Source organism: Odontesthes bonariensis, chromosome 23, assembly GCF_027942865.1.
Source record: "Odontesthes bonariensis isolate fOdoBon6 chromosome 23, fOdoBon6.hap1, whole genome shotgun sequence".
Lineage (NCBI taxonomy): Eukaryota > Metazoa > Chordata > Actinopteri > Atheriniformes > Atherinopsidae > Odontesthes > Odontesthes bonariensis.
The window spans coordinates 1,923,856-2,044,644 of NC_134528.1; the positions used below are offsets into that span (position 1 = coordinate 1,923,856).

Consider the following 120,789-nt stretch of genomic DNA (forward strand, 5'->3'; position numbering starts at 1 on the left):
GCACGCAAGCAACTGGTTCTGCCTGCTGTTTACAAAAAGACCGCTCTCACACATCTCCATAACAACATGGGCCATGTTGGTGTGGAGAAAGTCCTGAGTCTGGCTAGAGAGCGATTCTATTGGCCGTTCATGAAGAGAGAGATTGAGGAATATGTCATACGGAAGTGCCCGTGCATAAAGCAGAAAAAGCCAGCAACACACGAAAGAGCACCAATGGGCAGTATAACCTCAAACTCCCCACTCGAACTCGTTTGCATTGATTTCCTGCATCTGGAGTCCTGCAAAGGTGGATTTGAATACATCCTACTTGTAGTGGACCATTTCACCAGGTTCGCGCAAGCTTACGCCACCAAGAATAAGTCTGCAAAGACAGCAGCAGATCGTCTTTTCAATGACTTCGTACCCAGATTCGGATATCCCACCAAGCTCCATCATGATCAGGGTCGCGAATTTGAAAATGAACTTTTCAAGTCCCTCAGAGAGCTTGCAGGTGTTGCCCACTCAAGGACCTCCCCTTATCACCCTCAATGCAACCCTGCTGAAAGACTAAATCGCACATTGCTACAGATGCTCCGTACCTTGGGAGAGAAAGAGAAACAAAACTGGAAAGAACACCTGCCCCATGTGATCCATGCTTACAATTGTACTAAGCATGAGGCCACTGGCTTCTCTCCATACTACCTGTTGTATGGCAGACACCCTCGCCTCCCAGTAGACCTTCTCTTTGGCCTTATCGCAGAAGACGATACAGAAACATCACAAGGATATGCACAAAAATGGAAAGGAAAAATGACAGAAGCATATCGGATCGCAAGCGCAAACAGTCAAAAGTCAAGCTCCAAAGGTAAAGCAAACTATGACAAAAGGTGCAAAGGAGTAACACTACAGATAGGAGACAGAGTACTTGTGCGTAATCTAAGGGAAAGAGGTGGCCCTGGCAAACTACGACCTTACTGGGAACAAACAGTCTACATTGTGAGAGAGCAGCTTGGAGAAAACCCCGTCTACAAGGTGAGCCCAGAGACAGGAGGCCGTCCCAGCCGCACTCTACACAGAAACTTGCTGCTGCAAGTGAACGACTTGCCAGTAGATATTGTCCAAAGTCCAGCTGACAAGCCACGTAAGACAAACAGTAAATCTTCAGAAAGACCAAAGACACTGGAAAAGTCTCAAAGTCCTGAAGCCAGCGACTCAGAGGAAGATGAACCTCCATACTGGTTTCGTGTACCCAGATATCTGCAGGAGAGCCAACATCCAACTGTACAAAGCAGACTTCGACCAAATCGGACAAGCCAAGTAGAACGAGTTCACCTTCAACCTGAGCAAGAGAGAGACAACGTTACAGGAGGGGAACAAGCAATCCAAAGACAAGATGAACAAGACACAGACCTACCTCAACCCGAAAATGACTGGGAAGTACCTCAGCTTCACCAAGAAGCACACACTCAAGAGCCCAGTCCTGGACCTGCGGCTGGTTTTCAGCCGGTACCCAGTCCTGAGCCAAACCAGGATCACCACTCAGAGTCGCCACCCCGTCTGAGGCAGTCCACCAGGCAGAGACGACCCAACATGGTCTTCACTTACCCATCCTTGGGTCAGCCAACCTACCAGCATTGCCCCTCAGTAAATGCTGTCAGCGTACCTTTACCATATCCTTTTCTGTATTACTCTTCTCACTATCCCCAATCCCACTATCCCTCCCCCCTTACCCCTAACCCTTACCTACCAGCCTCGTGCGTTATTTGTCGCTGTTGAACTAACCAGAAACTGGAAGATTAAGGACACTTGAAGGTGACATTCCAGAGACTTTTGTTAAGAGACTTTATTAGTTTTAGGAGTGTTTTGAGTTATTTAAGTCAAGTGTCAGGAGCCACTTTTGTTGTTGGGGAGCGTGTGGTGCACCCAAATATGTGCAACCACATTTGGTATTATTGGATTAAGTAAGAGACCAAAGGTTTATAAGCACTTAGTGTGTGTTAATATATTTTGATAATTAAAGCAATTATTTTACATTGATCAATATAGACCTGTGTGGATATTGTTGAGTAAAGGAGAGAACTTGGTGAGCGGAACATTTGGCACTGTAGATGCCGCTCCCAGTTGCCTATTGCGGACGGACTTCCTGTTTCCCTTTAGACGCAAACTGGAGAAAGAGACGAGTGTTACAGTGTTTCTTGCTCTTAAGACTCCACCTTTATTTTGCAGGTCAGTACTGGGTTAAAACTGCCATAAATGACAGCCTTAAGCTTCGTATTGGTTCTATAAGTGATGAACAGTAATTGTGTGGTGATTTATGTGTCTTTCGAAACAGTTGTAAAAGTTTATTGAACCGTGTCAAAGTATTAGCGGTAAAACCGAGCCACATTGCGCTCGTAGTCTCGCGTGAGTTCCGGTTGTTATCGCGAGAGTTCGCCAGCTCAAGCTTAATGCATTGCTTTTCACAGTAAACTCTATTCGAGTTTTGCACTTTGCATATTGCTCCAATTTATTTGACAAGACTCCTGATGTGACTTAATATGTGTTATATGAACCTAGAATGTAATATTTGTTCAGTATGTAGAGAAAGTAATGTAAATTTGCTATGTTGTACACATTTTGGTTGATTATATGGGAATATGGTTTGGTTAAGTCATATTGAGTTCATTGGTATACATTCTAAAGTACATGTCCATAATTGAATAAGTTTTATACACTTATGTAAGAAAACAGATGAGCAAGTGTTAGTTTTGCACTATGTTTATGGCAGCCAGTGAGGTGTTGAAGGATCCCTTATGTAGTCCGTAAGTCAACTGAAACTGTATTGGGCAGTAATTACAGATGCATATTGCTGTAAATGGACATTTATTTAGACCGTCATCTAGGCTTTAGCTATGATTTAAACAGGACAAGAAAATGCACTGGTTGTAATTTGTATGTGTTGAATCAATGAAGAGACGCAAACTGGAGAAAGAGACGAGTGTTACAGTGTTTCTTGCTCTTAAGACTCCACCTTTATTTTGCAGATTTAATTCCTTTTGTTATTGTGGTCATCGTGCCCGAGACCCGTAACAACAGTTAAAGGCAATTTTGGATTGTTTTCGTGTCCCTTAGAACAGTTTATCAGCCTCCGTTATCATGTTCATTCACTGCCCTCTGGTGGTCACAGTACGGAACTACAATAATAACTAGTAAAGTTAGCATTAATGCAGATACAGAACACTTCCGGTGTGTACCGGAACTGGTTTTATTTGATAAAAATGTTTAGTGGTGTGCAGTGTTTGCCTCTGGTATCGCCGTGAACTTTGTGCTCTCTTTGCCCCGTATTTACTCGAATATAGTAATTTAATGAACAGAACATTTGTTCATTCTGAGCGAGACGTTCTATCAGAAATGTGTTTAATAGTAATCCAGCTGGTATTAAAAGGTTAACCCTCATTTTGTCAACAGTTTGTATCTGTATGACAGTTATGTCTGAGTTAAGGCCATTTTGGATTGTTTTCGTGTCCCTTATAACAGTTTATCAGCCTCCGTTATCATGTTCATTCACTGCCCTCTGGTGGTCACAGTACAGAACTATAATAATAATTAATGAATTTAGCATTAATGCAGACACGGAACACTTCCGGTGTGTATCGGAACTGGTTTTATTTGATAAAGTTGTGGTTTAGTGGTTTAATTTAATTAAGACAGTTTATCAGCCTCCGTTGTTGGTATCGTGTTCATTCACTGCCACACGGTGGAACTGCAACACCGATTAGTAATCTGACGTAAATGACGAAGCAGAACACTTTTGGTTAAAATTTGATAGAATACTAAACTAAATTTTATGTGCTATACCCTCGGGCACCTTAATGTTGTTTAAAAACACTAACTATACTCTGTCTATTCCACTCACTGTCCCTGATCCAGCCCAATCATCTGTGGGAACAATCTGTTTTTCACAGGAGAATGGGAAGAGCAATAAGAGAATACGTAGGTTGTTCCAAGAAATGATCCTTTCTCATCCATTTATAACATTTTATTGGAGCCGTTATATCCCGAATATCCACTGGAAAACTGTTTGGATGATTCCCCCATAAATATTTAATTGTAAAGAAGGTGGAGGAAGTGTCATTTAAAATTCTCCATAAAATTTACCCTGCTAAGCACTATATGGTCAAATTTAAAAGAGACATAAACACTAATTGAAGTTTCTGTGATGGCCTTCCAGAAACTGTGAAGCATCTATTTTGGCTCCGCCCCTTTCACACAAAGGTTTTGGATGGAGTTTAGCAGGTTTATTAATGACCATATTTTAAGGAATTTTTCCGTATGCTGGGAAAATGTTTCCCCAGATTCCCCAGAAAGGATGCTAAATGTTTTTTTATAATAAACTTGCTAAAAAATGTTTGCCCTCTTGTGGCCACATGGTGGAACTGCAACACCGATTAGTAATTGACGTAAATGAAGAGGCAAAACACTTCCGTAAGTGCAAATGGAAATTTGCTAATAAAACGCCATATTTTCCCCATTTTATTAAAGATGTAGAACTATATTTTAAATCAATAACAGACTCTACTAATGAAAAGGCACTAAGGACAATTTCTATATGTACATCTTTGCATGATTTCATCTAACACCCCTGGTTGTTTGTTAGTTTACATAACTGTCTTTTTATATTGTTTACTTTATTGTTTCTTTCTTTCTTTCTTTCTTCTTAATCTTTGCAAAACGTGCTCGAAAACTCATGAAACTTTGCGAGCGCCACCTGCCAGTCGACGACATGAAAGAATCTAAACTTTCTATTTTTGTAATTCGCTCATTGACTCTGTAGCGCCCCATACAATATTTAAAAATGGTCCCCGCAATAGGATTAGTTTTGCGTAGTATGACAAACTTTGGTACACTCTTTCACCATGCCCAGACGCACAAAGAAGTCTCATGCCGCCAATGTCCCACATTCACAGGAAGGCGGCCATTTTGGATGGAAAGTGCGTTTTCGTGCCATTTTTGCCCGATTTCACGCCTTGCATATGATCGAACTCGTCCTACAGATTTAATTATTAATGCTATTTTAGTTATTGCTCTTTACTAGGGCCAATCCAAAAATGAATCCAAAAGTAGCGTATAGCTTTTAGCATTTAGCTTTATTTTAAATGTGCTGCCATATGAATGAAAGTGCCATAACATTTGTTGTGCAAACACACTTTTAACATCAGCATCTTTCTGTAGTTTTTATGTAGAAGCCTCGCTCCACTGTCTGTTTCCTTGAATGACTTGCTGCTATCAGTTGTGTGTTTTGCCTTTAAGTTATATTTTAGACTGGAACTACTACGCTGAGAAGACAATTCAACTCGGCTGTAAATGCAGGAGTTTTTTTTTTAAATTTATTTTGAAATACGTGCTTTTATGTTGAAACCAGTAAAACAGGAAGTAGCACCGGTTAGCTCTGTTAGCTTCACACCTGTAGCGGTGATGTTAGCTGCTAGTTTATCTTTATTTTATTCCTCCATGCTTGGTGGTGTTTGCTGTAACTGTGTGAATGTGATGCAGAGGAGAAGTGGAAGTTAAAGAATCCTAGTTCTGACCCTGGAGATTGCCTCTGGGGAATGACTCTGCCGTTGGCTGAGAAGCAGCTAAAGTGGCCAGAATTACTTTGATTATTTTTTATTTAGCGACAATGCTAACAATGCTATTTCTTTAATGATTACAACAACTAATGTCGTCTTTTACTTTGTTTACTCGAACAAAGTACAAACAAACTCGAATAAACTTCCGTCTGGAGTAAAAGTTCCGTACCCTTCTCCATGTTTGGTGGATTACTTTCTTTTCCTGTTCCACAGCAGACAGCAGCAGACTTTTACAATTTTACAAAATAAAAGCCTGTGAGCAACAGACTTTTACAAAATAAAAGCCTGTGAGCAACAGACTTTTACAGAATAAAAGCCTGTGAGCAACAGACTTTTACAAAATAAAAGCCTGTGAGCAACACAGCATTTGTTTTCACGCTGACTGTTAAACATCTGCTGTCTCAGAGGTTTAAAAAACAAACTAAATGTTCTGGGAACGTTTGATGAAGCACCTCCAAAGCTTTGATGCCTACAGAGAGCATTAGTCAAATGTTCCCTGAGACGTTCCAAAGGTTCCTCAGCGTTTCCTGGCAGTCAGCAGAGGATTTAACAACGTGACCTTCAGGGAAGCTGCTGGATTTTCAGGGCGGTATCTGTCCGTTGATGAGTTCTGGTTCCGGGTTTGTGCTGCGGGGCAGCGCTTCATGGCGTGAGTCCACAACCAGCAACAAAAGGAGCTGCTGACCTTCGTCCCGTTTTCACGCTCACATCATCTGACGTCTTGTTGAATGAGAGGATGTTACAGAAGCAAACTTCTGCTGGATATTAAGTGTTAGTCGTGTGTCTCAGCCAGCTGCGGGAGAGAACCGGCGAATGCGCCCTGATGTCTGCAGAAAGGTGCTCTGAGAGGAGGAACCTCCCACCCGAGGACCCCGGCAGGCTCGACTCGGTCACGTCAGAGCTGCTCCCAACAGCCGGTAAGTGGCACAAAAGGTTAACTCATCCTGCACCTCATGGTGAGATGGTGTAAAAACAATGAAACAGAAACTTCCTTCATGCTCCGACCGCTCGTGTCTAGGGCTGCAGCGATACACTAATCATACGATATGATACACGATATTCAGCCAACGATACGATACACGATATTCAGCCAACGATACGATTCGATATGATACACGATATTCAGCCAACGATTTGATACACGATATTCAGCCAGCGATACGATTCGATATGATACACAATATTCAGCCTACGAAACCCGATATTCAGCCAACGATAGGATTCGATACGATACACGATATTCAGCCAACAATTCAATGCGATACACGATATTCAGCCAATGATACGATTTGATACAATACACGATATTCATCCAACGATTCGATACGATACGCGATATTCAGCCAATGATTCGATACAATACATGGTATTCAGCCAATGATACGATTCAATACAATACACGATATTCAGCCAACGATACGATTCGATACGATTCAATGCGATACGATACACGATATTCAGCCAAAAATGCGATTCGATACGATTCAATGGGATTCGATACGATACACAATATTCAGCCAACGATACAATTTGATACATTTACATAATTTTCTGGGGGGAGAAGGGACAGTGTGATTTGACATGAATCGTCTCTGATGGGACCTGTGGTCCGACCTTTGAACCGGAAGAACACCGCCAGACAAACAGAAACAAACGAACATGTCACAAACGTGAGAGCTGTGCACTTTATACAAAACAGTGATAAATTAGTTCATAAAAATGCTATAATGTGACCCCCTGGCATTGTATTGTATCACCTTAATGTTCTGTGTTTTCACTTATTTTTACATCTGACTTTTCAATAAAGTTTGCTTTAAAAAAAAATTAAAAATCAATACTTTATCGGGAAACGAAATATCGACATATATCGCAGTATCGATAAAATTGCTCAGCTCTAGTCGAGTCATCCATGGTCTCACCTCCGTGGGCTGGTGGAAGGCATCCCACGGTTTGCATATTCTGACTTCAGTCTTTACGTTGTTGCTGATGTTTGTGTGTTTTCCACTGATTCCCTGCAGACATCCAGGAGGTGGAGCTTCACGGGCAGGAGGAGGAGCTTCACGGGCAGGAGGAGGAGCTTTATGTAAAAGGAGGAGGAGGAGCTTCACATGCAGGAGGAGCTTCACGTAAAGGAGGAGGAGGAGTTTCACATGCAGGAGGAGCTTCATGTTAAGGAGGAGGAGGATCTTCACGTAAAGGAGGAGGAGCTTCATGTAAAGGAGGAGGAGCTTCACATGCAGGAGGAGCTTCATGTAAAGGAGGAGAACCTGGACAAGAACCTGGATCCAGGCGGCCATTTACCACATGGAGAAGCTTCAGACTCCTCTGAGACTGAAGTCAGTGAATGTGAAGAGGAAAAGGTTCTTCCAGCTGTTTGGTGGATGCAAAAAGTTCAGATGCGAAGACGAGAGCCGAGGCAGAAGAGAAGCGATTCGTCTGTGGCCAGAGATTTACCCACCTGACCAGCCTGCAGAGACACATGAGAGTCCACATGGCCGAGCAGCCGTTCAGCTGTGACGTGTGCGGGAAACGATTCAAACAGCACATCACCCTGAAGTCTCACATAAAGCTCCATATGGGCGTCAAACCGCTCGATTGTACTCTTTGTGATAAAAGATTTACACGCTAGCGAGCTCTGAAGACGCACATGTTGGTCCACACGGGGGAGAAATCGCACGGCTGCAGCACGTGCCCCAAAAGATTTAAACACCGTTCGACTCTGCAGCGGCACGTCAAGGTCCACACGGGGGAGAGGCCGTTCGGCTGCGAGGAATGTGGCCAAAGCTTCAGCCAGCAGGCGATTCTGCAGAATCACCGCAGGGTGCACTCCGGGGAGAAGCCGTACGGCTGCAGCGTGTGTGGGAAAAGGTACAAGGACCACCAGAACCTGAAGGTGCATGCACGTGTGCATGGGGGGAGTAACCACACGGTGACAGCATGGAACCATATCAGGACAGATATTCAGTGTTACTGAGCTCCGGCTGAACTGGAAGCTGCAGGTGTTGAGGGGGCGGAGCTAAGAGCTAATTATTCCTGAATGTTTCTGTCACGCGTTGGCGTGGTGGTGACCGCCGCCTTTCAGTGCATTTCTTTCACAATGGTGGGGGCATCAAGAGAGTCTAAATATGGGACATCCTGGTGGCTGAAATAAAGACTCGTCTTTACTGTCGCATACACTTTTTTCATTGTTATCTTCAATGTTTCCATCCTGTTTATTTCATTAAAACCACAGATGGATTACACTGCAGCTGATGTTGTAAACACTATTTTTAATGTCAGTGTTAATGATGTTAACATCAATAAATTTCCCTGCTTATTCTCTGAAAACCTAATTGTGATGTTTCACCACATCGTTCGTCATGTGATTCACCAACGGGCAGAAATAAAACTCCAGCAGGAAGCCAACTGAGCACACGTTGTCCTTACAGGCTGATCCACCCGTTAACAGTCCTGCTTCTCAGAGGATCCAAACCTGTTTCTGTGCATTTTCCACTGCTCATGATCTCGCTTTTAAAAGAAGATTTAAAACGGCAGAAGCACAGAAAGAGGCGCTCTCAGTTGTGATCAAACAACAAAAGGTTTGGTTTGTTTCTGGTGGGGAAAGATTTATTACTTGGTTTGTACTTTCAGAAAAATTACATATATATGTGTGCGTATATGTATATATATATATATATATATATATATACATATGCGCATCGGGGCTCTAAATGAACTTTTTTGATCACCAGCCAATGTGGCTAGTAAGTTCCTCATCATCATAATAATAATCATAATAGCAGCTTAACTATGGGATGGCTCAGGTGGTCCTGAAACATCCCACAGTTAAGCTGCTATAGGCCCAGACTGGGGGGTCTCATCTGTCACACCTCTCCTCACTTTACTCTCTTTTTCCCCCGTTTAATTTCTCAGATGATATTTTGTACATGTGACATTATTGTGGTCATTAACTCGTGTTTCCCCGTTCCAACAGGTATCCTTTGAATGGTGTTACAGTGTTTGTTGTCCCTTCTTTTCTGTCCTCTCAAACCCCAGCTGGTGGAGGCGGATGGCCACCCTTCCTGGTTCTGGTTCTCATGGCACACTCAGGACGGGAGATTGGTCTGAAGACAAGTTTTGGTGCGATCTGTTGGTTTCCTTAGCTAGGAAATTTTTTTGAATTGGCTCTATATGAATGAATTGGATTATTTTGAAAATAATTGTGATTACAATGAATCAAACTCCAATTTTTCTTGAATCGGACTTTATTATTTAAGTGCCTTGAGATGACATTTGTTGTTATTTGGCGCTATATAAATGAACTGAATTGAATTGAAAATGAATCTGTCTATTTTTGGAGTTCATAATTAGCACAGAATGCATTATACACTCGATTATGAAGGGATCACAAATGAGCTTTTTATAGATGCAGAAACAACATCTATTTCTGTGTTCTCACTTCTAAAATCTAATGTTTCAGTTTAAAAAAGACGCAATTTATGATGATTTCATCTAATCGAGCAGCCTCTGTCTCTCTGTGTGATGACGAGCCCAGAACTACACACAGGGAACACAAGAGGTTATCTGAGAGTCCCATGTTCAGCTGCAGAGAACAAACGCATCCGAGAGGAAAATGTGCAGGATCAACATCAGCCTCTCAAGCCAATAATGTGGACAACTTGAAGAAACATATGGTTCCAGCAGCTATATAATACATATTTGTCAGAGTGCCTTTCACTCACGGTCACACCACCCTGAACACGCCAGATAAACAGGGTCGGTCCTGGTTAGTACTTGAATGGGAGACCGCCTGGGAATACCAGGTGCTGTAAGCTGTTTCAACCTGCAGAGGGCGCTGCTGCTCAATCAGTCCGAAACTTTTTAACAATCTGTTTGCTTTTCATTTAACAGTAAATGAGAACAATTTCCTCTTTTATACTGGGTACTCACTAATTCAACACCTGGGGACTCTTTCAGCGCAGATTTGCCTCAGCAGCCTTTGAAAGTCTAATTTGAATGCTTCAACGTGCACCTTGCTGTGCACGTTTTGGGCAGAACGCACCAAACATACAGGTCAGCAGCAGGTTCAGATTCAATTCATCAAATATTCTTTATTCTTCTCATTTATTTATAATTATTAGCACAGTTACACCCAAAAAGAATCGTTTTTTCTCAGTAATTGAAATAGGCTGTGACTTTTAAAGAGAATAACAGATAATAGAATTTCAATTTTGACTTAGTTCTGATTCCACGATTGATGTAAAACTGAAATGTTTCTCTCCTTAAGCGGGTTCCTAACTTAGTAAAATGACTTGTAACTGCTGAGCTGGCTGCCATGATTATCTAAATGCTCAGGAAAGGAGCTTCAGTGCTTCCTCTGCTGTCTGTTGGAGTCAAACACAGTGGACCACATCTGTTTGAAGCTGTTACTAAGAGCGGTGCTCGGTTAAAGGATAAGACCAGTTTTTTGACATTGGGCCCTTGATTTCACATTATAACATGATGTTCTACTCACCCCTGCTTGTTGTTGAACATTTGGAGCTGTTCCGAAGATATTCGCGAGGCGTCTGGCTGCTCTCTTGAGATATTCGGCCATGAAACGGTTTCCTATGGGCAAGCTTATACAGGCACAAACTATGCTGTTTATAATTTATTAATTACTCTACACTAGCACTGATAACGTGGAGGTGCGTCGCTTACTTAAAAAAGTCCGGGTTACTAATTTTGAATTTTAGCCGAATGAATAAATAGGCAGCAGGTCTGTGGGCTGTCTGTGGCAGTAGCACGACGAGGACGTCAGTAACACCCACTTTACGACAAAAAAAATCAAAATTAGTAACCCGGATTTTTTTAAGTAAGCGACGCACCTCCACGTTATCAGTGCTAGTGTAGAGTAATTAATAAATTATAAACAGCGTAGTTTGTGCCTGTATAAGCTTGCCCATAGGAAACCGTTTCATGGCCGAATATCTCAAGAGAGCAGCCAGACGCCTCGCGAATATCTTCGGAACAGCTCCAAATGACCAACAACAAGCAGGGGTGAGTAGAACATCATGTTATAATGTGAAATCTAGGGCCCAATGTAAAAAAAACGCTCTTATCCTTTAATGGTTTTTTATGATCTCAGAGCCAGCTGTCGGTCGTATCAAGCACACAGGGAAAAAGTTCAATGTACCTCAGGCAGCTCAGCAGATGCAGGATCAGCACCTTATCAACACTGACCCATACAAGGAGAAAGTAGTCGTAGTATTGGTACTTGTACTGGTACGAGTCTACTTCAGCACTGGAATAACTTTGTCCTGTGACCCTCTGAGATGAACAGGAACCCAGAAATGCTGCTAACTCAGTCATTAAGCTGTTGTTTCATCAGAGAAACACGACCATGAAGCCTCCCTCGTTGCTCTCGGTGCTGCTGTTTGCCACTGAGCTCCTCAGCCTGGGACGTCTGCTTCCTTCCGAGGCTTCAGAAAGCAGCACATTAACCAGGATGGGAAACGGACGAATGCCATTGTCTTATAAAACCCAGGAAAATTCATCTTAATGATGATTGTAAGAAAAAAAACACCTTTGTCTTTGACAAAATTGGGAATGTTGAAAAAGTTTGTAAAGAAGAGAATAAAGTTAAAGATAACTTTACAAAAGCAAAGGAACAGTTTCAAGCTTTCTTTGTCCACTGAAAGATTCACAAGAGGACGGATGTGTGGAGACAATAAAAAATGTAGTTGGCTGATCCAAAATGCTGCAGTCAGAGTTGTGATGAGGACATTTTCCCATTTAATTGAGAAAAATAATCATTTTGTTAGTGTTATATGAACATATCTGTTGCCTTATGAAAAATCAATGAGAGAAAAACACATTGTGTGACTTTGCCATAACTTTAATCAATAATCATCATCATTAACATTCAAATTACACATGTTCCATGATTTTTGATTAATTAGCCTTAAAATATCCCCAAAAAAATCTGTCAACTTTGTGACTTTATGATTATGACCAACAATCATTGGGCAGATGAATCAACCCCAAAATTTGAAATATGAATTTAATTAGGTTATCAATCAACAGACAAACAGTTATGAAAAGACAAAATATCAAACATTTTTCAACTGTAATGATGAAAAAAAGATGAATGAGGCCGTGAATAATCAAAGATCTGTTCAAACGTAAAAGAGAGGGAAGTTAAAAGAAAGAATTGACTGATTAAAGCTAATTAAAGAACAACTTTTCAATGTTCTGTTGTTATATTTTCTGGGGTTACAAACTAATTCAGGCTAAATGTTGTAGATCTGATTACTTTCAATCAGCAAATCCTCAAAAACTTCTTTAATACCAGACATTTCCTGAGTTTTTTTTATCAATTTAAATGTGATCAAATGTGATTAGATATGACTAAATATGATTATATGTGATCATATGTGATTATATGTGATCAAATGTGACTCCTTGAGAATATAATTTTTCTTTTCAGCTGAACTCATTCTGAACTGCATCGTGTGGTGGCTCCATGTTTAAAAGCACAGAAACGCATAACTTTTTGAAAGGACCTTGAAACATGGGTAAACAGGCTCAGAGAACTCATCATGGAAGGTGTGAATGTGGCTCAGTTTGTCACCTGTCACTTTGTAGAAGGACAGAGAGCCTGCAGCATGGTCTAAATACACTCCCAGTCTGACACACCCAGTAGGGTAAGCAGGGATATATTTGGTCTGTAAATTATTTACGTCATGCTCTGCATAAAATGTTGGGCTTGGATTCCACTTGTGACCAAGTGACCAGGACATGGCAGTCCACCCAATCCCACTAAACTTTAAATCTCTAATCCTTGATAATCCTCCGTAGCAAACAGCTACACCAGTATCTGCATCTTCCTCAGTGCTCAGCTCCACCTCCCAGTAATGGCGCCCAGTCAGTGCTTCTCTGCAAAGAACCTGAGGGAGTGGATCAAACCTCTGAGGGAGGTCGGGATACGACTGCTTCTCTCCATGCGTCACCTTCTTGTTTCCATCAGACAGAATGAGTTCAGGGTATGCTGTGTCAAGATCCAGGGTGAGATCGCAGGCATCTGATGGAAAGAACAGGACCAGATCATTACTAGAGTTAACAATCCATTCACTGCCTTTTGCATTAACTCATACATCTAACTGGTAGCTACTCATTCAGCCATAAGTGAAAGAATTGAATCATATCATTTCTGCATGTTTATATCAGCAAGATGTAAACTGATTGTTTCAGTAAAAGCCAAGTCAACACAAGGTGGCAGGAGCATACCTTCCAATCTACCTCTGAGCAGAAAAGAAAAAGATTCATCAACTCAAGTTCATTTGAGCATGTTTGGAGCCAAAGCAGCAGACGGTTCAGTAAGTTACCAGCCTCTCCAAAAGATGATGCAATGAGACGCTAGAAGAATTCTTTTTGATGGGTGCCAATCTACTGCCCGCCCTATCAACAAAGCCCTTAGTTCAGTTAAAGTTGAGAGTCTCCTGTCACATATGAACTTTGAATAAGGTCTCTGTGATGTCGTATGGCTGAGTTATGAGGGCTGCAAAGTGCCCTCGTTAAGTGCTTTTCAATGCATTTTCCCATTGCATTGTGGGTATTTTCAAACTTTCCCTCACTATCAGTTTAAAGGAGAAAAGCAGATCAGATTTATAACATGAAGCTGTTATAACAGGGCAGCCATCTTGGCTCTGCCCTCATAAGCAGTCTTAGAACAGAGCAGGCTAACAAGGCGTTGCCCCGGTAACAGGAGCAGGTGTCTGTGTCACTGACATGTACGCTCACTATGGCTTCTTAAACTTGCACTATAATTTTGACTACACTCGACTGTCTCGAACAAACGGTCGCTGTTCGAAAAGTAAAAGTCGTATCCGAATAATTCTTGAACCGTCAGCGCCCCAAGAGACGGCCAAAGCCAGTGGTGTAATTTTCATTCAGCTACTACGTGTGGCTCGTTTTTTGTGACTCTGTGTGAAAGAGGACAAAAATAGGGCATTTTGGCACTAGTTGAGTGCCAAAATGCCCTCGTTAAGTGCTTTTCTATGCATTTTCCCATCCACAATTTTCCCACTTTTTCCCATTTTGCCGGAATACCTTTCGACTAATGAGAGCCAAACATAATAGCACACCAATATAGGTCGTTGCATACGCAGCGGTGTGCTTTTTTATGCCGGTCGGACCATCGCTGCTAGACTAGTAGCGCGCCGAACTTTGGGGCGGAAACAGGAGAATAATAAGAGTCTGGCAACAGATTAGTATGTGTGTCTAATGCCTTCGGCATAATTACTGCCCAGGCAGAATGAATAGTTGCCCCTTATTGAGAAATATGTTCACAACTTTTTTCTCCAAGTAGCTCAAAAGAAAAGTCTGCTTTTACAGTTTAAGAACAGAATCTTCCTAAGGAAAGCCTAACTGGACCCTGAGAGCAGCTAAATTTATGAAACAGGTTTGTGTGAACAGTGAAAAATTAAGAATGACTTACACCACAGCAGATCTATTCTGTCTTCTACTTTTTCCACCTCAGAGATATCAGACTTTGAGAAGTCCTCAGTGAGCAGGACAGCATTCCTGTAGTGGTAGATGCTTGCTTCTTTGTGGTTCTCATTGGTAACGGCTGCTATGAGGACTCTGTATCTGCTGTTGCTCTTCAGAACTCTGGCAACGTGACCAAACTGTCTGGCTTTTTCTCTCATTGTTGTTATCACTTCTCCTGAGAAGTACCAGGCGTCCTGGGTGGATAGACTGAGATCCTCAGCACCTTTTAAGTCCACTGAATCCAGGCAGTCGGACATTTTCTGAAGATAAGGGTCAGTAGTTTCCAGAGAGGTGAAAACAAAGCAAAGAACATCATCTGCCTCAGGATTTAGAACCTCTCTGTCCAACTCTGACTGGTTTTGGACTATCTTTGCTCCCTCCATCATGTCTACACAGGACCTGACGACGTTAACTTCTCTCTCCATGTCATTCATCCACTTCTTCAGTTCCTCAGGATTGAACGGAGTCTTCTCTCTGTTATCAAAGAAGGATTCCAACACCTTCTCGTCTTGCTTGCCGGCCCTCATCAACGGAAGATTCTTCTTCATCCTCTCTAGGACTGCAGCTGTGTAAATATTACACAGTTTCTGGAAACTGGTCAGCTTGTCACGAATCTTTGGGAAATTGTTGTTGTGCTCCAGGCAATCATTACATCTCATTTTCAGATTCTGAAAATCTTCCAGAACATCTTGGGCCTTTCTTCCAAGCCCAGAGCTGATCCCAAGCTCCACACCAGCAGCTGATGGATCTAAATGCTTCAGGGGCATCATCCAGACCTTCAGTGGAACACCATTTTCTCCGTTTTCTCCCAGGAGTTTTGGAAGTTGTGTGTATGTCTTCACTGCATCTTCAAATGTTGCAGGGTTGCTTTGGAGGATGAAGTCTCCGTAGAACTTGCAGGTGAATTTGTTAGTCAGAGCTTTTTCCTCATCACTCAGCTTGATGTCAACTTTACCGTCAACATTAAATGAGGGGATCTTCTTTATCACAGCTTGCATGCTGCCCTCGATCTTCTGAACATCGCCAGCTTCTACCTTCTCACTGTCAAACACAAAAAAGGCATTTGCCCCATAAAGGATGCCAGTGACTACGTGTGTGGCCGAACTCTTCACAGCATCTTTTACTTCCTGGGTGCTCTTTGTTTCAAGAGGAATCAGCTGTTTGAATACGGTGGAAGCTTTGTATTGACACGTCACTCGACTGTGGTTGTGGGATTTCTTCATATCTTTCAGATACTTTGCAGATCCTTCAACTTCAATCAGTCCACATAGAAAACTGGCTTTCAGGGAGGCATCAACATCCAGCAGAGAGGACTTCTCTTCAAAGGAGTCAGATGTAGCGATTTCAAACTGACTGCTGTGCTGATTGGTCTGTACAATCTTCTCTTGTAGAGTTTTCTCATCCCACAATGTGACACCTTTAAAACAGCATATCAACTCATTTGTTAAAAGGAAGACAACACAGCCTCAAAAAACATTGTTGTACCCATTTAATCTCAGTGTTTTCTATTAAACTTTTATGCACTCACTGCACTGAACATTCAGTGTGTTTGCAGAAATGTGGGTGGATTAAAAACTGAAACTGTGCTTAACTGCCGGTTGTTAACGAACGAGAGCTCTGAGCCATAACGGTAAAATAGTGTTGATTTACCTTCTTCATGACCTTCTTTTACAAAGTTTTGTGGTGCACATAGTTTGAGGATACATTCAGTCCGAGCAGGAAGCGCTCTTAGAGCTAAGCTATTCTGCTTTCTTGTTTGGATTCTTGGTGTTTTGAGCCACTGGTTTAAATTTACAATTTATTCTTTTGCATTTGTCTTTTTGTTGATAGTTACTCTGTGTTTTTGGTGTTTTACGTTTCTGATCTTTTCTATGGTTGAATTAGTTCTTAGTTCTTTGTTTTACTCGTCTGTGTGCTTGGCCGGTTGTTTCTTTGGTTGCTCTCTGTTCTATGTTCTTCGTTGGTGTTTTGCTTGAACCTATACTATACTCCCTGTTATTCCCAGTTCTACTGTTTTGCTTATCAGCTACACTTCCACAGAGTCTCCAGCTGTAACCACTTCCTCTTTAGTTTGACCCAGTACATATACTCCTGTGTTCAGCTCAGTCTTTCTCAGATCCTCGTCGTTGCCGCCCCCTGATCATCTGTCTTCAACTAAGAGGACCCTGAGGCCTACTAAACAGCCAGGTGGGACCTATGCAAGTCATTGCATTCTGTTTTTATGATTTACTGTGAATAAAATGTCATTTTAAATTAAGTGAAACATGAACTGTTGTTAATTTGACTTGCTGCAGTTCTGTAACTGTATCCTAACATGACTTTGCATCAGTCAAACCTCAGTGAACCCACTTCCACAACACTTGCAGCAGAGTTTTGTAGAAAACGTGTGACGGGTCACTTTGTGGAATTATACGGGCATGTTCAGTCATTCAGTGTCATGAACCTGCTTCTTTGATTGAACCAGCTGCTAACTTCAGGAGCCATCAGCAGATTCTGGTGCTTTCCTGCAACTCACACTTCTGCATTCACAGGATCTCAGCAGAAGATTTTACATGTCATCAAAAATTTATCAAATAAATCTAATGTCTCTTTGGTCGGCGCAAAAATGACAGCTGGAACACCAACACTGCCTTACTGCATGCAGAAAATGAGCCTGTTCTGGATGTATGAGAACATTTATTCAAACTTGCATGAACCTCAACAGGTTTAACAGAGCTTTAGGCTATCTAAGCAAGTAAAAACCCTTTTGAGGTTTGAGGTTTTGAATTCCTCCTCCTCCTCCTCCAACACTCTGCTCCTCATTCTGTTACAGCAGCATGAAAAAACAACACAATTTACTCTCTGCATGCATTCCAGCTTCTATAACCTTTTCAGCCTTTAAAAATATCACAAGGAAGTTTTCCTGTTTCAATTTCCTAATGCCTAAGATATATGGGGGAAATTCTGTGTCAAAAAAATTAATATAAATATGAACAAATTTATAAATGTATATATAATTAATATAAATATAAAAATGTGATCGAGATATATGTGAGTAAAAATGAATATAAATATGAACGAATTTATAAATGTATATATAATTAATATAAATATAAAAATGTGACACACAAATAAATGTATATATGTATATAAATATACATACATTTGTAAATATATTTTCGAGATTTTAAAATAAATATGCTTGACTTTGTGTGTGCAGTCTGGCAGTCTGCATTTGTGGATCCATTTTTTGCTCTCGTGTCCATGGCGTAATTTTGACACACTCCTACTGTGCTGCACGATGCACAAACAAATGCATGCCGATTTGAATGTGAACAGCGGCACAGCCCACTATTCACGGAGTCTCCACCAGATGGCAGTGTGCACTTTTCCTAAATCCCTTTTGCTAGGCAGAATGAAAGGTAAAATGTATTAAACTTATTAGTCCAGGGTATTCTTCATTAAGACTGGTCTGGAGCTAGCATTGACGTAGATAGAATAAGAGTAGATAGAATATTTGATAGATTCCGATTCAGGTTCTAGGTCAGTGGGAGAAAGCATTCTGACAACAGAATAGCTATTGATGCTAGCGGAGCTGCTATGACTAGCGTCATTGATCATATGTTCTGAACATTTAGATAACAAATATAACACAATGAACATCAGCTGCACTATGTTATAAGCTGCAGGTTTCAAAGCATGAGAAAAAAAATCGCGGGGTATACATTACATTACATTTTACCTTTTATTCTGCCTAGCCAAAGGGATTTAGGAAAAGTTATAAATGATTGAACTACTAGTCATACCCATCCAGTTTTTCCACTTGTCGACTCCATATTGATCGTCCAAAGCCTCCGTCTTGGACTGCTTGGCACTACCATTGCCCTGTGCCTTGCACACTGCCATCTGGTGGAGACTCCGTGAATAGTGGGCTGTGCCGCTGTTCACATTCAAATCGGCATGCATTTGTTTGTGCATCGTGCAGCACAGTAGGAGTGTGTCAAAATTACGCCATGGACACGAGAGCAAAAAATGGATCCACAAATGCAGACTGCCAGACTGCACACACAAAGTCAAGCATATTTATTTTAAAATCTCGAAAATATATTTACAACTGTATGTATAGTTATATACATATATACATTTATTTGTGTGTCACATTTTTTTATTAATATTAATTATATATACATTTATAAATTCGTTCATATTTATATTCATTTTACTCACATATATCTCGATCACATTTTTATATTTATATTAGTTATATATACATTTATAATTTCGTTCATATTTATATAAATTTTTTTGACACAAAATTTCCCCCATAAAGATAGTTTAGTAAATTGGGTATAAAAGGCAGAATAGGATATCGGCGCGAAATGCAAACATTGTGCATTTTGTTAAGACATTACAGGCCTATAGGTGGGCGTCGACACAACAGAAAACAAATCTCTCACCTCCCTCCACTTCATTCTCAGTACTACTTGCTGCTTCTGACTCTGTGAGGATTTTCTTATGTCCATGAACACGATGACGGCAATCCATCAGTGTGTAATGGTTCATATATTCTACTACGCTTCGATTGGCACAATGTGTGGGCTGCTATCTGCTGATAAAAGACTTGAGGGCCGCAGGATCTTGCCTTCCAACTCATGTCACCAGACACTTTTTACCGGGGCACGTGCCCCTGCAAACATGCGTTGTGCCCCAGTAAAAAAAAACAAATACATCCTTCAGACTACGCTACGACTGATGTGCCAAGGAAGGATAACATAGGCACGATTTTCCCCATTTCAACCACGTAGCCTACTTTAGCCGATGCTGCACAGGCCTACCAAAGAGGGAAGTGAAGAGGTTGTATTCGCATGACCATCATCGTGGTCATGGACATCAGGAAATTCTTACAGAGGAGAGTCAGAAGCAGCAAGGAGAACTGAGAATGAAATGGAGGGAAGTGAGAGATTTGTTTTCTCTGTTGTGTCGACGCCCATGCCCACCTACAGGCCACTGTAATTTTCTACGCCATAATGTTTGCATTTAGGCTTAAACAGCGTCTGGTTCCACGGCAGATGAAAAGCACGAGACAATATCCTATTCTGCCTATTAAAGCCTATTTACTAAACTATCTTAGGCAATAGGAAATTGAAACAGGAAAACTTCCTTGTGATATTTTTAAAGACTGAAAAGGTTATAGAAGCTGGAATGCATGCAGAGTGTAAATCATGTTGTTTTTTCATGCTGCTGTAACAGAATTGGAGGAGGACAGGGAATTGAAAAGCTAAATGGTTGAACTCAAAAGGGTTTTTATTTGCCTCGACAGCCTATAGCTTTGTTAAACCTGTTGAGGTTTGTTCAAATTTGAATAAATGTTCTTATACATCCAGTAATGGCACATTTTCTGTATACAGTAAGGCACTGTTGGTGGTGGTGTTCTGGCTGGGGGCCTGGGCCCCTGTACAGCTGTATGCCCAGCAACGTCCCTGGTAAAGACGCACCCAATGTCTGCTAATACAACCTCCTCACTTCACTCTTTGGTAGACCTGTGCAGAGAGTAGGTTACATGGTTGAAATAGGAAAAATCGTGCCTATGTTATCCTTCCTTGGCACATCAGTCGTAGCGCAGTTTGAAGGATGTATTTGGGAATTTTTACAGGGGCGCAACGCATGTTTGCAGGGGCACGTGCCCCGGTAAAAAGTGTCTGGTGACGTGTCTGACTTTGGCAAGGAAAGAGGAATGTGTCTTGTAGGAGTAAATGTAATATATTGTAGGCCTACCATGATTATAAACCTCATCTTACCTGGGATAAGTTGTTCCTTCTGAGCATCGGAGAGCATCCCAATGGTAAAAGGTCGACCCAGCGCAGCCACTTCCATCATCCCTGAAGCCATGTCTCCTACAGAAAGGAAAACATCTGATTGCACGAGTTTGATGATTACCATTCAGCATGCGGTGTTTCTCATTTCATATTAAGAACAGAAATAAAAAAAAAATGAAGCATGTTCAAGATGAGCGAGGTCTTTACTGAACCAGCCTTCAGAGTCTGGGATATAACGCAGTCTGGTGCAGTCCAACCCGGTTACCCTGATTTTAATATTGTTATATTAAGTCACACTTACTTTCTTTCTTCCCTGTTAGTGCTGGCCTTGAAGAGTCGTGTTGCCCAGACGTCTCAGCTTCAGCTGGAGCTTTGTTCAACTTCAGCCCGCTTATGTTACGGTCCTTAAATAACCCCGAGCTTCTTCCACTCCTCTTCCTCTTTTAATTTTCTAAGAACTTTAACATCTTAAACCAAATGAAGAAGAGCAAACTGCACACCAACAGAACATTCTTCCACATCACATGTTTTACGGGATTTGTTTTTGCTGAGCAGGGGAATTTCTAAGAATATTCTGGTTCCGCCTCAAGATTCTCTGAATCTGTATGAAGTTATCTGCTGATGATGGAATTATCAAAGGGACATTTTTCTAAAATTGCTCCACAGTTTTCTGCAGATTTCTAAGCCAGTCTTTATTTGTGAGACTCTGCCTCTCTAAGGTGACCTCTCTTTTTGACCTAACGTCAAAGCTAACAATGAGCTACATACTGTAGAAGGAAACCACCTTCAGACTCTGTCAGGGGTGACAGTGCAGAGATAGAGTTCAGGCAAAGAGGGAAGTACAGAAAGATCAAGCGCAGCAGAGGGAGTAGGGAAGTGAAAGGTAGTTGCAACACGTTCCTCCGGTGCTTTTCCAGCATTTTGTTGACCCCAAGTTCATTGCCCCTTGCTGTGCACGTTTTTACATTACATTGCATTACATTACGGTCATTCTGCAGACGCTTTTATCCAAAGCGATTTACAATAAGTGTGTTCCACATCGGTAGGCAAAAGAACTTCAGGTCACAAGAAATCATAAGTGCATTTCCTTCCAAAACCAAACAGCTAAGAGCATAACTAGTGCTAGAGTAAGTGCAGTAAGTTAGGTACCGAGACACATGGGAAAACAGTTTAGGAAACAAAGACAATTTAGGACAGAAAAAGGAAAAGTACAATACTTTTTAGTTTCCCACCCTTTTAACCACTCTTCAGTTTGTAAATATGAAGCTCCTCCTCCTGCCCGTGAAGCTCCTCCTCCTCCTCCTTTACGTGAAGCTCCTCCTGCCTGTGAAGCTCCTCCTCCTCCTCCATTACATGAAGCTCCTCCTCCTTTACGTGAAGCTCCTCCTGCCTGTGAAGCTCCTCCTCCTCCTCCATTACATGAAGCTTCTCCTCCTTTACGTGAAGCTCCTCCTCCTTTACATGAAGCTCCTCCTGCCTGTGAAGCTCCCCCTCCTCCTCCTTTACGTGAAGCTCCTCCTGCCTGTGAAGCTCCTCCTCCTTTACGTGAAGCTCTTCCTGCCTGTGAAGCTCCTCCTCCTCCTCCTTTACATGAAGCTCCTCCTCTTCCTCCTCCTCCTCCTCCTCCTCCATTACATGAAGCTCCTCCTCCTGCCCGTGAAGCTCCTCCTCCTGGATGTCTGCAGGGATCAGTGGAAAACACACGAACATCAGCAACAACGTAAAGACTGAAGTCAGAATATGCAAACCGTGGGACGCCTTCCACCAGCCCACAGAGGTGAGACCATGGATGACACGACTAGGGCTGAGCAATTTTATCGATACTGCGATATATGTCGATATTTCGTTTCCCGATAAAGTATCGATTTTTAAAAATATTTTTTTTCAAAGCAAACTTTATTGAAAAGTCAGACGTTACAATGAGTGAAAACACAGAACATTAAGGTAATACGGTCCCTGAGAAAAGTCTTGTCGCTTAGGTACAAGTTGACCTTAAGTGCCCCTCAAATATATGTCTAATCAATTTTTTTTTTACAAAAAATGGCTAATTTCAATCCCAACAGCTTTTGAAATAATGTTTTGGAGCCAAATGAAACTGCTGAAAAGCATTCTAACGTTTACAGCTTGGTAAAGGCACTGAGTCAGTTTTTGCAAAGACAAAAGTCTTGTCACCTTGTCATATGATGTCCCCAATCCTATATTACAGCCACACCTGTGATCAATAATTGATGAATCAATTAGTGGGTGTGTATAAAAAGAACCCCAGCACACCAGACCTTCACATCAACTGCAACTTGACCTCTGACAACATGCCTAAGATTCACCCTGAGACCAAAGCGTTGATTATCAAGAGGCTGAAGACCAGATCCACTGCTGAGGTGGCTGACACCTTCAATGTGTCTCAGCGTCAAGTACAAAGAATAAGAAAAAGATTTGAAAAGACTGGAGATGTTTTTGACAAGTCCAGGTCCGGCAGACCCCGCAAGACAACTGCTCGGGAGGACCGTTTGTTGGTTCAAAAATCCAAGGCCAGCCCCTTTTCCACTGCAGCAGAGCTCCACCAGGCCTGGTCACCTCAAGTCCCAGTGTCAACCAGAACAGTTTGTAGAATTCTGTCTCGAAATGGCCTCCATGGTCGAGTCAGTGTCCAGAAACCAGCACTAAACAAAAGGCAATTAAAAAAACGGATGGACGCTGGAAAAGTGGCAGAAGGTGGATTTCTCAGATGAATCTTCGGTTGAATTACATCACAGCCGCCGCAAATATTGCAGGAGACCTACTGGTGCCCGCATGGATCCAAGATTCACCCAGAAAACAGTTAAGTTTGGTGGCGGAAAAATCATGGTCTGGGGTTACATCCAGTATGGGGGTGTGCGAGAGATTTGCAGGGTGGAAGGCAACATCAATAGCCTAAAATATCAAGAAGTACTAGCTACCTCTTACATTCCCAACCATAAAAGGGGTCAAATTTTGCAGCAGGATGGTGCTCCATCGCATACTTCCATCTCTACATCAAAGTTCCTCAAGGCGAAGAAGATCAAGGTGCTCCAAGACTGGCTAGCCCAGTCACCAGACATGAACATTATTGAGCATGTCTGGGGTAGAATGAAAGAAGAAGCATGTAAGACTGCATTCTTTGCTATTCCTGATGACTTCATCAATAAATTGTATGAATCCTTGTCGAACCGCATGGACGCAGTCCTTCAAGCTCATAGAAGTCATACAAGATATTGAATATGGATCTCACAGCACCACTACTTAATTCACTGATGTTATGCAACATATTTTTGTATTTGAAGTAAATTATTTGTTCAATTTTCACATTACTATCTGTAGGCGACAAAACTTTTGTCTTGTCAAAATCTGACCTTTCTGTGTTCATTAAATGATCAATCTTTCTTCAGTGAAGTAAATTTATTTTAGTATATTAAACATTATTTGGGAGGGTTTTAGCTTTCATATGAGCCATTTCTAAAACCAATGGATTAATTAAAAGTCAGGTTATAAGCTGTTGTTTCTACAAAATGGATAAGTGACAAGACTTTTGTCAGGGACTGTACAATACAATGCCAGGGGGTCACATTACACAAAACAGTGATAAATTAGTTCATTAAAAAAAAAGTACTTAATGTTATAAAGTGCACAGCTCTCACGTTTGTGACATGTTCGTTTGTTTCTGTTTGTCTGGCGGTGTTGTTCTTCCGGTTCAAAGGTCGGACCACCGGTCCAATCAGAGACGATTCATGTCAAATCACACTGTCCCTTTTTCCCCCAGAAAATGATGTAAATGTTGGCTGAATATCGTGTATCGTATCGTTGGCTGAATATCGTGTATCATATCGAATCGTATCGTTGGCTGAATATCGTGTATCGTATCGTTGGCTGAATATCGTGTATCGTATCGAATCGTATCGTTGGCTGAATATCGTGTATCGTATCGAATTGTTGGCTGAATATCGTGTATCGTATCGTATGATTAGTGTATCGCTGCAGCCCTAGACACGAGCGGTCAGAGCATGAAGGAAGTTTCTGTTTCATTGTTTTTACACCATCTCACCATGAGGTGCAGGATGAGTTAACCTTTTGTGCCACTTACCGGCTGTTGGCACCAGCTCTGACGTGACCGAGTCGAGCCTGCCGGGGTCCTCGGGTGGGAGGTTCCTCCTCTCAGAGCACCTTTCTCCAGACATCAGGGCGCATTCGCCGGTTCTCTCCCGCAGCTGGCTGAGACTGAAATCACACACGAATAACACTTAATATCCAGCAGAAGTTTGCTTCTGTAACATCCTCTCATTCAACAAGACGTCAGATGATGTGAGCGTGAAAACGGGACGAAGGTCAGCAGCTCCTTTTGTTGCCGGTTGTGGACTCACGCCATGAAGCGCTGCCCCGCAGCACAAACCCGGAACCAGAACTCATCAACGGACAGATACCGCCCTGAAAATCCAGCAGCTTCCCTGAAGGTCACGTTGTTAAATCCTCTGCTGACCGCCAGGAAACGCTGAGGAACCTTTGGGACGTCTCAGGGAACATTTGACTAATGCTCTCTGTAGGCATCCAAGCTTTGGAGGTGCTTCATCAAACGTTCCCAGAACATTTAGTTTGTTTTTTAAACCTCTGAGACAGCAGATGTTTAACAGTCAGCGTGAAAACAAATGCTGTGTTGCTCACAGGCTTTTATTTTGTAAAAGTCTGTTGCTCACAGGCTTTTATTTTGTAAAAGTCTGTTGCTCACAGGCTTTTATTCTGTAAAAGTCTGCTGCTGTCTGCTGTGGAACAGGAAAAGAAAGTAATCGGCGGATCCACCAAACATGGAGAAGGGAACGGAACTTTTACTCCAGACGGAAGTTTGTTCGAGTTTGTTTGTACTTTGTTCGAGTAAACAAAGTAAAAGACGACATTAGTTGTTGTAATCATTAAAGAAATAGCATTGTTAGCATCGTCGCTAAATAAATAATCAAAGTACTACTGGCCACTTTAGCTGCTTCTCAACCAACGGCAGAGTCAATCTCCAGGGTCAGAACTAGGATTCTTTAACTTCCACTTCTCCTCTGCATCACATTCACACAGTTACAGCAAACACCACCAAGCATGGAGGAATAAAATAAAGATAAACTAGCAGCTAACATCACCGCTACAGGTGTGAAGCTAACAGAGCTAACCGACGCTACTTCCTGTTTTACTGGTTTCAACATAAAAGCACGTATTTCAAAATAAATTTAAAAAAAAACTCCTGCATTTACAGCCGAGTTGAATTGTCTTCTCAGCGTAGTAGTTCCAGTCTAAAATATCACTTAAAGGCAAAACACACAACTGATAGCAGCAAGTCATTCAAGGAAACAGACAGTGGAGCGAGGCTTCTACATAAAAACTACAGAAAGATGCTGATGTTAAAAGTGTGTTTGCACAACAAATGTTATGGCACTTTCATTCATATGGCAGCACATTTAAAATAAAGCTAAATGCTAAAAGCTATACACTACTTTTGGATTCATTTTTGGATTGGCCCTAGTAAAGAGCAATAACTAAAATAACATTAATAAAAATGGTGGAACTATCATCCAGCTCAGTGTCAATCACAACAGACCAAATAAAACATGAAAGTTTTGGTGCATAAATCTGGTATTTTTCTTAATGAAAACAACAGATTTTACATCACCTGTTCAGTAGAAAACAGGCAAACTGGACGTCAGACTGGAAACATTCGTCCCTCCTCAGTAACAGACAGACGGTGTTGCCAAGGGCGTCAGTTTGGTTTTAGAAGTGGTGGGGACAAAAAACGTAATGCATTCTATGCCCCCCACGGACCACCCACCATCCAGCACATTAAAAAGTAACGCATTCTAGATCTATTCCAGCGTCATGTTTAATAAGCTGCCCTTTTTTTGATGAACGCATACAGAGTTTATAAAATATATCCTTTAATTTCATGTTTCCATATCATTATGATATGATTCCAAATGATGTATTTATTCATGAATTAATTACTGTTAATTAATTACGCTACTGTACTGTTTGTAAGAAAGAACAGTGAAAATGATCTGAACAACAGAAAAAAGGGGAAAAGTGCAACTGCAGTTGTTAGTCCGGACAGACTATCAAAACAAACACAGACTTCGGCCAACGGGCCCTGTAACTGAGCAGAAACCTGTAGTCTGTGGGGCTCCTCATTCCTCCTCATCGAGCCTCTCACTACCACCTTTCCATCAACTACATTTGACACTGAGCATATACAGAATGTTATTTTCAGGAGTTGCTAAAAAAAAAACAAGCAAATAACTAGCTTAACGTTTCCTCGGCTAACCTAATACTAAAATGCTAACGCTGCACACGGAGACTTCATAGCCACCATGGCAAATTATATTCATAATATTATAGTCTACACATGACAAATATTTAACACACATTTCACACACAGACAATATTTCAGATGATTTCTATGGATCGTATATGGTTTGCTTATCATTACAAAACATGAATGTGGAAGGCTATTGAGTAGCCTACTGATAAAAATAAAACGTTAGACAATTTACCTTGATAACTGTGTATATACTCCTCCACAAATAACTTGTACCCTTTCCTCAGCCTGGACTGTGGTGTTGGTGAGTGTGACTCCACGATCCTGTGTATATCCTCAAAAGTTATCCTTGGAAGAACCACCAGCGAAGTTGTGAAGAAATGCTGCATTTTTGTTTGTGTAGAAGTAGCTCTAAATGAGTTTCACCGGGAAAGCGGTTCACCTGGGGGTCCGTTTCACAAAGCAGGTTCAACAAACTCTGAGTCTGTTCCTGATCTCTGAGTTGATCTACTCTGAGATAGAAAATTCTGAGTTTTCGGTTCCAGAAACGCTGATTTGAGTGAGTTTAATCAACTCTGAGTAGGACCTTGAGTTTAGCGCGTGCACCACAACTTTAAAAAGCCAGCATCAATGGAGCCCCGATTCGACGAGTCACCATGGCAACGGGGAAGAGGAGGGGCTACGTTTTTCACCAACCTCGAATTGGAAATCTCAATGCGCTCATACGGCGAGTTTCAATACGTTTTTAGAAATAAGTGCAACACCGCTGCAGCAGCAAAAGTGTAAGTTTAAATGTAGTCCTTTGCAATCACAATAATATTACAGGGAAACTGCTTGAATGGTAGCCCATTCATTTATTTCATTTAGTTGCAATCCCGCAGGGGAGAAGCGCACTGCAGCAGTTCAAAGGCTGATTCATACTCGGCGCAAACGCGCAACTGTTCTGGCTCGAGAACCATTAATGACGTCATCGAAAGCGCCAGCCCCTTCACAGTTCCTTCAGCTCATAAGCGCAGTTTGCGCCGAGTATGCGTCACATTTGCAGTTCTCTCCAGACCAGCGAGCGTCACTGTTGAGGAAACAAGCTGAAAAGCATAGGAAGAAAGCATACACAATGCCACGTGTGGTGTCACGTCAGCAGAGGCTGGCACATCTATGCGGAATGAATTTACTCTGGGTGTAGAACTGTATATGTATCTCAGAGCTAAGCGGCTGCGGCAAAAACAGAAGAGAAGGTGGAATGTTCGTCCTTTGCAACAAGACGAACTTTGTCAAACGTTGTCCCAGTGTAACTTCATAGACGTGTCGTACAGATGTTTGTAGAGGCGCATCCTCTCGGTCACCGTGGTCTCTGCAGTGTTCATTTTTTCTTTTTCTTGGTCAGCTGTTTCCGGTGGAGCGCGCGTGAAGTCAGAAAAAAAGTTGTGTGCGCGCCCTCGCGCCGCGCGAGGATTTTCTAGCTTGCGAAGGGGGGCGTGGCGGAATTTTGGGACACGTGACCGTTTGCGCCATTTGCGACCAGCTAGTATGAGCGAGGTCGCGCCGAGTAAAGGCGGTAGCATGGTTGCCGCGTCTGTCACGGCGGTGGTGGACCGTGACGTCAAAATGACGTTTCAGGCCTGGCGCTTCCCTTGAAAAGACGGCGCAGCGCGGTGTCGTGCACCAGTCGATTTTTGTAACTTGGCGGCGCCGAGAACAACGAACCGGATGGACCGATGTGAGACCGGCTCAGTGAGGAGGTGCGTTTGTACAGCAGCTGTACGAAACTGCAGTGAAACAGCACAGGGAGCACGTAAACTCCCCAAACTGGTGCACAGAGATGGGCAGAACTTTGGGGAAAGAGGGAGAGTTCTGTAAGAATGTGTGGAAGAAGCTACGGGACAGATAGGTGAAGGCAAAGAAGAGGGCAGAGACTCTGATGATGCCGGGGGCTTCAAACCTTCACCTCCATTAACTGAATTAAAAAATTAAAATGATCCGAAAACTGCAGCAGCATCATTAATTACAGTGTTCCTGCTCTTGACAGCGGCATTGTTTTCTTCTCCACTTTCGTGGTTGTAGAGTAGAGGTAACCGTCAGGTAGCAGCGCCACCTCTGTGACGGAGAAAACTGCAACGACTGGCGCATCGACTTGCGCCACTATATAGGGTCCTATGGCGGGCACGAACTCGTGACGTCATCAACACCGCTCGCGCGAGCAGACGCAGCAACCATGCTAGAGCCTTAAGAATCAGCCTTAAGATGAAATATAAAAACATTGTTCAAACAGGTGAGACCTCGGCATGGAGGTACCTCATTCTGATCATGTTTTACACTGTAAAATAAATATTAAGTGGATATTTGACTGTGCAGTTATTGTATCCCCAACATAATGCTGTTTTCACACACATAAATGTCTTCTCATCTATATCATGTTCTGTTAAATAATTAAGCCTATTTAACACAGATTTCTACTGAGCCAACAGAAAGAAGGCAGATGCCTGTAAAACGGGTGGTGCCCAGCACCGCCACCTCTAACGGGAGGCCAGTGGCTGAGGGAATCCCTGGGGGAGTCCACCCCCAAGAAACGAGTGCCTTTATAAAATATAATAGGCCTATATAATTTTTTTTAAGCCTATTCATACAAATATTTATTTGTCTTTTATGTCTTTTTTTTCTTTTGTCCCAACACATTCTGATGGTGCCGCTCAAAAAGATAATTGTCTGTAAATGCAAAAACATCTATGATAACCATCTCCTGATGAATATTTATTTCTCTGCGCAGTAATGCTGCACCTTCATCCACGGGATCGTTGTCAGAAGGACATGTTGATGGAAACAGTCGCTTCCTGCTGTGCCTGATGGACTTCTAGAAGTAGAAGAACTCGCTCTGCTGACTGAATGAATGAGGAAATCAAATGGCTGAAAGAGGGCGGAGACAGAGAGAAACTCAAGGTTTCTTGAATAAAAGTTTCCCTCATTTCAGGGTTAATAAACTCAGAGTTTTCACTAAACCTGCTTCGTGAAACGGACCTCTGGTGTGACGTCATTGGAATGCACCGACTCCGCTGTCATTTTACAACTTCATGTTTCTACAGTGGCTCACAGTCGGCAAATCAAACGACTAAATACCAAATTGGGGTTTTCACATGTTCGTGCTCGGCTATCGCATGATTTAGACTCGACGATTTCGGTTGAGAATGTGGGGATTTTTTTTCGGTCGCATCAGAGCACATTTTTAAAAGTCGTGGGGACAAAATTCAAATCATAAATAGTGGGGAGGACATGTCCCCACCGTCCCCCCGTAATCGACGCCTATGCGTGTAAAACAAAAGAAAGCGAAGAGCTTTCAGCTTCATGTGCTGTAGTAATGCAGCAGAGCTCCTGTCCTTTCCGACCTCAATTCTGTTCCCCCATGAAACTCAGAGGAGCCTAACTGCCGTTCTGTACCAAGCTGCCATATCCACACGTCGAGAGCACGCGCTATATATCTTAACGATCGCGTTCTGTTTTCTTATATCACGCGTGGTATAAGGACACCCGTAAAAAGCGCCCCTTACGGGACGCGCTGTATAATGCTTGAGCACGCGTGCTGAAATACACCACGCGTCCTCTAGATGGCCAGTGCCACTGAGTTAGTTACTTATTGTAAATCGCTTTGGATAAAAGCGTCTGCAGAATGACCGTAATGTAATGCAATGTAATGTAAAAACGTGCACAGCAAGGGGCAATGAACTTGGGGTCAACAAAAAGCTGGAAAAGCACCGGAGGAACGTGTTGCAACTACCTTGCACTTCCCTACTCCCTCTGCTGCGCTTGATCTTTCTGTACTTCCCTCTTTGCCTGAACTCTATCTCTGCACCGTCACCCCTGACAGAGTCTGAAGGTGGTTTCCTTCTACAGTATGTAGCTCATTGTTAGCTTTGACGTTAGGTCAAAAAGAGAGGTCACCTTAGAGAGGCAGAGTCTCACAAATAAAGACTGGCTTAGAAATCTGCAGAAAACTGTGGAGCAATTTTAGAAAAATGTCCCTTTGATAATTCCATCATCAGGAGATAACTTCATACAGATTCAGAGAATCTTGAGGCGGAACCAGAATATTCTTAGAAATTTCCCTGCTCAGCAAAAACAAATCCCGTAAAACATGTGATGTGGAAGAATGTTCTGTTGGTGTGCAGTTTGCTCTTCTTCATTTGGTTTAAGATGTTAAAGTTCTTAGAAAATTAAAAGAGGAAGAGGAGTGGAAGAAGCTCAGCGTTATTTAAGGACCGTAACATAGGCGGCCTGAAGTTGAACAAAGCTCCAGCTGAAGCTGAGACGTCTGGGCAACACGACTCTTCAAGGCCAGCACTAACAGGGAAGAAAGAAAGTAAGTGTGACTTAATATAACAATATTAAAATCAGGGTAACCGGGTTGGACTGCACCAGACTGCGTTATATCCCAGACTCTGAAGGCTGGTTCAGTAAAGACCTCGCTCATCTTGAACATGCTTCATTTTTTTTATTTCTGTTCTTGATATGAAATGAGAAACACAGCATGCTGAATGGTAATCATCAAACTCGTGCAATCGGATGTTTTCCTTTCTGTAGGAGACATGGCTTCAGGGGTGATGGAAGTGGCTGCGCTGGGTCGACCTTTTACCGTTGGGATGCTCTACGATGCTCGGAAGGATCAACTTATCCCAGGTAAGATGAGGTTTATAATCATGGTAGGCCTACAATATATTACATTTACTCCTACAAGACACATTTCTCTTTCCTTGCCAAAGTCATTTACTCCAGGCTTTACGGTAAAATCTTTTTTAAAACTAAGCGCGCCTAAAAATTATGGGGGGGCGGGGGTTGTTTTTCAATGCTTTATTTAAACAGAAATAACTATATAACAAACAAACGAATAAAGTAAACAATATAACATGACAGTTATGTAAACAAACAAACAACCAGGGGTGTTAGATGAAATCATGCAAAGATGTACATATAGAAATTGTCCTTAGAGCCTTTTTCATTAGTAGAGTCTGTTATTGATTTAAAATATAGTTCTACATCTTTAATAAAATGGGGAAAATATGGCCTTTTATTAGCAAATTTCCATTTGCACTTACAGTTACTAATCGGTGTTGCAGTTCCACCGTGTGGCCACAAGAGGGCAAAACATTTTTAGCAAAAAGAATAAGCAAGTTTATTATATAAAAAAAAAACATTTAGCATCCTTTCTGGGGAATCTGGGGAAACATTTTCCCAGCATACGGAAAAATTCCTTAAAATATGGTCATTAATAAACCTGCTAAACTCCATCCAAAACCTTCGTGTCAAAGGGGCGGAGCCAAAATAGATGCTTCACAGTTTCTGGAAGCCCATCACAGAAACTGCAATTAGTATTTATGTCTCTTTTAAATTTGACCATATAGTGCTTAGCAGGGTAAATTTTATGGAGAATTTTAAATGACACTTCCTCCACCTTCTTTACAATTAAATATTTATGGGGGAATCATCCAAACAGTTTTCCAGTGGATATTCGGGATATAATGGCTCCAATAAAATGTTAGAAATGGGCGAGAAAGGATCATTTCTTGGAACAACCTGCGTATTCTCTTATTGCTCTTCCCATTCTCCTGTGAAAAACAGATTGTTCCCACAGATGATTGGGCTGGATCAGGGACAGTGAGTGGAATAGACAGAGTATAGTTAGTGTTTTTAAACAACATTAAGGTGCCCGAGGGTATAGCACATAAAATTTAGTTTAGTATTCTATAAAATTTTAACCAAAAGTGTTCTGCTTCGTCATTTACGTCAGATTACTCATCGGTGTTGCAGTTCCTCCGTGTGGCCACAAGAGGGCAGTGAATGAACACAATACCAACAACGGAGGCTGATAAACTGTCTTAATTAAATTAAACCACTAAACCACAACTTTATCAAATAAAACTAGTTCCGATACACACCGGAAGTGTTCCGTGTCTGCATTAATGCTAACTTTATTAATCATTATTGTAGTTCCGTACTGTGACCACCAGAGGGCAGTGAATGAACATGATAACGGAGGCTGATAAACTGTTATAAGGGACACGAAAACAATCCAAAATGGCCTTAACTCAGACATAACTGTCATACAGATACAAACTGTTGACAAAATGAGGGTTAACCTTTTATTACAAGCTGGGTTACTGTTAAACTGTTTTTACTCGAGTATTCACAGTTTTGAGCGGTAACTTAGGTGACTGTCAGAGAGTAAATCGAAGCCCTCCCACACCTAACGTTATTGGCTTATTTTGCCGACTAAACCAATCAGCGCGCCCTCTGACCAGCAGTCGCCCTGAACGCTGGTTGAACAGAGCATCGCTTTGACCAGATACAGGGGCGCGGCTAGGGGTGTTTTTAGTGGTGCCAAGGCCCCACCGTGAGACAGCTCGGCACCCCCTGGCTCAGCACATTTTTAAAATATTATATAATGCAGAAAAGTTGCTCTGCCCCTGCGCAATACTTTGGTGCGACTGGCCAATCTGACAACCTTGTGTGTCTGGCAACCCTGCTTCAAAACAAGGCTTGTGACCAGTCCACTTATCAACTACATCTCTTCTGATTGGTTGGCACATTCACACGACTGCTTGCCGCTAGAGTTGTCTACGGCTTGGCATTTTGTTCTGGTTGTAAGCTGTTCCACACATAGAATTCTACATTTCCCAAAATAAATGTTGAGTTATCTTCAATATTTGTCTCAGGCTCTCTGTTATCCCTGTCGAGCCACAAAGTCTTTTGAAATGAAGAGATCAAAATTGAATGTTGTAGGGAAAACACTACTCAAAGCAAAACTAATACGGCTCCATAATTTATAAATGTATTAGTTCGCCTCAATTAGTGAGAAATAATGTGCCTCTGTGAGCACTGGGGGCTGGGCCCCCCTAAAACCAGATCCTAAAACCGCCCCTGGACAGATACGCACAGTTTTCACACCTCTCTCTCGTGCCTGCGCAGTCGAAACGTGCATTGAACAAAAACAACAACAACAACAACAACAACAACAACAACAACACTCCCTTGCATAGTCTAAAATCTGGGATATTTCAATATCAGGGAGGATCCCGGAACTTCCGGGAGACTTTTGGGATGTCTGCAATATTCGAGTAAATACGGGGCAAAGAGAGCACAAAGTTCACGGCGATACCAGAGGCAAACACCACACACCACTAAACAACTTTATTTCAAACAAACTTCAAACCAGTGTTGTATAGTAACAAAGTAAAAATATTTCACTACTGTACTTAAGTATATTTTGGAATACTTTGTACTTTCCTCGAGTTTAAATTTTTTGACATCTTTCACTTTTACTTCACTATATTTCCGGACCTAATTGCATACTTTTACACCGATACATTTTCATTGTTCGGTTTAGTTACTCGTTATAAAAAAAGAGAGAGAGAGAAAAAAGGCAGCTGTGTTGTGACCCCATGCATGTTCTGCCTGCCCAAAGACGTGGAAATTCTGTCTTACAGAAACTCCCCTTTTTTAGGTTTTACGGTAGTTTTCCTCTTCAGATGCCAGATGAGCTGCAGTTCCCTCCCAGTTCTTTGTTTCTTTTGTATAATGAGCGGTTGTGTGTGCACCTCCTACAGCTTGTGAAGTACAGTAACCGTAACAGCTTTTTTTCTTGATGTTGGCCGCATTTTCTGTACTGAGTTATTTTATTTATTTTTTAGAAAGGTTTACAAAAGGCGTTTCAAACTGGACTCCCTCTTCAGATGCCAGATGAGCTGCAGTTTTTCTTTAAATTTTGTTTCTAATGATGGCAATAACAGCAGCAGCCTCTTTTGTTTCATTTTTTTCTTAATGGTGTAATGTACGCCTCGTTTTCAGCACTGACCTTACATGAAGAAGAAAAACTTAAAGGTTCACAAAGTTTGTATTTTATGTCTAAATGTTGCCTGCACTTGGTTGTGTGTAGATTTTAAGTGTATTTGACCTTCAAAGTTTACCAAAATATAAAAAATGTCATTCAAACTGCATTTGCCTTGTTTACTTTTTACTTATACTTTTCATTACATTACTTAAGCACATCTAGTTTTACAGTAATTCTCATACTACAGTACAAGACGTTTCGGATACTTTAAGACTTTAACTCAAGTAACATTTCAGTCAGTGACTTGGACTTTTACCAAAGTCATATTTTGGAGGGGTACCTGTACTTTTACTTGAATGTCAGATTTCAGTACTTTATTTCAAACAAACTTCAAACTGCATTGAATCATTAGTGTGAGCATGTGTGAGTAATTACTCCTCGAGCAAGACCGTCTAGTTTTCCAAAGAAAAGCACTGATGGGGGGGTCTGCTGCTACCCAACCAGGCTGTTTATGTTTGCAGCTACACGGGTTCTGCTTTTGTAATGAATTACACAACCGAGCAGGAGGAAAAGCTTGTGATTTACACAGTGCCGATGCCTCACCTGTCCAGAAGAAAGCAGGCAACCTCAGCGTCCCTTTGGAAGTCTTTCTCCTTCATCAGCTCCTTCCACCTGGGAAAAGCGACCCCGATGTTTACCCTGTTTTTGTGGATGAGCCGGTCACGTTCCCTTTTCAAATCTCTTTTTCGCTCTTTTAGCGACGGGCATCCCTCCTCCTGCGGCGCGGCATAACTGTGCTCTTCCATGGCGAACTAAAGTTCAGGCCGTCCGGGCTGGTTTACACCACAGATTCTAGATAGGTAGGCTGTGTTTACACCGGAGAAAGTCTAAATGGCGTCAAAATGACGTCATTTCCGCTTCATGGCCTGGCGCGTTGGGCAAAACGCGATTCGAAGTGCTTTTTGTCCCTCTCGGCACTTCGTCGTTTTTCATAGACCGGAAGGACATGGCAGCCTCCATAGAGCTTTCCCGCCCCATGGATATGTTTTTTTTTGTTTTTTTTTGGAAGTTTTCATGAATAACAAAGCATACCGACAGTCAAAAAATAAAATAAATAATATAACATGAAATAAAATAAAATAAATAATAGCAAGAGAGAGAGAGGAGGGCCTACATTACATTAAATCAAATCAAAGCTGCACATTATTTCAAATAGCCTGTTGCTCTTTTTACTCTTCATACACTTTAAGGATTTACTGTATAAAGACCACTCATTTTTAAATGCGCTGAACACAGGACTTGTCTTTATACATTTACATTTGTGTAAGAGATATTTTCCTAAACAGATGACGACGTTGATCAAGAGTTCTATGTTTTTATCTTTGTGTAAGCACCCATATTTAATTACATTCAAGTCAAAGAGAGGAACGGCTGGAATGTATTCACATAGCCAGTCGTACACATCATTCCAAAAAGTGTTACTGTACATGCACAGGAAAAATAAGTGATCAGTGGTTTCTACAACTTCACAACAAAATATGCAATTGACAATGTCAATATTAAACCTGTGGTTGAGAAGCTCCCTTGAGGGGTATATGTCATTAAATATTTTGAAATGTAGTTCTTTTGCCTTGGGAGGGATTGGTAGATTTAAAGAGAGTGTACGCAGCTTTTTAAGAGTATGTGAGTCAATATTTTGGAGATTGTTTTTACATTGAAAAGGAAATAAGTAAGATGTGAATAGTCCACATATAACTTTGTTAGAAATATCTTTACTTATAAGGTCAACTTCACCAATTCTTAAAATACTAGGAAGGTCTGGAGTAGAAACAAAAGGTGTTGAGTTTTGGACCATTGACAGAAAAGCAGGAGGGAGACATTTCATGATCTTGTTGTATTGTTGTCGTTTGCATTGAAAGTTGTGTTTTAAACAGAAATTTTCAAAAGGTAAGATATTTCCGTGTTCATCTAGCAGGTGTGTTGTTGACCAGATGCCCCTCTCCAACCATTCGCCAAGGAATATGGATTTGTTTCTGTGAAGGATATATCTACAATTCCAAATGGGTGTGTTGTGTGGTGTAAAGTTGTGTTTGTACAGAAGATTCCAGTACAGGAGGACTTGAGAATGAAAAGAGGATAGTTTCACAGGCAACTTATTTGGGATGAAATCACAACGCAAGAGAAAATGAATACCACCAAGTTTTCTAAAGATTTCTCTAGGGACACAAAACCAAAAACTGTTGTTATTAACAAGGAATGATTTTAGCCATTTGATTTTTAAAGAGCCATTTCTGCAATCAAAATCAATAGCTTGTAACCCACCATCTTCATAATTTTTCACCATGGATGACTTTCTTAAATAGTGGACTTTCCTTCTCCACATGTAGTCAAAGTTTAATTTATTTATGGCTTTAATCATTTTATTAGGAAAGGACAGAGAGCTAGCAGGATAAATACATCTGGAAATACTTTCCATTTTGGTTATGTAGATGTGACCATAGAGGGATAAGTCCCTATTTAACCACCTATCCAATCTAGATTTGCATTCATCTAATTTAGAGCATAGGTTTAGCGATTCACTGAGCTTCACATCATTTGTAATGTGTACTCCAAGATATTTAACAGAGGACTTAATGGGAATGCTGTCAGCAGACGAGTGGGAGGAGTTGTGTATAGCTAGAAGTTCACATTTATTAAGGTTAAGTTGTAACCCTGAGGCATTTGAGAACTCTTTTATGTACTCTATGGTTTTTGGGACTTGTTCATGGTCTCTCAGGAACAACGTGGTGTCATCGGCTAGCTGACTTATTTGAAGTTTAGTATTGAAAACAGTCATGTGCTGAATTTCTGAATTTTTAATTAAAATAGAAAGCATTTCAGCAGCAATTAGGAATAAATAAGGTGAGATGGGGCACCCTTGTTTTATGCCTCTTTTGATGTTAAAACGAGGGGAAGTACCGTTTGAAAGAGAGACAGAACTGTTGGTGTCATGGTAGATGCATTTGATTATGTTCCTAAAAAATGTTCCAAACCCACAGCGCTTTAGAGCCTGAAAAATAAATGAATGTTCAAGAGTGTCAAATGCTTTATATAAGTCAAGGAAGAGAATAAAACCGTCATCCTGTATAAAGTCATTAGATTCTATTAAGTCTAATATCAAACGTACATTATTATGTATAGATCTGCCTCTCATAAACCCAGATTGTGTTTCGCTTATTATTTGAGGAAGACCGTTTTTTAATCTATTTGAGAAGATGTGTGTTAGTAGTTTATAGTCATTGTTAAGGAGAGTAATTGGTCGCCAATTTTCAAGACTTTTTTCATCTTTACCAGGTTTGGGAATAAGTACTATTACACCTTGTTTCATGGTGTGTGGCAGTGACAAGTTAGTTATAATTTCGTTCAAAGTATGGAATAAAACGTCCTTAATATCCGCCCAGAAATGTTTGTAAAAATTGGCTGTGAGGCCGTCTTGACCAGGTGAACGATCTGGTATTAAACATTGCATAGCTTTATCTAACTCCTCATGTGAGAGAGGTGCATCACAAGTTAGTTTGAAATCTTCAGACATCTGTGGGATGTGTTCTTTAATTTTGTCAAAAAGATGTCAGCTGCCTCTGGTGAGAAGTTGCTCGAGTATGATAAGTTGTAAAAAGTGAAAACCTCGTTTGCTATAGTTTTGGGGTCAGAACATTCAGTGCCATTTATTAGTAAAGTTTCTAAGTTATTTTTCTCCTGTCGCACCTTTTCTAGTCTACACAAATAAGCAGAATTTCTCTCACCTTCCTCTATCCATTTGGCTCTTGACCTAATATAAGCGCCTTTGGCTTTTTTGGTATAGACGTTGTCTAGTTTAGTTTGTAAGTTAAGTAGTTTCCTTTTGTCTGAATAAGACATAGTGGGCTTGTTGCAGCATATATAAATTTCCCTTAATAATTCATTTTCCTCAAGTTGAGCAGATTGCTTTAATAGTTTGCTAAAGGATATAGAAAAGTTTCTGACTTTGTATTTAATATATTCCCATTTTGAAGTGAAGGATGACAGACTTTCACCCTCAGAGATGGCTCTGATAATGCTCTTTATCCCTATGCAGAAAACATCAGAATTCAAAAGATTGGCATTGAATTTCCAGTAACCTCTATTGCGTTTAACAGAATTGGAAGGTTTAAGTAGTAAACTTAAGAGACAGTGGTCTGATAAAGGAGAAGCGGAAACTGAACAGTCGCTGATAAGTTCTTTGAAACAGTCAAAGACGAGCCAGAAGTCAATCCTGGAGCCATCTGGCTTAAACCAAGAGAATTCTTTTTGATCTTGATTTAAGGAACGCCAAGGATCTATCAAATTGTGAAGGTTACAGAAATGACACAGATGAGGATTATAGTGGTGGTTAACAAACTTACTGGGGCAGCGGTCTAACCATTCATCATGAACCATATTAAAGTCACCCCCCAGTATAACGTTGTCTGTAGGGTAAATAAGTTTCATTTCTGTGATGATATTGCTGATTTCAGAGAGTAATTCCTTATTTTGGCTTAAGTTGTTGTGACCATAGATGTTTCCCAGAATAATAAAGGAGTGTTCAATTGAAAAAACACAAAGAATCCAATGTCCATCAGAGTCTTTTCTGGTGGTGAGAATTTTCCCAGGGAAGTTGTGCAGAAGAATAGCAGTACCAGCAGAGCGATTGGTACCGTGACCAAAAATGATTTTGTCGCCCCATTGGTTAGACCAAAACTTTTCATCAGTTTCTATGGAGTGAGTCTCCTGCAGTAAAACAACGTTTGGCTTCTTATGTTTGCAAAAAAGAAAGACAGCTTTTCTTTTGCTACTGTCTCTTAGGCCCCTTGCATTAAAAGAAATTAAATTAAAATCTTCTTTGAAAGAAACCATTAGACAGTAACAATAAGGTAGAAAAATAAACCTTTGAACTTGGAAGTAAACCTCAGGGAGTCACAGGAATAAACTTTTCCTGTAGGTAACTTGGCAAAAACGATTCCCCTTTAAGTGATTGATTCAAAACATGTCCCTCGATACTTTACCGAATTATGTGTCCTCAATGGCAACCCCGTCGATGTAGCCCACCGACCCTTTGTAATAACCTTGCTGACCAGCCTCTCTTGCCGCCTTGATCAGTGGCCACACAGCCTCTCTCGCCTTCTTGTCCTCCGGCAGAAGGTGTTCAGCGAATTTGATGTTGAGCTTCGAGCACACCTCCGAGCCCTTTGAGAGGCGCCACAGCTCATCTCGGAAGTGTCGCATGGTGAACTGTATGATGATCTGCCGGTGTTTGCCCTTTTCCTTTTGGCCTAAGCGATGCACGGAGTCGATGGCAAAGTTGATCTTTTCTGCCCAGTGTGGGGCGATCTGTGCGATGACATGGGAAACCCGTTCCCGTGTGTTTTCGCTATCCTTTTCCTTGAGCCCGCGGAGCTTTAGGTTCCATCGTCGTTTGTAACGCGCTAATTCCACCACCTTGTCTCGGAGGTCAGCGTTTTCTTTTTCCAAATTAGCAACTTTTTCTTTAACAGCAGCATTTTCCGATTTGCACATTTCGATTTCGTTGGCATTGAATTCGACACTTTTGGTTACCTCGGCTATGGTTGTGGTGTTTTCTTTTACTTGCAACTTCATGTCATGTAGCATAGCTGAGAGGTTGTTTATAGCTGTTAGAATGGTGGCATTGGTTACTCACGCAGTTTCATTTTCTTCGCGTCAGTTTGGGTTTTTGTGGGCGTCTCGGGCAAAGGACGGGAATTCTTTGCAGCCGAAGTCTCCATGTCTTCCACAGGTGTCACGTTGTCGCAGTAATCATGCAGGGCCAGAGCAGCAGCAGCAGCAGTTGTTGATTTGGTCTTCTCAGAGTCTTTGTCCATGGCCAGCTTTACAGTAGAATAAAAATATAAACTCGGACAATCCTTTAACAGGGCGAATGTTAAATTTACACATCAAGAGGGACTTGATTTCCAAAAGTTTGGGGAATGAACCGCGAAGAGCACTAGGTGGAGCGTGCACTCAGTTCGCCATCTTGCCGGTCGCCCCATAGATATGTATTGAATGGCTTGATGTCCCGTCCACGTTGCTGGGCAACGGAGTGGAACGTCCGCAGATGGCCGCCATCTTACCACAGGCAGCTCTCTCGTTGTGTTGATGGTGAAACATTCAAATATTCAAGACATAACTTGCTTAATTCTCAAACATTTAGGTTATTATAAACATCAAAGTAGTAAGCTATTTATCACAATACAAACGAAGTCCATATTTATTTTTTTAAATAAAAACGTAAATATTTCACGTTTATTTGCCCCATGACTCAACTTTATTTACCCCTTGGGATGACTCCCTCAGGGAAATTCAAGTCCCCAGTAGCTGTTGATTTGAGCTAATAAATGACTTAATATATTACGCAGTGTCCCCGAGAAAGTAGTCGTTTAGATCCCCAACGTGTTGAAAACCTGACAAAATACCGGCTATTTACAATTTTGTTCCCACGAATTCGGCGCTACTAAAGCTAGCCGCAGTGAGCTAACGCACTTCCTGTTATTTTCACAAAATAAAATACCCGTTGCCTTTTATCATAGGGAAAGCCATTAGGATACAGTTGGTGCTTTTGTTTTGAAAACAGGAAGTGAACCTACCCTCGTTGTAGCTAGCTTGAAACTGCCGTTTTGACAGGAAATGACGATCGGCGACGTCACGTTACGTTGCATCTTGGGTAGTTTGAGTATGAGTAGTAACCTCATGATGCATACCCAACATTTTGGAGAATCTAGTATGCATCCGGGAGCTTAAAAAAAGTTAAAGTTAGTATGAGTAGTGGGAGTAGTAGGAGAAGTAGGCGGTTTCGAACACAGCCTTTATAAAATAAAATCAGTTCCGGTACACATCAGAAGTGACCTATGTCTGTTTTAATGCTAATTATTGTAGTTCCACCCAGTGGCCACAAGAGGGCAGTAAATGAACATGATAACGGAGGCTGATAAACTGTTCTAAGGGACACGAAAATATTCCAAAATTGCTTTTAACTGTTCAGTAAAAAATATATACATATAATTTTATGTCATATCTTCAGTCCTGCTGATTGAAATCATGTAATGTTGCTGATTTTGTTCACCTTCTAGCTGTAGCAGCAAGAACAAAGTCAGCATAGTCATCACCATCAATAACCTGTGAAAAAATGTAATAACCAAGTTTTTAAAACGTAAGGATTTTTACGTTTTTCTTGACTGCTGTTGATATTTTAATCATTAAATTACCCGATTGGCGCCACAGTTGCTGTTACACCCTGTAACCGCTTTAATGGTTAGTTAGTTATAATCAGACATAACTGTCATATGGATACAAACTGTTGACAAAATGAGCGTTAACCTTTTAATACAAGCTGGGTTACTGTTCAACACATTTCTGATAGAACTTCTCGCTCAGAATGAACAAATGTTTTGTTCATTAAATTACAATATTCGAGTAAATACGGGGCAAAGAGAGCACAAAGTTCACGGCGATACCAGAGGCAAACACTGTACACCACTAAACATTTTTATCAAATAAAACCAGTTCCGGTACACACCGGAAGTGTTCCGTATCTGCATTAATGCTAACTTCATTAATTATTATTGTAGTTCCGCACTGTGACCACCAGAGGGCAGTGAATGAACACGATACCAATAACGGCTAATAAACTGTCGTTACTGACACAGAAAGTCCCAGACTATGTTTAACAGTTCATTTAAAGAATACAATAAATAAAAAAGTAAACACACATCTGCAGGGAATTGTATCTGCTAATTCTTCACTGCTGCTGGTTTACATTATTTAATGTTACTGGATTTGTTTACTGTGACAGTGAGAGGAAAGTTAGCATAGTTAGCACAGTTCTGCCCGTCAGTGTCGTACAGTAAGACGCTCCACACCTACTTGTTCATTTATTACAAATCCCTCAGGATGGGCCATCATCAGGAAGTAATAATAATAAGTAATTGTTCTCCAAGGAAAGACTGGATGCACATTTATCTCATTTGACTTCATCTCCACAGATCGCACCAGCGAGCAAATTCTGATTTATAAATAAATGTCTCATTTGGAGCAGTGATTCAGTACAAGGCCTGTGGCAGATATCTGGTTTTTATGACTTCTCTGGTGCACATTAATGTTCAGCTGTGCTCCAGAAGGCATTCTGCCCTCTTTTGAGTAGATAATGAAAGTCATGGTTAGTCCAGTTAGTGTTGTATTCAGGGCAAGAAAAACATGGAGTTATAGACAAACGGGAGGATTTCCTGATCCGAACAGTATTGTGAATTTATTTCAGTGTTATTCTGCGGCAGAAGTACACTTAATATTCATTTCACACTCTTTGTTTTCTGGCTTTATGAAACTTTAATTAAAACATTCACATAAAAGAGGACAAAAAAAAATCATTTGAATAAACATTTATTCATTAAAAGGTTGTGTAAAGATCAAAAGTTCATCACTGACGAGTGTCCTTCCAGACACAGAACGATACGGGAGGCAAACACTGCACACAACTGAACAGTCTTTAAAAAATTAAATCAGTGCACGGAGAATCTTACAAAGATTGCATAATACAAAAAAAGGTTAGAAAACTTCCCAGAAATAGTGCAAATTTTTACCACCACCAGGAAAATCAAATAAAACCTTCTCCAACGCACCTCTTCCCACAGAGGAAAAAAAAAGAACATTTTGGTCTTCTTGAGGTGAAACATTTTCAACTAAAATGTGACGCTGCTGGCTGCATGTTCAATAAAAGAGACCGTGAGATAAGATGCTGTTCAACTGAGAGCAGATCCAGTGTTTGTTTGAGAAAACAACTTAAATGTGTGAAAAAACAACAAGAATTTCAGACTTCTCACATTAAAAGTCCAACTCACTGTGTCTGAAACTGAATCCTTAAAGGGACAGTTCGCCTCTTCTGACATGAAGCTGTGTAACAGCCCATATCAGAAAAATATGATATGGGCTGTCATACAGCTTCATGTCAGAAGAGGCGAACTATCCCTTTAAAGTTCATATTGCAGGTGACATTTTTAAAAAACAGCAATCTGTGGCAGACATGGAAGCTACAGCATGAACACATGAAGGTCTCATCCCTGACACAGAAACATGGGAAACACCCAGAGCCCAGGACGGGCTTCGTTCAGGAACCTGAAGGTTCTGCAGCTCTAACAGAGGCGGACGACCCCCCCGACACGTCAGTTTGTGTTGCCCCTGCACTGCTATTCCTTCATCATCATCCGTTCCCGTTATCTTAGTTTAATTAGTGCACCCAGCAGCCACCGTGCGAGGCTCCAGAACCAAAAAAAATCTCCCTTTAAGCCGACGTTCTCACCTGAATGTGATGAAAAGTTACAATTTGCTGATAGGTATTGCACAAATGATGCACCTGCTCGTTGAAAATGTGAGATTACACACACACACACACACACACAAACTAAGCTAAGCTAAGCTAAGCTAAGCTAAGCTACGTTGACGGCCATGTGGTCAGAAGTGGCGCTGCAGTGACGACAGGAAGCTCCTCAGAATCCGCTTCCTGGAGGCTGAACGTACGTTCGAAGCATCCGACTCGTCAGAGAAGAAGAGCGGACCGCCGCCTCGGGGGGCCGCCGTGTTACATGTGCCGGCGTGCACGTCTGCACGGCAGAGATGCTGCTTTGGCTCGATCATGGATGGATCTTAGTTGTAGTGTTAAAAGAAAAAAACAGTGTCACAAACACGACAGACAAACATGCCGACCACGACGCGTCCCGCTGACGATGGATCGCACAGTAAGAACGTGAGGAGGAGGAGGAGGCGTGGCCTCATGCTGGCGTGCTGCGGGTCCCAGAAAACACGGAGCACCAGAGGACGAGGCTGACGCACATGCACGCCTCAGCCCAGCGCACGCACGGTCAGCGGGCGTCGAGCCTCACACGACGAAGCCGGACGGTTCACAGCTGGTGCACGATGCTGTCGGCGTGGTGGGCGGAGCCGTCCTGCCGGAGCCGCTGCCACTGGAAGGTGGTGCTGAGGGACCCCACGTCGTCCTCCTCGCTCTCCTGCTCCTTCGCAAACTCCATGAAAACCTGCAGGTCAGGAGGGGGCGGAGTTAGAGGCGGAGTTAGAGGCGGAGTTAGAGGCAGCCTAAAGGTCTTCTTCTTCTTCTGCACTTCTTTACAAACCTGCTTCCTGTTGAGCTTTTTCTGTATTTCTTTCTCTGGCTGAATTGTTCATATTCAAACTTATTGAATAATCTTGGCATGATTCTTGATTTGATAATTTTCTACTAGGGCTGGGCGAGTTAACACGTTATTATCGCGTTAACTTATTAATTATTTATCGTAGATAAATATTTTATCGCGCATTAATGCAGGTTTTATTTATTTATTTTTGTTAAATTAAAAAAAATATATATTTTTGGGGGCTTTTGGACTATAGCCTCTGTACATGGGGCGCCTGCTCAACCCACTACGCCACAATCCACCCCTGTTTTATTATTTATTTTATTATTGTAAAAGTCTGTTGCTCACAGGCTTTTATTTTGTAAAAGTCTGTTGCTCACAGGCTTTTATTCTGTAAAAGTCTGTTGCTCACAGGCTTTTATTTTGTAAAAGTCTGTTGCTCACAGGCTTTTATTTTGTAAAAGTATGTTGCTCACAGGCTTTTATTTTGTAAAAGTCTGTTGCTCACAGGCTTTTATTTTGTAAAAGTATGTTGCTCACAGGCTTTTATTTTGTAAAAGTCTGTTGCTCACAGGCTTTTATTTTGTAAAAGTCTGCTGCTGTCTGCTGTGGAACAGGAAAAGAAAGTAATCGGCGGATCCACCAAACATGGAGAAGGGTACGGAACTTTTACTCGGCCATTTTCATTTTAAAGTTCTTCCAGACGGCGGAGTCGACAGAACCAAAGTCATCTGTAAACTCTGCCAAGTTGAATTGTCTTCTCAGCGTAGTAGTTCCAGTCTAAAATATCACTTAAAGGCAAAACACACAACTGATAGCAGCAAGTCATTCAAGGAAACAGACAGTGGAGCGAGGCTTCTACATAAAAACTACAGAAAGATGCTGATGTTAAAAGTGTGTTTGCACAACAAATGTTATGGCACTTTCATTCATATGGCAGCACATTTAAAATAAAGCTAAATGCTAAAAGCTATACACTACTTTTGGATTTATTTTTGGATTCTGCGTACAAATGAGATTAATCGTGATTAATCAGGGAAATCATGTGATTACTGGTCACATTAATTTCTAACTGCTCTTCCTCATCGACACAAACTTTGAATCCTCATCCCCACAGTTTAAAGAATTAACAGTTTGAGAAGCATTTAGCAACCGTTTCGATCTTTGAACGATTGCTGAAAACTCTCAGCAGTGACCGATCAAAGTGACACTTTTAAGACTTTTACTGGATTAATAAGACGTTTCCGCCCGTATTATCTGACCTGCAGCTATGAAACGGAGCTTATTCAGCACCCACCTGCTCTAACGTCGACTGAGAGAAGTTGTACTCCTCAAAGTTGAAGGTCTGTTTGGCTGAAAACAAACAAAAACAAAGCATGAATCACATTGAACGGACTCATGTGTGCAGCAGAATCTGGGATGTGTGTTTGGGAGGGAGAGGCTCACCGCTCTCTAACTGAGAGAAGGACTTGGCCAGAGATCGCACGTCCTCCATGGGGATCTTGTAAACCATCAGAGTAGCAAAGCTGTGAAGAAGGCAGCAGAACACAGTTAGATGAGATGAAACTGGCCTTATAGGAGCTTTAATTGGACGAATGTTTGGGCGCTAAATGGCAGAGATGGGGACTCGAGTCGCTGTTTTGATGACTTGTGACTTGACTTGACAAAAAATAAAAGACTTGAGACACGACTCGGACTTTGAAGTTAAAGACTTGGCACTTGACTTGACTTGAGACACGATGACTTGAATGACTTGAGTGTTAAGCATCTAGCATAACTTCCAACTTTGTTCGTCAGTTGAAGATCCATTCTGACCAATAAGTGCTCGTCAAATGAGCTAATATTATCCTGTTAGCCTAGTCGGTAGTTAGCTAAGGTTAGCTTGATATGATACGGGGTGGACAGGTTGGACACATTGGCCAATGATGTTTACTGACAGTTACTTATAGCTTTGTGTTTTCACTTTATTAAGATCAGATTCTGCAGGTAAAATTGCAATAATAAGGTGACTTGACCAAGAAAAATTACTTGGGACTTACTTGAGACTTGAAAGCTAAAACTTGGGACTTACTTGAGACTTGAAAGCTAAGACTTGGGACTTACTTGATACTTGAAAGCTAAGACTTGAGACTTACTTGAAACTTGAAAGCTAGGACTTGAGACTTAATTGAGACTTGAAAGCTAAGACTTGAGACTTACTTGAGACTTGAAAGCTAAGATTTTAGACTTACTTGAGACTTGAAAGCTAAGACTTGGGACTTACTTGAGACTTGAAAGCTAAGACTTGGGACTTACTTGAAACTTGAAAGCTAGGACTTGAGACTTAATTGAGACTTGAAAGCTAAGACTTGGGACTTACTTGAGACTTACTTGAGATTTGAAAGCTAAGACTTGGGACTTACTTGAGACTTACTTGGGACTTACTTGAGACTTACTTGAGACTTGAAAGCTAAGACTTGGGACTTACTTGAGACTTGAAAGCTAAGACTTGAGACTTACTTGAGACTTGAAAGCTAAGATTTTAGACTTACTTGAGACTTGAAAGCTAAGACTTGGGACTTACTTGAGACTTGAAAGCTAAGACTTGGGACTTACTTGAGACTTGAAAGATAAGACTTGAGACTTACTTGAGACTTGAAAGCTAAGATTTTAGACTTACTTGAGACTTGAAAGCTAAGACTTGGGTCTTACTTGAGACTTGAAAGCTAAGACTTGGGACTTACTTGAGACTTGAAAGATAAGATTTTAGACTTACTTGAGACTTGAAAGCTAAGACTTGGGACTTACTTGAGACTTGAAAGATAAGATTTTAGACTTGAGACTTGAAAGCTAAGACTTGGGTCTTACTTGAGACTTGAAAGCTAAGACTTGGGACTTACTTGAGACTTGAAAGATAAGATTTTAGACTTACTTGAGACTTGAAAGCTAAGACTTGGGACTTACTTGATACTTGAAAGATAAGACTTGGGTCTTACTTGAGACTTGAAAGATAAGATTTTAGACTTACTTGAGACTTGAAAGCTAAGACTTGGGTCTTACTTGAGACTTGAAAGCTAAGACTTGGGAATTACTTGATACTTGAAAGATAAGACTTGGGTCTTACTTGAGACTTGAAAGATAAGATTTTAGACTTACTTGAGACTTGAAAGCTAAGACTTGGGACTTACTTGAGACTTGAAAGATAAGACTTGGGTCTTACTTGAGACTTGAAAGCTAAGACTTGGGACTTGAAAGCTAAGACTTGGGACTTGAAAGCTAAGACTTGGGACTTACTTGAGACTTGAAAGCTCAAGTAAGTATATTTGATCAACTGGATGAACTCTAATTTGCCTAAAGATGATTATTTAGTATTTTTGTCTGTCTGATTGAATGCTTGTGTTAAGGCTGATTCATACTTGGCGCGACCTCGCTCATACTAGCTGGTCGCAAATGGCGCAAACGGTCACATGTCCCAAAATTCCGCCACGCCCCCCGTCGCAAGCTAGAAAATCCTCGCGCGGCGCAAGGTTGCGCACACAACTTTTTTTCTGACTTCGCGCGCGCTCAACTGGAAACAGCTGACCAAGAAAAAGAAAAAATGAACACTGCAGAGACCGCGGTGACCGAGAGGATGCGCCTCTACAAACATCTGTACGACACGTCTATGAAGTTACACTGGGACAACGTTTGACAAAGTTTGTCTTGTTGCAAAGGACGAACAATCCACCATCTCTTCTGTTTTTGCCGCAGCCGCTTAGCTCTGAGATACATATACAGTTCTACACCCAGAGTAAATTCATTCCGCATCAGATGTGCCAGCCTCTGCTGACGTGACACCACAGGTGGCATTGTGTATGCTTTCTTCGTATGCTTTTCAGCTTGTTTCATCAACAGTGACGCCCGCTGGTCTGGAGAGAACTGCAAATGTGACGCATTCTCGGCGCAAACTGCGCTTATGAGCTGAAGGAACTGTGAAGGGGCTGGCGCTTTCGATGACGTCATTAATGGTTCTCGAGCCAGAACAGTTGCGCGTTTGCGCCGAGTATGAATCAGGCTTTAACAAACAAATCAGACGTTACTCAACAGTTACTCAGTACTTGAGTAGTTTTTTCACCGAGCACTTTTTTACTCTTACTCAAGTAATTATTTAGATGACTACTTTTTACTTTTACTTGAGTCATATTGTTCTAAAGTAACAGTACTTTTACTTGAGTACAGTTTTTGGCTGCTCTGCCCACCTCTGCCCCTCGGTCTGAGGCAGCTCAGGCCTGGGACTCACCTCTCCTGCCGGGTAGCATGAGGGAAGATCCGGAGGATCTCCTTGTGCAGCAGCGCCACCTGCCGCAGCCCCGTCAGCTCCTCTCTGAGTTTCACCTCCAGACTGTAGCCTTGACCGTATTTCCCTTTTAGATGTTGGATGGAGCCGATGCACCTGTGGGAGAGAGGCGGAGTTAAGCTGCAGGATCCTGTGACTCAGAGATAATTCAGTTTTAAGCGCCCACCTCAGCTGGCCGGACACCATGATGGCAACGCGGTCGCACACGGCCTCGGCCTCCTCCATGTAGTGCGTGGTGAGGATGGCGCCTCGCTGGCGGTTCTTGAACGCAGCACGTATGGCCCTCCTGCAGACAGGAGATCAGACTCTCAGTCTGTGTGTCGGGACATTAGTGCAGCGGTGAGATCGCTGCCTTTCATGTGGCTCACCGGGGTTCGAATGGTCCTTAGGCCACACCCCCTTACCTTCCCACCTGGGATATGAGTGGAAGTCGCTTTGCTGAATGAATAAACGTGATACTACTAAATGCTCCCAAACTTTAGACATTTTCTCTCTGAATTTGCTCCTCGTTGGTTTCCTCCATCAAATCAAAGGCTGTGTTCGAAACCGCATACTTCTCCTACTACTCATACTAACTTTTTGAGTTAGTATGTGAGTTTGAGTAAGCGAGAAGTTCCCGGATGCATACTAGATTCTCCGAAATGTTGGGTATGCATCATGAGGTATGTAGTATGTAACTATGTAGTATGTAGTATGAAGTATGCAGTATGTAGTATGCAGTATATAATATGTAAGTACGTAGTATGAAGTACATAGTACGTAGTACGAAGTATGTAGTATGAAGTATGTAGTATGAAGTATGTAGTATGTGGTATGTAGTATGCGGTATGTAGTATGAAGTATGTAGTATGTAGTATGTAGTATGTAGTATGAAGTATGTAGTATGTAGTATGCAGTATGTAGTATGAAGTATGAAGTATGTAGTATGTAGTATGTAGTATGCAGTATGTAGTATGTAGTATGCAGTATGTAGTATGTAGTATGAAGTATGTAGTATGTAGTATGCAGTACGTAGTATGAAGTATGTAGTATGTAGTATGTAGTATGTAGTATGAAGTATGTAGTATAACGTATGAAGTATGTAGTATGTAGTATGAAGTATGTAGTATGAAGTATGTAGTATGAAGTATGTAGTATAACGTATGTAGTATGTAGCATGTAGTATGCAGTATGTAGTATGCAGTATGTAGTATGTAGTATGAAGTATGTAGTATAACGTATGTAGTATAACGTATGTAGTATGAAGTATGTAGTATGTAGTATGTAGTATGCAGTATGAAGTATGTAGTATGAAGTATGTAGTATAACGTATGTAGTATGAAGTATGTAGTATGTAGTATGTAGTATGTAGTATGTAGTATGCGGTTTCGAACACAGCCAAGCTGCTACAGCACGTTGTGCGACAGTAATAACGGTCCGTGTGAAACGGGGCGAGAACCGTAAAATTAGGAGCTTCTGACTCGTTTCGGAGCTCGTTCTCCGGTGTGAAACCTGCAGCATCTGACAGCTGAGGAACCGCAGTTCTTTGGTTTCCAGGTTTTTTTTTTTATGACAAAGGTGGTACACGTCACAATTACAGGGAGAGCCAAAGAGCACAAAAACTGCCAAATTCTCTCGTGTTACTTAGCAGGGTCATAAATACAGTGATTTTTCTTTACAATAAATGATCAACAGCTTGTTTGTGGCTTTGTTTTTGGTCATTACTGGCATGAGCCGGATGCGTCTGATGACAGATCAGTGTCAGCAAATCCCAGACTCCCGTCGGACTAAATCCTCAGGTTTAGTAAATCTGATCCATAAAGCTCGGGAATGTTTGTTTCGTAGAGATTCTGTCTCACCACATGCGTTGTTTAGACTTGGGATCCATCCCTGAAGACGGTTCGTCCAGCAGGACGATCTGAGGATTCCCGATCATACTCAAGGCGAAGCACAACTGTGAAAGAAAAGAGAAATAATTCCACCTTTCAGACCACGACAAGACAAAATGAAGAATTAAAAGAGACGTTACTCAAACATGAAATGGAGGTGTCGCGACCTTCTAACGCTCCAAAGTATATTTTCTAAGAAAGGCTGTGGGTAGCAACAGGTGGTTTGATTCTTGCACGCACTTCCGACTTGATTGTTTTAAAAAATATATGTAGTTTATTTCCAACTAAAAATATGAACAAAACTATAACTAAAAATCAACTTAGATGAAAAACAAAAGCTAACTTAATCTGATTTTACAAGCTCAAAAAGTGGTCAAAAAATCATTTTACCAAAACCTCCCGTCTTCACAGCAGACATCTGACAAACAAAAAGCTCCTCCAACGGTGTGTTCTTAAGCTGTCTAATTAATGGGGGGGTCTAAAAGTTACCAAAATAATCTAAACAATTTCAAATATAAGAAGAATGTACTTTAGTTAGTTTGGAATCAAAATCTGTAATTCAAACTGCCCAAAGAAAACTAAATTGATAGAACTTATGATTTACAAAACATAAATGGCCACAACGGGAGGTAAAGCACTAATTTGTTTTGCCCGTGTTTCTACAGAATGTTTTGTGCTGGTGTTTGGACGCCACAGGAGCCGAGCCGAGCCGAGCCGAGCCGAGCCGAGCCGAGCCGAGCCGGTGGGTTTAGACTGTTCTCACCTTCCTCTTGAGTCCTGCAGACAGGGTCTTTGCTTGTTTGTTTAAGTGGTCCTTCAGCTCCAGAGCGTTCACCACACTGACAACAACAACAAACACTGACGGCTGATCATCACAGTAAAAACCAAGCGACACATTTATACCAGAACAAGCCGCTCGTTAAATAATGACATTAATATGTTGATCTAAAAGTTGGATTTTTCACAGCAGCTGTGCAGAAAGATGAGCCCAACTGTGATGCTTAAAGGGACAGTTCGCCCCTTTTGACATGAAGCTGTGTAACATCCCGTATCAGCAACATCATTTATGAACATCTTCTTACCCCCTGCTGCGTCCTGTGAGCAGACCGAGCAGCAAACACCGTAACAGGCGCGGCTGTCGGCAGCAGGCAGTGATACGAAGGGAGAGAAAATAGGGCCAAGCGATTGTGAGGTCTGACTTTTTCCTGGAGAACAATTTTGTGATGCAAATGTATTACTCTGTTGAACGCATATTGTTCTGAGAAGCAAAACGCTTTATTTTTTAAACCCCAGCCAACTAGCCGGACTACCTTCATCAACACCAAAACGAGGCTGGAACTCTGCTCACAGGACGCAGCAGGGGGTAAGAAGATGTTCAGAAATGATGCTGCTGATATGGGATGTCATATAGCTTCATGTCAGAAGAGGCGAACTATCCCTTTAATATGTTTATATCCACCAAAGATGTATGACTGCCATTCATTTCTAATGAATCTGGATGTGTGGATCTGGAGCAGTTTGAAGGGGCTGTCTTTATGCACGAGCTTCCTCAGGCTCACTCTCTGCTTAGCATCAGGTGAACTTAAATTAAACTTTTTATGGCACATCTCGTGCCCGGATACGTTTTTAAACCCCCAGAGTTGTGCTGATGGTGCAGAACTCACCGTTTGATGATGCCCGGGACGTCCTGTCCTTTCAGGCCTTTGATGGCAGCGTAGATCTCCAGGTGTTCCTGCAGAGTGATCCGAGGCCACAGCGTGTTCACCTGAGGACAGTAGCCCACGTGTTCCAGAGGATTCTCCACAGGACGGAACTCCGTGCTGTAGTCTCCCATCAGCACCTGGGAGACACGTTCAGTACGTCTTATTCTCATTTGTTTTGGTTGTTTTACACCTTTTCCACACGGTCGCCAAAAGAAGGTTTATGTGGTGCATTGTAAAGAGTTTCAGAGAATGACTTCCAGCACACGTTACTGCACACTAGGGCTGCAGCGATACACGAATCTCACAATACGATTCAATACACTTACATCATTTTTCTGAGAAAAAGAGTGTGATTTGACATGAATCGTGGTCCGACCTTTGAACCGGAAGGAAAACACCGCCAGACAAACAGAAACAAACGTGAGAACTGTGCACTTTATAACATTTTTAAGAACTAATTTATCACCGTTTTGTATAATGTGACCCCCTGGCATTGTATTATATTAATGTTCTGTGTTTTCAATAATTGGAACATCTGACTTTTCAATAAAGCTTGTTTTAAAATAAAAAAGAAAATTATGGAATTTTTTTTTTTTAAATAACATCTGGAAAAAGAAAAAAAGAGATAAAATTTGAAAAATAATAATAATAAAAAATAGATATCTTCGGGGCCGAAAAATCGATACTTTATCGGGAAACAAAATATCGATATATATTGCAGTATCGATAAAATTGCTCAGCCCGACTGGGTGGGAATCTCTGGTCGTGCTTTAAACTGGTTCAAGTCCTATCTGGAGGACAGGAAATATTTTGTTGAAATTGGTAACTGTGTCTCAGACCAAATGGCTATGACCTGTGGGGTTCCCCAGGGGTCAATCCTGGGACCCGTATTGTTCAATCTGTACATGCTTCCACTAGGCCAGCTAATACGCAGCTATAATGTGTCCTACCACAACTATGCAGAAGACACTCAGATCTACGTGTCACTGACGGCAGGAGAACACGGGCCTGTAGATACACTGTGTCGCTGCATCGAACAGATCAGTGTGTGGATGCAAAACAATTTCCTCCAGCTAAACTCAGACAAAACTGAAATCATTGTCTGTGGCCCACAGAAACAAAGAGAAAGTGTTATCAGTCACCTTGAGACTCTCTCTCTAAAACCTAACTATCAGGTTAGAAATCTCGGGGTAATATTGGACTCAGACCTGAACTTTAACAGCCACATTAAATCTGTAACATCAGCAGCTTTTTACCATCTAAAAAACATTGCCAGAATCAAAGGAATAGTGTCTAAACCAGACTTAGAGAGACTGATCCATGCGTTTGTCTCCAGCAGGTTAGACTACTGTAACGGCCTGCTCACTGGGCTCTAAACGGGCTATAAGACAGCTGCAGTACATCCAGAACGCTGCTGCTCGAGTCCTGATAGAACCAAGAAATACGACCATATTAGTCCAGTGCTCAGGTCTCTGCACTGGCTTCCTGTCGCTCAGAGAATAGACTTTAAAACAGCTCTGCTTGTGTACAAGTCTCTTCACGGTCAAGCGCCAAAGTACATCTCTGACATGTTAGAGCCATATGAACCAACTCGGGCTCTGAGAACCTCAGGGAGGGGTCTGCTGCCTCAGGGAGGGGTCTCCTGCCCCAGGGAGGGGTCTCCTGCCTCAGGGAGGGGTCTCCTGCCCCAGGGAGGGGTCTCCTGTCCCAGGGAGGGGTCTCCTGCCTCAGGGAGGGGTCTCCTGCCTCAGGGAGGGGTCTCTTGCTGGTGCCCAGAGTCAGGACTAAACAAGGTGAGGCTGCGTTTCAGCTTGATGCTCCTAACATCTGGAACAGTCTTCCAGAAGATGTGAGACAGGCCTCAACTCTGACAATGTTTAAATCCAGGCTGAAAACAGTTCTGTTTAGCTGTGCATATGACACCTGAAAGTATTTTATCAGCACTCTTCACTTTTTAATTACTTAATGATTATTTTAATGGGTTTTAAATTTCTTTCTTTTATTTTTTTTATTCGTTTTTAATGGTTTTATTGCCTTCTTGTGATTTTATGTAGCTGTAAAGCACTTTGAATTGCCCTGTGTATGAATTGTGCTCTATAAATAAAATTGCCTTGCCTTGCCTTACTGCACACAAAGGACCAAACAGACTTGCTTTGTTAGCCTCAACCTAAATAGAACTGTTTAAATGAACTTAAAGCCACAAACTTATAAAAAGATTATATATTTCTCTAATTTTCATCTCTTTTTTAGATGGATAGAAGTTAACAGGAGTGAAATTCTATTTAGTGTTTCTCTGTATATATTAAAGTCATGTTTTTATGTGTTGGACTCTTAGAAGAATAATATAGTTCTGAAGGTCTGAAGAAGAAATCTAATCTGGATCTAATATCACTCTGTGAGGACAAAATCTTTCCCCCACGAGTCAAAAGAACTCTATGTAGTATGCAGTGTGTAGTATGTAGTATGTAGTATGCCGTATGTAGTATGTAGTATGCAGTATGTAGTATGCAGTATGCCGTATGCAGTATGTAGTATGTAGTATGCCGTATTAAGTATGTAGTATGCAGTATGTAGTATGCAGTATGTAGTATGCAGTATGCCGTATGCAGTATGTAGTATGTAGTATGTAATATGTAGTATGCAGTATGTAGTATGCAGTATGTAGTATGCAGTATGTAGTATGTAGTATGCAGTATGTAGTATGCAGTATGCAGTATGTAGTATGTAGTATGTAGTATGCAGTATGCAGTATGTAGTATGCAGTATGCCGTATGCAGTATGCAGTATGTAGTATGCAGTATGTAGTATGTAGTATGCAGTATGTAGTATGCAGTATGTAGTATGTAGTATGTAATATGCAGTATGCAGTATGCAGTATGTAGTATGCAGTATGTAGTATGCAGTATGCAGTATGCAGTATGTAGTATGCAGTATGCCGTATGCAGTATGTAGTATGCAGTATGCCGTATGTAGTATGCAGTATGCAGTATGTAGTATGCAGTATGCCGTATGCAGTATGTAATATGCAGTATGCAGTATGTAGTATGTAGTATGCCGTATGTAGTATGTAGTATGTAGTATGCAGTATGTAGTATGCAGTATGCCGTATGTAGTATGTAGTATGCAGTATGCCGTATGCCGTATGCAGTATGTAGTATGTAGTATGTAATATGCAGTATGTAGTATGTAGTATGCAGTATGTAGTATGTAGTATGCAGTATGTAGTATGCGGTTTCGAACACAGCCCCTGTGTTAAACAACAGAGATGCTCCATCTTTGTGCGCTCTGTACCTGGCCTGAGGTGGGGTCGGTGTCCCCGGACAGCATATGCATGACGGTGCTCTTTCCTGCTCCGTTGGGACCCAACAGCCCGAGAACTTCACCTGAAGAAACAGCAGATTAGCTTCTTCCTGAAACTCACCTTCTGCAGCTATCAGACGGAGAAAGATTTGTCACGTGAGAAACAGACGAAACGCACCTTTGCGAACACAGAAGGAGATGTTCTTTGTGGCCACTTTGGTCTTCTTGCTGAAAGTGAAACCTTCCTTTCTGCCTTTGTACTGCTTCCTCAGGTTACTCACCACCACAGCTGGTTTCTGGATGGAGACAGAGAAGAGGTGCAGAGCTCACGCCTCATCACAGCTGCTGTAAAATGCAAACGACTGTCTTCAGTCCACATCTGTATGACATCTACCTCCTGACAGGACTGACAGGTGAGGGCCTCCTTTACTCGGGCCTTCTCCATCTGAACGTCCTCGTCCTCGTTCAGCCCTTCTTCTGGGATTCGCTCCGGTTTGGGTTTCGACTTGGATGAGATCCTGTAAAAGGTTTAGAAAGCAGTGAGACACTGTAACAAGCTTCATAAAACCCTTCCAGAAGCAGCTTTTTCTACGTTTATACCTAATCAGTTCTGTCGCATTTTTACATATTTAGTAGGGCTGGGCAACGATTTAAATGTTTAATCTAATTAATCTCATTATTTCCCTGATTAATCACGATTAATCGCATTTGTACAAAAAATCCAAAAAAGAATTCAAAAGTAGTGTATAGCTTTTAGCATTTAGTTTTATTTTAAATGTGCTGCCATTTCCTTTGCTAGGAAATTGTTTTTGAATTGGCTCTATATGAACGAATTGGATTATTTTATGAATAATTATGATTACAATTAATTGAATTCCAATTGGCTTGAATTGGACTTTATTATCTAAGTGCCTTGAGGTGACATTTGTTGTATTTGGCGCTACATTAATAAAAATGAATTGAATTGAATTTACATGGTGAAATAAGTCCAGTCACTCAGATGCTGGTAAATAAGAGGATGCAACTTGTTTAATCTTTAAAAACACAAAATAAAAAAGGGAATTATGACAGCTTTCTATTTATCAATGAAAGAGTAGCATCTTCAGATAGATCTAACGCTTAAAAGCTGAATCGTTATCTAATCAAACTGTATAAAGAGTAAAGATTCAAGCCTCTGATAGTCAGGGTAAAGGGTTTTGTGTTATTTTGCACACATTTTAAGTAATAAAAGTTATGAGTTTTTAAATATTAATAACAAACTCTGATCGAAATAAACTCCACTTGGTGATAAACTGCACAATTTCTGACATATTTAGCCTTTAAAGTTAGAATCCCGACAGCAACAGCTTGAATTTGGCAGAATTATGACTGGTCTCATAACTTCCTGTAATCCGAGTTTTAACCCGACGGTCACCTGCAGAGCTGGTCGTTTTTCATCGCCCTTCCTCCGAAACGGATCTCCAGCCACCGAAGCAGGAACAGCAGAAGGATGCACTGCAGATAGGGCTGAGCAAAGACACACATCCACATTACGGTTTAACCTGAAGCTAGGCTGCGGCTTTCATCGATGTTTGCACCAAATTACGTGGAAGCAGATACGCACGGCCACAACTGAAATGAGCAGGTTCTTCCACAAGAGGTTCTCCTCATAGACGGAGGGGAGGAAGGTCGCCTGGAAATGAAAAAAAACACCAGAAAAATTATCCTCCCAAAGGTGGAACCTTACTGATTAACAACATTGGGTTCAGATTTCGAGCTTCTGGCATGAATTAAAAGAAAATATTGTCATGCTTAGTTTTCACCTGCTCAGGTAGTTCAGTTACAACTAGAAAACAAGAACTATTACCGTATTTTCCGGAGTATAAGTCACACTTTTTTTGGAGATCCGTTATGTTCGTTATGTTCAGGTACTGCAACTCTAATGCTGCGTGTACACCAAGAGCGACCTACGCTGCCTGGTAGCGGAGGTCGCTGGAGAAGCTTCGCTTGAGAATTTGTTTTGGTAGCTTTGGAAGCTCGTGACGTCACATTTAGAATGTTCGATTTTTAAAGGCCCCGCGGCTGTGCAGCACCCCCGCGAAAAAAAAAACATGAGGAGTGAGTGGCAGGTGAGGGCAGGGACACGAATAAACGTGTTGTTATTTACAATTTGTTATACAAGATATACATCAAGTTACAAATCATGTTAAACTACATTAGGTACACCTGAGAAGAGCAGGAATAGCAGAGGCAGCTGTGAAAAAGAAACTAAATCCGAAATAAAACTTAACTTCAGTGAGAAAGGTATGCGTGGGGTTACTACACTATTGTATTGAAGCACTCGACACGGCAATTGCAACAGTCTCAGGATTAAACGACTATTGTTTGGATAGGAACTAAAGTTTACACGTTTGTTTCCGCGAACCCAGCGGATTGTCGGACCCCTAAAATCTGTGGATTGTCATTGGTTTTCGCCGAAACATGTCATAGCTCATTACCATAATGTTAGCTTGAGTTTAATCGCTGGAATCCGCTCTGGTAGCCCAGTTAGCTCACCCTCCGTAGAGAAATAATGATATCCGGCGCTCAGGTAGCGTAGGTCGCTCTTGGTGTACACGCAGCATGAGGCATATTTTGTCGGGTTGTAAGGTTAGTCTGTCACAAGGCCGGTATACATGGCGACATGACCAAGTATTAAGAAGCTTAACTGCAGGTATTGAAGATAAACGAAGGCAGGTAAACTTAAGAGGGTCTAAGGTGAAGAGAGTGGCAATTCAGTTTGTTCAAGAGGGCTTGGAGGATGCTTGTGATTGGGAGATGCAGCTAGATTTAGGAAATAAACTTGTTGTTCCCCAGGAGAAAGCCTCTACAAATCTACGGTCTGATATAGTTTTATGGTCTAGGAGTAGAATGAGAGTCTATTTCATAGAGCCGACTGTTCCTTGGGAGGAATTAGTAGCAGAAGCATATGAAAGGAAAAAGCTTAGATATGTGGAGTTGGGGGCAGAAGCAGAGCAGCGAGGATGGAAGGTTAGAATCTGTCCATTGGAAGTAGGATGGAGAGGATTTGTTGCAAAGTCTGTCGTCTCATTGTTGAGGGAGCTGGGTGTAAGTGGACAGAGTGTGAGGAAAATAGTGAAGGAAGTGTCAGATGAGGCAGTAAAGTCCAGTCAGTGGATTTGGATTAGAAGAAGCAATAGCAGCTGGGGGCCCAGTCGGGGGGGTACTTAGGGTAAACAGACTCTTTGAAGAAGCAAAGAAGAAATTTCAGGATATTTAAGTGGAGGGTGTGGCCCATGTGAGCCTTTTGAAACCAGGCGGCCATTTTAGGTGAGTTGGCCTTGAGTGAGTTGTATGGCTTAGTTTCTGCTGGTATTTTTAATGATTATAGGACTGTTTAGGTGAGTTTGTCTGCTGAATCTGCTAGTGTGTCTTGTCCTGCCTCCACCTCTGGCACCCTCTATACTTTCATTACCCCCTACCCAAACCAGGATTTGAATTTTTTTTTCTTACGAAGGGAGACAAAATAGGGCCAAGAGATTGTGAGCTCTGACTTTTTCCTGGACAATGATTTTGTGATGCAAATGTATTACTCTGTTGAACGCATGTTGTTCTGAGAAGCAAAACGCTTTATTTTCGAGACTCCAGCCAACTAGCCGGACTACCTTCATCAACACCAAAACGAGGCTGGAACTCTGCTCACAGGACGCAGCAGGGGGTAAGAAGATGTTCAGAAATGATGTTGCTGATATGGGATGTCATACAGCTTCATGTCAAAAGAGGCGAACTGTCCCTTTAAAAATGCCGACGCCACATGTCTTGAAAGGTAAAACAAAGCATTTTGGTTCTGAACCCACCTTGGTGATGCAGTTGAGGCAGCCCATGAGAGGATAGAGAGGATTGAAGAGACACAAGACATTGTGAAGGGTTCTGGTTAGTTCTGGGAATTCGTTCAACAACTGGACCACGGTGGCCGACACCACGCAGACCTGTGAAAACCACCGACAAAGACATGAGAACCGTCTGCCACGGCAGGACTGAAACGCTGAAACGCTGCGGCCGACACGTCTCACCATCATGGAAATGAAGGAGAAGAAATCCCTGTTGCTCTGAACTCGTGTGAATCCAAAGGAAAGCACGTAGGTGAAGAGGATCATGGCTGGACCGAAGCCGACGGTGCAGAGGACCTGAGAGAGTGAGGAGGGGAGAGACGTTAGGACGGGCCAGAGGAAGCACGTCTGAGCCACGGCGTGTGAAAGCGGCAGTACGGACCACAGCCGTGAGGTTGCTGGAGGTCAGCAGGTTCCCGGAGTGGAAGGAGAAGAGGATGATGTTCATGCAGGACAGGATGACGTAGTAGAAGGGGATGTCCACCGCCGCCTGGCCGCACCAGTAGGCCGACGGCAGCAGGCCGGAGATGCGCAGCGTAGAGCGACACTTGATCTGAGGAAGACATTCGACACTGAGTTTCTGTAACTGAATCCCTGAAAAGCTAAACAGGAAGAACCTCTGAGTGCGTCTACATGTTTCCGGGAGGAGAATCTGGAGTCTAGTTTTCCTAAAACGAGAGAAAACGATGAAAAATGGGAAAGTAGAGGAAGAACATGAAGTCATAATTTCCCCATTTTTCAAAGTATCTGTTGTTTTAATATCGCTGATTGGAGTCTATGAATGCTGCCATGTGTGCAGGAGTAAGGAGCCTTCAGTTATCAGGCCCCTCTCTGTGGAACCAGCTGCCATGTGTGCAGGAGTACGGAGCCTTCAGTTATCAGGCCCCTCTCTGTGGAACCGGCTGCCAGTTTGGGAGGCAGAGCCTTCAGTTATCAGGCCCCTCTCTGTGGAACCAGCTGCCAGTTTGGGAGGCAGAGCCTTCAGTTATCAGGCCCCTCTCTGAGGAACCAGCTGCCAGTTTGGGAGGCAGAGCCTTCAGTTATCAGGCCCCTCTCTGTGGAACCAGCTGCCAGTTTGGGAGGCAGAGCCTTCAGTTATCAGGCCCCTCTCTGTGGAACCAGCTGCCAGTTTGGGAGGCAGAGCCTTCAGTTATCAGGCCCCTCTCTGTGGAACCAGCTGCCAGTTTGGGAGGCAGAGCCTTCAGTTATCAGGCCCCTCTCTGTGGAACCAGCTGCCAGTTTGGGAGGCAGAGCCTTCAGTTATCAGGCCCCTCTCTGTGGAACCAGCTGCCAGTTTGGGAGGCGGAGCCTTCAGTTATCAGGCCCCTCTCTGCCTTTAAGACCAGGCTTAAAACTTTCCTTTCTGATAAAGCTTATAGTTAGGGGTGGCTCAGGTGACCCTGAAACATCCCATAGTTAAGCTGCTATAGGCCCAGACTGCTGGGGGAGCTCCCATGATGCACCTCTCCTCCCTCTGCTCTCTTTCCTCTCCATGTGACATCATTGTTGTCATTAACTTTCTCTCTCTCAGCAGGTGTCTCTGGCCTGGTGTTACGGTGTTTGTTGTCCCCTCTTTCCTGTCCTCTCAGCCCCCAGCTGGTCCAGGCAGATGGTTCCTGGTTCTGGTTCTGATGGAGGCCTACAGGAGCAGGTGTAAACCCGTTCTGCACCGGCTTTCCTTACTGCCAGTCAGCATTCATAGCATCCACTCAGCAGCTTAAAAGGTTCTGCTGTTTGAAACAGAGTTTCTAAAAGATTTAGTGGCAGGAAAACAAGACAAAAACTAGTCTGTGGCAAAGACCAACTGTCTTCCTGGACTGTGGTCCTCTACGGATATTCAGGATAAACTAGAGGGAGGGTGAAACAAAACCCAAGCAGATATTTACAGTGATGTCAGGATGCGACTCTGAGGCGACTCTGTGGAAAAGCAAACAGGTTGTTAAGAGGTTCTGAGGTCGATCCAGCTCTGAAGGGGCAGCAACACCCGGTTTAAGTTAAGGACTCCCTTTCCTTCATATTTATCAGACTTTTACTAAATAAACTCCTAAATCTCCGGTCTGTGAACACAGTAACGTCCTAAATGTAGGATTTCATGACTTCCAGTTACATAAATGGCAGATCGCAGCCAACTGAGTGCAGGTTTGAAGAAAAATCAGTAATCTGCGTCATCTTTAGATATAAAGTGCCCAAGAGGCCTCTTCAAATCTAGGCTAAAAAAATACTTATTTAGGATTGCTTTTAATACCCAGTAGTATGATAACACTTTTATCTTATTTTATGTTATTCGATTTTGTTGTATTATATTGCTTTCACTGTTTTTTTTATTGTTTTTATTTGTTTTTACTTCTTCTCTTTATTTATTACCTGCTGTAAAGCACATCGTAATGATTGTTTGTAAAGGGCTGTATGAATAAAATACATTTACAGATCCCACTGGAATAAAATGCTGTCTGGTCAAAGCTTTGTTTATTCACACAAAGTTAAGAGTTTCTCATCATTCTGAAGTGATGAAAATGATCAGAAGGCCGGATAAAACGCGCTCACCTCTCGATCTCGAGTGTGGTCCATTGCGAAATATGCCGGCATTCCTGCTGCCAGCATTCCCAGCATGATGGCCTCTATGTAGATGAGAGCGTAGGATGTGGCATCTGGGATTTGCTGAAGGATGTCACAATTTTAAATTTTTATCTCTTTGAAATCACAGAAACTGCAGATATATATATTTTTTTTTACTTGTCTTCTCGCAGATACTCACATAATCAAAGGGTTTGGTCCAGGTTCGGATCTGCCCGGTACCGTTCAGCCCTCTCAGAAGTGCATTGCTCAGTATATTGACAGCCATTGGTAGAGAGTGGACTGTGGTGCTGTTAAAGGCAACGCTGTATCCAAAACCCTGTAAGCACCCAGCGGCAAAGTGAGATTACAGTCGCATGCTGGTTAATAAAAGTCTAATTAATGCAGAGGGTGTAGCAGTCCTGAAACTAAGAGCATTTAATCCATAAATGTATTCTAAGATCAATACTCTGATGACCTTGCTGGATCCTGTTACATTGATGGCAGCGCTGTGAGGGGCTGCAGCCATGTAGTCAGCCTGCTTCATCAGTTCCACTTTGATATTCTGCGATTCCAGGTTGTGGATGAAGTCAGAAATATCAGAGCCTGAAAGGTGCAAAAAGAAGAAGTGTTCCTGTGTTATTTAACATCTGCACAGCAGAAATTATCCATTTTCAGAACTTCCTGACATCTAAAGTTAGAAGTTTCAGTTGTTTAGCTCTTAATATCAGCTTTCGATACTAGGGCTGGGCGAGTTAACTCGTTAATTATTTAACTCAGATAAATATCTTATCGCACATTAACGCAGGTTTTATTTATTAACAAAAAATTGTAATAGTTATTTTTTTCATTTTTGGGGTGCTTTTGTGCCTTTAATGGAAACTTCAGAGAGACAGGAAGCAGGGGGCAGAGAGAGGGGGAACAACACGCAGCACAGGGCCGTCCGGTGCGGGACTCGAACCGGGGCCAACTGCAGCGAGGACTATAGCCTCTGTACATGGGGCGCCTGCTCCATTTATTTTATTATTGTAAAAGTCTGCTGCTCACAGGCTTTTATTTTGTAAAAGTCTGTTGCTCACAGGCTTTTATTTTGTAAAAGTCTGCTGCTGTCTGCTGTGGAACAGGAAAAGAAAGTAATCGGCGGATCCACCAAACATGGAGAAGGGTACGGAACTTTTACTCGGCCATTTTCATGTTAAAGTTCTTCCAGACGGCGGAGTCGACAGAACCAAAGTCATCTGTAAACACTGCCAAGTTGAATTGTCTTCTCAGCGTAGTAGTTCCAGTCTAAAATATCACTTAAAGGCAAAACACACAACTGATAGCAGCAAGTCATTCAAGGAAACAGACAGTGGAGCGAGGCTTCTACATAAAAACTACAGAAAGATGCTGATGTTAAAAGTGTGTTTGCACAACAAATGTTATGGCACTTTCATTCATATGGCAGCACATTTAAAATAAAACTAAATGCTAAAAGCTATACACTACTTTTGGATTCATTTTGGGATTCTGCGTACAAATGCGATTAATCGTGATTAATCAGGGAAATCATGTGATTGATTAGATTAAACATTTTAATCGTTGCCCAGCCCTAATCGATTCATTCCTTTTCAACCACAAAAAGTTTTAATCTGTAACCGACTCACCCGAGGAGTTCTGAACCAGGAGGCTTGTGGCGTACCTCCGGGGCGCCTGGTTTCTTTTCAGGAGGTAAATGGGCAAAAACTGGCGATCGGGTGAGTGAATCTGGATGTTTCCTGTTGCCAGGGAAACGACGAGGACGGCAGCGACAAACAGCAGGAACAAGACCAGACTGCAAAGGAAGAGACGGCGTCTTAAACCACACGTACGGATTATCATCTCTCTTAAAAAGGAGATGCTGACAAAGATGGAGGGACGGTTAGCAACAGAGATGGGTTGCCAGATCAGTTACAAAATGGGCTCCTTCACCTTGAGCTGGAGGCAGCCTGCAATCATCACTAATGACATTTGTGTCAAAAACCCAACAAAGAAAGATGGATCTGCTAAATGTGAAGCCCATCAGAAGGTGACAGGAAAATAATTCCATATACTCTGCACTATACCACTGACTGGAGGTTTTTTATTTACACCGACTTACTCAGCAGACTTTTAATCCATAGTTCAGTGCAAAATCAATTAAAAAAAAGGGGCAGAGTTTATGTAGAACAGGTCCAAAAGTACAAAGTAAGTGTCTTGGAGAGGTTTTCTCTGAGTCTCTGCAGAGGTGCAGCAGCAGCCAGTGGAGGTTAATGAGTAGAGGAGAGACATGTGACCCTTTTATGGTTGAACAAACGTCATGTTCTGCAATGTCCTGCACCGATAGGAAAGGATGCACCACGCAGGGTGGCATGCTGACAGATACAGCATGATGTTACGCTGTAAAGAGCAATAAGACTGAGAGGGGGACACAACGTGGCCAGAGAATGATACCCAAGTCTTTAGAGAGGAAAATGTAACGATATAATATAACTTAAATGCATAATAACATATCAGTCAGCAGGTTAACACACCACGAAAAGCAGCTGAGGATAAAATCCCTCCAGCAGGTATACTCAGAATAAGATGGTCCCAGCTGCTCTGTTCATGCTCCAAAGTTGGCGAGAAAGATGGCAGAGCGCGGTTTCCCACGCAGTAAGGCGCAGGTGACCAACAAACTAAAGGCCGTGAGGAAAAAGTTCCATGCGGTTAATGACCACAACGGCAGGAGTGGCAGAGGGCGATTGGACTGGCCGTATTTTGACATGTGCCACGCCATCTGGGGAGGAAGCCACTCTGGCAACCCCATTGCCACTCAGGGCAGCATGGGGCTCGCACCCACTCCTCTTCCCACTCCACCGTCTCCTGTCCCCAGCGCAGCATCTGTCAGCTCCGCCGGGATCGAAGATGCAAACGAAACAGCCAGCGGGACCAGTGAAAACTGCTCGGACAATCAGCTCGGTAATCCACACCCACATAAAATAACATCTTCATGAACTGCATATGCACTTGCGTGACCGAACAAACAGCCATTGGTTGTTGGTTTGAAAAATTTGATGCAGACAGGTGTATTTAACCCTACTTCCGACGCATGGGTTGTGCCTACGTCATTGTTCACGCCCAGCATTGTATGTGTTTCGTGTGAAACATTAACATTGCTCGACACAGGAATGAAGTGGCAATTTGGGCCCGCGATGGTAGCAGATCTCAGTGTGAAAACAGCGATTTAATGTCAGAGCCGAACTCGCGTCTTGAACACTCACGTGTAAACGAAGGCCTTCCACTCCCGGCGCATGTTGAGCATGTGCAGCCAGGCCACGGTGCTGAACTGCTGCCGCCACAGAGCGTGACCCGTCACCACGTCCGACTTGCTGTCTGAGAACATGAGCAGCCGCTGGTCTGCATCATCCAGAGAGGCGTTGTCCAGTTCGTCCTCAGCCTGCTCTCGATTAAACACGCTGTAGTCTGGAGGCACGAAACACAAGTTTTACTCAGTCCAACAGGAATCTGGATTTAATAACTCTAACAAATGTGAATGTGAATGTACTTTATTTACAGACAATCCTTACGATGTACCAAAGTGCTTTACAGCAGGTAATAAATAAAGAGAAGAAGAAGTAAAAACAAATAAAAACAATAAAAGAACAGTGAAAGCCATAAAATACAACAAAATCGAAAAAGATAAAATAAGATAAAAGTGTCATCATGCTACTGGGTATTAAAGCCATCCTAAATAAGCAGGTTTTTAGCCCAGATGTGAAGAGGCCCAGGTCAGAAATAAGACGCAGCTGGACGGGGGGCTTATTCCAGAGCCTGGGGGCAGCTTTGGGAAAAGGCTGGCTCACCCCAGGGTTTGTATTCTGACCTGGGCACTTCCAGCAGAAACTGATCTGCTGACCTCAGAGCTCTACCAGGACTGTTCAAAGCTCAGATAAATACGACGGGGCGAGGCCGTTAAGAGCTTTAAAAACAAACATTAAGAGTGTAAAATCAGTTCTGTAAAGGACAGGAAGCCGGTGGAGGGAGTTAAGAACAGGAGTGATGTGCACACGTCTGTTGGTGTTGGTTAAAAGACGGGCAGCAGCGTTCTGCACCAGCTGAAGGCGACTGAGAGAAGACTGGGAGACGCCCACATTAAGCGCATTAAAATAGTCTGACCTTCAACTTATAGGGCATGCACTGGAAAAAAATGCCCCTCCAAAAATAAGTAAAAAACAACAAATAAAAAGACGTTTTTGCTTGAAATAAGCAAAAAAAATCTGCCAATGGAACTAGTGAAAATCGGCTTGTCGAGATTTCTTGAAATAAGATGTGATATTTAGGACTTTTGAGATAAAAGTGATCTTGAAATTAGCTTAAAAACCTCTTTAAATGAAAAAAAAAAAAGCTTGTTTCACATGAAATATGACTCAAAACAATTTGTTTTCAAGACTTTTTCACTTAACAAGATATTCCAGATGTATTGTATTAAAACAAGGCCCTATATCTGGCTGAAATGGTACTTGTTAGGCAGTTGTGTCTTATATTAAGTGTAATGAGATACTCAATGAGACAAATATCCTTGGTAAGATTTAGATTTTTTCCAGTGTGGGTGGCTTTCTCAAGGTTATGACGACTTAAAGACATTTTAACTTTGGCCAGGAGACGTAAAACTAGTCCTGAACAACACTAAACTGGCATTTTGGTTTTCACCCACCGGCTTGATCCACTTCGGCCTCCGCTTCCAAACGAAGAAAAACATCTTCCAGCGTCGTCATGGAAACCCCGTAGTTAATTATTCCCAACTCTGACTGACAGTCGAGCTCTGAGAACAAGCCTGCGAACGACAAACGGATCACGGGTCAAAGCCAGTTGCTGACCGATGTCCCAACGGGAGGGAAACATGAGATTTCACCGAACAAACAGAAATAATTTAAGAGCTCCTGATGCCCGTCCCAGTGCGATCTGACCTGGAAACATGTCCATGCTCTCAAAAGGCAGCGTGAACGTCAGCTCCGTCTCGTGCTGTCGGGACAGCTTCGCTTTGGCCACATGCTGCTCGACCAGCGACGCGACCTTTTCAGCGTCACACCGCTCACCGATGGACATCCTGCAAGAAGAAACAAATCCACTCATACTCGGTCTAATGTAATAAGAAACCTGAATGTAAACACTTCAGTCATTTTACTCGCCTCAGATGATATCCGACTCCACACTTGATCTTGAGATACAATGACGAACCAACGCATTTGAGTTGCCCCTGAGAGATCACAGCTTTACGATCTATGGAATAGAATAAAGTTAGGTTTCCTCCCAAGGTGTGGCACTTTATCCTTTATTTACCCTTCAATGAGGGACTCACTTAAAGGGATAGTTCGCCTCTTTTGGCATGAAGCTCTATGACATTCCATACTAGCAATTAGGGCTGAGCAATTTTATCGATTATGCGATATATATCGATATTTCGTTTCCTGATAAAGTATCGATTTCTATTTTTATTTTTTTTAAAGCAAACTTTATTGAAAAGTCAGACGTTACAATAAGTGAAAACACAGAACATTAAGGTAATACAACACAATGCCAGGGGGTCACATTATACAAAACAGTGATAAATTAGTTGATAAAAATGTTATAAAGTGCACAGCTCTCACGTTTGTGTTCGTTTGTTTCTGTTTGTCTGGCGGTGTTTTCCTTCCGGTTCAAAGGTCGGACCACGGGTCCAATCAGAGACGATTCATGCCAAATCACACTGTCCCTTTTTCCCATAGAAAATGATGTAAGTGTATCGTATCGAATCGTTGGCTGAATATCGTGTATCGTATCGTATCGTGAGATTAGTGTATCGCTACAGCCCTACTAGCAATATCGTTTATGAACATTTTCTTAAGACCGATTTATGGTCGCCTACGGAGAGCTCTCTCCATCTCCAGAGACGCTCTCTGTCGCTCGCTATCTATCCGTCGAGGCGACGAAGACTCGCGGAGACCACAAGGGTTGTGATTGGTCGGCTAACGACATAATTTCCGGAATCACTTTTCCGGTTTAGCTCCTTCCTCTCAGAACAACAACGCCGCCATTTCTGAAAGAGTTTCCTGTGTGCCGGTCAACATTTGGTCAAAATTATTTGCATTTCAATTTCAACGAGCTCCAACTCCAACAACAGTAAGAAATTGGGTCGTCTAACGTAGCGCCGCCTACTGATCGGGAGGTGAACTGCCTTGTTGTATCCGACATCCCGACGGAGAACTTCGAAAGGACGGACTACGGAGACGGATTGACGGATAGCGACGGAGAGGCATACTGAGGCCTTTACCCCCTGCTGCGTCCTGTGAGCAGAGTTCCAGCCTCGTTTTGGTGTTGATGAAGGTAGTCCGGCTAGTTGGCTGGGGTTTAAAAAATAAAGCGTTTCGCTTCTCAGAACAATATGCGTTCAACAGAGTAATACATTTGCATCACAAAATGGTTCTCCAGGAAAAAGTCAGACCTCACAATCTCTTGGCCCTATTTTCTCTCCCTTCGTATCACTGCGGTCCCCTGCTTCTGAGCAGCAAACACCGGAAGTCAATGTTCATGCACGATATTGCTGGTATGGGATGTCATACAGCTTCATGTCAAAAGAGGCGAACTATCCCTTTAAGACTATTAAATTTATGAAATTATTTCTTAAGTTTGGGTAAATTATCGAGATATTCACTGCAATAAGAAAAGATTTTAAATGATTTTTAAAATACTCTAAAATCAGAGCACAGGGATCAGGAACTGCTCATTTTATTTTCATGACAACAAACTAACTGAACATTGGCTGAGTGCCGGTTCTTTCTGTTATTGAACTAGATCTGCATGTTGCGCAGGGACTCGAGTCCTGACATAACTACACACACTTCTGGGAAGCTGGCAGCAGAAACGCGCGACTCTGAAGTCAAACAACATCCACCGAAAGTAGATCCGACTGTAAGTGTTCGGATGAGTTGTAAACTGAAACTTTAAAGTCTGAATATTCTCTGAATGAACCTCTGAACGCGAGCGTTTGGTGTCACATGTTTTGCTGGGACTGGTTTGCAGATTAACTGAATCCAAAGGGTAATTTTTTTATCTGTGAGCATGACCTCGGCCTAAAAGGGTGTGGTACCTGTAGTTCCTCATGCAGTAGGTAACATTAAGTCCATACCAGCCAGGATGTCTGCCTCATCCATGTAGTGAGTGCTGAGCACAATGACTCTGCCGGCTTGGCGGCTCTTCAGCAGAGACCAGACCTGGTGCCTGGAGCAGGGGTCCATGCCAGCTGTGGGCTCGTCCAGGAGCAGAATCTGACAGAAACAAAACTGTTAAAAGCAACTAGCAGCAAACTGATGTCATGGAGCCAGGGCTGCTGGCTCAGTAACATGAAGAAGTGGTATAATTAACAAAAGTGTTCAGTTAAATTAAGCGTCCAGATACCTTGGGATCTCCGAGGATGGCGATACCCACTGACAGCTTCCTCTTCTGGCCTCCGCTTAGATTCTTAGCCTGAGCGGTCATGATTTTCTCCATGTCCAGATCCTTCAGCACTTTGGTGACCTGCCAGCCAACAGGAAAATCAGTGGAAAGTTCAAACTAAAGCCATTCCTGCAGAGAAATTTAGTTTGTTTGTTTGTAAGCCGGAGTTCTGAATGGACCATTGAAAATATAAAAAATAATCAGTTTGCATTAGGGCTGGGCGAGTTAATGCTTTATTTTGTAAAAGTCTGTTGCTCACAGGCTTTTATTCTGTAAAAGTCTGCTGCTGTGGAACAGGAAAAGAAAGTAATCGGCGGATCCACCAAACATGGAGAAGGGTACGGAACTTTTACTCGGCCATTTTCATGTTAAAGTTCTTCCAGACGGCGGAGTCGACAGAACCAAAGTCATCTGTAAACTCTGCCAAGTTGAATTGTCTTCTCAGCGTAGTAGTTCCAGTCTAAAATATCACTTAAAGGCAAAACACACAACTGATAGCAGCAAGTCATTCAAGGAAACAGACAGTGGAGCGAGGCTTCTACATAAAAACTACAGAAAGATGCTGATGTTAAAAGTGTGTTTGCACAACAAATGTTATGGCACTTTCATTCATATGGCAGCACATTTAAAATAAAGCTAAATGCTAAAAGCTATACACTACTTTTGGATTCATTTTTGGATTCTGCGTACAAATGCGATTAATCGTGATTAATCAGGGAAATCATGTGATTAATTAGATTAAAACTTTTAATCGTTGCCCAGCCCTAATTTTTATTCATAATAATAAATAATAATAATAAATTTTATTTTTAAAGAGGCGCCTTTCTGGACATCATTAGTTTATTATCTTTAGAAAAATAAATCAAAATAAAAAAAAGAAAGGAAGAAAAAAAGGGTTTAAAAGGGTGGAAAATCAAATAAAACGAAATAAAAACATTTTAATCGTTGCCCAGACCTAGTTTGCCTAAATTCTGCAGTACATGACCAAACAAATCTGAAATTCTGTGACTTCCAACGTAGGTTGTATTTTCTAAGAGAGTTTTCTCTAATCCTAGCTATTACAACAGTGACCATAGAGGTGTGGGACCTTATAATGTGGGGAGGAGATAAAACTAAGAACACCAAGAAACTGTCGGGGACAAAGAGGCTAACAAACGAACATCTAGATCATCGAATTACTTCAGCATCGACGTCTGCTGGTGGGATTCCTTTGATGGCAGCGAATATCCTGAGATGTTCCTCCACAGTCAGCACATCAAAGATGATGTTGAACTGAGGGCAGATTCCCACCAGATGCTTCATCTCCGACCCGTCCGCAATCTCCGCCACAGGGGAGCCATATATGGTGGCCGAGCCGTTGGTGGGCGGGCAGATGCCGCACAGGATGTTCATGAGAGTGGACTTTCCAGCCCCGCTGTGTCCCAGCAGAGCTGTGATCTGGCCCTCGTAGATGTCAAACGTCAAGCCTGAGGGATGGATGTGGAGAAACAAGAGGGGGCACCTTGGTGAAAAAGCAATCACAAAGTAGAGAGGAGACGCGCTGTGGTGGAATATCTGGAGTCTTTCACCAGAAGCCAGCCAATCGGGTCGGATTGCTCCGCACTCACCTCTCAGAGCCTCCACCATGTTGTCTCTGTCTTTATACACTTTGCTGATGTTGTTGATGCTGGAAAACAAAAAGAGAGATTTAGGGTTAGGGTTATCTAAGGGTTATCTAAGGGTTACCTAATCCTAACCCCTAACAGCTGGTCCAGCAGAAGCTCCTCAGCTGTCTGATGCAAAGATTGCTCTCAAATCGTACATTTTTCTTTTCACTCAGTGCTTCACCGAGCTGCAGATGTTCTTTCTGAAGTGTGTATGCAGAAAAATGCCTCCATATTTACCTAATTAAAAAAGGTGCAACAAATATATCTTACCTTACTAAAAGCATTCGATCCAAACTAATCGAAATTAACCAGCCACACGAGTAAGAAGTAATGATAACACTAAAGCTACAGGATACTGGGAAAAAAAACACTTTTATAGTTCTGTAACATATTTAAAATACTGACAAATACATTTAGAGATGTTAGAAAATAATTATCTATTATTTTAACTCTAATAAGGGGAGTGCATCTGTATTTAAATTGGTTTTGACACAAAACACCAGAGAAGAATGCCCTCTGTGCCTCTGACAGAGGAAGCCTCCTTCAGCGGTGGGTTAGTTTCCTCTCCCATTGTTGCAGACACACACTGTGTTCCAAACTGCCTACTTCTTCTACTACTCCTACTAACTTTCTGAGTTAGTATGCGAGTTTGAGTAAGCGAGAAGTTCCCGGATGCATACTAGATTCTCTGAAATGTTGGGTATGCATCATGAGGTTACTACTCATACTCAAACTACCCAAGATGCAACGTAACGTGACGTCGCCGATCGTCATTTCCTGTCAAAACGGCAGTTTCAAGCTAGCTACAACGAGGGTAGGTTCACTTCCTGTTTTCAAAACAAAAGCACCAATTGTATGGTAATGGCTTTCCCTATGATAAAAGGCAACGGGTATTTTATTTTGTGAAAATAACAGAAAGTGCGTTAGCTCACTGCGGCTAGCTTTAGTAGCGCCGAATTCGTGGGAACAAAATGGTAAACAGCCGGTATTTTGTCAGGTTTTCAACACGTTGGGGATCTAAACGACTACTTTCTCACCTGAAAATGTTTCAAATGTTGCTAAAGTTTACAGAGTTTAGAGCTTAAGAGAAATCAGCTTCAGGCCGGCTGATTTCGGCTCGGGCAGGAGCAAAATGCATTGTGGGTAAACGCTCTGCATACTGTCTGATTGATGAGTCTGTAGTATGCAGTATGTAGTATGTAGTATGTATTATGTAGTATGCAGTATGCAGTATGTAGTATGCAGTATGCAGTATGTAGTATGCAGTATGTAGTATCTATTATGTAGTATGCAGTATGCAGTATGCAGTAAGTAGTATGTAGTATGCAGTATGTAGTATGCAGTATGCAGTATGTAGTAAGTAGTATGCAGTATGCAGTATGTAGTATGCAGTATATAGTATGCAGTATATAGTATGCAGTATATAGTATGCAGTATGTAGTATGCAGTATATAGTATGCAGTATGTAGTATGCAGTATGTAGTATGCAGTATGTAGTATGCGGTTTCGAACACAGCCATGCTCCCACTTTGTGTATCAAACTCTGAGGAAAGCAGGAAGACAGTTGCACATAGACAGAATGGACCCAGCTGCCAAAATTGGGTCCATTTCCTTTCCTTTCTGATAAAGCTTATAGTTAGGGATGGCTCAGGTGATCCTGAAACATCCCATAGTTAAGCTGCTATAGGCCCAGCCTGCTGGGGGGCCTCATCTGTCACACCTTTCCTCACTTTACTCTCTTTATGTATATGTGACATTATTGTGGTCATTAACTCGTGTTTCCCCGTTCCAACAGGTATCCTTTGAATGGTGTTACAGTGTTTTTTTTCCCCTCTTTTCTGTCCTCTCAAACCCCAGCTGGTGGAGGCGGATGGCCACCCTTCCTGGTTCTGGTTCTGATGGCCACCCTTCCTGGTTCTGGTTCTGCCAGAGGTTTCTGCCTGTTCAAAGGGAGTCGTTCCTCTCCACAGTCGCCTCAGGCACGCTCAGGACGGCAGATTGGACTGAAGACAAGTTTCAGTAAAATCTGTTGGTTTCCTTAGCTAGGAAACTGTTTTTGAATTGGCTCTATATGAATGAATTGGATTATTTTGAAAATAATTATGATTACAATGAATTGAATTCCAATTGGCTTGAATTGGACTTTATTATTTAAGTGCCTTGAGAAGACATTTGTTGTATTTGGCGCTATATAAATAAAAATGAATTGAAAGTCTCTCCGACTCTGACAGCTGTTTGGTGTCTCTCGGTCTGAGAGAGACGAGTCTGATCTAATGAATAAAATGACTCATCTCCCCTGGTCCACTGCTACAACAATAAAACCCCGTTATCCAGCCTAAATATCCAGTAAAAAACACATTTTCAGTGTGAATGAGCAGTTTTACCGGATTGCTTCCTTCCCTCTAAACTCGGGGGAAACGGGCTCAACGGACTCGTCCACATCAGGAGTGCCGTTCAGCTCCGCGTCGTACACCGAGCTGACTTCAACGTAGCTCTTTCTGCGTTTGGACCAATAGGATGGCTTCAGGAAGTAAAGCAAGGACCTCCTTATTCCAAAGTCACCTACACACCAGATATGATGAGTGTTAGCAAATAAAGCGAACGGTATACTTCAGGGAAAAGATTTTTTTTTTTGGTTCTCACCAGGTAAAACTTGGTCCAAGTAGACCGCCAGCAGAAGGTACAGGACGCAGTCCAGAACCAGCATGATGAGCGGGACGTACAGCGGATGAGGGCCGTTGGCCAAAGAGGAGAACACGGCGCCGTCTCCCTGTGCCTCCAGGTAAACCACCTGATGTGCATGCAGTATATGAGACACAGACGGGACAACAGATCAGTCTCCAGCTCCCACTGCTTCAGCCGTCATAGCGAAAACAGCAGAGTCAGCAGCAGGTTCAGTGGATATGAGGAGTGCTAAGGAACTAATTTAACCAAATGCTGTAATAAATGCCAGATCTCAGAGGGATCAGGATCAGAATCAGAAAGGATTTAATTGCCAAGTCATTTTTACATCACAAGGAATTTGGCCTGGTCTGTTTGGTGCCATAAAAAAACAAAAAAAATTTGGATTCTGCGTACAAATGCGATTAATCGTGATTAATCAGGGAAATCATGTGATTAATTAGATTAAACATTTTAAATCGTTGCCCAGCCCTAATTTTTATTCATCATTTTGGCAGCACATTTAAAATAAAACTAAATGCTAAAAGCTATACACTACTTTTGGATTCATTTTTGGATTCTGCGTACAAATGCGATTAAAGGAGAATTCCGGCATTTTTACAAACATATCCCATCTTTTGGAGACCAAGGAAAGTTTGCTAAAGGGAAAACTGCGAGAAATTTTCATGCCCGCTGCGCAAAGTTGTCCGATTGCGCTGAAAGCGGGCTCTATCGGGCAATCTTTTAACCTTTCCTGAGGCTCTTAACGTGTATCAAAATACTTTTTACCGAATTGGCCGTGGTGTCAGTAGCAATACAATTCAACCCAGGGGCTAACCATACCTTTAGCTAGCACAGACATTATACATTTTGAGATTTCAAAAACAGCGCACCTACCTCTCTCAGCTTCCGTGTTCCACAGGCGTGTGCACAAATTAATCGATCGCTGAAGTCATACACTATAGTATTCCAAAATTGTCTTTTTGTCCACCAAAAACGACCCTCGGGAACCGAACTACACATTGCCATGTTTGTTATTGTTTCCTATCGAACAGCTGACTCGTTTCAACACCCATTTTCGCTGTGATGTCATGACGTGTCACATGACTGCTTGAAAGAGAGCACCTTCGCCCATTATTCAGCTGCGGGAAATAAGAACCCTCGGGATTTTATTGGAAGCAATTTAGAGATGGATAGTTCGTCAGATTCTGATGTTGGAATGGAAGAGTTTGACGAGTTTGATGGTCGGGGTTATCTTTTTGAACCAGAATACACTGATGAAGAGTTGTTGGCACAAGATGCAGCGAGGATGGCTCAAAACGATGATCCAGAAACGGGAGCTGCTGCTAGGTCACGCATTGGGGAGACATGGGGGTGCAGATGTGGACATTGTATTGCACTGACCATAGAGGAAGACAGTACTTTGGAATACTATAGTGTATGACTTCGGCGATCGATTAATTTGTGCGCACGCCTGTGGAACACGGAAGCTGAGAAAGGTAAGAGCGCTGTTTTTGAAATCTCAAAATGTATCATGTCTGTGCTAGCTAATGGTATGGTTAGCCCCTGGGTTGAATTGTATTGCTACTGACACCACGGCCAATTCGGTAAAAAGTATTTTGATACACGTTAAGAGCCTCAGGAAAGGTTAAAAGATTGCCCGATAGAGCCCGCTTTCATGGAAATCAGCACACTTTGCGCAGCGGGCATGAAAATTTCTCGCGGTTTTCCCTTTGGCAAACTTCCCTGGGTCTCCAAAAGATGGGATATGTTTGTAAAAATGCCGGAATTCTCCTTTAATCGTGATTAATCAGGGAAATCATGTGATTAATTAGATTAAACATTTTAATCGTTGCCCAGCCCTAGTTATAATAACTGCACCGACAGTTGTATTAAAGCGGAAATCTCTGGCATGTCTATTCGTGGCATTACGTCTGCAGGGCGAGCAGGGGAGTGCGATGTGTGCGGCGTTAACCTGTGCGATCCCGATGGAGAAGGCGCTGGGGGAGAGCAGGCAGAGGAGCCAGACCAGAGGCTGCGGGAAGTCCTTCATCAGCACGGTGAACAGCGACAGGCAGCCGAACACCACCGTCAGCATGGAGCCCACCGTGCTGGCAAACTTGGGCTTCTTGAATAATGGAGTCAGCATGAAGGAGAAAAAGATCTGAGGAAGAGGGCAGAGAGGAGGAGACGCCACATGAGATTAAATGAGACGAAAGACTCACAGTTTTCTATTTAAACTGTGCATTTAACTAAACATCGGGTCTTTTGTTTCTATGACGATGATCCACACGGTGCATCTGACCTCTGACAACTTCAATAAAACACAGAAATCTATTAATAGTTCTGAGATCAATGGCCAACAGAGTTACTGATGAGGGCAGGAATGACTTTGGTATTCGATAACTCTGTTAAGTAGAGTGTGTGAAGTGTTGTGCTTTAGGTTGGGCAGCTCCAGCACATCTTAATATGCTTAATATCTGTGGCATTTACTCTTCAGTTTATCCTTTGTTTTTTTGTTCATGGTTGGCATGGTAACTCGTAAAAAGTGTAAAAAAAAAAGTGTCAGAAATACAAGGAGAATCCACTCATGTGGCAGAGCTTCTAAACCAATGCAAAAAAATAGAATTATAATCAATGTTTTGCAGGAAAATAGGGCCAAACGTGTCTGAATAAAATACAAAATACACATAATATGATCCTCTTTGTCACTATGATGCGATGCAGTGAAGAAACTCAACCTATTATAGTGACAAATCTTCCTCCAAGCAGATCATCGTGTTTGGAAAACGGCTTTTTGCAATGAATAATTAATCATTTATGCAATTTTGATGACAATCACTTAGAAAAATTTATCATTTTCAAACAGTTGCATTATTTCTTTAAACACATTTTTTTTCAAGTGGAGCAAATTTAAGTTAAAAAGAAAAAATAAATAAATAAAAACACAAAAAAGCAGTATGCAGTAGAATAAATAGGAACATATAAATGTAAAATGGGTACAAGGAAAGTTTTGCTTTCCTTTCTCTACAGAAATAAGATATATTAAAAGGCGATTAAAAGGCAAACTGGTTGTAAAGTTTTTTTAGAATTATCAAATAGATTTGTCTTACTAATGCTTCAATAGGAGGAAAACTTAGTTATATTCAAATGGTTTATTAAGACCCTTTATCACTGTATAAACTTTAATATTTCCTCTCAGATGAAAGTTTTTTATCCAAGTTAAATAATAGACCTTAAAATATTCCCATTAATTTATAGACGATTGAACGGCTTTTTAAATGCTCCCTCTTAGAGGAAAGCTTATCCATGTTTCTGACCTTATTAATGCTTCACTAGGAGGAAAACATAGTCATATTCAAATGGTCTATTAAGACCTATTACCACTGTATCAACCTTAATATTTCCTCTCAGATGAAAGTATTTTAAAGATTTGTTATCATTCATTATATCAACCGTTCTGCTATTAGCTATATTTAAATGCTTCCTCTTAGAGAAAAGTTTATCCATGTTTGTTAGCTTTTGTTAGTTTACTCAAATTACCTGTTATAGTTATACCAATCCTACTATTAGCTAAATTTACTTTTGCTCTGTTATAGTTATACCAATCGGTTACATGCTGCCATTCCGACATACCGACATTCCGACATTGACGTTCAATTGTCGGAATGGTGACATTTTTTTAAGAAATGAAACGTCCCGTCATTCCGAATTTCATTTTTTCTTTTGTCGGAATGGCGGTATGATTTTTTCTTCTCAACATACCACCATTCCGACACGCGATTTCAGCACCACACGCGTGGACAGCTCGCCATGCAATAATAGGGCTGCACATGCCCGAGAGAGAGACATTCCAACACGCAAGTCAAGCAAGACTGATCGCACCCACTCAGAAATTTACTGATGATGAGGGCTGACGAGGGGCTCGTTGTGTAGCCAATATTTCATTTGGCAGTGTAAAACGGATGCTATTTGTTTTTGTGACAATTGCCTCAATTTATTTTACCTTAAACCACTGAGAATGCTGTCAAAGTGAAGCCTCACAACAGCTGGTAGGCTAGATCTTTATCAGGACAATGGACACTTGGGTTCACCGGCAGATAAAATGTCTTAAATGTCGCCGATTTTCGAAGAGTGGGATTAAATTTCATCTGGGCGGAATGAAAGAAAGATATGTCTGGAGAGAGCTTTTGTGTGTGCGCCAGTACTTCCGGTGAAAACTTCCGGTGATTTGACAGCTAGCTCGTCAGGTTAGGGCCAGTGGCCGTAAACAAAGGTTATAGCCAAGAAGAAAGATGATAATATAACGTAGCTAAAAAGACTAGCTTTCTTCAGTAGCCTAATGCTTACCGATTTAGCAAGCCTAGCAGCCTCGTTGCTAATGCTAGCCGCCGTAACGTTACCAACCATACCCGACGTCAAGGAGTTGGCTGAGCAGGGGCAAGATTATGGGGCTGGCAGAGTTAACTTCATAATGGGTGAGTGCAGGTTTCATTCACTTGTTTTCATTCTTTCACAGGATTGATTCACTTCATTGGTTTATCCGATTGCTGGCCGCCGAGCCATTATGTGTCTGGGTTTGTGTAGGTTACTGATCATGGTTGTTAGCACTCGATAGTCAGGTTGTGTGATGTGTGTGTATTTTTTCTATGGGTACATGCCATTGACTGAGCGGTCTGTGCTCGTTTTTTATTTTTATTTAATTAATACTGAGGGGGGGGGCTGGTCCCGGGGAAAATTGCCAGGGCCGATTTTTTTTCCCCCCAGTCCGACCCTGACAGCTCCCAACGTCGGAATGGTGGTATCAAAGTGTCGGAATGGTGGTATCAAAGTGTCGGAATGGTGGTATCAAAGTGTCGGAATGGCGGTATCAAAGTGTCGGAATGGCGGTATCAAAGTGTCGGAATGGCGGGATGTCGCAGTGGCGTCATGTCTGAGTGACGGGATGTCGGAATGCCGGTTGCATACCATACCAATCCTACTATTAGCTAAATTTACTTTTGCTCTGTTATAGTTATACCAATCCTACTGTTAGCTAAATTTACTTTTGCTCTGTTATAGTTATACCAATCTTACTGTTAGCTAAATTTACTTTTGCTCTGTTATAGTTATACCAATCTTACTATTAGCTAAATTTACTTTTGCTCTGTTATAGTTATACCAATCCTACTGTTAGCTAAATTTACTTTTGCTCTGTTATAGTTATACCAATCTTACTGTTAGCTAAATTTACTTTTGCTCTGTTATAGTTATACCAATCTTACTATTAGCTAAATTTACTTTTGCTCTGTTATAGTTATACCAATCCTACTGTTAGCTAAATTTACTTTTGCTCTGTTATAGTTATACCAATCTTACTGTTAGCTAAATTTACTTTTGCTCTGTTATAGTTATACCAATCTTACTATTAGCTAAATTTACTTTTGCTCTGTTATAGTTATACCAATCTTACTATTAGCTAAATTTACTTTTGCTCTGTTATAGTTATACCAATCTTACTATTAGCTAAATTTACTTTTGCTCTGTTATAGTTATACCAATCCTACTATTAGCTAAATTTACTTTTGCTCTGTTATAGTTATACCAATCTTACTATTAGCTAAATTTACTTTTGCTCTGTTATAGTTATACCAATCCTACTATTAGCTAAATTTACTTTTGCTCTGTTATAGTTATACCAATCCTACTATTAGCTAAATTTACTTTTGCTCTGTTATAGTTATACCAATCTTACTATTAGCTAAATTTACTTTTGCTCTGTTATAGTTATACCAATCTTACTATTAGCTAAATTTACTTTTGCTCTGTTATAGTTACACCAATCCTACTGTTAGCTAAATTTACTTTTGCTCTGTTATAGTTATACTAATCTTAATATTAGCTAAATTTACTTTTGCTCTGTTATAGTTATACCAATCTTACTATTAGCTAAATTTACTTTTGCTCTGTTATAGTTATACCAATCTTAATATTAGCTAAATTTACTTTTGCTCTGTTATAGTTATACCAATCTTACTGTTAGCTATATTTACTTTTGCTCTGTTATAGTATACCAATCTTACTATTAGCTAAATTTACTTTTGCTCTGTTATAGTTACACCAATCCTACTGTTAGCTAAATTTACTTTTGCTCTGTTATAGTTATACCAATCTTAATATTAGCTAAATTTACTTTTGCTCTGTTATAGTTATACCAATCCTACTATTAGCTAAATTTACTTTTGCTCTGTTATAGTTATACCAATCTTACTATTAGCTAAATTTACTTTTGCTCTGTTATAGTTACACCAATCCTACTGTTAGCTAAATTTACTTTTGCTCTGTTATAGTTACACCAATATTACTATTAGCTAAAATTACCTGATGGATGTTCTGTATCTGTATTTCTGTGTTTGATTTTTGATGTTTTTATTTCTGTATTTCTGTGTTGTTAAGCACTTTGGATCGCCTTGTTGCTGAAAAGTGCTGTATAAATAAATTTCCCTTCACTTCACTTCACTAAAGTGAAGCCACCTCTGAGCTCACAGTCTGGTTCAAGTTAGCTGAAAAGGGGGAAGGGAGATAGCTCTGCTTACGGATGATATTCCATAGAGGAAGATGAGGAAAAAGATGACAAAGAAGTCGCTGTAGGGGAACAGCGCCGTGAACGTGGCGATGACGGCCATCAGGATGGACATGGCGGTCACCAGCACAGCATAAAGGAGGCCCCACGATAACCTGCCGTACAGAGCGACAGCTTATGGATAAAAACGTTCACACAGACAGATTCTTTGAGATTACACTGAACTGTGTTCCCCACCAGAAGGCTGTGTTGTAAAGCCCCATCATGGTCATGGTGTCTTTCAGGCGGTGCTCCTTCTCGGCCGCCACGTTGACGATGAGGAAGGTGACGAAGGGCGTGAAAGCTAAGACCAGGTAAATGGAGATGAGGGCATGAGGGAACTTGTGCACCTCCACAGAGCCCGGCTGGCCCATCATTACCGCCTTCAGGTCCAGCTCGCTCCACACCGAGCGCTTCGTCTGCATCTGCACGCCGAACAGGAAGCAAGCGAAGGAGGAGGAATAAAGGTTAAAAACATTTCTGTTCTCATGTGTCTATGCATGAAATCTGCACGATATCTTTGAACTTATCTGGACTGTTGCTCGTTTTTAAATTCATTTCAATTATTTAAATTGTTTCTCTTTATATTATTTTTTAATTAACTTAATTTTATACATATTTTATTCAATTCATTTTATTGCTTTTAATGCCCTGCAGCTCTTTTAGCACTTTTTCCATTTCTGAATCGTGTTTTATGTTTTGTTTTATGTATTGTTGTTTTTATCCTGTTGTAAAGCACTTTGAGTAGTGGTTGGCTATTGTAAAGGGCTATATAAATAAAGTTTGATTGATTAATTGATTGATTTATATTATTTAATGTATTTTTAATGCTTCTTCCACTCCCTGCTGCAATGCTTTTATTTTATGTGAAGCACTTTGAACTGTTTTGTACATGAAATGTGCTACAAATAAATTTGATTTGATTTGATAAAGAAAAAGAAGAATTACTTGTTGGAGATTCCATTCTCCTTCCAAGCTGAAAAAGCAGACAGCGAAATACTTCATAGACTTTCTCTGATAATAACACAGACCGTTCTTTTACTAAAGTGGAGATTAAACTTTCACCAAATGGAGACATTTTTAAATCCAGGTTAAAAACATTTCTGTTCTCATGTGTCTATGCATGAAATATCTTTGAACTTATCTGGACTGTTGCTTGTTTTTAAATTCATTTAAATGATTTTATTTGTTTCTCTTTATATTCTTTTATGTATTTTAATGCTTCTTCCACTCCCTGCTGCAATGCTTTTATTTCATGTGAAGCACTTTGAACTGTTCTGTACATGAAATGTGCTATATAAATAAATTTGATTTGATTTTGAAAGTGCATTGAAGCTCCAACTCAGGAGTCAGGTGGGTCATTTCTGGAGGCCTTTGCTGTCCGAGCCGTCTCACCTGGATGATGGCTGCATCAATCAGAGACTGGAGGCGGATGAAACCGGTGTACCAGTAATTTGCAGCTCTGCAGTTCCCCGAGCTGCTGAAACAGTTGGCTGGAGAGAGGAAGCAGAAAGCAACGTTTGGTCTGGAGCTGATACGGCCCATAAACACTTTACATGACAGCTACGGGAGTTTCTTATGGATTTATAAGCAAGGCAGGTTTATCTGTACAGCACAATTCAACAACAAGGCGATTCAAAGTGCTTTACAGAGACATTAAAACAGTAGAAATAAAAAGCATTATTTAAATTTTAAACAAAAAAAAGAAAGAAATAAGAACAATAGATAAAATCAGCAGTTCAAATGTGATTAAGTTTTGAAATTCAAGCTTCAGATTTGGAGCTTTATTCAGATGAAAATAGGTGTCTCTTCAGTCTGGACTTAAACACACTGAGGCTGTTTTCAAAACCGCATACTACATACTTCCATTCTGCATACTGATCGATCAGACAGTGTGCAGAGCGTTTACCCACAATGCATCTCGCTCCTGCCCGAGCCGAAATCAGCCGGCCTGAAGCTGATTTCTCTTAAGCTCTAAACTCTGTAAACTTTAGCAACATTTGAAACATTTTCAGGTGAGAAAGTAGTCGTTTAGATCCCCAACGTGTTGAAAACCTGACAAAATACCGGCTGTTTACAATTTAGTTCCCACGAATTCGGCGCTACTAAAGCTAGCCGCAGTGAGCAACGCACTTCCTGTTATTTTCACAAAATAAAATACCCGTTGCCTTTTATCATAGGGAAAGCCATTACCATACAATTGGTGCTTTTGTTTTGAAAACAGGAAGTGAACCTACCCTCGTTGTAGCTAGCTTGAAACTGCCGATTTGACAGGAAATGAAGATCGGCGACGTCACGTTACGTTGCATCTTGGGTAGTTTGAGTATGAGTAGTAACCTCATGATTCATACCCAACATTTCGGAGAATCTAGTATGCATCCGGGAACTTCTCCTTACTCAAACTCGCATACTAACTCAAAAAGTTAGTAGGAGTAGTAGGAGAAGTATGCAGTTTGGAACACAGCCAGTGTGTTTCAGCTGCTCTGAGGCTTTCTGGGAGTTTGTTCCAGACATGTGGAGCATAGAAGCTGAATGCAGCTCCTCCATGTCTGGTTCTGACTCTGGGAACTGATAGAAGACCGGATCCAGATGAGCTGAGGGGTCTGGAAGGTTCATACTGGGTCAGGAGGTCACTGATGCATTCTGGTCCTAGACCATTCAGAGCTTTATAGAGCAGCATCAGAACTTTAAAGTCTATCCTCTGATGGACAGGCAGCCGGTGTAAAGACCTCAGAGCTGGACTGATGTGGTCCACTTCTTTGGTCTTAGTGAGGACTCGAGCAGCAGAGTTCTGACTGAGCTGCAGTTTTTAGGTCGACCTGTAAAGATGCTGTTACAGTAACCAAGCCGACTGAAGATGAATGCAGGGACTAGTTTTTCCAGGTCCTGCTGACACATCAGATCCTTTAACCTTGATATATTCTTAAGGTGATAGTAGGCTGACTTTGTTACTGCCTTAATGTGTTTTTCCAAATTTAGGTCTGAGCCCATCACTACACCCAGATTTCTGGCCTGGTTGGTAGTTTCTAGGTGTATAGATTGAAGTTCTGTGGTGACCTGTAATCATTTCTCTTTGGCTTCAAAGACAATTACCTCAGTTTTGTTTTTGTTTAGCCAGAGAAAGTTGTGTCACATCCAGTCATTAATCTCCTCAATGCATTTACAAAGAGCCTGTACAGGGCCGCGGTCTCCTGGTGACATTGTAATGTATACCTGCGTGTCATCTGCATAGCTGTGGTAGTTTATTTTGTTGTTTTTTTATAATCTGTGCCAGTGGGAGCATGTAGATGTTAAACAGAAGAGGTCCCAGGATGGAACCTTGGGGAACTCCACATGTGATTCTACACAAAAATATGTCTCAACAGGAAGAATCATTACCAGTAAAAAGCCACCAACAGAGTTTTGAACCCTGTTTAGAAAGGAATCGAACATTTAAGATCTCACGAGGCAGTGGTTGACATCCAGAGAAAGAGTTAATAACATGTAACCAATCAAACTTGGATTCGGAGCAGCTGATTTTCTAACAAAACGGTTCAAACAAAACACGATCATGAACAAAGAAGACTGAAAAAGCAGTCTGTATATCAGCTGTCTGTGTTGTTTTGTAATGTGTGCGATCATCATGATCTGTTTATTTCCTGGACAAGGCTACCCTTAATGATGCTAAATCAACTATTACAGCCCACAGACAATAAAGTTGTATTTTAGGAAGATAAATGTATATTTAAATGTTTTCAAAATCTTATAAAAAGGTCAACAAATAGAAGCTGTAGAGTTAAAAGTCTCAGTTTTAGCAGAAGGACACGGCTTTGACATCTCAGGTTAGTTAAAGCCAAACGGTTTAGATGACACCTTATTTTAGATTAACCAGGAGTTGGTTTAACTTGATTTAACCCGGATAAACCTGAAGTTACCTCAGTAAAAAAAAAAAAACAAGGCCCTGTTGCATAGCTCTGTCTGACTGAACAAACAATCTGAATGTTTTTCACCCATCTCTGAGGAACAAGTGAGGGGAAAAGTGATAACTCAACGGTGGCCAGAATTAGTCTTGATGGTCACAAACTAATGTTATTTTTTCAGATTAATCCATTCAAACGGACACTAACTGAAACAGAAATCTATAATTAAATAACATGCCATGATTTTGTGTTATCTGCCGGAGGGTTTCAGTGTTGTAGTCTCACTTTAAATCCCTCCGTGTGCAGATATAACATATAAGATAGATAGATAGATAGATAGATAGATAGATAGATAGATAGATAGATAGATAGATAGATAGATAGATAGACAGACAGACAGATAGACAGACCGGAACAAAAAAAAAAAAACCTTTTGATAAATGTGGGTTTAAAAGGGTGGAAAATCAAATACAAAGACATAAAAATGTGTTTTTTGTTACCAAAAGACTCGGTGTAGTCGCTGGGTAAGGGCAGCTGGTTGTACGGGAACCGCAGCCTGTAAGAAGTGGCGGAGCTGTCTAAGAACACCACCCCGACGTAGCTGGACGGCTCATACAGACTGGCGTTCTCCAGGTCTTCCTCACTGGCAAACATCTCCAGATGATCCTGCAGGACTAAAAACAGACAGTCTCCCTCTGTCCTCTGCACAAAGTAACTGACAGAGCAGCAAAGGGAAGCCTTTAACCGTAAGACTCACGCATCTCCTGGGCCACCTCCTCCATGATGTGATTGGTGATGTTGGTGATCGGCGTGTAGCCCAGGCCTTTGATGGATATAAAGTATTTGTCACTCTGCAGCTCTGCAGTGTTGATGCCTCCGTAATAAACGTGGGGATTCAGGGTGCTGATGAGTATTAGAAGCCCCAGGAGCAGCAGAGGAAGGATCAGTTCCTGCACAGACAGACACAGAAATAACCTCTCATTCTTCCATACATCTGGCTAGGGCCGGGCAACGATTAAAATGTTTAATCTAATTAATCACATGATTTCCCTGATTAGTCACGATTAATCGCATTTGTACGCAGAATCCAAAAATGAATCCAAAAGTAGCGTATAGCTTTTAGCATTTAGCTTTATTTTAAATGTGCTGCCATATGAATGAAAGTGCCATAACATTTGTTGTGCAAACACACTTTTAACATCAGCATCTTTCTGTAGTTTTTATGTAGAAGCCTCGCTCCACTGTCTGTTTCCTTGAATGACTTGCTGCTATCAGTTGTGTGTTTTGCCTTTAAGTGATATTTTAGACTGGAACTATTACGCTGAGAAGACAATTCAACTTGGCTGTAAATGCTTAGTTATTTATTTTTTTTTTTTTATTTATTTTGAAATACGTGCTTTTATGTTGAAACCAGTAAAACAGGAAGTAGTGCCGGTTAGCTCCGTTAGCTTCACACCTGTAGCGGTGATGTTAGCTGCTAGTTTATCTTTATTTTATTCCTCCATGCTTGGTGGGGTTTGCTGTAACTGTGTGAATGTGATGCAGAGGAGAAGTGGAAGTTAAAGAATCCTAGTTCTGACCCTGCAGATTGCCTCTGGGGAATGACTCTGCCGTTGGTTGAGAAGCAGCTAAAGTGGCCAGAATTACTTTGATTATTTATTGGTACCAGCGACAATGCTAAGAATGCTATTTCTTTAATGATTACAACAATTAATGTTGTCTTTTCCTTTGTTTACTCAAACATTTAGTTCTACGGGGTTGATGTGGCGTTAATAAACATCTGTGAGAAGAACCGGAGTCTCGCATCCAATCAATGGGCGGCATATTGGCAGAGTTTACAGATGACTTTGGTTCTGTCGACTCCGCCGTCTAGAAGAACGTTTCTGGTTATAACAAATTAAAGATGCATTTAAGTTCATTTAATATTAAACAAAGATGGTAAAACTGGAATGAACGGTGTTATTATTCCCAGCAGAGCTTTGAACAGCCCTAAACTCTCGTTGCTGCTGACGGAAAAGCTGCAGAAGGTTCCACAGCACCTCCCCTAAAAAGAGAAGCTTGTTCAGAGGGTCATTAACAATGCATAAAGAGCAACTTAACGCCAAATAAAGAATGCATGACCTAACAAAGAAGAAACGGAAAGGAGAAAGAAGCACAAGCTGTTTCCCAAAGTTTAAACTGAGATGTACTGACAGCGCTCGTGACCCCTGGAACAGCTGTATCCTTTACAGAAAGGTCACTAAAACAAATGTTAAAAACATTCCACACACGGACATGAAGTCTGAGGTGGACGGAGCTTACTTTCTCTCTCAGTGTCTGAAAACATCAGTGCAGGATTAATAAGACAAAGGCTGATGAGTAAAATCTATCAGGACATTATTATTATTATTAGACTTCTTTGGCTTCTGTTTATACCTCATTCATAACCTGATTTATTGCACATTTCATCCCAAAAACATGGTAAAAATGCATGTTTTCTGCCTGTTTTATTCACATTTGTGGAATGATAATTATCTTATAAAGATAAAAGATATAAAAGATAAAACTTTTAGTCTTTGGGCCGTCAGGTATGGAGAACTGAAAGTGCCAGAATCTGAAATACGAACAAAAATATACAGAAATGTCTAAATAAAATAGCTTATACGATGATAAATGTATATATATTTTTTTAAATAGAGCTTTAAGTTTAAAATCAAAGCTTGTGTTAATGTTGCTTTTTATTTACTTTGCTACTCAGGTATCAATTTGTGACCTGATCCAGCAAAATGAGTCACAGTGACCCAAATGTCAAAATTGAGATTTTGGTATCAAAAGAAAGGAATGGAAATAAGCTTTAAAATGATACCATAGTCAAAGTCATACGTTGGATCGTTTTCAAAATATGGCCATTTGATTTATGATCTTTCACCCTTTTTTTACGATTGAAAACCTGAGAAAATCGCGTTTAAAGTTTTTTGCCCGTTTTTTTGTTGATATCTTTCAAAATCCTGTGAATTTAAAGGGGATAAACTCTTTATCTTAAAGCTTAATTTTACCAAAGGCATTTGTACACATATAAAATGGTTTTAAACCAGACTGAAGCCCAAATGATTAGAAAATATTTATTTTTGTTCCCACACACACTGCTCCACAGCTCGACATAGCCCTCGTCACCTCATTAATATCAGTCACAGGTTGCTCAATGACTTCATCGTCATCTTCCACATGAGTGGCGAATTCTTGCTCCTTTTCCATATCCGAGTCTTTGACATCGCTGTCATTATCTTCTTCAGAAGATATCACGTCAGTAAAAAAATCCGTAACTAGCGCTAGCAAGTCTTGCTGTCCGGCAGCAGGGCTAAAATTGGACGCCACGAGAGTTTAAAGCTTTCGCGACTCTACTTTCTTTAGCGAATGACATTTTAAAACAAAAACACAGATCAACACACGACACTATACTACAGTACTACACGATACTAATATTGTAATAAGACGATGACTTTTTTGACAATGACGAATATTGAGAGACTTTCTACGATCAGTTTAGGCTACACCAACACAGATAGCTAGTTTGACAGGAGTGATGGCTGGACCAATCGCGTGCACCAGTCACTCGAAGCGTGACTTCCCGCCTATTGTGGGCCTTTGTGTCACTGTGTGTGTACATTTTTAAGCATTTTGATTGGTTTTATGAAGCGAGCAGAGATAGAGACGTTTCAGAGGTAAAGGGAAATCCTCAGAGGTATTAGGAACGGTAGACGTTAACGGGAGAGGAGTCAATGAATTTGTTCAACCTGTTCAATTTTAACGCATTTAATACAACTTGCAAGTCAACTTGAATTGTCATTTACATGCCTTTCCTCAATTATATGGACTATACAACTTTGGGAGATTGTTTTTTAATGTCTATCCTTTGAAATTAGCTACGTTATCTGCCCGTACCTCAAAATAGAACGTTGCGACTTCCGACTCATTTCGCCAGAGCGGGTCACATTTGATTAATTTCTGAAACATTTACTTCCTTTCTTCGATCATTTCTTCTTCTTCTCCTCTAATTATTTCTGTACGTCGTGGGCTCAGCTTTTCATCGGCTGGTTGATCGTCGGGCGTTTTAGAGGAGGCTGCCTGAAACCGAAAGTGGCCAAACCGGTAGTTCCGGGACCGATGATTCAGACGACTTGTGAGCCGGTTTGTGTTATTCTAAAGCCCCGTTTCCACTATGCAGTCCGGTACGGTACGGGTCAGAACGGTTTGCTTATTTCAGAGTTTCCACTACCACCAAAGCGTAGCGGTCCCATGGAACCCGTTACCATGGAACCCGTTACCATGTCTGTAACCCTTCTGCTTGGGGTACCGAGCCCACAGGACCGGTTCCAGGCTCTGCTCTCCGGTGTTGGTGAGGAGGCTGTGCAGCGGCAGCTCGATGGCGCTGGGCCAAACCAAAAAGTTTTCCAGCTGATTGAGCAGAAATGTCAGAGAGCGGTTTCAACCGGACCGCGAGCCGGTGTGGCATTAAGCTGAAGAAGCTGGGAGGTGGTTCCACATTATGGAGGCTGTTTACGCTTCGACTCCGCCCCCCCCCCCGAGGGTCCCCTTTGTACAGTGGGAACCAATGCTGACCCAAAGAGACCCGACCCGTACCGGACTGCATAGTAAAAACGAGGCTTAAAGGATAAGACCGTAATTTTGAATTTTAGCCGAATGAATAAATAGGCAGCAGGTCTGTGGGCTGTCTGTGGCAGTAGCACCACGATGACGTCAGTAACACCCACTTTACGACAAAAATTCAAAATTACAGTAACCCCGATTTTTTTAAGTAAGCGACGCACCTCCACGTTATCAGTGCCAGTGTACAGTAATTAATAAATTATAAACAGCATAGTTTGTGCCTGTATAACGTTGCCCATAGGAAACCTTTTCATGGCCGAATATCTCAAGAGAGCAGCCAGACGCCTCTCGAATATCTTCGGAACAGCTCCAAATGACCAACAACAAGCAGGGGTGAGTAGAACATCATGTTATAATGTGAAATCAAGGGCCCAATGTCAAAAAACCGGTCTTATCCTTTAAGCAGACCAATCACTGACTAAGAGGAGACAAACTCAGTGGGGTCACATGGCACTGAAAGGATCGGATTATTGGCTAAATCACAATCAGACTGAGTTATTAAGTGCATGTAGACACCTTAATCTGACTAAGAACTGGATCGGATGGGATTCAGACCCCGAGATAACTGGGTTGAAAGTCACTCTAAACCTGCTTGTAGACGCTGAAGCACGTGGTGAATCAGACTTTGCGTTCTGCGCATGCTCCAGATGTTTTCCCGGGGTCGTGACCCGGAAGTCAAAGGAGACGATATTCCTGTTGTTGTCGCCGTCAGAAAGAAACAAACAACGCGATGGAGAATGCTCCGTTGGGCATCGAGTTTGTGCAACAAGCAGCTCATCACAGAGCAAATGTAGAGGGACGTAGCTTCATCTGGCTCTGCGTTCTCCATCTTTCTCCAATGCCTGAGTTTGTTGTTGTTGTTGGTGGTGAAGAGGTCAACAGGAAGTGGCTCTATTAGCAACAGCTGGAATGGGTACAGCGCCACCTATCATACCGGGGTATGACACGCTTTGTGCCTCTGATCCCATTCATTCACCGCCATATATCCAAGGAGAATTAGCCTTAATAACTCAGTCTGATTGTGATTTAGCCAATAATCTGATCCTTTCAGAGCCATGTGACCCCACTGAGTGTCTCAGTCTGTGTTGGACGCACTGAACTAATCACCTGCTACCTGTACAGGACGTTTCTCTCCGTGTTTTCAATGCACAGATTGACCTCCCAACACACTCCGCTGTCACATTTATCAAACTGACAAAAATAGATATGACAGACGAGGTAAGTTTAGGCACAACAACATATGTATGAAGCACCTGGAGGCTCTGCTGCTTGGTCCTCCATTTGATGAGCAGATTCTTGTAGAGGAGGCTTTTTGTTTGGGGCCAGACTCCAACGTCTCTTCTGTGCGAGGGCTGCATGCTGCCAGCATTCCTCATCTGGATAACGGACGGACGGACGGACGGGGGGGGGGGGGGGGTCGTTTTACTGATGCTGGTCTCAGCTGCAGCAAAACAAAAGAGAAAGTTACAAACTCCAGAACACACACTGAGACTGAGTGAATTATCAGACAGTTAACCTTAAACTTTCACCAAATGGAAACATTTTTAAATCCAGGTTAAAAACATTTCTTTTTTCTCATGTGTCTATGCATGAAATCTGCACAATATCTTTGAACTTATCTGGACTGTTGCTTGTTTTTAAATTAATTTAAATCATTTTATTTGTTTCTCTTTATATTCTTTTATGTATTTTTAATGCTTCTTCCACTCCCTGCTGCAATGCTTTTATTTTATGTAAAGCACTTTGAATTGTTTGTACATGAAATGTGCTATATAAATAAATTTGATTTGATTTAGATTTGATTTAACCATCTCAAATGCTGAAATTTTATGGGATATGTGGATAACTAAGTCTGATAACTACAACAGGAACACTCATAAATGTAGGAAAAGGAAAGGTAAGCACTGGATTAAGTGCATCACGTCCAGCCTCTTTATCCTCCAGCCAGTGAGCCATGCAGAGGGAGAGATGAGAAGAGTTAGGCTAAACGAGCTTGGACATAAAGGTTTGGCAAATATGCGGTCACAGAAAAATAAAACTAACGACGTCCGACTCTGACTGCAGCAGCAGAAAATGAGAGGCTACCGACTGCGGATCAGTAACTTCAGGTTCGGCCTATCACAGAAGCTGGTGCACTTATTAACAGACTCTATCAACACGGTGACTCTTACTGGAAGAGAAAAGGCATGAACATAATTAAAACCTCGGAGAGTCCCTACGGACTCAAAGAGCAATTACACCGTTTCACTTTTACTCAGAAGCATCTCTCACGTGGCCTAAAATGTACACAGATCAGTGTTTGTTCCTGCTGACTTTTGATGATTTGAAGTAGGGTTAACTCGTTATTATCGCGTTAACTCGTTTCTTATTTAACGCCGATAAATATTTTATGGCGCATTAACGCAGGTTTTATTATTGTAAAAGTCTGTTGAATGCATCACATCCACACAGTGACAGCAAACACCACGAAGCATGGAGGAATAAAATAAACCTGACAAAGAAGCTCATGTTTAGTTTTCTCTCATGCTTTAGTTTTCTAGTCCAGGTCCAGTATTTAGTTTAGCCATGTTTTCCCACGGTTTCTGTTGCTCTGCCATCACCTTCATTCACACCACCTGCAGTTTTCTCCTCAGCTGCACGCACTCTCCTATCACCCAGTCAGTATGTAGTTTCCAGGTTTCCCCGTGCACTTTGTCAGATCCTTTCACCGTCAATAACCGTTACCCGCCAAGACAAGTTAAAGGGACAGTTCGCCTCTTCTGACATGAAGCTGTGTGACATCCCATATCAGCAGCATCATTTCTGAACATCTTCTTACCCCCTGCTGCGTCCTGTGAGCAGAGTTCCAGCTGAGTTTTGGTGTTGATGAAGGTAGTCCGGCTAGTTGGCTGGGGTTTAAAAAATAAAGCGTTTTGCTTCTCAGAACAATATGCGTTCAACAGAGTAATACATTTGCATCACAAAATGGTTCTCCAGGAAAAAGTCAGACCTCACAATCTCTTGGCCCTATTTTCTCTCCCTTCGTATCACTGCCTGCTGTATAAACTGAGCAGCAAACGCTGTAACAGGCGCGGCTGTCGGCAGGCGGCAGCAGGCAGTGATACGAAGGGAGAGAAAATAGGGCCAAGCGATTGTGAGGTCTGACTTTTTTCTAGCCGGACTACCTTCATCAACACCAAAACGAGGCTGGAACTCTGCTCACAGGACGCAGCAGGGGGTAAGAAGATGTTCAGAAATGTTGCTGCTGATATGGGATGTCATACAGCTTCATGTCAGAAGAGGCGAACTGTCCCTTTAAGTACTTTCATGTCATGTCAAATCAAGTCTTTTGTCTCATTCTTAGTCATGTTTTGTTTTCCACAGTCTAGTTTTGTTATCCGGCTTTATGTTGACCTTGTTTTGAATAATAAACCAAGTTTCCGTGTCCTTTTCCCATCCTCGCACCCGCGTCCGTGACAGCTTGTTACTCCTGTTTATTTTCATTGTATGACATCACCAGCAGTTACATGACAGCCGTGAGGCATTTATTTTGTGATTTTAAATCAAATAGACCTGAAAAAAAAAAAAAAATTACCTGGTTGCACCCACAGGCTCACATCCACAGCAGAGTAATAAATAACCTGGACAGCGTTTGTGTGGATATTCCTGGCCGTTTCAGAGCCCTCCTACGTCCTCCTTTTGGTCTCAGACCATACTTCCCTGCTTATGACTTACTCAAAGCTGACAATAATTATCATCAACCATCTGCAAAAGCTGCTCAAGTGAGGCGAGCAGCTGCTGCTGTAGCTCTACAGGTCCTTTTTAAAGAGTAACGAACCAGTGATAACCATGCAGAATCTTAAAAGATGCTCAGATACTCAACAGAACACCACCCTGAGTCAGCTTCCTTTTTTCATTTTCTGACTCTCTCTCTCAGGGTTTTTTTTTTTTAACCTGAACAATTTCTGTATGACTCACTTTTTTTGGCCCATAGTCTTTAGGAGCTTACCATGAGTGTGTGACCCTCTGTGTCTTTTCTGTGTGTGAGTCATGATCATTTTATCTCTCTGAGCTCAGCATTCTCATTTAAACTGCACATAATCCATTGTGAACATAATATATATAATCACAATTTTTATTATAATAAAACCTTGTTGACAGCATAATGTAATTTCTTTCCCTTGTACAAACCAAATGTGTATAGCTAATGAAACTTATATGCTAATATAAGTTATTAACAAGCAGTACTGATATCCATTCAAAGCACCAAATGCAAATTCCACTATTTAAACAGAATGTTTTTTTTACAGAGGTACAGATAACACGAACCCTGCAGCAAAGCCAGGATGGGTTCAACCTAAAGCTTTTAACTCAAATTAAACGAGGAGCACATCTCATTTAGACAGCTTCAGACATAGCTAGCTGTTGTTAGCTACAACCTGGCGCTGCTACCTTTGCTATTATGTTGGTGACGCTGGCAAATATTTGGCTTCACGGCATTGTTTTTGACACCGACTTCTGTGACTATACAAATGCAAAGCGCATAAAAAAAAAAAAAATAAATCAACCAGTAAAAAATTAAATGTTTATTTTCCGAAGCTAACATGCTGAATGGCAACATAAGAGTGTTAGCTAGCCAAGCTAGCAAGCTACAGCAACACAACCGTGAGTAGGGGGGAGGGTGCATCTGGCATTAGGAAAAAATAATATTTTCACATACTCACGTTTTAAATACTTTAAGGCATATCTTTCCTTCACTTGTGAATTCACGCCCTATCAAAAAAAAAACACCGCCAGGTAAACGAGCTCCGTGTTAAACGTATCCTCTTCCAAATGTCAACTATAGCTCCCAGAAAATGTGACGTCGACCAATGAGATGCGTCATCGGTGTCAACGACAATTTTTTTCAACCAATCAGAATTTGGCCAAATGGCTCCCATGTTTTACATGACAAATGAAACAAATTTAATGTGTAAACCCAACAACAAATAAACAATAACCGTATCAAGAAATACTTTTTGTAAATGTATTAATTTAGTAAAAAAAAATACACAAAACAATAAACTTAATAACATTGGATCACTAATGCAGCACGCCTGATAATACAGAGCACGAGTAGCAAAAACATGTATAATGTCTTTTTAAACAGCTGTTCATACATGTATATATTTATCTGTGTGGAAATTTACACACACACACGTGTGTACGGAATGACATTAACCAGTGAATAATGAAAACATTTGATCATTCTTTTAAGGATTTTTTCTTCCTAATTTTACATATATGCATTCTATTATCTGTTTCTCTTTATATTTAGACCTATTTTCCATCTCTATTCCTTTTTCTAGCACTCACGTCATTCCATAAAACACCACAAATACCTGCTGACAGCACTATTATTATGCAATAAGAAAACGAGATGATAAATCAGAATCAGAATAAGAAAATACCTGAAAAGAAAACAGGTGAGAACTGTTAAATGGTGTGAAATAAACGTTTGAACAGATTCAAAGCGACGCTAAAGGAAAACCAGGAGAGATTATAGAACATATCTGTGTTGGTGTGTACTCTGGTATTCAGTTATGTGATTTAAAATCGGTAAAGGTGGTGAGAGTGTGCACGAAGGTTCTGAGATGTCCCTGAATCTGAGGAAGTCATGAAGGGGAGAAGGAACAGGCAACTGCTGGACTACGTCGGTCCTCATGAGGAGATCTGCTCCCAACTCATCCCTGAGCTGCAGCCGGCAGACGTGGGAAAGACGGGGAACTGAGTCTGGGGAGAAGTGGAGAGAAAAGATTGCTCTTAATAGCGTTTATTACGCGCAGAGCAGATGCGATCTGAAGTGCATCTTCTGATAATGTACCGAAATGAGCGCATGGCTCCCAGGTCTTTTCTGCCCGTCTGCGATCCAGAATAAGTTTTAAAGGAGGCGACAGAGCTGACCAGTTTACAAACTCCAGCAGGTAATTCAACACCTCACTGTCTGCCTGTTCCAGCCTGGAGGGGATCAAGAATCAAGAATCTTTATTGTCACTATGCAGGCATAATGACATCTAGTTCAGGAGCTCTTGGCTTTGGATACACAAAAGATATAAGGCACACAGTATAAAGATATCTAAATAATATAAAAAGAATAAAAATAGTAAAAGTTAAAGTAAAAAGTTCCAGTGCAATCCGATTGTTGTATGACTGTATTGCACATATTGCAGCATAAGTAAGTCAAATAAAGTGCAGTGCGAGTCTCTGTCTGCAGGGGTTCATAATAAAAAAAAAAAAAAAAAGGAGATGGAGAAAAGGATCCCTGTGCAGCTACTGGTTAAAGAAATCAAGTAGAAGTGTAAAAGTGAGAGAGTAAAGTGCCGTCCTGGCAGCTTACATGTGGGGGTGGAGCAGCAAGGCTGGTTCCAATCCGGTCCTCAGGAGCACAGAAAGCCAACAGGAAGCAAAGTGCACCTGGCTGAGCGCCACACAGAGCATTTCCCTCAATTCCTGCTGCTTCAGAACCATCTTCCCACGATGGTGTGGTGCAGAGCGGTCCCCGGTTAGAGCCTCCGGCCGAGGGATCCATCTGTCCCTGAGTATCAGCTCCAGCAGGTCAGCGCTGTCGGTGGCCAAGGCGTAAACCCAGTCCTCCTCACTCAATGTTGCTCCTGCAGCGAGCAGCAGCCTCACCGATTCACTGAAAGAAAAGGGATTTGAATTTAAATCCATCTTCTTACTCCTGCCCAGGAGGCTATATTGTTGGTTCAGTTTGGTTTGGAGGTTAGAGACTGTTACATTCTACCAGGAGGAGGAAATGTTGCATCTAAAAAGTGGTGGATGTGTGCAATGTAGGGCTGGGCAACGATTAAAATGTTTAATCTAATTAATCTCATGATTTCCCTGATTAATCACGATTAATTGCATTTGTACGCAGAATCCCAAAATGAATCCAAAAGTAGTGTATAGCTTTTAGCATTTAGCTTTATTTTAAATGTGCTGCCATATGAATGAAAGTGCCATAACATTTGTTGTGCAAACACACTTTTAACATCAGCATCTTTCTGTAGTTTTTATGTAGAAGCCTCGCTCCACTGTCTGTTTCCTTGAATGACTTGCTGCTATCAGTTGTGTGTTTTGCCTTTAAGTGATATTTTAGACTGGAACTACTACGCTGAGAAGACAATTCAACTTGGCAGAGTTTACAGATGACTTTGGTTCTGTCGACTCCGCCGTCTGGAAGAACTTTAACATGAAAATGGCCGAGTAAAAGTTCCGTACCCTTCTCCATGTTTGGTGGATCCGCCGATTACTTTCTTTTCCTGTTCCACAGCAGACAGCAACAGACTTTTACAGAATAAAAGCCTGTGAGCAACAGACTTTTACAAAATAAAAGCCTGTGAGCGACAGACTTTTACAAAATAAAAGCCTGTGAGCGACAGACTTTTACAAAATAAAAGCCTGTGAGCGACAGACTTTTACAGAATAAAAGCCTGTGAGCTACAGACTTTTACAAAATAAAAGCCTGTGAGCTACAGACTTTTACAAAATAAAAGCCTGTGAGCAACAGACTTTTACAAAAATAAAATAAATAATAAAACAGGGGTGGTCCGTGGCGTGGGTTGAGCAGGGGCCCCATGTACAGAGGCTATAGCCCTCGCTGCAGCTGGCCCTGTGCTGCATGTTGTTCCCCCTCTCTCTGCCCCCTGCTTCCTGTCTCTCTGAACTTTCCATTAAAGACACAAAAGCCCCACATTTTTTTGGCGTTAATGCGCGATAAAATATTTATCGGCGTTAAATAATTATTTAATTATTATTCGCCTCAATAATAATTAAATAAATTAAATAAATATAAATATATATAAATTAAATAAATAAATATAAATAAATAAATAATTAAAATTAAAAATGACAAAATTTAACATGTCCTGTCATCATTAATAAATAATTATTTAATTATTTAACGACGAATTATTTAACTCATTAAATAATTAACGAGTTAAGTCGCCCAGCCCTGGTGCAGTGCTCTGATAAATGTGAAACTACGACATGAGCCTGCACACCTGCACGGTTTGCTGGATGCACGACACAAGGCCAAGGAGAGCGGTGAGCGCAGCCCCAGAGTGTCTGTGCAGTCCTGAGCATCGGGGCTGTAGCCTTCCTTCAGGAGCAACTCGGTACTTCTGGTCTGATCGCTGTGGACAGCCACGTAGAGCGGACTCACCATCCCCTCGCTGCGGTCACATGTTCGATCTGTGGCATCGATCAGCCTCCTGAGGACACTGCACAAACAGATTTAAAGACTACGGTAAAAACATCAGGCTAAAAACGCGGTTCTGACCATGAGAGTCGGTACCTGATGTGGCCGAACTGTGCGGCAGCATGAATGGGAAGCTGAGGCCACTCGTGGCTGCAGGCCATGTTGGGATCGGCGCCGTGATCCAACAGAAGGTCCACGCAGGCCTGGTGGCCCTCCTGAGAGGCGATCAGCAGCGGTGTGGCCAGGTCGGCTGCCTGGGTGTTCACACTGGCACCTGAAGAAGAAACCCGATTAAAAACAATTCTTTCTTTGATTCATTTCGCTTCAGCACTGGCCTGAGAGAATAAACGGGTAAACTCTGCCGCCGTCAACCGGTCAGTTGCAGGTTTAATGAGGTCTGAGAATTCAAGACGCTGATTTACTGACAAATAAATAACATCGATGTTCACTATTATTATTATTATTATTATTATGTATTAATGAGTTTACTGAGAAACAAAAATAATGAAGAAGAAACTCTAACATTTGATTTCTGCTTGTTCTTCTTCTGAACTTATCTGGACTGTTGCTTGTTTTTTAATTAATTTAAATCATTTTATTTGTTTCTCTTTATATTCTTTTATGTATTTTTAATGCTTCTTCCACTCCCTGCTGCAATGCTTTTATTTTATGTAAAGCACTTTGAATTGTTTTGTACATGAAATGTGCTACAAATAAATTTGATTTGATTTTAAATAAAATTAGGTCTAAAACACTTCATCTTCCTCTTTTTGTCATCACCATTTTCTTCATGATGGTTCCAGAAACTACAGTTTTGTCGCATTATGTCTCTTTTAAGGCAAGGCAACTTTATTTATATAGCGGATTTCATTCCCATATCAATGTGCTTTACATAAAGACAAGGCATTTAAAAGAACAGCATAAAGCAGCATAAAAACAAGCAATTTAAAGAGAATAAGAAAAATAGAATAGAAATTAAAAAGTTAAAAGCAATTAAAGAAGAGGGGAAAAAATAAAAATATAAACTCAACCATAAGCACACGGAAAGAGAAATGTTTTTAAGCTGGATTTAAAGTGCTCACAGTTGGGGCTGATATCAGTTCTGCTGGTAGTTTGTTCCAGTTGTGTGCAGCATAACGGCTAAAAGCTAAAAGAAAATTTAGCATGTCTTCTCATCATGTTTAACGATTTTTTTTTTTACATCATTTCACATTATTGTGCCTCCGTTATGATTCATTTATGTCATAAGGCTGACGGTGACATGAATTCTGTCAGCAGAGCACTTGTTTCTCAACCATAAAGGTCGCAGTTAAATCCCTAAAATCAGTCAGTGGCTCTAAAGCTGCACAGGGACCCTTCCTCAAAGGACAGATCATGTCAACATCTCCCTGATTCAGGGGTCCCGTGTCAGTGAATGTATTCATGTTATTCTGATGCACTGATGAAATTAAACAACAGAGAGCAGATGTCTGGATTGAGGTTTGTTTCATAGCCAATCATAGAATTTACTGTTTAAATATTTTGGGCAACTCGAAGGTGAATGTTTGCCAGTTCATAAGATGGAGAAACTTGTGCTAACTGATGTAGCCACTGGCAGATATGAGGCCAGTCAGGATCATTATCTTAACCCTCCTGTTGTCTTGCAGGTCAAAAGTGAGCCACCACCATGTTTAGCTGTAGAAAAAATACCTTAAACAACTTGAAATGTTCTGCCTTTTCCTAAAGGGACCCCATCATTAGAAAAAGTCACACTTTATGTTTGTTTATGTCTCCATGTGGGCTGTACACCACTAGGGCACAAAGATTGTCTTATGGGTCATTTTTGACCCGTGAATTATAAAAACATTTAAACAGCAGAAAAAAAGTTCAGGTTTTTTTCCCTTTCAATATAATTAATTCAGAAGTAATTACTTCACATTTATATAATAGCAATAATAAACCTTTATTATGTAAAAGAAAACTGAGAACACAAGAAAACTGTTGGTCCAACTGACCAAAAAAAAAGTGTAATCCTGAAAACTGGTGATTGTCTTTTTGTATTGTGTAACAGAAAATACATGATAAAAAATGTATTGAATTGAGTTGAATAGATAAATAACAGGTGGTTTCATCATACTAAATAGATTTTGGATTTAAAGCGGCGCTATGCAACTTTCAGTAATACGGGGTTTGTTTACCATGCAATACACCCCCCAAAGCTGTAGGGGGAGCTCCGTAGAAAATAGGCGACAGTCTAGCCAGACTGTCGTAAACCCACCAGAGGCAATTTACGGTTTATTTTTCAAGACACTGGCAGAGAGTTGGAGAGCCGTCGACAGCTAATGGAGAGAGGTGTGTCTTATCAGGCTCCCTGGCTCGGCTCAGAGCCCTTTAGACCTGCCGTGAAGCAGTAGTTCTCGGCTCTCGTGTGTCGCGAGACTTCCAGAGGTAAACAAAGCACGCGGCGCCACAGGCAAAGTTGCAAGCGCTGTTTCGGTCTAGGGCCACCAGATGGAGATGGAAATGTCACCGTTTTCATCAGAACGGGTCAGCCAAGCAATCTGATGATTGCCAAGCAATTTTATGACCATGAAAAAGTTGCATTGTACCGCTTTAAAATTCAATTAAGTTGCTTTATTTTGGGGCTTTGGTAGGGCGGCTCATTTTTGACCCGTAGGACAAAGGGGAGTAAACACAATGTTAAGACAAACAAAGGGTTAATTAATCCTGTGTATTTGTTTAGTTACTTAATTCCACAATTATGGAGGAAACAAGCCAGAGTTGTAAGATGTTTTTGATCCAACCTGGAGTTTAACTGGGTGATAACTATGAAAAGAATGCACACAAACACACATCAAGGCATGAAGAAAACGATCTATTTACCGGCGTTAACCAGGATCTCCAGGCAGTCCCTCCGTCCATACTGCGCAGCCACAAACAACGGGGAGATTTTGTGGTCATCCAGTGCCTCCAGGCTGCAGACGTCAACAAGAATGTGCACAATTTCCCCGTGACCCTGAGGAAAAGACGACAGGTTCATTACGAGCTCCGACACTCCTCCCCGAGGGGATGGAGGTGGTCATCTGTGGATGCTTCCATTCACCTTGTAAACAGCCTGATGAAGGCAGGTCCAGCAGGACGCCGTGTGTGTTCTGTTGACCTCTGCACCTTTACCGACCAGCAGTTTAACAACATCTGTGTGCCCGCTGTCTACAGCTGGTTAGAAGAAACTCATTCAGTGTGAAAACACATGACAACGCCAAGCTGAAAAATGTGCAGATGTTTTTTTAATACCTGCAAATAAAGGACAGGATAAGTCGTTAGTCAGCTGGTTGATGTTGGCCTGTGCTTTCAGGAGGAATCGGACCACCGCCAGGTGTCCACGCTGGGCTGCCAGATAACATGCCGACTCCCCCTCGTGAGTCAAAGAGTTCACATAAGCACGGCTACCTCTGGAGCAGCCGGCTGCACACACAGATGGGAAAAAAAAAAGTCACAGGTTAGATGTCAACCTGAAAAGCACAATCGACTTTAAAGGGACAGTTCGCCTCTTTTGACATCCCATACAGGGGATGGACTGGGGAGAAAAAGTGGCCTCGAAAACCATCGGTAAATTAACTCGTTATCTCCAGAAAACCATCAGAAAAAGTTTATACGTACCACGTCCGCTCTGGGCTTCCGTAGTTAAGCATATAAAGACAGGTTTACCTAGACTGAAATTTTTTTTAAATTTAGCAAAACCAAAAAGCTCAGACACCAGTCTCCCAGGGGTGCACAGAACCATGTTAGCGTTTCAGACTGAAGGAGAGATGAGACGTTTCGGGTCACAGCATTCTTTCTTACCGCCGACAGCAGATAAAATCTCCAGCACACACTCTCTGCTGCCGGCTGCAGCCGCCTCATGCAGAGCGTTCCAGCCGCGGTTGTCTCGGCGGTCCACGCTGCATCCTCTCCGGATCAGACTCCTCAGCTGCCTCCTGCAGCCGGAACGGGCCGCAGCAGCGACACCGGAGACCGTGTCCCCGTAGCACTCAGTGAAGTCCATCCCCTGAGACATCAGCCGTGAGAGTTAGAGAAGAAGCATCATTCTGGAGTCTGGATCAATTAGTCTGGAGACAGAAATAAAACGTGCAAATATAATTCTGTTTAAAAAAAATATTTTTAAACAAGTACATGGAAGAGGAAGTATGTTAACGGAGGACGATGAGGGATAAATATATTAATAGAATAGGGTTAATTGTTATATTGTAATTTAATTAGTATATGGTATATATTTATTTATGGGGATAGTTTTATATTTATATTTACAAGGATATGCGTGTAGTATATATTTATTTTTGTGATTATATATTTATTTAGATATTTAGGAAGTGTATATATGGCATATATTTATATAGGTGTATTGTAGTTAGGATATTTACAAACTGAAAAGGGGTGACAAACTAAAAAAGTATTGTACTTCTTCCCATTCCTTTTTCGAACAATGTGTGATGTTTTGTTATGTATTAGCACTTTATGTGATTGAATTTTTTAATTTGAATTTTTCTTAAATTTGTATGTACAAATAGTTACATACATTTTCTTTTTTATACATGTTCGAAAATAAAAATCTATTTATCTATCTATCATTACAGAACAAATGACAGATTTATAGGCAATGCTGCACATTTTTGTGCACGTTCAGATTGGGTAAAGATGTGTTAGTTTGGGACATATTGTACCTCACATACTGTACATTTGTGATCAAATGATAGAAAAGCTAGTCTGTGGAGACAAGTTCAAGTTGCAGACAAGTGATGCCATGAGATTAACATTGAGGAGACTAAGGTGATGCAGTGCAACTCAGGTGTTTCTGGCAGCAGGAGTCAACACTTTCAAGACTGTTATCTGTCCCAAATTAAATTATTTGGGACTACCTCGTATGATTTAGTAATATACCAATCCCAGTCTGTCTCCCTGTGGGTGCCTGATTTGTACAGCTTTCTGTGTGTTATTTAATGTTGTGTTTTTGTTTTATCTTAAGACCTCAAATCTGGAATAAAGTTTTTTAAATTAAGTGAATCGAATTGAAAAGAAACAAGCAAATCCCACCAAGACAGAAAACATCCAAACACAACTTCAGTAAACCAAGCTGTTGACTACCGAACGAGCTACGCCGAAGCTGGTCAAACGAACTTAAAACATTTTTACACAATCAACGAAGCCTTTTTAATAAAAACACGACCCCACAAATTGTAATTTTACTGAAATAAAAGCGCAATTTCTCACCAAAGTCGTCGCGAATTGGATGGACATCCGACTGGTCGCCGCTTGATGACGTCACACCACAACAACCCACTGTCGGCCCGTCGCATTTGGATGCTTCTTGTCGAGTTCCAACATTTTTGGGCTTTCTCGCTGAAATTCTCGTTTAGCGGTGATTTTTAAACACTTTTGGGGGCATGAGAAGAAGGAAACACTGACAGAGGCCCACCGACGGTTTCAGCGGGAGCAGGTTTCCGGTAAATAAGCCTTTTTACTTCATGTTAGCAAGCTATATGTGGAAATTCTTACATTTCTACATATCAGAGATATTTGCCGTCTCTCAGTAAATTGTGATGTTCAAAACAATCGGCTGTTAATCGCGTCTTGTCTGCTTTGACTACGGCCAAACATGTATTTGCCAGTTAAAAGTTTTTTTTATTCTACAGCCTGTTTTTCTTTGAGGACAGTGGTGTTTTTCTACACTTTCTGTGCTGGACATCCTGCAATCACTGCGTATTTAATGAGATAATCCTTTATAAAGTTTATTTAAATGCGTAATAAAGAAGTAATTGTCTTAATTTGGGAAGTTTCATGTTGGGATTTATGAGATGATCATTTTTACAAATCAAAATTGGTATCATGTAGCAATTTTAGGACTTTTACAAGTCATATTTTAAAAGGCAATATCATCTATGGGACAGAGGAGTGTACGATAAGGACAGATTTGGAAAAAATCATGTTTTCAGTGGAGCCGGGTGAAATGTGGAGGAGTCGGGCCTCTCTGGGTGGCACTTCCAGATGAAAGGCTGCTCTGTTGCTCTGATTTTGTCTAATTTCTTGTGCATAAACACACAAAATTGTGAACAAATTGCATCTTATGCACCTAATGTAATGAAGGATGTCCCTAAAATAATATTTCATGTCCCTTTGGCTAGCCAGGAGCTCTGTAATTTGAACATACTAAGGTTGTTACTGTTTTTTAACAGTGACTGCTGAGTTCTTCTGTAATTGATTGGATTGATTGATTTTTTTTTTTAATTTATTTGTTTATCTAGTCATTTTTTATTATTATTATTAGTTAGTAGTTGTATTTTTACTAGAATTGGTATTATTATTGTTGTTGTTAATATACAATCATTGTAAATATTTATAATTTTTTGAGCTACTTGACTAATTTGAATTTCCCCCATTGGGGGATGAATAAAGTATTTTTCTATTCTATTCTATTCCAAAGTCCTGTCAGATGAAGGAAAATAAAGTTCTAACTTGCCCATGTGCAGACCAGCCTGCGTTTTGTATTAGTTTTCCAATATATCTTCAGCATTTCTGCTAACTCTGTCTTGTACGCTTGTTCTTTAACCGGTTTCTTCAATTATCTCCTTATTTGTGTCCTGTTCTGTGGCCTCGAAGGTCCCGGTCCCAGCTGCAGCACCATGGTGGACATTGCTGTGAAAGCCGAAGCTGCTTGGGTGTGTCGGGCTGAGGGACGTCACCTGGCTGACGTCCTGCTTCCTGTTCACCTCAGTAACAGAGATGACAACGAAGAAGAGCTCAGTCACTCAGGCAGGGAGGAGACAGATTGGTAAGAAGAAGCTTTGTGGATTCTACTTTTTCTCACGGTGGCCGACACGTGCAAACGGCAAAACAAATCCGACAGTAAAACGCTGCAAGAGAAAAATGCGGCAATCACAAAAACGACCTGAGCACATGCGACGCAAACTTCAAAACACATGCCAGAAAGAAAAAACACAACGGAAGTTCGCCAGGCCACTAGGGGGTCTCCACCTGTGTGGGATAGGCCATATTCGATAGGGCAGAGATACTCACTGTGCGGCTCCTCAAGCTCTGATTGGTGCTCGCACTCGCATAGAGTAGCTTATAACAATATGCTAACAATAACAATAAATCTTTTCAAATAACACACAGCGAATACTTCACAGTATTAAGTATTTTTTATTAAGTATTAATTAAGGCTTAATGGTGTTTCCTAAAGGGGGCTCTGTTAAACCTGGCAACGCAGCCCGCTTAAACCACCGTCACACCTGACCACAGAGCACGCTAGCTCCTTTAGCCAGCGCGAGATGCAGGCACTATGGATCGGTTTTTAATAAAAAAGGGCAAAAACCAGCACAGAAACCAGCACAGAAACCAGCACAGAAACCATGCTCATCCTGAATGTCTCACTATGATTACAACAACAAACTACAAATACAACATGAAGAAAGTCGAGCACATGCACGCCAGCTTCCGCTCATCCCAGTATTAAGGTACATGTGGTCTGAATTGAAAATGTATTGGCTGTGTTGTTTCTTTTTTTGTGGGATGTTTTATATGTAGAAATGCATATTTGCAAAAGGGGACTTTAGTATGTTGTCGTAAAAGTGACTCTTCCCTTGATTTTTATTGCCAATGTGGCTCTTGTGAGAAAAATAGTGATTATCACTGATTTATGGGAGATCGACCATAGTAACGAAGGAGAAGAAAGTCAAAAGGTACGCTGTCCTTTATGTCCTTTAAGTGTTTAAAAAAGACATAAAGGACAACGTACCTTTATACTTTCTTCTCCTTCGTTACTCCTCCGATCTCCCATAGTTGATCCCCTTTCCCAAAGGTCGAGACCCCCTAGTGGCCTGGCGAACTTCCGTTGTGTTTTTGAGGGAACTTGCAGCGTTTTTGTGATTACCGCATTTTTCTCTTGCAGCGTTTTACTGTTGGATTTGTTTTGCCGTTTGCGTCGCATTTGCACGTGTCGGCCACCGTAATTTCTACTCGCAAAAACAACAAAGAGAAATCTCTGAATTTTCCATTTTGCAGTAATCGGCTCATTAACCTTTTATCCGTCCCTTGCAGGGGGGGTCCAGTGCTGTTGGAGCAGGTGGAGGAGGAGTCCCCCTGTGTCCTGATGCTCCACTGCAGCCACAGCGCCCCCACCGCCATCAGCCGCCTGCTTGTCATCAGCGAGGCTCGAACCATGGAGGTGTACGATCAGACGGGAGAATACTGCGGGACGGTGCGAGGTACCAAGGACGACGGCATCCAGCCAGACGGGTAGACCAATGAAAGCTGGCCGAGCGGGCAGCCATTAGGGCCCCCCACAGCCAGACTGACTTATTACTGATCTGTGTCATTTGGTCAAAAATAGTAACATTGCATGATGGGATGTTTTTGTTGTGACTCACAGTGCAGACAGAGGTCCTTTCTACAAGAAACAGCTGATCCTGGAGCATCCGTCCTCGGCCTGTGAAGTCAAGGTGAGATTTTAAGATAAAACTAGGGATGTTCCGATCAGGTTTTTTAGCCTCCGAGTCATTTGATTTAGAGTCCCGATCCGATACTTCTACAGTACATTAAAAAAAAAAGAAGAACGGTGAAGAAACAGATCCAGGATGTCCCTGATTCTTTATTTTATTCACTTATTTTATCATTTAACACTTATAAACAGAACACTTCTGTGAGGAAGCTTCAACAACAAAAGTAATCAAGTAATAAACTAATTCTTCACATTTAGTGCAACAATGTCTAATATAAAAACGAACAGCAGCTCAGCCTGAAACACCTGCAGGCATGGAAACAGATAAGCAAATAAAAGTGCCACAGTGTTCTAAAGTAAGGCAGTAATGTGCTTTAACTGTGCTCCTAATTCTTCCTCTCCTCCTCTGGCTTCATAGAAGGAAATGTCCGTTTTTCTGGATGAAAACCAACATCTCTGCCTTGTCAGGTTTGAGCCTGTTCCTGTTCTCATCAAGGATGTTAGCCATGTGCTCGCCACCTCTGGAAATCCCAACGTTTGCATATCTCACAGTCTGCAATCGCAACATTTTTGTCGTCCACTTTAAAATGCCTCCACACCGCGGACATTCGGCCCCCAGCTTCAAGCTGTGACGTCAAAGGGACGTCATGCCGCATGTTTCTGTGTGGAGTTCAGACCAGAGACATAAAAATTCTGGGAGATATGATTATTGAAGTTGGGGATAAACACCTTCCTCTGTGGAAATAAATGCAATGTGGAGGCATTGGAGACCCATCCAAGATGGCGGCCGCGCTGATACGTCAGTCTATGGCTGTATTCGAAACCACATACTGCATACTCATTGATCAGACAGTATGCAGAGCGTTTACCCACAATGCATTTCGCTCCTGCCCGAGCCGAAATCAGCCGGTCTGAAGCTGATTTCTCTTAAGCTCTAAACTCTGTAAACTTTAGCAACATTTGAAACATTTTCAGGAGAGAAAGTAATCGTTTAGATCCCCAACGTGTTAAAAACCTGACAAAATACCGGCTATTTACAATTTTGTTCCCACGAATTCGGCGCTACTAAAGCTAGCCGCAGTGAGCAACGCACTTCCTGTTATTTTCACAAAATAAAATACCCGTTGCCTTTTATCATAGGGAAAGCCATTACCATACAATTGGTGCTTTTGTTTTGAAAACAGGAAGTGAACCTACCCTCGTTGTAGCTAGCTTGAAACTGCCGTTTTGACAGGAAATGACGATCGGCGACGTCACGTTACGTTGCATCTTGGGTAGTTTGAGTATGAGTAGTAACCTCATGATGCATACCCAACATTTCAGAGAATCTAGTATGCATCCGGGAACTTCTGCTTACTCAAACTCGCTTACTAACTCAAAAAGTTAGTATGAGTAGTAGGAGAAGTATGCGGTATTGAACACAGCCTATGAGGCCTCTACGTATAATATGTCTGTGGTTGAGACGGTCTGACTCTGTACCACCACATAATAGTAAATACTAAGCTGCTATTTTTTCCCTTTTGTTTTCAAATATTATAGTTCTGATAAAAAAAATAATGAGAATAAATATACATATATAGATAGGCTACATATCCGATCCCTGATCGGGATGAAACGTGCGATACTGATCGGGACATCCCTAAATAAAACTCTTGCATCCTCAACATATTTCTCTCTTACTCAACCCTTAACATTGGTGTTAATGTTGGTGACTCTTATTTTAATGAGCTGGTTCCGCATCCCTCTGCTCGCTCTGTCCCAGCTGCTGTCCCTGGCAGGTAGAAGCAGCGTCCTGGTGGGTCGCGTCATCGTGGGCCTTCAGCCGCTGCAGCCCAGCCCGGCCCACGGGCCCGGCATAGACCTGCAGCAGGTGCAGTGTCTGGTTGAGGAAATGGGAACCAGCTTGTCTCCTGGAGCCCAGAACCTCATGGACATGGTGCAGTTCCAGCAGAAGGTGGGAGTAAAACAACTGACGATTACTCGTTACTAGGGCTGGGCGAGTTAATTCGTTATTATCGCGTTAACTTGTTAATTATTTAACGCCGACAAATATTTTATTGCGCATTAAAGCAGGTTTTATTATTGTAAAAGTCTGTCGCTCACAGGCTTTTATTTAGTAAAAGTCTGTTGCTCACAGGCTTTTATTTTTGTAAAAGTCTTCTGCTCACAGGCTTTTATTTTGTAAAAGCAAGTCATTCAAGGAAACAGACAGTGGAGCGAGGCTTCTACATAAAAACTACAGAAAGATGCTGATGTTAAAAGTGTGTTTGCACAACAAATGTTATGGCACTTTCATTCATATGGCAGCACATTTAAAATAAAACTAAATGCTAAAAGCTATACGCTACTTTTGGATTCATTTCTGGATTCTGCGTAGAAATGTGATTAATCGTGATTAATCAGGGAAATCATGTGATTAATTAGATTAAACATGTTAATCGCTGCCCAGCCCTAGTTGTTACCTTTATTAACTTCTGCAGGTGGTGTGAGAGGTTTGAAATGGCTACCTACTGGCTAGCTCCTGCCAGCTTTGCTCAGTAATTAACTCATAAAACCCATCATATATCCATGTGTTCCTCTCCAGAATCAGACCAGCTCTCTGGGAGGTTTCCTGCCTCTTCTGATGGGCGGCGGAGCTTTGTCCACCTTGGCTAGAGGAGTCGGCGTCCCCCCAGCAGCCGTCAGGAATCAGCCCCCCCCTGCAGACGTCACGGTATCAGTCTTCTCCTGCGGGACGCTAACACATGCAGTTCATCTAGAGCTGTATCTTTATACCAGCCACAAATATAATACACCGACTATTTTATAGATCATTTTTACCAAGTTGTGCAAAATAGCAAGAATCATTCCATCGAATTAGAACACAATCAAGCTTAAGAGTGGGAATTTACTGTGGAACCCTTGATTTGGATTGGAAAAAAATGAATGAATGTTTTCATCAAATGTTTTTAGCATTTTTTAATACTACAGTAAAAAGTCTTTAATCGCCTTTGTCCATATTACTGTGATTCTGTTCATCTTCTCAGATTTAAATAGTGCAATATAATGAATTATCCATACACCCCATATTTTATACCCTATATTTCTTATTGGTTCAGTCTGCTCAGTTAAATTTATTTTTACCTTTATTGTTAAATGTACAAATCTGTTTTCATTTAGTTTACTGATGTTTATTATTATTATTTTTATTATTATTATTGCTTTTATTATTTACCCTACTGTTCATAGTGTAGATTTGTAAATAGCTGATGTTTATTCTCTATTTATATTCTATTCTATTTGCTTGTTTTTCCTTTAATTGTTTACATATCTTTTATACTGCACGCTGCTGCAACACAATAATTTCCCAAATTGGGATTAATAAAGTATCTATCTATCTATCTATCTATCTATCTATCTATCTATCTATCTATCTAAATCTAAATCTAAATGAATGACTCGACAGCGTGACTAAAATGGTTTCGGTGGTTTGTTTCTGTCCCGCAGCCTCCGGACTCCATCACCTCCCCAGCCCAGAGTGGAGCCATGTCAGAGGGCTCCACCTCTCCAGACCTCCCACTGTCTGACATCATCACCAACAGTTCTTGTAAGAATTGCCAACTCTCAGTCACCACTTTGTAATGCAGAAAAATATTGTTGTTCGCGTGTTTGATGGTTCAGAGAGTTTCACACGTTGCTGGATCTGTGAACACGCGTTACCTCCCAAACAGAACAGCAACACGACCTTCCTGCTTCGTTAAAAAAAGAGCATTCGATAAAGTTTTAGTCTCTAAAGTATCGTTTATTTTGGAAATGTTTACTTGTGATCGTTTCTATCGTTTCCTAAAATCTTCAGTCTCGGGTTTTTTTGTGATGAATCTTAATTTTATAATTTACTGTGGGCATAAATGTTGAGGATTAAAACCCGTCGACCCTCTGTAGCGAGCAGTGAGGCCGGCGTCCCGATGAACCACGCCCACCTGGCAGAGATGATGTCACGCTTCCTGAAGGGCCCGGGGCGCGGGCAGGTGCTGAGCCCCGAGGTGCTGCCCATGCTGCAGAGCGTCTGTGGGCAGGTGACGCAGCTGCGGCTCGACGACGCGGAGAAGGAGAAGCTGAGGAGCGGCACATGGTGAGTGGAGTTCAGAGAGTTTCGGCCTTAAAGGGACAGTTCGCCTCTTCTGACATGAAACTGTAGGACATCCCATATCAGCAACATCATTTCTGAACATCTTCTTACCCCCTGCTGCGTCCTGTGAGCAGAGTTCCAGCCTCGTTTTGGTGTTGATGAAGGTAGTCCGGCTAGTTGGCTGGGGTTTAAAAAATAAAGCGTTTTGCTTCTCAGAACAATATGCGTTCAACAGAGTAATACATTTGCATCACAAAATGGTTCTCCAGGAAAAAGTCAGACCTCACAATCTCTTGGCCCTATTTTCTCTCCCTTCGTATCAATGCCTGCTGCCGCCTGCCGCGCCTGTTACGCTGTTTGCTGCTCGGTCTGCACTTCGGTCTGCACAGCAGGCAGTGATACGAAGGGAGAGAAAATAGGGCCAAGCGATTGTGAGGTCTGGCTTTTTCTCATTTGAGCACAGATTTACAGCGATGTGTTGGAGCGTCCAAGAGTAGTGGTCTTCTTATCCGAAAAATGTGACTGCGGTTATCGAGCATCCCTTTGCTTCACCCTAATGGCAGATCTTTGGACTAAAATATTCATTTTGGTGGTGTTTTTGATCAGTTTTGCCGCAGGACCTGGTCAGCTGGTCTGTCTTCCATCTAAACAGTTTTCCACAGGTGTCTGTTTGCAATTAAATAAGATTTCAGGCAAACAGAACTCACATTTTTTTTTCAGTGTCTTTAAACATCTGTTGCTCAGTGCCAGTAAAAGAGTGATTCATTTATTTCATTTAGTGTGTTGCCTGTTAAAAGAGACCAAAAATCGAGCCTTGACTCAAGATGTTTATGTCATGGGGAGGTGGTTTGGGCTAATTTTACTGGAATTATAAATTATGCTCCATTAAACTTAATTTGGCTCCAAATAAAAGCAAAAGAACATTTGGCTTGAGTTTGTGCACTTTGCTGATGAACATCGCAGAGTGTCAAACGAGTTAAAACCTTTTGCTTCTTGCTTTGCTTCATTTTGGAGCCACAGCTGCTCCTGCTGGGCCTCACACCGTCCTCCATCTGGTCGAAGTGTTAGAAAACACAACATGGTTACAACATCTTTTACAGGATTACGCACAGAGAAAGCAGGTTCCAAACAGACTTTTATGTCCCTCCACACTCCTGCTGCATCTTTACACCGACTTCCAGTCAGTCACAGAATAGATTTTAAAAGCCTGCTGATGGTTTACATCTGTGATCTGTTCAGAGAATATAAACCCAGCAGAGCTCTGAGATCCAAGGAGACATCTATGCATGAAATCTGCACGATATCTTTGAATTTATCTGGACTGTTGCTTGTTTTTAAATTCATTTAAATTATTTTATTTGTTTCTCTTTATATTCTTTTATGTATTTTTAATGCTTCTTACACTCCCTGCTGCAATGCTTTTATTTTATGTTAAGCACTTTGAATTGTTTTGTACGGCATTCACTTAAAACAAAAACAAAAAAAAAAAACTCTGGTTTTTCTTTCTAATTTATTTTTGGTTTGTTTTTCGGAGTAATTGTTTCTGTTTTTCTGTCTAATTTAGTTTTTTATTTATTTTTCGGGGTAATTCTTTTTCTGTTTTTCTGTCGAATTTATTTTTTGGTTTGTTTTTCGGGGTAATTCTTTTTCTGTTTTTGTTTTTCTGTCGAATTTATTTTTTGGTTTGTTTTTCGGGGTAATTCTTTTTCTGTTTTTGTTTTTCTGTCGAATTTATTTTTTGGTTTGTTTTTCGGGGTAATTCTTTTTCTGTTTTTCGGGGTAATTTTTTCTGTTTTTCTGTCTAATTTAGTTTTTGGTTTGTTTTTCGGGGTAATTCTTTTTCTGTTTTTCTGGCTATTTTTTCTGTTTTTACGTGGGGAATTTTTTTTCGGAAGTATCGAGATACTTTGAAATCCCGTGAGATTATCCAGCCTGTAAGTGACCATTCCTGGATGATAGCCAGAAAAACAGAAAACAATTACCTCAAAAAACAAACCAAAAAATAAATTAGACAGAAAAAACAGTTGTTGTTTTCTTTTAAGTGAATGCAACACGCTTCCCTAGTTTTGTACACGAAATGTGCTACAAATAACTTTGATTTGATTTGATTTGATCTGATCTTGGTTAAACGGACGGTGTGGTGGGAACAGAAAGCGTTTGTGTTTCCTCTGTCGCCGCCTCGTCGCTGCCTCGTCTCTGCCTCGTCTCTGCGGCTGAAACAGAGGCTTCTCCTCATGGAACAATAGTTGTGTTTGTCTGAGGTCACATTGTTAGGTGGTCGTGTTATGCTGCTGAAAGCGAGCAGACGCCCAAACGTTTCCAAGAACTCGATGGTGAAGTAGTCCCTGATCTCAGAGCTGTCGGTCACATCTGCTGGGCAGAAATTAGGAGTTTTACTGAAAACTAAACCATGAGAAAGTGGACAATTATTCCTGTTTCAGGTCTGTTTTTGCAAACCGCAGACTGACTAAAGGACAGAGGAATGTGGGATCGGTCCGTGGTGTTTGGAAATTTCATCTGCTTTGTTGAATCAATCATTTAATTGTTGTCCCAAACCAAACTGAATCCATTATCTGTAGCTAACTCTGATGCTAAATCTGCGCCCTCTGCTAACTGGACGTCCACTTGACACATGAAATAGTTTTTTTTTATGCAGCTCCAATAAATCAGCCTCTTTGTCAGAGCTGAGCTGCACTTGTGGGCTGAGGAGAACAATCAGCTGGGTCTGGCTCCACATCCAGGAGAGGACCGCAGCTCCACGGTACGTCTTCCCAACCGCTCGTCAGCGCAGTTAAAACTCTCAGAGTTTATAAGTTAGAGCCCATAAAAACGGGCTAAAGTTGCACCTATTCTTAGAGGATTATTGGATCCACTAAAACCAGACATAGGATTCCAGTTTTGAAAGGAAATTTTAAGGAGTAAGTTTGCTTGTGTGATGGATGGTGAGAAACTTTTGTGATTTTCTTATTTGTTTGACTTAAGTCCTGGACTTTTCTGTGAAATATTTTCAGACACAAACACGGAGCAGATCGACTTTATTTTGCAGCGGGAACACAGAGGATTCTGTTTTCTGAAACCCAGTTTTGCGCTTGCATTAGATTCCCAAAGCTGCTGATATTAATTGGTACCAGAGATGGGGACTCGAGTCGTTGTTTTGATGACTTGTGACTTGACTTGACAAAAAATAAAAGACTTGAGACTCGACTCGGACTTGGAAGTTAAAGACTCGGCACTTGACTTGACTTGAAACTGAGAATGGCCTCATGATTGGATCCCTACCCTGTCAATCAGTCGTGCCCTCTCTACATACTTTAAGTGTTTATTGGAGAGAATAAACTCATATCAGATAAAGTGCATTCCAAAAGTTTAATCTTGAACTTATCAGGGCATGGACGGCTTTCTCAAGGTCATGACGACTTAAAAACATTTTAACTTTGGCCAGATGACGCAACTGGAAAAAACTAGTCCTGACGACATTGTTCATTTGTTTGTCCAACCTCAGATTAAAAGGTTAAAGGTCACTCCCAGATTTCTGACCGTTGAACTAAGCTTTCAAGACCAAGGCTGTGTTCGAAACCGCATACTTCTCCTACTACTCCTACTAACTTTTTAAGTTAGTAAGCGAGTTTGAGTAAGCAGAAGTTCCCGGATGCATACTAGATTCTCCGAAATGTTGGGTATGCATCATGAGGTTACTACTCATACTCAAACTACCCAAGATGCAATGTAACGTGACGTCGCCGATCGTCATTTCCTGTCAAAACGGCAGTTTCAAGCTAGCTACAACGAGGGTAGGTTCACTTCTTGTTTTCAAAACAAAAGCACCAATTGTATCCTAATGGCTTTCCCTATGATAAAAGGCAACGGGTATTTTATTTTGTGAAAATAACAGGAAGTGCGTTGCTCACTGCGGCTAGCTTTAGTAGCGCCGAATTCGTGGGAACAAAATTGTAAATAGCCGGTATTTTGTCAGGTTTTCAACACGTTGGGGATCTAAACGACTACTTTCTCACCTGAAAATGTTTCAAATGTTGCTAAAGTTTACAGAGTTTAGAGCTTAAGAGAAATCAGCTTCAGGCCGGCTGATTTCGGCTCGGGCAGGAGCGAAATGCATTGTGGGTAAACGCTCTGCATACTGTCTGATGGAATGAGTATGCAGTATGTAGTATGCAGTATGTAGTATGCAGTATGTAGTATGCAGTATGTAGTATGTAGTATGCAGTATGTAGTATGCAGTATGTAGTATGCAGTATGTAGTATGCAGTATGTAGTATGCAGTATGTAGTAGGCGGTTTCGAACACAGCAAAGGTGCCAAAGCCAGTATCCCCGAACACTGAAGCTTGTGAAGCTTAACTTAACAGAACTGGTTTCCCGTCCCTCTGCAGGGAGTTGGACTCGGCCATGGAGCGCCGCCTGGAGGAGATGGAGAAGAGGCTGAAGGAGCACATGGACCGTCGGCTGGATGCTTTGGAGCAGAAGCTTGAGAAAGCTCTGCTGGGCGCCTTGCCGCTGGTCGCTCTGAACCACGGAGCCGTGAGCCGATCAGCGGGAGAAGCAGCTTCCAGCGGACCATCGGAGCCGATCCCCCCAACGCACTGAGCTCAGATCAGCTGACAGACTAACGCAGCACGTAACCCGGAGGCCTTACTGCGCCCGGTCCTCCTTAACCCGGACCTCAGTGTCAGCGTGGACACTAACAGAAACACAACAGAACAAAATGTGCAGATTATCTACCACGTTTTTAACAAATTAGACCTGAAACCAACACCAACCGGTTCCAAATGCAGCGTCTGGAACGGTTTTCTGGTAGAAAAACAAAGAATGCAACACCATTTAGCTGCTTTTTCATTAGTTTGTGAGGCAAAAAATCAGATTTGGCTGTAAGAAAAGTGCAAAAAAGTCCAACTCTAACACTGTTATTCAATATGAGCTGCAGGGGAAAAGCCCAAACAGAGCACCAAGAAGAACATATGTTCCGTTTTCTGTGGTCATGGGGTCCTGTCCGGGTTTTAATGATGATTTACTCTCAACACCAGCCGAACGCTCTCTTCTTCCAGTTGAAATGTAAACACTCCCGTTGTCACGACCAAGTGTTCTTCTTCACTCTCCGTACTGTAACTGCACTTCAGCTGCAGCTAACGATCATTAGCATTAGCGTACGAGGAAACTTCCAACATCTTCAAACTGAAAAGCGTTAAATCTGAAGTAATGCCTGCATGAGAGTCTTAAACCAGTGAAATTTTGCTTTAAAAAATGACGAAATGGAAGCAGTTCTTAACCACACTGACGGCTCGGTTCAGGTTAGCATGAAAGAAAAAAAAACGGCCACTCTTTCTTACAAGAGTGAGAACAGAAGGTCTAACTGTGTTTTGATATTTGCACTGTACTGTTTTAAATGATTTGAATGTCTATGAACTATTAAAACGACCTGACCTGTGGTGTTGTACTGTGCTGATAATGTGAGTAGCTAATAAAACATGTATTTATACACATCAGCATCAGCATTTGTATCACTCAGGAACCAGTTCAAGCTGTTTTTTCTGCAGTCTGTGAACAAAATAAACACGAAATCATGAACAGATTCGGAAATATGAGGTTTAAATTCACAATTTAGAAGGTGGGTCAACAGAAAAAAATAATTTTAGACTCTTCAGTGATTTGAGAGGACGGAACAAGTCAATTTGGGATATTTCACATGCTTCAATCTGAAATAAACTGGTGAAAGTTAGCAATGATCTCCTCTTCGCCTCTGATAGACTTGAACATGTTATTGGGATTAAAGGAACTGCATTAGGCTGGTTTAAGTCATATTTATCTGATAGATTCCAGTTTGTTCTTGTAAATGAAGAATCTTCCTCAGTCATGGAGTTCCTCAGGGTTCTGTGCTCGGACCGATTCTTTTCACTTTATACATGTTTCCATTAGGTAACATTATTAGACAGCATGGCAGAAAGTTCCACTGCTATGCTGATGATACTCAGCTGTACTTATCTATAAAACCAGATGAACCCAATAGGTTGGTCACACTACAACATGTCTTAAAGACATAAAGACCTGGATGACTCAGAACTGTCTGCTTCTAAATTCAGACAAAACTGAAGTCGTTATCTTTGGACCTGAGCGCTTCAGGGAGAAACTGTCGAGTTATATAGTTACTCTGGTATTTCCTCAGCTTCTGGTCCTACAGTGAAGAATCTTGGGGTTATTTTTGACCAGGATCCGTCCTCTGACTGACATATAAAACAGGTTTCTAGGACTGTGGAACCAGCTGCCAGTTTGGGAGGCAGAGCCTTCAGTTATCAGGCCCCTCTCTACCTTTCAGACCAGGCTTAAAACTTTCCTTTCTGATAAAGCTTATAGTTAGGGATGGCTCAGGTGATCCTGAAGCATCCCATAGTTAAGCTGCTATAGGCCCAGCCTGCTGGGGAGCTCCCATGATGCACTGAGATGAACTTTCCCACAACACCTTCCTGAGATGAATCATCACAGTCACGGATGAGCCTTCACTCAACGAAATCAGTGCAGAAGTGAGTGCAAATGGCCCTATTTCAGGCCTCGTTAGGTGGATGCCAGGCAGCTGTGTGCCTGAGACAAAGTGGATCACACATTACATAAAGATGACACCAAACAAAGAAATGATGTGTGGAAACACTGGGAGGACAACCCAGGTGAGTGGTTCCATTCTCATCTCAGCTGGGACTGAACTGAGATGTTGGTCCATGCTTTCTGGAGGCAGTAACGGCCCTTCAGGCCTACTGCAGCCCACCATAGTTCGATCAGCCTGGTAGGTGTGCAGAAACTCTGACTCCCAGCAGCTGACCTCATGTGTGAACTTGCACAGCGAGCACAGCTATGAGCTCACTGTTTTTCTTGAGTAACACTTCTGATCCCGTGGGCCGTCACATGCACATGGCAGACGCACACGGATTGTTTCAGGCTGAACTTTCAGCCTGAGTTCAGAGGGAGGACGTGCCAGTGTCACAAAGCTTGTTTTCTTGGTCTCCCGGGGAACAGAGCTCCCCTCTGCTTGTTATTACACGTCAACATGTTCATCACTCTGCAGGGAATAAAACTCGTTCAGTTAAATTGGATTTTCTTTTTTCTTTTTTTAACCACTAGGGGGCAGTACACACAACGATGACGCGCTGTTAAATTCCACCATGATGTTGAAGCTCTGTGCCAATGATTTATTCAATTAACCGATCAATTGTTGCTTCCAAACAATTTCAGAAAAGGCCCATCACAGGTTATAACAGTTCAAAAGCCCCAAATATTCAGACAAAACATTGGGAAAATGGGGCTAATTAAATATTTATCTGGCATATTTGTTTTAAATAATTTCTGATTATTTTTTTTTTTTCTGTTGATTAATTCTTTTTTAACATGTAAAAATAACACACTGGAAAAAAAAACAAATACGAGACGTTTTTGATTGAAATGAGCAAAATAAATCTGCCAATGGAACTAGTGAAAATCGACTTGTCCAGATTTCTTGAAATAAAATGTGATATTTAGGACTTTTGAGTTAAAAGTGATCTTGAAATTAGCTTAAAAACCTCTTCAAATGAAAAAAAAGCTTGTTTCATATGAAATGTGACTCAAAACAAGATGTTTTTAAGACTTTTTCACTTAACAAGATATTCCAGATGTATTGTATTAAAACAAGTCCCTATATCTGGCAGAAATGGTGCTTGTTAGGCAGTTGTGTCTTATATTAAGTGTAATGACATACTCAATGAGACAAATATACTTGGTAAGATTTAGATTTTTTTCCAGCGCACACTGAAGATATCTTATATTCATGGTCTTTTTATTCCCTTTGAGTGCGAAAAGCCTCGGCAGAAATGTCGAGATACACCATTTTGATGTAAAATTTAAATGAACAAATTCGTATTTGCTGGTTTATAGTTTTTTATTTAAGAACAGATGCTGTTTGGGTTGGATGAAAATAGCTTTTGTGAGTCAGTTCTGTTTATTTAGTGTCTAATCACAGGAATTATGAACCGTTTCTGCTTCAGAAGGATAAAAATGGTCAATACTTCTCTGTTTTAAGGCTGGTTTTAATGCATCTTCTTTAATATGAGCATGTGGAACGCAGCCCACACAGCCAGCTGCTGAGCACACGAACAAAGATCAGAAATGAGATGGACCTTTGTTCGTCCCACAAGAGGAAATTCCAACCGTGACTTTCCCCCTTCTGGGACCACGATGAAACCTTTATTGATCTCACCCTGCAAGTAGTTCATTACCTCACAGCCATGAGATAAGCCAGACCAGTGCTTTCTATTTTCTATTTTCTAATACTTGAAAAGTTTGCTTTGAATTCAGCAGGCAGCTGATAACAGAGGGCTGCTGTGTTTGGGCTCTACTTTGAGTTCCCTGTTGGCTGAAAGGTCTGATTTGGATATCAGATCCTTATTGTTCCATTTGTCCTCGCATAGTTTCAGAATATCTTCCATCTTCTTCCCTAAAAATGTTAATTTTATGATATATAACACAGCTGATCATGTTAGAAGAGCGAGCTTTGATGAGATTCTTTTTGCTTTTGTGAAATCAACAGAAAAGTGATCCCAGCTGACATATGGGATGTCATGTGGGATTGATCCCGGATCCCATTGTGTTCCAGACCGGCGCCACATGTGTTTCCCAGTTAATTCGTTCAATCCAAACGCTCCTCTTTAGTTTTTCCCCTGTTTGTGCCCGTGCACGTATTTCCTATTAACGATCCCCTCTAGGACCCACACAGAGAGCCACCTGGATGCTCAGAGTAACCATCGATTCTTTAAGTTTAAATGAGTGGAAACCGCTGGTGTGCAAAGCCAGGCTCACAATCAGATGGTCTCAAGAATTTTTTGACCAGAATCTGTCCTCTGACGCACATATAAAACAGGTTTTTAGGACTGCCCTTCAGTTATCAGGCCCCTCTCTGTGGAACCAGCTGCCAGTTTGGGAGGCAGAGCCTTCAGTTATCAGGCCCCTCTCTGTAGAACCAGCTGCCAGTTTGGGAGGCAGAGCCTTCAGTTATCAGGCCCCTCTCTGTGGAACCAGCTGCCAGTTTGGGAGGCAGAGCCTTCAGTTATCAGGCCCCTCTCTGTGGAACCAGCTGCTAGTTTGGGAGGCAGAGCCTTCAGTTATCAGGCCCCTCTCTGTGGAACCAGCTGCCAGTTTGGGAGGCAGAGCCTTCAGTTATCAGGCCCCTCTCTGTGGAACCAGCTGCCAGTTTGGGAGGCAGAGCCTTCAGTTATCAGGCCCCTCTCTGTGGAACCAGCTGCCAGTTTGGGAGGCAGAGCCTTCAGTTATCAGGCCCCTCTCTGTGGAACCAGCTGCCAGTTTGGGAGGCAGAGCCCTCAGTTATCAGGCCCCTCTCTGAGGAACCAGCTGCCAGTTTGGGAGGCAGAGCCTTCAGTTATCAGGCTCCTCTCTTGTGGAATAAGCTGACAGTAAATGTCCGGGAAGCAGACACCCTTTCCACTTTTAAGACCAGGCTTAAAACTTTCCTTTTTTATAAAGCTTATAGTTAGGGATGGCTCAGGTGATCCTGAAACATCCCATAGTTAAGCTGCTATAGGCCCAGACTGCTGGGGGGCCTCATCTGTCACACCTTTCCTCACTTTACTCTCTTTATGTATATGTGACATTATTGTGGTCATTAACTGGTGTTTCCCTGTTCCAACAGATATCCTTTGAATGGTGTTACAGTGTTTGTTGTCCCCTCTTTTCTGTCCTCTCAAACCCCAGCTGGTCGAGGCAGATGGCCACCCTTCCTGGTTCTGGTCCTGATGGCCACCCTTCCTGGTTCTGGTTCTGATGGCCACCCTTCCTGGTTCTGGTTCTGATGGCCCCCCTTCCTGGTTCTGGTTCTGGTTCTGATGGCCCCCCTTCCTGGTTCTGGTTCTGATGGCCACCCTTCCTGGTTCTGGTTCTGGTGGCCACCCTTCCTGGTTCTGGTTCTGATGGCCACCCTTCCTGGTTCTGGTTCTGATGGCCCCCCTTCCTGGTTCTGGTTCTGATGGCCACCCTTCCTGGTTCTGGTTCTGGTTCTGATGGCCCCCCTTCCTTGTTCTGGTTCTGATGGCCACCCTTCCTGGTTCTGGTTCTGATGGCCACCCTTCCTGGTTCTGGTTCTGGTGGCCACCCTTCCTGGTTCTGGTTCTGATGGCCACCCTTCCTGGTTCTGGTTCTGATGGCCACCCTTCCTGGTCCTGGTTCTGGTTCTGATGGCCACCCTTCCTGGTTCTGGTTCTGCCAGAGGTTTCTTCCTGTTCAAAGGGAGTCGTTTCTCTCCACAGTCGCCTCAGGCAC

General features: G+C 41.7%; 5 protein-coding genes across 5 annotated transcripts; 1 reads left to right on the plus strand and 4 right to left on the minus strand.

Moving 5' to 3' along the window:
* Window positions 1-12,437: 12,437 nt before the first annotated feature.
* Window positions 12,438-21,269, minus strand: LOC142374172 (stonustoxin subunit alpha-like). Its single transcript, XM_075457712.1, has 4 exons — window positions 21,195-21,269; window positions 20,876-20,971; window positions 15,046-16,515; window positions 12,438-13,629 (listed from the first exon to the last, which is right to left on the minus strand). The coding sequence occupies exons 2-4, from the start codon at window positions 20,964-20,966 to the stop codon at window positions 13,076-13,078; spliced, it is 2,115 nt and encodes a 704-aa protein (XP_075313827.1). The 5' UTR covers window positions 20,967-20,971; window positions 21,195-21,269; the 3' UTR covers window positions 12,438-13,075.
* A 384-nt stretch (window positions 21,270-21,653) lies between these two features.
* LOC142374483 (uncharacterized) lies at window positions 21,654-35,894 on the minus strand. The gene is made up of 4 exons (XM_075458208.1): window positions 35,608-35,894; window positions 24,990-25,123; window positions 22,202-22,572; window positions 21,654-21,686 (listed from the first exon to the last, which is right to left on the minus strand). The coding sequence occupies exons 1-4, from the start codon at window positions 35,808-35,810 to the stop codon at window positions 21,654-21,656; spliced, it is 741 nt and encodes a 246-aa protein (XP_075314323.1). The 5' UTR covers window positions 35,811-35,894.
* Window positions 35,895-43,281: 7,387 nt separating this feature from the next.
* On the minus strand, window positions 43,282-94,779 carry abca5 (ATP-binding cassette, sub-family A (ABC1), member 5). Its single transcript, XM_075458061.1, has 38 exons — window positions 94,391-94,779; window positions 90,941-91,128; window positions 85,798-85,990; window positions 85,541-85,714; window positions 82,537-82,634; window positions 81,340-81,566; window positions 81,116-81,257; window positions 76,516-76,704; window positions 74,523-74,670; window positions 74,264-74,441; window positions 71,841-71,899; window positions 71,413-71,699; window positions 70,195-70,314; window positions 69,926-70,064; window positions 67,950-68,040; window positions 67,728-67,867; window positions 67,475-67,594; window positions 66,042-66,243; window positions 64,428-64,594; window positions 63,260-63,387; window positions 62,984-63,121; window positions 62,773-62,886; window positions 60,611-60,781; window positions 60,412-60,525; window positions 60,196-60,327; window positions 57,963-58,031; window positions 57,774-57,865; window positions 56,754-56,877; window positions 56,538-56,655; window positions 56,351-56,442; window positions 53,021-53,196; window positions 52,120-52,195; window positions 51,327-51,421; window positions 49,655-49,774; window positions 49,432-49,584; window positions 46,620-46,699; window positions 46,471-46,526; window positions 43,282-45,077 (listed from the first exon to the last, which is right to left on the minus strand). Exons 2-38 carry the CDS (start codon window positions 91,061-91,063, stop codon window positions 44,943-44,945), a joined length of 4,980 nt encoding a protein of 1,659 aa, XP_075314176.1. The 5' UTR covers window positions 91,064-91,128; window positions 94,391-94,779; the 3' UTR covers window positions 43,282-44,942.
* asb3 (ankyrin repeat and SOCS box containing 3) lies at window positions 94,240-103,180 on the minus strand. The gene is made up of 10 exons (XM_075458062.1): window positions 103,153-103,180; window positions 101,728-101,932; window positions 101,179-101,349; window positions 100,988-101,100; window positions 100,768-100,900; window positions 98,002-98,179; window positions 97,709-97,927; window positions 96,043-96,345; window positions 95,530-95,663; window positions 94,240-95,438 (listed from the first exon to the last, which is right to left on the minus strand). Exons 1-10 carry the CDS (start codon window positions 103,177-103,179, stop codon window positions 95,206-95,208), a joined length of 1,716 nt encoding a protein of 571 aa, XP_075314177.1. The 5' UTR covers window position 103,180; the 3' UTR covers window positions 94,240-95,205.
* Window positions 103,181-103,208: 28 nt separating this feature from the next.
* c23h10orf88 (chromosome 23 C10orf88 homolog) lies at window positions 103,209-115,977 on the plus strand. The gene is made up of 9 exons (XM_075458063.1): window positions 103,209-103,385; window positions 104,539-104,710; window positions 105,979-106,176; window positions 106,310-106,379; window positions 108,141-108,332; window positions 108,963-109,091; window positions 109,865-109,964; window positions 110,300-110,489; window positions 114,873-115,977. Exons 2-9 carry the CDS (start codon window positions 104,562-104,564, stop codon window positions 115,084-115,086), a joined length of 1,242 nt encoding a protein of 413 aa, XP_075314178.1. The 5' UTR covers window positions 103,209-103,385; window positions 104,539-104,561; the 3' UTR covers window positions 115,087-115,977.
* Window positions 115,978-120,789: the final 4,812 nt, after the last annotated feature.

Coding starts and splice junctions, on each gene's coding strand:
- abca5 (XM_075458061.1), bottom strand. CDS start 91,063: ATGAGGAATGCTGGCAGCATGCAGCCCTCGCACAGAAGAGACGTTGGA. Junction 85,715..85,797: donor GGAGGTGGCCCAGGAGATGC/GTGAGTCTTACG, acceptor GTCTGTTTTTAG/TCCTGCAGGATCATCTGGAG. Junction 63,122..63,259: donor ATGTAACAGGATCCAGCAAG/GTCATCAGAGTA, acceptor GGGTGCTTACAG/GGTTTTGGATACAGCGTTGC.
- asb3 (XM_075458062.1), bottom strand. CDS start 103,179: ATGTCCATCCAATTCGCGACGACTTTG. Junction 96,346..97,708: donor GCATCCAGCAAACCGTGCAG/GTGTGCAGGCTC, acceptor CTTTTCTTTCAG/TGAATCGGTGAGGCTGCTGC. Junction 95,439..95,529: donor GGAGCCATGCGCTCATTTCG/GTACATTATCAG, acceptor ACTTCTCCCCAG/ACTCAGTTCCCCGTCTTTCC.
- LOC142374172 (XM_075457712.1), bottom strand. CDS start 20,966: ATGGCTTCAGGGATGATGGAAGTGGCTGCGCTGGGTCGACCTTTTACC. Junction 16,516..20,875: donor GAAGGAACAACTTATCCCAG/GTAAGATGAGGT, acceptor GCTGTTTTAAAG/GTGTCACATTGTGGGATGAG. Junction 13,630..15,045: donor CAGAATAGATCTGCTGTGGT/GTAAGTCATTCT, acceptor TCTTTCCATCAG/ATGCCTGCGATCTCACCCTG.
- LOC142374483 (XM_075458208.1), bottom strand. CDS start 35,810: ATGGAAGAGCACAGTTATGCCGCGCCGCAGGAGGAGGGATGCCCGTCG. Junction 25,124..35,607: donor GCCTGCTTTCTTCTGGACAG/GTGAGGCATCGG, acceptor GTGTGATTTCAG/TCTCAGCCAGCTGCGGGAGA. Junction 21,687..22,201: donor ACAGGCAGGAGGAGCTTCAC/GTAAAGGAGGAG, acceptor CACCCCTGACAG/AGTCTGAAGGTGGTTTCCTT.
- c23h10orf88 (XM_075458063.1), top strand. CDS start 104,562: ATGGTGGACATTGCTGTGAAAGCCGAAGCTGCTTGGGTGTGTCGGGCT. Junction 106,380..108,140: donor CCTCGGCCTGTGAAGTCAAG/GTGAGATTTTAA, acceptor GCTCTGTCCCAG/CTGCTGTCCCTGGCAGGTAG. Junction 109,965..110,299: donor CATCATCACCAACAGTTCTT/GTAAGAATTGCC, acceptor GACCCTCTGTAG/CGAGCAGTGAGGCCGGCGTC.